General features: G+C 41.3%; 2 protein-coding genes across 8 annotated transcripts in view; one reads left to right on the top strand and one right to left on the bottom strand.

Moving 5' to 3' along the window:
- Positions 1–4,407: 4,407 nt before the first annotated feature.
- Positions 4,408–95,275, bottom strand: wnk1b (WNK lysine deficient protein kinase 1b). Its single transcript, XM_071503045.1, has 39 exons — positions 94,602–95,275; positions 93,263–93,373; positions 89,910–91,629; positions 55,988–56,160; positions 50,485–50,705; positions 49,315–49,472; positions 44,497–44,585; positions 43,535–43,674; positions 43,220–43,299; positions 42,717–43,001; positions 42,336–42,405; positions 41,054–41,247; positions 35,354–36,796; positions 32,557–32,649; positions 31,601–31,675; positions 28,614–28,871; positions 27,127–27,197; positions 26,818–26,971; positions 26,359–26,475; positions 25,907–26,017; positions 25,747–25,798; positions 25,477–25,617; positions 23,382–24,333; positions 22,851–23,179; positions 22,709–22,770; positions 22,308–22,364; positions 20,812–20,895; positions 20,651–20,687; positions 20,472–20,536; positions 20,093–20,377; positions 19,578–19,849; positions 19,268–19,343; positions 19,040–19,169; positions 17,910–18,107; positions 17,312–17,404; positions 13,606–13,647; positions 11,702–11,874; positions 10,697–10,753; positions 4,408–10,569 (listed from the first exon to the last, which is right to left on the bottom strand). Exons 3-39 carry the CDS (start codon positions 90,858–90,860, stop codon positions 10,138–10,140), a joined length of 8,220 nt encoding a protein of 2,739 aa, XP_071359146.1. The 5' UTR covers positions 90,861–91,629; positions 93,263–93,373; positions 94,602–95,275; the 3' UTR covers positions 4,408–10,137.
- A 12,320-nt stretch (positions 95,276–107,595) lies between these two features.
- Positions 107,596–122,809, top strand: part of LOC139635473 (ninjurin-2-like) — a 33,814-nt gene continuing 18,600 nt past the window's right edge. Inside the window, exon 1 of one of the 7 annotated variants that reach the window (XM_071502842.1) lies at positions 107,596–108,781. In XM_071502842.1, the coding sequence (XP_071358943.1) occupies positions 108,686–108,781 (96 nt within the window). In that variant the 5' untranslated portion in view covers positions 107,596–108,685. The remainder of the gene's footprint in view (positions 108,782–122,809) is intronic. The other 6 variants (XM_071502841.1, XM_071502847.1, XM_071502846.1 and 3 more) reach the window with 6 other exon arrangements.

Here is a 122,809-nt window from a genome sequence, read left to right as displayed (position 1 = left end):
TCAGGTTCTTGGTCACCTCTGCCACCCCCAGTTGTTTGTACACAATTCTGTCTCAATCCTGGCTCTACAGGCAGTTCCCACCACCTCATGGCTTGGTTTTCACTCAGATTTGAATTGTCAGCTGTGGGACCATATGTCGACAGGTATGTGGCTTTCCAGTGAGCTGAAGATGATCAAGAGAAACGGACAGCACATAAGCTAAACGCCAAGTGTCACAGCAAAGGCTCTGAATTCTTCTGTTAATGCCATCTTTCACTTTTTTCTTTTTAAGGTTGCAACATAACAAAATATGAAAAGATCGATGGGGACTGAATACTTCGTGAATGCACTCTATATCGCAGTTGTATCAGATGAAAATCCTTCTCGTTTTACGACCTCGGAGTCATCAGGAAAAACGGAAACAAACTGACCACATGTCAGCTTGGATGACTATTTCGCATCATCAAAGAAAGTCAAAGCACTGCTCTGCTTTTCTTTAACTGCTCCTGAGCAAAGTCAGTACAAACCTGCATGTACCCAGATCATAATAAGCGACCAAATGAGTAAGAAGGAAGAAACAAGAGGTAAAACAAGAAGGAAGAGACAGACTCTTCATTCCACACACTAAGGACATGTTTGCAAGGACAAAAAATGCATGGGTGACCACTGTTTAGTAAACACACACAAACACATACATACACACACACACACACAAACACACAACCCTTCATTAGGCCCTGATGGAAACTCTCAGTCAGCTAAAAAGGTTATGTAAGAGATATTTATCTGTGTTTATAAATATTAGAAAAAATCAGTGGGTGTTCCGCCAAAGCAGCAACAACCAGCTTAGACATATGACACTAATGTAGTGAGTCTTACCATGTCACGATAAGAACTATAACTTTGCGTCGAGCTATTTGTGTTTAGCTGACGATGGAGTTTATTCTGGAGTTACACTCACAAAATCAAAGTTGTCACATGCTGATGTAAAGACTACATCTCCCGTAAACACTATCTTCAGTTTGTTATCCCATGTGTTTGCCTTATTATTGTTTTCCTGTGGACGACGCCATATAATCCACAGTTTCCTTGACTTGCTCAGTCATCAGATATAGCGAGACGGTCTGACTTGTACGCTGTGGTGTAGCTGATTTCTTGTCTGTGGTTTACCTGTGGTTCAGATAGATCATTCTATAAGGAAATGTTGGTAATGTTTTTGGTACAGACGTTCACATTTCTCTCAGGACGATATGCATCAACTCTGATGATCCCAACATTTTTCAAAAAGAGCTAATTTTTTTTTTTTTTTTTTTTGACTAATGACCACATACCTGCACAATCATTTCCCATAAGCCTCAGCTGTACTACTCCTAATTAGCAAACGTTACTATGCTAACACTAAGCTGAGACGGTGAACATGGCACACATTAAATCATGTTAAGAGCAGCATGTTAGCATTGTCACTGTGAGCACTGTTAGCATTTAACTCCAGGCCTTGCAGTGCGGCCTCACAGATCTGCTCGCATGTCGTCAGAAAAACCTTCCCCTAATCCTTCATTGCTCGTACATGCCTGTCATGTCAGTGTGATTATTGTTATTAAAATATTTGTTCATGCAGTAGACTGCTGACCTGGCTGCAGGACTTCCAGATCTGATAGTATCACAGTGCTGTGGCAGCTATCTGGTGGATAGCTGATGATTACATGCAGTTTCGGTTCATGTCATCCATGAACCACACGTCTCTGCAGTGTGGAGTTAAGCAGAGGCTACCAGTCTTCTCAGAAGTGCTTGAAGTAGGGTATTTATGATAATTATAAAAGTGCTCCAAATGGAATATGACAAATATTTACAGATGTTAAAATACTACAACACAGCAAATGAGCTCAGATATAAAAAGATGGATATGAGATAAAGCATCAGACTCACACTTTCTGACTGTCAAGATAAGAAACGAAGCATGAGAAGTTTTGATGGGTTTATACTGTGGGTTCACACAGTAAAATGACTCCACAGCTTATTCATGTGATATTTACATAAACTGACGCACAGAGCTGGCTGTTCTCTGCAGTGTGTGCATTTGTACCTTCTCCCACACACATGACATCTGCGGACCCCACCCCCCCACCCCACCACTTCTCAATCTCTTTCTCTTTTGCCTTGCCATCATTTATCTCTGCTCTCTTGCTTTCTCTCTCACTGTCCTTTCATTTCCTCCCGCCGTCAAAAAACAAAACAAAACAAGTCACTTTGATGAAAGTCTACTGATTGGTCACGACAACAGGCTGAATAGACAAGTACTGTACACACACACACACACACACACACACACACGCACGCACGCACGCACGCACGCACGCACGCACACACACACACACACACACACACACACACACACACACACACACACACACACACACACTCACACACATCTATTTAGGTTAACAACACAGGCTGATTTTCTAGTTTCATTTATGTCCTGTTCATTCACTTTTCCTCTAACTTTATCCTATGTTTTTTTCTTTAAATACTAAATTTGCTCAATTACTTTCTTTATTCGAACATTCATGTAGTTCACTTATTCGTGGGACTTTGTAGTTGTAGAGAGATCACTTCCTGTATTTATGTGTAATTATGTTGTGCGACTGGATTGTTTACATATACTTAGTGTGTGTGTGTGTGTGTGTCTCAGAGTATTTATCGGCTCAAGTGCTCTGTTTAACAGTAGATATGGTTTCTGCCTCTACTACATAATAAAGATCATGGATGATTACCTGGTCTTCAGTGCTCCATTAGGTGCTCAGTGATGGCTTGAACTGACTGCCACTTAATCATTCACCCGTGTTGCTGGTGTAACCACAGTCACCGTTGCCCTCGGGCCACACGGTGAAGGGTAAATCCCAAATATCACAAGCCACTCAGCCAAACAGGATCCCAAGTGTCTGTAGTTTCCTGCCATATAGAGACACAAAAAGGAATTTCCACGCATGAGTAAGAGGCCATCACACCATTACTTGGCTGCAGTCACAGTCAAAAAGTACCAGCATGTGGTGGGTGATCGCCATCACTTCTCTCGGTCTGCGTCTGCCTCCTGTAAAAGTTGACACACAGTGAAAAAAAATATAAGCAATATAAATTGCGTTATCCTTCACAGACACAAAAGCCATTCGTTTGACTTTTACGTGACCTTAAAGAAGACAAATATGTGTGGGAGACTTGTGTTTAAGGGGCAATGTAACACCTCGCTCATGGTGTTGGCAGCTTGTGTGAGTGCGAAGTTGTGGGTCTGGCTTCGTCTTATGATTGTCACATTACTCTCTGTGGAATCCAAAACAAGAGAGCAGCTTTTATAATCATCGCTTTAAACACTGTGGTTATGGTGTGAAAGATATTAACGGAAGTGTGTTATGACCTCAAGCTACAAGAAGAACCTCTACATGCAGATCTTGTCTTGAGTTCACCTGTAAACCCTGCACTTGACTGTGGCTCACATTGGGCTGAAAAATCAAGCCTTTCACTGTAAAAAATGACAGCTATAGGATTTCCCTCTCTGTTAGCCAGGCTCATTAAGCTTTTTACAGGTCATATATGTGCAAAATATCTATTACTTTTTTTAATTTACCTTAACATAAGTGTGAAGGAAAAGTCTAATTCCTTGGTACTAAAAAAAAAACTTTGAAGCATTGACATAACTGGAGACAGTTTTTAAAATTGCATTAAGCTTTTTTAAATGGCATTTTTTTACAGTGAGGTATCCGTATCATAGCAGGAAAAGAGCATGATGGAAATTTATTGTTATAATCTACCGGTAAGTCTCTTTTTCCTTCCTCCCTTCCTTCCTCAGGCCTCTCTCTCTGAAGGCTGACCATGTTATTCTCATTGTATCCATAGTGACAGATAATAAACCCAGGATTCACACCTCACAACAAGCTGTTTCCTGATTGGCCTTGAAGCTGGGAAGCTGTTTGGAAGGAGACCAGTATATACACTACATCCTGCAAGTTACACAGTCAATAAAGATGGGTGCTGCAGCCAAGTGGAGAGGACAAGTACTGCAATGACAGAGAAGCCAAACTGCGTTAATCCAGTTTAAAGATGATAAAAAGAAATTCAGTTAGAAGTTAGAAGAGCATGTTTTTTTTTTAATCCAAAGCACACAATAAAGGCAATAAGAAGATTCACTGCTTTTTACTTGATGAGTCTGACACAGTTGAGGGGTTACATGCAAGGTTCTCTTAGCTTCTGTTGTGGACCATGGTACTGTGTACCTGTCTGTCTGTCTGTCCTTTATTGAAGTTGTTCTGGCACTTCCCTGTGACCCATAGGCCTGTTAAAAACACTGCTCTTCATCTTAAAATCTAAAAAGCAGAGAGACAACATTTCTTCTAATCCACACTGGATTAACACTTCATTAAAGTCCAGTCACTCTCATTCATTTAAACAACTTTTATTTATTAAGTTTTTACAAATAAAGTAACAAATTTCATTGTATTGGAGCGCAAAGCGCAAAGTTTTTTTTAATATGAAGCTTGAACACTCTATACTTAGTGCAAAACATACCATTAAAGGCTGCCGATGACTCCCTACATGTATTTTTTTGTTTTTCTTTCTTTCATTCAACCATGTGTTTTTTTTTTAAATTTAACCACTTTTGTACAATGTCAAATACGATACAGAAAAATGAAACCACTGAATTAAGTCAGGTGCTGCTAGAGACATTAAAACTGCAGATAAAATGAGTGAGAAATAAAAAATAAAACGTGAGAACAGAAACATAATCAACATAATCAATCAATGTTGAAAAAAATGTTTTCAGTAACAGTCAGAGAAACTCGACATCATTCCACAGGAGAAAGCTACAAGAAACAGCGAGGAGATGCACTAAATGAATCTGTGTGTGTGTGTGTGTATGTTGATCTGTTGGTGCATGAAAAGGCATATTTTTGTCTTTTTTACATGAGGGCACTTCTACAGTAAAAAGCATAAAGGGTAAGCGAGTCCTGAACAGGCGAAAACTGTAAAACACCAACAGAAACTAAGTCTGATCCTAATGCGAGTGAATTAAAACAACTATTGCTACACTGTAAGTGTGTCACCAGAAAAGGAATCCTATTCTCCCATTTGAACTTCAGGAAACTTCACAATAAGAGCACCCGTGTAGGAGAACTCCCAAACCTTTCACAGTAAGAGCCCTCCACTACAACTCCAAAAAATTAGAAAAAAAAAGAAAAGAAAAAAGAACTTGTGCACCCACTGAACTCTAGAAGCTTTAAAAAATGAGAGTCCTCCAAACTTAACTGTAACCTCAGAGCTTGACAGCACACTGTAACTTTAATCAATATTGCATTGGAGCCATTGCACAGAATGCATTCCTTTCATAGTAATTATGTAGAAGACACACAGCAAAATATTATCACACTTCTACTCAGGAAATCATTTGAGGCTCGAGCAGTTGCAAAGTGAAAATCCAGGATGTTAACTCAACCAAAACAGCTCCAGTGAGTAACAGTAGGTAATTACACTCAATTTTTTTATTTATTTATTTAATTTTATTCTTCACCTCTGATGGTTCCACTCCAATGACGGCAAGTCAAATGGCACTGAGTTGGCAGCATCATTAAAGATTTGACAGAATGCTCATAACCAGAACTAAAGCAAAGTGGCTCAATGATTATTCACAGCTTCAACCAAACTTGCCTAGTAGTAAAAATGTTGCATTATTATTCATGAGAAATGGAAAATATCACTAAAACCAGGCAAAAGCAACATTGTTTTTTTGTACAAACTTTACAAAGTAATCTTTTTGTAATATTTTTATGTGAATCCAGACCACCCACACCCAGCAAAACACAAAAAACAGATGCTAGGTTTTTAAGTGAATGTCAAAGTTTGTACCAGATATGTTTCATTTGCAGTGACAAATGAAAAGAGAAAACAGGACTGGGTGTCAAAGGCCTTGAATCTAAAACCTCCATAACTCAACTATCATCATCACTTCTATCATTTCAACCACCATCCTCACCAGTACAATCATCATCACCACCACCACTGTTACCACCACCACCACCACCACTTGTTCGTACTTAGATTTTTGGCTCCTTTTAACCCCCAATGGTGCAGCTTCAAAGACATACAGTGTGAGCAGGAGTGGATGAGACAATATTCATATCTTTTGCAGACAAGTTTTTTTTCCCCAATAGAAGCAATTCTCAGATGAGGAGGCATAGTGCTTCTGGCCTCATAAATGCTTTTTGATCATAACTGTAATAGATATAGCATGACAATGTCTGTTACATTAAACTCTTGACACCTAAAGGCCCTGGAAACTTATTTTTACCAGTCAGCTTCTTACTACAGCTGATGGGTTCCTACAAGAAAACACTAAGTTTGAACAGTTTTAATTATTTCACGAGACATTTCTCTATCTAATTTTTTTGTTACTTTTCTCACTGTTGTGAAGTGGGCAGGGTTTGGTTAGAAAAAGATGATGTCACAAACCACACCCACACAGCCCTGATGAAGCAGATTTGGCAGGTTACTATGTTAAACTATGTAAAGTTTGAGTGCATTGTTTCTCTATGGAAACGGTCTGCAATCACCATTCATTAAAAATAATAAAATGGTGCACAAGAGCAGACATCAGGCACTCACATTATTTTACAAGCCAAATGGACTTTTATAACATAATAGAACTGCTGTTCCAATTACAGTCACTTCAAATGACAGCAGAGTAAAACATCAGTGCCTCTGTCACATTTTTGGCCAGCTACTGTGGTCTCCAGAGCTGAAAAGGTTTGACACAGTAAGCTGAAATGAGTATTTTAACCGTGGTCCTTTGATTACATCTCACTTCGCATAGACGTAAAAGAAAAAAAAGAATATGTTTTGGTATAAAATCTGAATGACAGTAGAGATATGTCAAGATTAAAATGAAAGTAACTTTAGGTCACTGTATCAATGCATCCTCTCCTGACTGTATGCTGCACCTGGGCAAGTGCCTCTAAAGTACAGAGTGGTCCAAGCTTCAAATACAATCTTCAACAACTCCCTCCATAAAACTTAACCCCCCCCCCAACCCTCTCTCATATCTACATTTAAAACCCTGAAAGAAATGGCACTAATAAAGTATCACCTTCTCTCCATCTTTCATCCTGTTGGTGGTGTAACCGGGCCTTACACACAGTCAGGCCTCACGCGTAGGTAAAGCACAGCAATGGGCCTCACTTCAAAAGAAACAACACTGATGTCGAATGGTGGCCTGTTCCAGTCTCCAGTGGTCAGCCTCACTGGTCTACATGGCAGTGGAGAAAGGGTCAATTCATCTTTCTACCAATTCAAAGTCTTAAGCTTTTCCATGGTTACATTTTCTTACCCAAAGTTTTGCATTTTGAGCTTAATTAACCACAAAACCAGCCACGGCAAACACAGCTAACAGCAGCAGCCATTTTTACTGCAGCCCTGCTCCACTAACCAGGTCCAGCCACCACTGACTTCAAAGCGACACCTCAGAGCTCTCCACACATGCTGTGCTTACTTTAACCCAAGTCCTTGACCCCAGACAATGAAGCAACAGGGAGGATGCAAGGCACTAGTAAGTACCTCCAATATTCACTGGAGGTCCTGGGGGAGGGAGAGGGAGGGGTCGGGAGAAGCATAAGAGCGAAAATAAAAGACAGACTTTTTTTTTTTTTCAAGTACATTAAAATGGACACCATTGGTTTATACATTCACATTCATCTAACAAAACCAGGGGAGAAAGGGAGGAGGAGGGCTATTTAAAGTGTCTGATATATAAGTACTGTATTAAGAAAAAAATAGCTAGCATTACTTTATTATCTAAATATCAACTATCCTGCCGGTTTTTCTTTATAACTGGGCTTGGAGGTCAGTTTCAACTTTCAATTCAATCAGTTATAAAGACGAACTGAAACTGCAGTTGATTAGTTGTTGATAAGGCATTTGTTTTGGAGTATGTCCTCAGTAACTGGATGTAAGGACGTTTATTGAAAAGAGGGGTTTTCAATTTTCACATTTTGATGAGAATCCATTTGCAGAAAGCAGTGAATTGAAAGTGAAAGGACCCCAAACCGTTCTCCGTATGCTCGTTTTTTTTTCTTTTATTATTTGCGACATTTCACCCTAAAACTAATGTCGTCCGACAACATTTGCTAATAATAAACAACAATAATCACAGTGTTTCCACATCGAGCACCGATGTGTGTGTATAACAGGTCCATCTACAGAACACATTTTTGTTTCTGTTTCTTTTTAAATAGAATAATAATCATTAACAACAATAATGATGATAATAATGTACATTGCAATCATTCCAACCCAAATGTTGAAACCAGCTTAATGATGACACTAAGAACTGAGACATTACTCTATGAGTTTACGTCCATTAAACAGCTGCTACGCCTCCAACAATGTGTGTGTGGGTGTGTGTATTTACATGAGTCCGTGCATGACTGTGTGAGTATCTTTATGAATGTCTCATGCACTGTGTGTGTGTGAGTGTGTGTATGAATGTTTGTCAGATCGCTAGCTGGGGGCGGAGAGCAAACCAAGCCCAATGAAACAGAAAACAAAACAACAAAATGGAATCATCATAGCTGACTTTCTAAAAAAAAAAAAAAAAAGCAAAAAACAAACAGAAACTGTACAGGGACTCTGATATTATTCTGTTAACAAGGCCACTTTTTCACGCTGAGTTCTCTCATGTTTTGGGCTTTTTTTTCCTCCTCTAAAAGGTTTCTGCTGTTATTGCTTCAAATGGCAACAGGGAGGCGGAGAGAAGGATGGAGGAAGAGGTGGAGTCATGATGGTGAGGAGGCGTTTGGCGTGCAGAAGGAGCTGCTGAGTCCATTCAGCGCTGTGTCAACACACGTTGCTAAAGAAAGCAGTGGAACAGGAAACAGAGGTGTTATGTCCTACAAACACTCTCTCACTGCTCTCCACCTTCACCTGCTTCCTTCCCTCCATCTCTCTCTCTCTGCTTCAATGGTTTGTCAGAACTGGGGAGGAACAAGACACAGAAAGTGACGGAGGAGCAGCCATCACGACTTTTCTCAAGCTGACGAGTCACAGCTCCACTGAGTGCTGAGCTACACCTTCTCTCCGTGTGCATTATTTTGATTTGTTCTTGTTATATTTTGTGCTTTTAATGGTTACAAAAAAAAACTTCTGAATACTGAAGAAAAACCACTTCCTAAGATAATAACCGCAGACACAGTTCTAAACATCTCTTTTTTTCTGCTCTCACTTGACATCGAAGTTTTTATCTGTGGACATTTACATCCTCCCTTGTAATAGTTGCGTTTAGGGATGAAAACTTCTGTCAAAAACACTGCCACTGTTTGATTTCAGGGTGATATAACCTCTCGTGCACCATGATGTTGACAACACTAAGCAAGACACCTGTAATGTGATGGCCAGCCATGCCCACCCCTCCTCCCCCATGTCCACCAGTGTCCTTATTACATTTACAGGAAAAACTGCATTGTTGCATGTATGTCTTCTCTGAGAGACTGGATACACACAATGCGCAGAGGCAAGAACCGGGTCTTCCCACATGAATATGGAGCAATAAGAAGTTATTAAGAGATATTGTGTGGACAGAGGGGCTAAAGATGGATATCTGGCCACCACATTCCTCCCCGAACTTGTTCACTCAATTTAGAGCATGATATGGAGCAAGTGTGTGACCAAGCTGTAAGAACCCATACACAATACTGCACACACAAACACATTAACACCTGTCCCAGACCCTGTCAGAACCTCTTTGGACTTTTAACATTGCACTCATCAGTCTTTCTTTTATCCTTGAGCATTTAGCTGGCTGTCATAAGCCCACAGTCAAATACAGCAGACAGGAAGATTGTGTAGCTGCATTTGTGTCTGTGACAGCTTCTCGCACACTTGGATGGAAGCAGAGGCAAGTGGAGATAGCCAGATCGCACTGATAATTTCTCTTTCCTGATTTCTTCCTTCTTCTGCTTTTCCTTTTCTCTCGTCTCCTTTTGGACAGGTCAGCTTCTGACATTTTAACTCCATGTTCCTCCAGTTCTTGTGCCCTCTCCACCTGATCCAGCCCAAAACACTCTGCTCTACACCACTTCAGTCCAGTCGGGCCGTAATTCAAACCAGCCCTCACCCCCAGTCCTACGTGGTCCGCAGATTAGGCCCTCCTGGGTTGCTGACTGACTTCTGCAGAGTGTTGGTCAGATGGAAAGCCTGGAGCGGCCCCTGTCCGGGAATCTGGCCCTGTGGGGTGGAATATGGGCCCAGGGGCTGGGAGGTGCTGACCAGCAGAGGCCCAGGCTGTGCTGGAGCCTGGTGTGGGGCTGACAAACCATGAGCCGGACCAGACCACTGTGCACTGTAGGCGGCGGTGGGGGTGTAATGGATGAACTGGGGAGGCTGGGGTTGGGGTGGAGTGGAGGAGGCAGGGGGGTGGCACAAGGAGCCCTTGCGGACGGCCAGAGAGGTAGCAGTGGTGGGGTTTGTGGGGAGATGAGCAGAGCCTCCAATGCTGCTGGGACACAGCTGGCTGGGAGCCGAGTACTTCCTGCCCAGACTGGCTGACTGGATGACCTGAGGGAGGGGGATAGATACTTTACATTATTACATTACATTATTACGTTTATTTTAAGACTGCAAGCAACTTGTGTGTGTGTGTATATGTGTGTGTGTGTGTGTGTGTGTGTGTGTTTAGACTAACCTCATAGCTGTGTCCCTGTGCTGGGGCTTGCTGCAGCTGTTTGGCACTCCTCTTACCCTGAAAAAGTTCACTTGTTGTTAATGCTAGATTTAATTTACTCACCTGTATAAAAAGTTATCAAACACAACAATACATCACATTAAACACCTGTTTGTTGTTTGAAATGTTATTAAAGACTAAAGCTCTGGCTTTGGAACAGACACTTCACATTTCTTAGAATGAGTCTGGAACAACACACCTAATGCTTGTTTTTCACAAAATGTAGCTCACAGTTTAGCTGTAGCTCCATTAGAACTCCATTAGAAGAACTTAAATTATTGATTGATTCAATTACTGAATGATTTCTCAACTAATCCATTAATTATTTGGCCTATAAAGAGTCAGCAAATAGTAAAATAAGTATTATCAGTCCCAACATCTTGAGGTGATGTCTTCAAATGTCTTGTTTTATCTACTCAACAGCCCCTTTAGATATTCAGTTCATTATCATAGAAGACTAAAAAAACACACACAAAATAAATTGCAATTAAGAAGTATCCCTGAACCGAACTAGTGATTTTTTTTGGGGCCATTTTTGCTTAAAAAATTGCTTAGACAAATTATTAAGATTGTTGCTGTTTACCTGATTAATAAACTAATTGTTTCAGCTGATCAAAAACCTCAGCTGCAGTCAACTACTGCTGCATCAGCTGGTTCTGGTTCAATATAAATAAGAGTCTGGAGTTACTGGCGATGTTAACACTCATAAAGTGCCAAATGGATACAGGACGTTGTAGATGTTTTGAAAACATTCCTTCAGCCAAGTGCCAGTATGGTTTGGCTGAGGCGTGTTTACTCTACTAACCACTTTGGCTTTTAACAAACTACCATTTAGAGTTTAGTTTCTCTGTTTAGTTTTCTCTCTTCTTGTCCGTAAACTAATTACAGGAGCTGAGTCACTGTGGAAGGAACAGTGTCTGTATCAAAACAGCTCCTGCTAGCATGAATCATAAAAAGGCAGTAAACCTGTGAGAGGTTCATGGCGTCTCTGGCCCAGTTGTCCACCAGTTTATGGAGGTCGTCTGTGAAGGTTCCTTTCCTCTGGTGGGGGGCTGACATGTTTGGAGCCAGACACTGAGAACCCCCCTGGCTCTGACCCAAACCACCTGAACCGCTCACTGCATTGGTGCTATTAGTCCCTGTGAGGAGAAACAGAGACAGGACAGGGGAGGAGAAGAACAAATAATGTGAGATATTATTCAACAATCGGATGAAACTGATGTAATCTGAATGAATGCGAATGTATGTCCTGGCTTGACCATGAGAGGGGTTGTTATATAGTGACAGAGGCTGGTCAGAGATTTAGGGCAGCTCAGCATGTCGATATGGTCCTAGAATTATGTTCTCTATTTTAATGATGGAGATAATGATGAAAAACAGGAACAAGAGACAAACCGATACAAGAGCAACATTTTAATGCAGAACATGGCCACTTTTGCCAACAATAATGACAAACGCTGAACATATTTCAGTATATATACGGTATCAGATTAGTGATACACTGGGCAATCTGTAAAGCTGACATGCTCAGCCATTCTCCTCCAAAATGCTCCTACACAACAGAAGCCCACTAAGTGTTGCTGCTGATCAGAGTTGCCCTGTGTACCACTGATCTCAGTGCTTTTATTTTTTTTTTTACCAGTAGATGGCACTCTGCTCTTTACGAATCCTCAAACTCATCATGGCAAATTCATTGCAGAAAAAAAAAGAACACACTGCAAACTGGCCAGGGTGCCTGCATCTGTACAGCTTCTGTTAAAGACTAAATAGTTGTTATACGACACTGATACCATCATCACACTGTAATTCAGAGGCTGTACTTCTTCATGTTAGTATCTCTCTACCAAGCCAAGAGGAAACTAAATCACTATGCACTGACACTGTAGAATACCTCGGCTCTCTGCTGTCAGACACTGCACACTCTCTTCTGGTTCACATTTTGTCACAAAACCTCAGAATTAAAGGTTTCACTTCAATCAAACCAAATCTGCACCCCAAATACTGCAGATAAGCCTGTGATGATGTGCATGTACATCTTTCACATTGTTTCATCATTAAGGCCAGTGAAAGAGGATTTAGTGATTAACAAGAACTGCTATATCTTTCTTTTACTATGAGGAATATTGTAATATAATTACTACCTGTTTTCTTACTTCATTACCACCCCTTTACTGCACACTATTTCAAATCCAGACCATAATTACAAGGAGCTGATACATTTCCTTTGCAGACAAATGGAACCCACTGACATGCTAACAAAATGAGCTTGGCTGTGAAATATTTATATGATCTTCTCCTATGAGACATATCATGAAAAAAGACAGAATATGCAGGAATTATCCAGGAGAAAACTAATCATACAGTTGGTCGGACAGAAACTGTCATGTCATGCTAAATAAAATGGAGGAAAATAAGAATGAGGAGACGCTGAGTCATGACTGACTGCAGCAGCATGGAATTCTGGGCAACGTAGTCCAGACCACAAGCCATGACAGGGGAGGAGAGGAGAGGAAAGGGGACGGGGCAGAGTGGCTGAACAGCTGTTCAGGTGAGTTAATGTGTGTTTGAACATGTGTGTAGGAGCTTGCATGTGCATGCACTGTCAGTTTGAATCTGTGATGGCCGGTCAGTTCAGTCATTTCAAAGCTCAGACTGAGCTGATTTCACAAAGACCTTGAAATGAAAAATATATTGTTCCTATTATTCACGCTCACTGAAATAACTGAACTGATCTGATCTCAAATCTGGCAGAAGGTCAGAGTTTGAATCTAGAGGGCATCAGAGGGCAGGAGGAAGCATGGGAGAGCAAGTGCAAGGATGGAGGACTGGGATGGATGGAGGGAGGAAAGACCAAAAAGAGAGATAGTTACTACAGAGCTGGTTGCAGGGGCAGACTTTTTTCACCATCTTCCCTGCGAGGCCGGAAGACAACAATCGGAGGATTGGGAGAGAGTCAGAGTTAAACCCCACCCACAACACCCGACAACCAAACACAATGCATCGGAGTATGATCACTTGAATGTTAAGTAGTCAATGAACAACACTTTGGGGTTGAGTTGCCCAAGAACATCTTAACACAGATCAGAATCTGTCACACAGTGCAAAGTGACCCTCGGAACCAGAGAAAACAGGAGATGAGAGGCTGTATCTGCAATTTTTTAAAAGTGTATATGTGATATCCAGACTTATATTCAAGTGTCATGATGTGTCACATGTGAGATCCGTATGCTTCACTGTGAGAAAGGTTGACTGCAGATGTGAGGTCATGGGGCTGCTATATTTATACACATGAATAACTGGGTAAAGATGCTCCCTTTGACAAGGCCACGATATGTGGGAAGTCTTCTGAGGAAGTGCAGACACCAACCTTATGCATACTTGCTTGACAGTTACTGCAGCAGCAACAAATGACAGGTAATCCTAGAATATAAATACTTTATAATAAAATACGTCACATCCATACTTGTTTGGATATGCTTAACGGTAAGCTAAACTGAGCTTTGCTGTCATGTCAACAATGACGTTAAACCACCAACTGTTGTACACTGCCTCAGAGTCTTTGACCGTGTAGCGTGGCTTTAAGATGCTTTTGGGTAACCAACACCTGATGATTCTGAGTCCTCTCTACAGCTCACAGGGCCGTACCAGAACTGGGTCTAACCTAGGATTCGTATATACAGAGTGGTGACAAATTAAAGGACAAACCTGAATAAATGAGTGGAGAAATACAACAAATGCAGATACTTGCAGATGCACTGCATGGTACAATTACCTAGTTAACATTCAATGATACTCAATGGCAGGTATAAAAACAATGAGCAGGCCCAGCTGATTCTGATTTAATATCAAGTGATGAGTGATGAGTAATTTTGAAAGAGGGTTCATTGTTGGGACATAAGTGGCTGGAGCTTTGGTCATAAAGGCTGCTCAGTTGGTTAGTGTAGACCTATGGAAAACACATCAGTCAATAGGGTCGACACTGTGGCCGACAGCGCACATTTGATGACTGTACATCTTGTGCATTAGTGTGATATGTAAGGAAAACAGAGGAGCAAGTCTTCCTCAGGTGACTGAGTATGTCAGAGCAGGATGTGATCGGAGTGTGTCTGCAAGAACAGACTGGGAGAGGAATATTATAGTAGGGTTGCAGAGCATTAACTCCTCATTAGGCAAATGCACATTTGAGAGTTCCGTGGTGCAAAAATCTGAGGTACTGGTCAACACAGATGTGCAAAAAAGGTATAGGGTCAGATGAGTCATCTTCACCATATTCTTAACAAGTGGGCGAGTGCATGTGGTGTACAGTAAGAGACCAGCACAGGCCTGAATGTTGACCCCTGCAGTGAGGGAACCCGGTGGCTCTGTTATGCTGTGGGGGGCATTTTGCTGACACGGTTTGGGTCCACTTGTCCCCTTAGAGGGAGGGGTCATTGCAAATCAATACAAAGTTGTTCTGAGCGATCAGCTTTGTTCTGTGATTTCTATCCTGATGGGAGTGGTCTCTTCCAGGATAACAATGCCCCCATCATCAAGGCATGAGGGGTCACTGGACATTATAAATATGAATAATAAGTATGAAAATTATGTGAATCATTTGCTGTGGCCTTCATAGTTATCAGATCTCAGCCCCGCTGAACAATTAGGGGAGATTATGGACTGATGTGTTAGATAGTGCTCTTCACCACCATCACCTAAACACCAAATGAGGAAGATTGATGTTCATGCCTCGGTAGAGTTTAGAGACTTAGAGAATCAATGCCAAGGAGCACTGAAGCTGTTCTGGCAGCATGTGGTTACACAACACCTTACTAAGATACCTCATGTTGGTTTTTCCTTTAATTTGTCATCTGTCTGTATATTAAAGTGGTGTTATTCCAGACCTCTGAATCACTGCCAACATGACTGATTTGTTCAGTGATTTAAACAGAATGAAGTAAAACTAAAATTATATTTTAGTGGGATTATCACACTAATATCAAAGAACACTAACAAAGACTTCATGCCAATTTGATGTACTTTTCTTCCTAAACTAAATATTAACAAACAAAAGCAAGTTACAACCACTTAGACCCAGGTCTGTCTCTCTCCCCTCCTGGCTGTGCAGTGACAGAGGGACAGGTGAGGGAAAGAGGGGGGTGAGGATAAGAAGTGAGGTAGGGAAGGAAAGAAAGAAGGGAGAGAAAGGGATTGAGCTGCAGAGGGTTCAGAAGCATCCATAAACATCCCATCGTCAAGCACAAAACATTTCACCAACACTACATATTATGATTATAATATGGTTTAAGAAACACAATTTCTTAATTATGAATAAACAATAAATAAATAAAGCAAAGTATCTGAACAGAACTGTGTTTAATTAATAAATAACCTTTAATCAAAAATAAAAACTGTATGACAGAATCTCAAGTCATCAGGTCTAAACTTGTCTTTCCTTGTTAGTCTACTTGTTTTAACAAAGGTTAAAAGGTTAGAGATGGATTCAGTCAGGATTTAAAATTCAGACACACAAACAAAACTTTATCATCTGTCTCTGTCTTATGAGGCCTAGAGATGAAATGGACCAGAGGTAGTAAAGCTAGTAAAGCTGCTGGCTACTCACAGTGCAAGTTATCATGCACTCTTCATCTGTTAACATGTTGCCATGGAGCATTAGCTGAAGGACTTAAATGTAACTGTACAGCACAATGAAATGATGACTTAACTATGTTTATGTTAGTTGCATTGCACTGATGAAATTAAAGTTGCAATCCTTAAGGTTTTCATGAAATCAAACTCCATTTTTGGTTGGTTTTGGTTATTTGTGTGTTTTTTTTTTTTTTAATGTCACTTTGTGCATTTTATTGTCAGCAGATCAGTTTTAAATATTGCAGAGAGTAATGGAACAACACCTCCAACTCCACCGTGCTGCTGTTGTTATATGCATGAAATCAGATGGCGCGATGGAAAAAGACTTTTACTGACTGATTACTGACTGGCTTCTTTATTAAAACAGAGGCAGTCGGTTCAGCTGCACTGTAAACAGATACACCAGCTGCTCTTCTGTTGTATTTATGACAAAGCGGCTGCTCAATGATTGTTTTGAGTAGCATTAAACTGCACTCGCTGTTACCACCAGTACCCATGCCTTTTCACCAAACCAACCAGGACTGAAAGAAAGAAAGAAAGAGCGGAAGAAGTTCTTATCTTTAATTTTTCAATTATCTTCTGCATCTAAAACTGTTTCCAACATACACAGGATGTCTGTAAGGTAGTAAAGCCACTGGTTTTACTTTAAAGGCCCTGAATTAAGATAGAAATTTCAACTGCTGCAGTGAGGAAGCTCTCAGGTGTGACAGTGCGTTAAAGTAGGAGCATGTACTAATTCCTGAAAGCTGACTTTTTTGGATTCATCAGATTTCTGCAGGACACTGGTGATATCAGAAGCAGAGGTCCTTCCTCCGTCAAAGAAGAAAACCCACAGGAAGACAGGATGACTGTGACTTGACGGATATACGAGTAAAAAGAAAAAAAAATGGAACTAAAGTAAGTAAGGATGACGGATAAAAGAGAAGAGCAAAGAAATAAAGCGTTACACACAAAGAGCCAAGCAGGGCGTACTCAGAAAGCGCGTCCTCCTGCCGCCAGGCTTGAAGGCCAAACGCTCCGAACCCCAGCTGAACTTTACACAGCCTGAAGAGAGGGAGGAGGGAAGGGAAAGGAAGGAGAGAAGACATAAGGAGACAGGAAAGGAGAATGCAGAGGAGGGAAGGAAGGTGCAAAGAGAGGTGAAGAAGAGATGATGAGAGAAAATGAGAAGAAAGGAGAGCAACAGAGAGACAGAGGAAAGAGAAAAACAGGGAAACGATGGAAAAATAGACAGAAAAGAGAAAGACAGAGAAGGAATAGATGAGAGGGAAGGAAAGAGATACAAGTGAAGGATACACAGAAAGATTTTAACAGTCAGTTAGCCGTCACACTGCTTTACACAGAGGCAGAGAGAGAAATAGACCAAGAACGGTAGAAAAAGATGTGAGGAGTGTTCTGTTGTGAGGGAGTGAGGACAAACCAACTGCATGCATTCATCTTTGTCTGCATACAACGAGTACAATGAGCTGTGTGAATTCAACAGTATTTCTTGTGTTGTGGGGATGTGATGAGGCCTGATACAGCCTGGAATTCCCAGCAGCATGCCTACCTGGGGTGGGAGCACACAGGCTGGGGACAGAGAGCGCCGCCTCGCTGGTGTAGGCCGAACACAGGTTGTCGCTGGAGGGAGAGGGTTTGAGGGGCTGGAGCAGAGTGCTGCTGCCTGAGTCGGTTAAACCTCCTGGGGCTAGCAGAGCCAGCTGGCCGGGGTACATGGTCGGGACGCTCTGGGCGGATAAAGTGCTGCCTGGAGATAGCACAAGGCATAGGCAGGAGAGGACAGGGCAGGAATGACACACCACAGAGAACAGACACATACATACACACACACACACACACACACACACACACACACACACACACACACACACACACTCACAGACACACACACACACACACACACACACACACACACACAAAGAGACCGATAAGACACCCGTTACCCCAGACATTTACACAGACACCCCAACACACACAACCACACACAGAGAAAAACAGACAGGGAAAGCAGTCAGAAATTTTGAAGCTCCGAGCCTGCTCCAGCGTACACCCACATGCACATGTAACCAAGCAGGTAAACACACACACATGCACAAAGATGCATAAACACAGAGACGGTGTAATGTTAGCGTAAATGTTTGTGACCATCTTGGCTGTAGTGGACTTTGGGCTCGAGATTAAGGTGAATATTTTGTCTGGTGAGTTACTGTTCAGAGAGATGAAGGGTTAAAAGGTCAGTTCAACCAAATTACAAAAAATACATATCATCTCACCTTAGTCTAGTGGTATCGAGCCATGCTGATGTTTCTGGTTCAGTTTGTTCAAGTTTTCATTTGTGTTGCTCACAAAATTTCAAAAACTACATTTGCAGGTTTCTGGTCATAAACCAATGTACTGGACAAACTGAACCTTTGCCCTGATGGTGATGATGGTGCTTTCTAAACCAAAGTTGTTGAGACATTTCACTGAAAACCCCAAATATCAAAAAGATTAGGGGCCTTCAAAGTCAGTGGGATTCATTGTCTTGGAGAAATGAATGTCTGTACCAAATTCCATGGAACAAAAGTATGTGCATGGCCTGATACCACTATAAAGTGAGTAAGTAAATATGAGTTTTATCAATTCATTGGAATTTGGGCAAACTGAGCCTTTAATATAAATGTTTAAGCATGAGCCTACCTGGCTGTAATGGACTCTTGCTGCCGTGTGTGGAGCTAGTTCTGGACGATTTGGAGGACTTGCTTTTGGTAGGTCGTCTCCTCCTGCCAGTCAAAGCTATAACTGGAGGGAGCACTGCAGCCGGAGGAACCTAGGCCAAGACCAAAAGAAGAATGGCCGCTTGTTAGAAACTGTATGTGATGGTGTTAACAGTGTTATCAGTGCACTGATGTAACCAAGGTGAGTTACCTTTCCCAGCCTGGTAAAGAGACTGTCTATTTCCTCCTTTTGACGGGAGTGGAGGGCCTGAATTTCACGCATGTGCCTGGTGGTAGAAAGGTAGAAAGATGGAATAATTAATATTCAGAATAAAATGTTGGGAGGCAAAACATAAAGAAATAAAGAGGACAAAGGAGGAGGGCCTTGTTTTCTAAGAAGACCTAGTTAACCTCATTCTTGAGGGTGAAGAAAGAGGAAAAGCATAGCCTATTGTTTTTAGGGAAAGGTGGAGAGGAAGGTGTCTTCTCTCTCAATTTTTAAGAAAGAGGGGATAATTTACTTTTCTCTGAGGCGGTTGACTTCACGTTTGAAGTCTTCATCCTCAAATTCGGAGTCGTTGTCACTGCTGATGTAGGAGTTATTGAAGGAGTTGTTGTTTAGACTCGGCAGGGAGGCTTTATGAGTGGAGTCTGGAGTCAAAATCTGCCCAGGATCGCTAGGTCCGTTAGCAGCCTGGGCGGCGGGTGGAGGGGTTTGTCTGGACTCGAGGCTCTGCTCCTGGGCACGACTGACTGAGAATCTACCAACACGGGCCTCAGGGTTGGTGGTGACCTGAAATGTAGGGCAGTCGACAGTAGAATTGTACAAGAACTTTTCAACGTGGAGTAGAATTTCCGCACTTTGACAGGTCATTGCAAATTTACAGATAAAGACAAGTTTAAAACAAGTTGTAAAATAATGTCAATTTTGAAAATGTCCTGCAAATGAACTTGTTTATTTATGTCTTAACCCAAAACACAGCAGAAACAAAGGCTGTTTTATTATTTGAGCTGCACTTGCACAGGCAGGAAATACCTGGAAGCGTCCGATGGTGGTGGTGGGCTTAGGAGAGGGGCAGGGGGAGGTGAGGGGGGAGGGATGGTGGGATCCTCCCAGAGTCCTTTTGGGGGGCCCATCCACAAGGTCTCCTCCTTGTCCTCCTCCCCCTCTAAGAGGAGTGGAGGAGTCCTTGTGTAGTGTGTTCTCTGGGCTGGAGAGACTGGAGGACGAGGAGGAAGATGATGAAGATGAGGAGGTGGTGGAGGAAGATTCAGTGCAGGCCGGGTGTTGGACTTGAGGCTCTTCAGCAGCCAACGAGACCTACGCAGAAGAGGAAGCAACAGAGACTTTTGTAGGCTTAATGTACAGTTATTACCTGGAGGTATTCATGTGTGGGTTGTAACGTGACTCTTACCTGAAATCTTCCAAGTTTGATTCCACCTGCAGAAGGAGGAGCAGGAGCAGACACACTTTCATCATCTAGAGATAAGGGGAATGAAAGACAAATGTTACAATTATAAAACACACACAGATACAGAGACAGACACACAAATGACTAGATTCATTAAATTAATTTTACTGTGGTATACATACTTGGTTGTCCCACTGCAGGTATGCCACCGTGAGAGGCCTGGGGTTGGTTGAAAATGGTTTATTATTGAGGAGTGTGATTGAGTCAGTGTATATACAACAGTACAATATCAGTATGAACTACCAGAAATAACATGTTAATGTGTGTGTGTGTGTGTGTTTACCTGTGTGTGTGTGCTGACAGGTACAGTCTCTGGACTCAGTGCCCTCCTCAGCTGTGCATCCAGGTCCTCTAGAGGCTGCTGGGACTGAAGAAAGACAGGGACACTTTTAGATACACACACAAAAATAAGAAAACACACACACAGGGTCAGGCACTGTGGTTTGTTAGTAACATAAGCACAGATCAGCCAAAAGGACATGTGGGGCTACTACAGCTGCAGATATGATTTTATCATGCTGTCATTCTATAGATTTGTGCTGTTGTTATTTAAAAACTCACAAAATTAGTCAAGTGATTCTTCTTTGTTTTACACACATGGAGAGCTTGGTCTTATATCACATACCAGTGGAACACAAATAGTTGCTTTGAACATCAGATTCATTATTTTATGGGTGATTCTGGATACATTGCCATATTATAATGTATATTAACACTGGATAATGTCTGTACAATGCAGTGATAAGAAATTCAACCATGTTGCAGAGCACTGATGGCTACACAAAGCTCAGCACTGTTACACTTCAATCAACCATGAATAAACAGGAAAACACATATTATTTCACCATTTCTGGTCCAACTATTACAAGATATACATTTCTGACATCATCAAAACTGGACAAAAGCACACAAATAAGGATTTTATTGAGCCTGAAATTTTGACTTTTCGTTGTGCTCCTCACTGCTCTCATGTGTGTACTTTTCTAAAAGCTGCAACTCTCCAAAGGTTACTGAATCAGAGTTCTCTCCTGTGCCGACACACAAACACAGGTGATGCAGAGGGCACATGAGGTCTTTTATTCACTTGGGCATTTTAACTGCAATTAAAAAATAAATCATTAAAATCCAATCTCTTGTGAGCTTCGACTTCAGAGGGATTATCTTAATCAAAGAGGACAAGTCTCTGCCCTGAGAGTTACATAAGAGACGAGACATGAATATCAGCAACTTGGCAGGTCTGATTTTTCATAAAGGGGCTACAGGTCACGTCTCTCTGTTCAGTGTGCTGTTCTAGTTAAATGGAAAGTCTATTTTTGGACAATGGCATTCACAGCCACAACAACAGCAGTCTGGAAATTATAGTCGGTCTACTCTCCCTCTGCCCTGAAGTTCCTGGTCTTCAGTCTCTCTCTCTCTCTCTCTCCCTCTCTCTCTCCCTGATTCTCTGTCTATATCATAATCTCTCTCTTTTACTCATTTTTGTTAATGTCCTACTGTCTTTCAGACTTATTTTTGACTAAGTTTTAACTTGTAGTCACTTGATATATTCATTTTATGTTACAATTACATTTTCTTTGTCTTTTTCAAGGTCTGTTGTTTGAGTTATTAGTAAAGCAGAATTTAAATAAGCAGAAGCATCATTTCTAAACCCATACCCATATTAAGTCCAACACAGGCACAACAAAGAATTGAGACAATTACAAATACATACAGCTTAGTATGAATACAGTATTACATTGTCATGGAGACGGTACTCTTAAAAATGAGCAAAAAAAACACCTGTATTAGACAAGGTCCAGGGAAGGATGGCAGGAGTTCTGAAGGAGGAGAACTGGCCTAATCCCAGAGAAGGAGAGGTGATGAAAAGACAGAGTGGGAGAAATGACAGAGAAAAAGATTTGTAGAGGAGGTTATAAGAATAGTGTTCATTGCAGAGGATGTTAAAAGAAATTTCCATGCCAGATGAGTTGTAAGGAAAGTGAATAGAAACATTGGAACACCTATAATTCCTAAACATCAAACTATTTTAACCTTTAAAAGTGTAGTAGTGTAAATTAGCTTAGCAGTTTCACCTAAAAACATGCACATGCTGTCTGATCACATAATTTAATAAATATTAATGTTTTAACTACAGCCAAAACAAAGTAATATTTCTATGCAATGTAAAACTGTTCACTCACTGGTACCCTGGATAAGGGGGTTTTAGATGGAGTGGTCTGGCCAAAGGAAGAGGCAGGGATGACTGTGGAAATTGAAATCTTAAAGTTAGAAAGCAGCATTAAAAAAACACAGAGAAACAAATCAACATATTCTTTTACCTACCAGTTTGTGCAGGGGTGGAAATAGGTGTCCCGGGGCCCTGGATCGGAACAGGTGACCCCAGTGACCCCAGCGCTAGGCTGGAGGGGGGCTGAGGAGGGTTGGCTGGCAGGCTGGAGCCAGGTGTGGTAACAGATGTGGTGGTGGTAGAGCTGGGCCCCATTGGTGATGAGGTACCTGCCACAGAGGCTCCAGAGGCAGGGTCAGCAGCTAAGATGTCTCCCTGGGTGGAGGGCACACCTCCACCGAGGTCCATGAAGAGAGACCGTAACTTCTTCTCCAGAGCTTGGATATCATCCGGTTTGCCCTGGGACTCAGCGTACGCCTCACACCTGAAAAAGATATTAATAATGTATTGAAACCTTTGTTTGATAAATGACTAACTTGTTTTCGAATCTTGAGTGGACCAAAAATCCATACCAGCTTTTGGTACTTGACACTTTGATACATTTCATTCAGTATGAGAAAAGTAGTAAGGTAGTCCTAATAAATAAAGCAAAGAGACTAAATAAATAGATATTGACCACCTCTTACCTTGGATCACATTCCCCACAGTGTGTGTGTGTCTGCCCAGGCAGGGCTGCTGTCTGCGGCTGGGAGTGGACCAAGGTTGGTTGGACTGAAGGAACATTTGTGGTCACTGGCTGGAGCCCCGCAGAAGAGGAGGAGGTGGGGGGAGGGGGAGTGGGGTGGGAGGCGGCAGAGGGAGCAAGCTGGGGCCCTGGGATGGCAGTAGTGGGGATGACAGAGGAGGAGAGGGAAGGAGTGGAGGAGGAGGGGGGAGAGGCTGACGGATGATTGGAGGAGACTTCACTGGCTGTAAGAGTGGAGGAGGGAGGGGTGGATACAAGGGGAACGGTCTGGGCAGGAGGTGGGGAGGTAAGCATTGTTGGGGGGATGCTGGAAATGCTTGTGGATGGTAAAGTGGAAGGTACTGAAGTAGCAATGACAGTAGAAACTGTTTGGGACTGAGGCAGAGCGAAAGCCTGGGGCTGAATTTGTGCTTGTCCCTGGACCTGCACCTGCACCTGTCCCTGAACTTGGGACACAACCTGCATTCCTGGCTGTGAAAGCACCTGCGACTGAAGGATGGACTGACTCGCCACAGTAGGAGGAGGAGAGGAGGAACAAGGAGGACTGAGACAAACAGCGCCCACAGAGGAGGGGGTGGAGGATGAGGAAGGGGGAGGAAGAGAGGCATCCAAGACCTGCTCCTGTGCCTTGGCTAGATTAGAAGGGACAACCCCAGCAGTAGCATCAGCAGGAGGAAAGATAGTGCTAGCCTGTGAAGGGACGGGGGCAGCTGCAGGCTGTAGAGGAGGATGGGTGGAGTGGATGGATGCTGGGGCAGTGCTGGGTCCTGTATCATACTGATTCTGGTTCTGTCTGAGCTCAGAGAAGGCTTGCTGTAAGCTGATTGCTCCTGCAGACTGGGACAACACCAAACCTTGGCCTGGAGTCTGAGCTGGAGCTGAGGCTGGAGGAACTGGAAGAAGAGAGAAACACAATTTGAAGCCACAAAGCCCATCGTCTCCACTGTCGGTCAGTTAGTTAGTCTTTCGGTGACATCATGTAATTCACAGCACAGCTCCACTCAGCTTTCATCTGTTTAGAGGTTTAAACAGCCCCTATTGAAAACACCTGTGTGGGTGTGTACAGCTTATAAATATATAGTTCTTGAATAAATGTAGTGGTGTAAAAATACAATATTCCCCCCCTAGAATGTTGTTAAATCAAAAATATAAAGTAGCATAACAGGAAAATAAATCAAATAAAGGAAAATAAGCTAAATATTACTGAAGTACTACACTTCAGTAAATGTACTTTGTTACTGACCACCACTGCAAAGCACCAAGAAGGTGATTGCGAAGACATGCCTGTTTTTTGTACAAGCAAATGAAATGTCACCATCTCATGACAGAGACAATTAGAGGGACGTACATACATAATTAAATAACTTTCATTTATTAAGGAATGTGTAGGTATTAATGTGTGTCACATTTCAGTATGTATTGAGATCAGAGTGTGGATAGGCAAATGCAGTTAACCACTTATGGTTAACTGCATTCAGTCCAGTAATCCTGATTGGATTTGTCCCAGTTGTCGTCCCTCTGCCTTGCAAAGGTATGTGAATCCAGTATCAAAACATACCTTATTTCTCCTCTGTATTTATCAGAACATTAGGAACTAAAATTAAATCAATGATTTATTAGTTCTTTTCCACATTTTGTTAGCCATAACATTACTGCGTTATACAAAAGGCATTTTTTAAATGTATTTTGATCGATTGATGTTTAAATTCCACCATATCTGATAGAATATTAGATACAGTTATTTATATTCCAGAAGATCCTACGGTATCAAATTAAATAAATGCCAGTGTGTTATTGCATTTGGACAGAACATTTGGGCAATTTCCTCTAAAAGCATAACAGTTTAATTTAATCTGTGTGTGTGTGTGTGTGTGTGTGTGTGTGTGTGTGTGTGTGTGTGTGTGTGTGTGTGTGTGTGTGTGTGTGTGTGTGTGTGTGTGGTCCAATCATTGCGTAGTGCAATGATTGGACGGGCTGTAAACAAACCCCGACAAAAAAAAAAAAAAAAAAAATACAAGCACACACAAAATCCTCACCTGTTTTAACAGGAAGTGACGGGGCAGGAGAAGGAGAGGTGGGAAACATTGGCTCCTTCAGCCTGGCTTCAGGTACGGGGCTGACGATGAACCTCCGACCTGCCGAATGGACCACTTGCGCTGTTGCACTGGGAGGGATGTCTGGTAAGAAAGGAACAGTGATAAACAGCATTATTTGTTAATCTCCATAAGAATAACAACACTATTCTCTACTGTAGTTCATCTGCAGAAAGTATAAGGCATTATGATTATCATAACTGTTCTTTTTACCTGGCATGGGGACGGATATAGCAGGAATCTGCTGCTCCATGTCACCTGTCACCTGCAGATCAATAAGACAACATGCTGTAAAATCTAATCAAATCAACTTTACATCAGCAACTTTCAACCCCAAATAAATAAATAAAGAAAGACTAAGTGTTGTTTTTACCTGGCTGTTTGTGTCTCTTTCCAGACCCTTCTCATCAGCATTTTCTATCACCTCCCTGACCTGCTCAATGAACGACTCCCTCTCACTCTCCAGGATAAACTCACTCTGGACCTGGACACACGGTGAAAAAGTCAGATTTAGACATTTGTGTATAATATGTGACAGAAACAAAGCAACAGCCTGGTTTATGCCTCCTATGGCAGTGTGTATTCCACACTGGTGTAATATTGCCTCACAAGTAAGCTCTCACTAAATGAAAGCACAAGGACAAGAGCAAAGCGATTATGTGTACTTCAGTGGTTTCGGATGACAAAGGATAGACAGCACGTGCACCATTATGTGAAACATATTCCAGCCTGATACAGAGCTGTTAACTCATCATTATGATGGGAGAGAGAGTAAATTAATCAAACGGGTGGTGGAGAAAACAAAACAAGAGACAGCGTGTGCACCATGATCTGAGCGATCTCCTCAGGGTTGTCGCCATCCAGGTCAAACCTGAAGGTTACCATCTTCCTGTTGTGGGTCTCCAGCTGACACTCTGCTACCCTGTCCCCTCGGTTGGAGATCTGCACGCGCACACACACACACACACACACACACACACACACACACACACACACACACACACACACACACACACACACACACACACAGAGACAGAGACAGAGACAGAGAGACAGAGAGACAGAGAGACAGAGAGAGAGAGAGAGAGAGAGAGAGAGAGAGAGAGAGACACAATTATAAAGAAGGAGGCAGGAAATAAGCAGTGTCTCAATTAGATGTTTTTCATTACTTTTACTGCAGCTCATAACACTATAACAAGCAATAAATCCCATCAGTGGGTACAGTACTGAAGAGGATTTATTGTTTAATTATGACATTATAGGATTTATGCGATGTGCTCTTACATTGAGAACATTGAGTTTCGCCTTCGAGATCTTCTCATGGCGAGATCGACTTCGTACAGAGCGTCTCTGATGGCGCTTGGTGGAGCGCCCTTCATGACGACCTCCCCCTCCCCCCTCGTTACCGTCACTCAGACCTGAAGTCTCAGAGTGGCCACTGAGTTACGAAGGAGAGATGGAAACCAAATTTAATGAGAGAAAAAAAGAAATAAACAATCAGTAATTGTGTGTGTGTGTGTGTGTGTGTGTGTGTGTGTGTGTGTGTGTGTGTGTGTGTGTGTGTGTGTGTGTGTGTGTGCATGCATTGATTACCTCTCTATAGATGAGAGAACTTGAGGTGGCTGTAGCTGGGACTGGGAGAGCTCTGACGACTGAGAGGCAGACTGAAACACACACAGGCACATGAAAATGCACATACAAACTCACCCAGTATAATCACAAAACAACACAACCACCAACACCAGGGAAATTTTGAGGAAAGGAAATACAGCAGGAAAGCATGAAATACAAACAAAGTGTGACAAAATTAAGAGAGAACCCTAAGAAGACTGCAAGCAATGCATTCATGATTTTAGTGTAAGGAGAATTAAATATACAGAATAGACTAATCACATAAAAACTGGGTCGCACAACAACTAAAACTAGAGCATGGAGCAAAAGAAGCAAAACAAGAACTGCCACAAAACTGTCTTGTATTCATTAGATGCATACAGTATCTCCAGTGACACATGCAACCTGGTCTCATTGTTAAGGTCTATAAATGATGACTGAAAAATAATAAAACGAGTGGTCTGAATGAGGAGTTCATCTAAGGCCAACTCTTGCACTTGGACCAGAGTGTAATCTGCAAACAGTGACAGACTGATTCTATTAAACACTAGTTACTTGTGGACCAATCAAAGCTGTTTTTCCAGTTGTCCCAGATGTTTTTCACTGGCTCAGTGACATTGCATAAACAACCCAGGAAACTTTTCCAGCAATCATTACTTAATTGTGGATTTTTTTTTTTCTGAGAAATAAATCAATGGTGCCTCTCAAACTAAGCCACACACACTGTTGAGAACGAAACAACAAACTGGTTGTTTTGAGTAAATGCACAGAAAACCACCAATGAATCATAGATCTCATAAAATTAGACAAAATTGTTTGCCATGCGTGCATCATTAATTATTACTAAAATCTATGTACATGACATCAGCATAGATAACACTGCTTTGACAAAAAATGGACAAAGGGTGCTGCAAAATATTTTACTTTCTATTTCCAAACTTCAGTTTCACTGCATAAAACAATGGGGCAAAATTTCAAACATAAAAATGGAAAAAAGAGGCAATAACTATCAAAACAACCCTTTTAAAACCCTGTTGAATATGCAGTTACACTGGTGGCATGACAGCTCACAGCTGCTGTCTTTCCAGATGTACAGCAGTGGGAAGAAGTGACTGTCAGAGCAAGTGATGGAAATATTTATTTATTCCTACTCCCAGTAGAACCATAATAGGCATATACCTTTCATTCACAACAAGGTCATGTAATTTGAAGCAGCCTAAAAAACATCTTCTAACAGCTGTAGTCCTGATATTTGCATGACAGGTTGCTTACATAGGTTTTGAGCATTAAACAGTGGGCACGTAGTGAAACTCAGTCTACTGTACTCATATCTTTGTGAGATATCCATATAGTACCGTGGTTTAAGAACCAGTGACAGCACCCTGCAGCTTTTTAACTTCGACACATGTGAGCACATTGAACAGGGACATGACATCCACTTGGTAGCTCTGACCGTCCGTAACCAGTACCTGGGGAGGGGCTTCCATGGGAGTATCAGGTGGGGCGGTGACTACACTGATGATTGGCACCACGGTGGCCAATGGCTGAGGCACAGGTGTGGGCACGGGAAGAGGAGGGGAAACAATAGTAGGCACCATCCCAACAGGGAGTGGTAGAGGAGATGGTGGGGAAGCCAAGACCGGTGTCGGCATGGTAATAGGAAGGGATGGCGACGGAGGAGGGTGCGTCACCAAGGAAACGGTAGAGGTAGAAGAAGTTACACTGGGCTGAGAAGAGGAAGGAGGGCCAGAAAGAGGAAAAGAAGGAGGCAGAAAGGATAAATGAAGGGTGGAGGAGAAAGCAGATGAGGCTAGAGGACGGGTAACAAGTGAGAAAAGGAAAGGAGCAACGTCACAGTAAAGATGACGAGATACCCCCATCAGGTGATCAGCTGCACACTGAAATAATGACAGAAAGCTACAGCCAATCACCTCGGTAACGGTACAGTGAGCTGAGGGTGGTCTTAAGTTTCTATTGTTTCATCTAAAATACAATAAAGGCTTCACATCAAAAGATGAATGTGCCTTGGAAAAGAGCAGATAACAGATGTGTCAGCTTGTGAGTCTTCATTTATCTCCATGATAAATCATGTTAAAACAGACTGCAGAGGAAAGAGCCACCAGTAGTTCACAGACCCATTACTGACATTTGACTCTGAGACCCTCGACAAGCTGTTTTCCGAGTAAGACAACTGGAACAACGATCAAGTCTATTAATAACAACATCTCAAGCGCTTCAATCAAACAACAAACTCAGTGACATGACAATCGTGTGAAACACACACCAGTCTGAGAACATGCAACCACAAAAAAAACTTCTACAGACAGTGTACAGCACAGTTTCAAATGTGGTGCAAAACCAAGCAAATTCTTTGTGCAATGCAGATGGGCAATACTCATATGTGTTGGCTAGAGACCATTCTTCCCACTGAGACTTTACAACATGATGTAAAGAGGAGTGCTGAGGTTAGTCTTTTAGCTCACCTGCTTTACCTCTGGAAAATATCCATATGTACTGTCTACGCAAAGTGTTGTTACAAAAACTGATACTAAGAGAATAGTAACTACATTATATATATATAAAAGGTAAAAACCAAAAATCTCCAAATATGTTGGAATTTGCTGCATTTTAAACAAAACTTAGTATGCTATAGTCACTTTAGTAGCATACACACAATCTTTACTGTCCATTAATGGACAACAATGCAAAGATAAATACTGCATTTCAAGTGCAAAACTAAAAAGCCTAAACATCTAAACATCTACCATTGAGAACCATGAGATTCTGCTACTCCATACAAAGTACTGACTTAAAATACACTGTTATAACCCCTCTTATCATTACATGTCTCCAATTGAAGACTGAAATATGTATTTTTTCATTTTAAGTATGTGCTCCATGACATTTCCATGTTCTCTTTATAAATCCTCAGGTAGCAACAATCTTAAAGACACTACTATACTGTTTATTTCTTCAGTACAACACCATACAGGATATTAGACTGGAACACTGATATATATACACATCTCAAGATTCTTCTTTTCCCACTGTTTCCCATATTAAGCTTTTACTATCTATCAGTTCTGATCCTGGAAATATTACCTATCTTCATTCCTATAAAATTTGCATCCATGCTTTCAATTAGTCAGTTAATATAAACATTTGGGTTGAACATAGGAAAACTACTAACAGGCATCAACACGAGGTCACAAAAACAAGAGGGATTAATCTGTCTATCAATACTGTGTTCAACTTCAAACACATTCCCCAAGCTAATTACTGTGACACACAATTACTTACTAAGATGCACACATACAAACAGACATGTATACATAAGGATTGACACACAGGCACCTACAGTATATCAACATACACTGTGATACATCATGGTACCTGAACCAGAGCTAGATGAGCAGCTTGGTACAGAAAATAAAGGTGTTCTATACTGGGAGACGGACTGAGGTCACACAACTAAATACACACATACACATACACCCAAACCATTAACACATGATCCATCACACAAACACACACACATGCATACAGGCACACAAGTAGGCATGTATAAACACACATTAAAACAAACCCGGTGATAGACAGGCAGCATGCCAATGAGTGAGCCAGAGAATGGAAAGAAAAATAGAAGAAACAAACTGAGTCCATGAAGAAGTTTAAAGTGAGAGAAGAACCAATTCAGGATGCACAAAACATGCAATAATTAGACGTAGACCAAGAACGACAACAACATGATCTTTATTTGTGTACATGGCAACATGACTAACCTACTGGCTGAAGGTCAAATAAAAAGGTGTTTGACTGATGTGCTGGATGTGTTGATCAGTTGTGAGCCTTTTCTAGTATTGCCGTCCATGTCCACATTTAATCTGTTTATATATGTGTATTTATGGCTGTGTACATGTCACTGATAGTCAGGAATGTTTGTCAGTGTTTTTTTTTCAGCCATCTGATTTACTGTAGGTGCTTCAAAAGATCCATCTGCTAAAAAGTTGAAGGTCAGTGTGTAAATTTAGCGGTATATTTTAAAATTTTATGTAGAGAGCTTTGTTACGTTTCCACTGAATGAGGAGCTCATTAACTGTCTGTGTATGTGTATGTACACGTCCACATTTGTCTCTGTGGCCTCCATGTTTCCACATATGAATATATCTACTGTAAAATATATGGGAAAACAACACTAGCAGAGTGATGTTTGGAACTTGCATAAACTATGAGGTGTGTTCACAAAAACTGTAATGAGTCACATCATGTTAGAGATGTGCATAATTACTGTAAACATGTATAGGTAGGGATGTGTGTCATTGAAAATTAATGTGGACGTAAATGGTGAGATGGTGAATTCAGTCCAACACCTGTGTTCTAGGGATTACTGGAGCATTAAGAATGTGTTCATTAAGTATTGTGCTCTGATATATTGAAAATAAAAGTATTGTTGTACCTGTGCAGCAGCCTGTGGCAGAGTTGTGTGCGTGGGGCTCTGAACTGATGCACTACTCTGACCGGATGAAACAACCTGCAGAGAAACACAAACACACACACACAGAAAGAGTGTAAATACAAACATTACATTCACATTAACATCCTTTTTTGGTTTGATACTTTTTTTTAACCGGTGCAGTTCCCAGTCATGTCCTGCTTATAATAAACTGGATAAACTGAAATTCCAGTTATAAGAAGCCAAAATGATATGGAAAATGTCAGCTGGGGAATATCAATTCCATTTTATTACATTCAGTTATATTTTATTTCCTTTATTGTTCATTTCCTGATTATTTGTTGACCAACATGACAATCAGCAGAAAGTTCCTGAATGAGATATTTATGTTATGATATCACTCACACAAAATTAGCAAAAAATCTTTTGTAAAATGTATAAAAGTGTATGAAGGTTTGGAATGCAACTCTTATGTAAACATGGTGAACATTATCGTGTAGGACTGGCCGTTTTGGTTGTTCAAAAAAAAGAAAAATTACTAAATTCCATCTCATGCTGACGAGAAACATTTGATCTCCAATTAACATCCAATTTCATGCTCAATCAAATCAGTTTAGGACTGCAATTAGTTCATAGCAGTGGTATGTGCTGGGGGCAAAAAAGTTCTTAAAAAGACTGTTGTATCACTGCAGGCACAGAGCCAGCTCTGTGGTTACCTTGGAGCAAAGGCAACAACTTCAAAGAGAAAGACGACACAGGAGTCATTACTGTATAAGCACAAAAATAGGACGGGTCTATTTTTGTAGTTTATCTTTATGAGGTTTAGACATCAAGGCATCATGAATGTGTGAAAACTGATAATGTAAGAAGAAAAGGGAAGAAGAGTGAAAAAATGTCTGGATGTATAAAACGTGACTTGAATTTACTGGATTCTTCTGTTGTTTTTCTGGTGGTCTTACTTGTTGGGAGGTCCCAGGGGGAGCAGGCTGGGAGGTGGAAGGACCCAGGAGGGGTCCTGCTGTGGGCTGGGGAGTGGGAGTCTGAATCTGCTGCTTAGAAACAGATTAAGACAAAGAAAGACAGAAAGGTGGACAGAGAGGAGGAGATGTTGTACGATGTGAAACGATGGGGGATGAAGGTGAGAAATCAAGAAGGATTGGGAACAAGGAGAAAGAAAAAAGAAACAGTCACAACATGTTTGTAGCTTCTGGATCAGAAACTGTGCATGAGTGCAAACACAAGGTACTTCTGCAGTTTCTCTAGTGATCAGTTTTTAGTCTAGATTTTCATCTTGTGTATGCACACATGCAGACAGACACAACACCTATGTATCCATCTGGCGACAGATATATGCACACCAACATCTACTGTATGTATATGCACATACACACAGCTTAGTAGTGTAGCATGAACAACAGTACGGGCACTGCGTTGGGGTTAGGCAGGGTGTAAGTACAGGGGTTTTTTTCACATGCAGGTCAGACCCTAAGTGATTGGCAGTAATAATAAGTGGCTGTTACACAATCATTGAAGCACAGAGTAGCAGCTGGACACCAAACATTAAACTTGAAATACTGAACTTAAAGATGAAGATTGAAGATTACAAACCTCTTATTGCCATTTTCTCAAGAAAACCTAACAAACGCATTTTCGAAGACCCAGATACAAAACTAATTGGTACTTGAGTCCTGATCGAATGTATATTTTTAATTGCAGATGGATGGGGCTTGTCAGATTGCCTGATAACATCACTCAAGTTTAGAGGATCCTCAAATCACTCTATGACCTGTCCTAAAACACCCTGAAATTTATTTTCACAAGAGTCCTTAACCAGGTTCTGACTGGTTTAAAATGTCATACAAATTAAGAAGAAATATTAAAATATAATATTGTGTGGGTTTCCTTTCTATTTCCAGATTTTTAAAATCTTTTGTGTGTGATTTTTGATCCTGGTACAAACGTTGAGCTGTACAGGGCTGCACTTCCCCTTCCTGAATTCTCTGAATGGTCTATGACACTGACTGCATCATACAGGCAGATACGAGCAATCTATTGTTGACTGAACCCTTAGAAGGTTGTATACAACTATATACTTGTCATGAAGCTTGCCCTCACAAAGTGTGGTGGGAGCTTACAGTTAAGTATAGTTGCATCAGACACTCTACTACCTACCTTTTTGTAACATCACAGGCAGTCACATAATCTTCACAGCACAGAAATCAAATAAATCAAATGTATAGAAAGATCGAGAACTTAGGATAAATGACATGAAACAAAAGACAGAAAACAAAGATTGAAGAAATGAAAAGAAAGTGGTTCAAAGTAAACAACGTACAGTATAGACAGTATAGATGACACTGATGATATCAGCATTCTAAGGGTTTAATGAATTTCAACTGCAACCTTTGAACCCTGTGTGGGAAGTTGAATTCCAGTCTGAACAGGAAATGGCAACATAATATAGTAAAATAAAGAACTGACTTGAAGCCAAGATCAGCAATTACAACACAACACAACAGAAAGAATCTAAAATACAAAAATGAAATGTCTCTCTGTGTGGTTACATTGCCAGGTTTGTCTAAGCCCCCTGAGTTTTGTTGTATGTTTCTGTGTGTTTGACCATACAAATCAACAAAGTCCCAAAACCTTTTTATATTTCAATAATTTTCTTGAACTCATTATAGATTCACAACTAACAATACTATTCAATGTAAAAAATATATAGCTATAGTTTTTACATATACAATGTTTGTCAAGTGGTAGTTAAGCTGATCTTTGGATCAAATGGACTTTGGATTTGTACGAGCAAAAATTCAAGTATACCATACATACAGTATACCTGCACAAACACACATTTCTCATATACATTCATATATGAACATACACACAAAATTTTACTTACTGATATTGACAAATAAATCAAATACACAACATAAAGACAGAAAATGGGGGCTTAGACTGTTTGCTTATAAAGCTTGTACACCGGAGAGTGTCTCATAGACTGCTTTCTGAATGTTGCTCTTTAAGTTAATTATTACTTGACTGACCATAATGATTTTATGTTGGACTTCAAATCAAATCTTTCTGGTCTTGGTCTTTCCCAGATGTGCTCTGGGTTGTGCTGGTACTTCCTTAGTGGAATAGTGCTGACAAAAGCCATGCTGCTGACAAACATGTTTCCACAAATTCTTCTTCTATAAGCAAACACTGACAAGGAACGAGTGATGTGAGATTATGAAGGCAGACCATGAGACTCTCTCTGTGGCGTCAATGAGACTGGATGGGGGTTAAAATCACAACCAAAGACTATCGGCTGGGGCTCCTGGGTGGGTAGTGTATAAAAACAACAGGGATTGGTGTAACTGCCTCTGGGTCAAATTACTATTAGAAATTAACTCAGCTTCTTTTGAATGGTTCAATTCACTTGATGGCTTATTCTATTTTTTTTCTATTCTAAAGTTTGATGTTTTAAAATTGCAGACTGGTAAATGAACTTAATGGCACAAGATGGTGAAAAAATGAATGCATTGACTGTCTTCATAATGTCTATGGCTGATTATAAAATTCTCAATCTATGAAACGGTGAAGATTTGCATTCAAAGTAGAAAGAAAAAGCATAGAATACCCTAATATAGCAATCACTACATATCACTCAATTGACAGCTGATTGCAGACATTTGCTACAAACGTAATGTAATTTAAAATAGTAATTGACCCAGGGGTCAAGGGGTGTTTTTTAAGGTCTAAACTTAGTACCAGAGTGGGGTTAGCGGCCTGCATGGCCAGCAGTGACTCATGGTATGTCATGTCAGGTTGGGCTGGTATCACCCCTCCATGCCGGGCCCAGGCGCTCTGGATCAGAGACTCCAGATGATTTGATGATGCTCCTCCAAGTGGGAGCTCAGATGATGGGGTGGGAGGGAGAAAGCTCTGCATGGAGGGTGGATGTCCCTGGGGATCTATGGGATGCAGTCCCCCTGATGAATCGTAGAGCGTGCTGGAGGATGACTGAGGGATGGACTGAGCGGCTGTGGAGTCAAATGGGGGGAGGAGAGGTGGGGGAGGGGGTGACTGGAACTCTCCTGCGTCAGAGGAGGCCAAAGAGTCACTAGAAGGTTCTGGGCTTCTGTCCTTTGTGGTTACACCTGTGTGGTGAAGAAGAAGGCTTCCTGGAGGTAAGGGGAGCTCAGGGCTGACATAAGAGTACAGCTCCTCTGTCACTGGCTGGAGACGGCTGTAGGTGCCTGAACCACCTGATCCAGTTCCAGTGTTGTCCTCCAGAGGGAGGTCCATGGAGCTTCTTCGGGCCCGGTAAAGTCTGGATGCCAGGAGGCTTGGGTCTCCAGCAGCAGCAGCAGCAGCGGCAGCTGCAGCTAAATGGAACTCAAAAACACTTCCAGTAGATGGTGGGCCATCAGCCATTACTGGAGGTGCAGAAATAGGGAAAGCAGATGGGGAGGCATGCTGTGGTGGAGGATAGCAACCTTCAGATGATGAAGAGGAAACAGAGCCACCAGTGGACGCACTCATGGGAGGTAAAGGTGGAGGGATTGGACTATGTGCACTCATTCTTTGCATGATGTGAGGGTGTAGAAACCCTGGTTGAGGTGGAGGACCAGGATCAAAACCCAAACTAGCAGCAGCAGCTGCTGCTTGCCTCTGCTGATGGAAACTCAGGTGACTAAGCTGGTGTGCAGTCAGTGGGTATCCTCCATAGGCCATTGCTTCATAATGGTCCAGTAAGGCAGCTTGATTTAGACTTAATCTTCGCACTGCTTCCTCATGCTCCGCTCTCATGTCTTTATAGCCGTACAAACTCGGGTCAGATTGTCCTGGGAGGTGCAGTGGCTCCCCAACACCAAGTCTTTGAGCAGCTGCTGCAAAACCAGGATTTATCATAAACAGAGAGGGGGTCTCGACACCCTCCATCCCAGAAAAGGGGTGCAGGCTGCTCCCATAGCGAGTGTAGGCAGGCTGGAAGTGTCGAGTGTGTGCCTCAAGAATGGACGTGCTCTTGCGTCGCTGTGTGTTGTAGGCCTTTGGAGGCCCAGTGGGTGGAGGCGAGAAGGAGATGGGGCGCTCAGGGATGGAGGGGAAGAAAATAGTAGGGGGGTCAGGAAGAGTTGGGAGGGGAATGCTCCCTCCTGCTCCTCCTCCTGCGCTTGTTCCTCCACTGTAGGGGTGCGGCATTGAATGCTGCTGCGACAATGAGATATAATGGATTTAAGAATGAAACTCAGAATGAGAGAGAACCACAGCAAAGGCCCACATGAAATGGAGAAAATAGTCAAACAGTCAAAAAGCATATTCCCAAAACAATACCAAGAGAAAAAATGACATATATTCTCTCTCCAGACTAGAAACAAAATTATGAGGTTAACACAAGACAGAATATACCTAAAAACTGTAGAGACGTAATGAAATGAAGCAACTTGGTAATGCGAAGATACAAAGCTGGTTACGACAGGCTGACAGCACAAAGACATGCAGACAACACAGAGACAAGACAGAAAGAGAGACACAGACACTGATAGCTCACAGGTAGATAGAAGGTGGAGAATTAAAATCGAAGACAGCAAAGGCCAAATGCTGACTCTAAGATCAACAATATCCTGATGCATCTGCACAAGAAAAGTGTCTTTTATTTCAGCTCGTCCCTGCAAAGTGCTGACCCCGCTACTTCAAACCATGACATAAAGAACTTGAAAAACAGGAAAATTGATCAAAATATACATGAATAATTCAAGGCATGGGCCTACATCACTTTGAACTAGTATACAGACAAACTGCTTCTGTTTTGCTTTTAAGACAAAATCTAAATGAGGGATTCAAATCAAAAAATAAACTGCTATAAGTAATTGTGTATAATACTTTTTACAAATGTCCGTGTCCGCAATCTAATTGGTCGATTTAAAGCTGTGATCTGATTGGTCGATTCAAAGAAGAGTTCTGATTGGTCGATTTAAAGCTGCGTTCTGATTGGTCGATTAAAAGAAGCGTTCTGATTGGTCGCTTATATTAAGCGATCTGATTGGTCGATTTAAAGAAGAATTCTGATTGGTCGATTTAAAGCTGCGTTCTAATTGGTCGATTTAAAGCTGCGTTCTGATTGGTCGATTTAAAGCTGCGATCTGATTGGTCGATTTAAAGAAGCGTTCTGATTGGTCGATTTAAAGATGCGATCTGATTGGTTGCTTATTAGAAGCGATCTGATTGGTCGAGTTAAAGCTGCAATCTGATTGGTCGATTTAAAGCTGCAATCTGATTGGTCGCTTATAAGAAGCGATCTGATTGGTCGATTTAAAGAAGCAATCTGATTGGTCCTCGTTCTGATTGGTTGCTTATAAAAGACAGAAACTGAAAAAATGAGATGCAAGAGAGAAGGCCCAGGCAACTTCTTGCTCAGAAAGAAAAAATGTACGCCACTAAACCTGGCACAATTCTGTTGCAACGTTTAAGCCATTTCACTCATTCTTAATAGTTTCTTTACATTTTGAATGAAACAACTTTAATTTCATTTTAAAAAATATTTTTTAATAGTTTTTGGCTGTTAGATGAGCAGCTCCTGAGGGTAGATGCACATGATATTTGGCATTTGTATCTTAGAGTGAAGTTAAGGGTCAAATAAGTTATTTAATACAAACACAAGGTGGTCTATTAGAGGGAGAGAGAGAGAGAGAGAGAGAGAGAGAGAGAGAGAGAGAGAGAGAGAGAGAGAGAGAGAGAGAAAGAGAGGATAAGATGGATAAATGGATGGGAAGAATGACAGACTCACAGCAGTGTCTGAAAGATTGAGGTCATTTAATCTACTTACTCACACAGGTGCCACTTAAAATGCCTTAAATTTAAAATATAGTTAACTTGACTGACTTAATATTGTACAAGCTATTGTAGAGTACTGTTTCAGCCCACATAGTTTAAATCTCATTGCTACATAATTAGCTCTCATTAGAAGACTTCATTAATATGAGAACTATGAAGATTACAGATACCGTATACATACTGTATCATTACTAAGTAAAGGGGCCTAGGAAGGCTACAGTGGTACTAGTTCAATTTCTTTTTCTACTGCACATCTTAATTTGCTCTTTTAATTAACTCACAAATAAATTAAATTTTCTGATTCTGTGTGGTTGTGCCATCCAGCAGTTAGAAAACATTATTGGCACTAGAACAGTACATTTAATTTGTCAGGGGTTTTCATTTACAGCGACAATGGGCACTTGCATAATAAATACAAAAAAAGTTTTTTAGCAGTATTTTTATCAGTAATTTCAGACACCAGTGTGGCCCATACCCTTCATCTTTCTCTCTCTCCCTTCCTCTCTGGTTCTCACCACTACTGTGGCCCCTGGTGACTAAGCTTGTGAACCTACAGGGGTGGAGAACAGGGCAGGCAGGCTTGCCCTCCGCTGCCTGGCCTTGGGCAGAGAGGAGGCAGAGTGAAGGGGTAGGACTGTCTCCAGGGCCTTGGAGAGTCGCCCAGCGAATGTATCCCTCACAGCAGCGAGAGGCGTGCAGGGGGAGTTGGTGATGTAGGAGGGCAAGGAGGAAAGATCTGGAGGAGGGGTGGAGGGCTGCTTTGGAGGAACTGCCAGGGGCGGAGGAGCATGGGAAAAGGAGTAGGAGGAGGGGGGTACGCAAACGGACATGCTACGACTTCGACGACAGCGCGATGCGGGCTGTAGGCCAGGGAGGAAGGATGGAAAAGGGTGGGACCGACATGAAAAACAAACACAAAGAAATTAAAATACAAAAAGTTATATAAACTTAAAAAACAACAGTAACAGGGCAAACATATGAAAATTCAGAGATTAAGTAAAAAGAAAAAAAACAAACAAACAAAAAAAAACACCTATATGACTGAAAAAAGTTACCAAACAAATAGTTATAGTCTTACTTCAATTTTGTGTAAAAAATAAATAAATACTTGACATATTTCCATAATTATAAAAGTAATAAATTAACAAGCAAGATAACAGCTAATGAATTATTAAAAGATTTAGAGAGAAAATGATTCTGTTAGGGAAGATCATTGCACCAGTGACTTTGTATGAGGAAGTTTCAGTTGTGCAGTGGAGCAAAAGCTTTAAATGTTCTGTATCATATTGTTAAAATGTATAACAACACAAAACACAATAACACAAAGACTCATAAAATGCAGTAAAGACAAATGAAAGACAGACGGAAACACAACACTGACAAAAAAACTAGAGAAAAGTATTTAAAATCAACATCATTTAAAACCAAATAAAAAATAAATAACCACAACATTGCATAAGGAAGGATGATTATCCAAAATATCCATTAAGTGGTCATCTAATACAACAAACCAAGTCAGTATAAGAGAGTCCCCTGGCTGCAAAGAAATTATCTTTGATGAGGAAATAAGTCTATTAAGAAATTTTAAGTAACTTCAAAGACAGATCTAAAAAAGACCTAAAAACATAATTGAGTTATTCAAACAGCCAACAAATAGAACAATCATCCAGTTCAACAATAAATCAGTCAGTGTGGGTGCTGGTTATCTGGAACAACACTTGTAGCCAAAAGGTCACCAGATGGAAAAATCTTGTGTGGAAAATTAAATGAGAAATACTCTCCTCTCCATTAGCAACTACTTATAAGGTGCCTTTGATCAAGGACCTTTGACTCAGGGCTGCTAAAAGGTAAGCAACAAAGGATTATGGTTAAAACAGAAAGTAAGAAAAACCATGGGCCATAAGGATTGGGAGTGTGGGTTGATGTGTATCCAGGCAAATACACCCAAATACCAATGTGTAAAACAAGTTTAAAAATATGAAAACAATGAAAAACACAACATAACAACAAAAAGAATAGTAATTGAATAAAACTCAGATGCAACAACCAGGTGTACAGATGAGGGATCATAAACAAAAATGGATTTTCACAAACAATAAAAGGAGGTTTGAGGGAAGGTGAAATGGCAGGTGTGAGGGACAGAGATAAATGACATCTGGAGACTAAAGTCAGTGTGAATGACAGACTCCTATGATGAAACACAACAGAAATAGAATGGCTGGCATAGTTTAAATAAGTCATGGACTGACTACATCAGTTAAATTTGAATAAATATCAGGCCGTGTTATAGCTGGTTGTCTAAATGGCTAAAATATTGGCAGAAAAACATATTGTGTTGTATTTGCCAAATCTGCACAATACTGCAGGTAACATGCCTCACTGGGCGAGAACATCATGAAATACCCTCTGGTCAAAGGTTATCATCTACTAATAAAAAGCAATCAGTGGCATGCTCTCATGTATTGTGTTCGACACACAACTCATTCCAACTCACTCCCACTCCAAAACGCTCACTTCAAACTGATGAGTCATTTTCGGCACATCTGTGAGCACGGCACCACGCATCCATGTGTGCAAAGTGCAAATGAAACCTACACATGCATAATGCCAAATCTGGATGAAATCACCACTCACCATTGGCTGTGGCGGCTGGGCGTAGCCTGGGTGTTGCTGTGTGGCAGCAGAGGGGGTAGAGGGATAAGGGGTCTGAGGCTGGGAGGGGGGCTGGGTGGAAGGGGGGCAGCTGTAGGACATGGTCAGCTGACCGAGGTGAGGGGAATCTGAAGAGAAAACCGAGGAACCCTGGCCGCTGTCCATGCCTCCTTCAGCTGAGAGAGAAAAATGTGTAGAGATATCAGGAGGGTAACCTTTTCTCCAGTCCCTCATCACACTAATACATCTCCACAGTGTAATGAATTCATCCTCAACTAACGACCTAAACACACATTCATAATCAGATGCATGCACCAATTTGTCACGTTTGTACAGGTGGATGGAGAGAAACAATGTTGTGACTATTATGTCTCATAGTTATCCTAAAGCTGGGGTGTGCAGTAATTTTATTAGGCGTCAATGGGAAAAGATTCCATAATGGCCTTCCAGCATATTGTAATTCAAGTGGTCTGACAGCTAACTGGATGTTTGCACCTCCTCTTCACTCTGTTTTCAGACTTTAGAAAATCTAGCCCATGATGGGAGACTCTGGCCAATCACAGAGAGAGAGAGCATTTCTATTGGCTCTTCTACAAATGCAGATGCCTGTGCACGTCCCCTCAGATGAATATGTGTCAATACTGGTAAAGTGTTTCAGGGAGGGAGAGGAATTGTTGTACTCCTCCTGGACAGGTAACAGGCTGCCAACCTCATCCTGCTGTAATATCAAATGTGATGCAGCTGTTGGTTGTGTGAGCAGATTTACAATGAAAACACAGGATGAGTGGTCATGATGAGTGTTGCTCATAGTTCAGCCTTCTGCTAACCGTAGGAAAAGGCATGTGCATGTATGAAGCGCATGCATATGCCTGTGAGGGGAGAGCTGCAGGGCGGCAGTTTTTTGTTTATTTACTGTTCTAGATTTCTGCCTATCCCAGCTTCAAATCGTACATTACAGATGCTTAATACATCGATAACAAAACCACTTGAAACACATTTTCTTAATTACTGTTTATATTAATCTAACATTAGCATATCAGGTAAATAAAACCGTATTAAAATAAGCACAAAAATTATTTTTATAAATGAGGTGTTATGTGTTAAGAAGATCTGTCAGGTCAAGAGTAGGTCAAAGACTTGATCTGCACAGGCCCATGTGATAAAGGCAGGCAGAAATATAAAAATGTAACTAGAAACTGTGCAGGATATGATGATGCAGGGGTCTACTGTATCTACTATAACTGCTATCTGCAGTATGACTTACATGTGTGTGAGATGCCGGTCTGCTGATAGTGAAGCTGCTGTTGCTCCACTTCAGTCTCTTCTGCCTCTGCCTGTAGACAAACACAGGCTAAGGTTAAACTAAAGGTAGCAAAGCAGAGAAGGTCCACATTGAAATACAGAACATCATGATTGGAATAAGGTCCATGTGGACCCTGTGGTTGTCAGGGGAAATGACACTACACACTAATCATCTTTGTATGTAGAGGGCCAAATCATTTGTAATTCCCAAGTACTTGTTTTCTTATTTAAACCTTAAAAAATTCATCCTTAATAACTCCTGATCAGTCCAGTTCCAACATCCAATCAGTCTCACAAAGGTGAAATATATGTACACACTGACTTCCTGACAAATTCTACAAACCTGTGTATGTGAAGTTTTGAGTGTTTCTTGTTGCTGTTGATGCTGCTGATGCTGTAGTTGTTGCTGTTGTTGTTGTTGCTGTTGATGCTGTTGTTGCTGTTGTTGTTGTTGCTGTTGTTGTTGTTGTTGCTGTTGCAGCTGTTTCTCTGCCTCCAGTTTTCTCTTCTCCTGTTCCTCTCGTACCAGCTGCCTCTGTTCTCTCTTCCTTCGGATCAGAGACACGCGGTCTTTGATAGCCTTGGCCATGGTCTTATGGTCACCCTCAGCAACATAGCCAGACTCAACCTGAGGGGTTCGGTGACATCAGACAAACAGTCTTACTAACAAACAGGCAACATTTCTTAACTCCATCTATCATTGTCTTGTCCCCTGTCTTTCTATCTCTGCTTACCATATAGTTATTTCTGTCCAATATCCTTCCATTCAGTCTATTCTTTTTTATTAAATCACCATGCAAACCACCATCCATCCCTCCAATACATCCTCTCCTCCTTTTCTCATACCATTTCCTGGGCCACATCTTCGGGGACGTCCTTGTTCAGGTCAAAAGAGAACTCGATGGCTTCGTTGTCTTTGTATTTGCCTAAACACAAACGTTATAATGTTATTAAGCAGAGTAAGTGCTTGATTTTTCAACAGCTAAAAAAGCTGCTAGACATTAGTATTTGACAAATTAAGACAAATACAATAATAAATATGTTTAGTGGGTATTTTACAATGGCACGGACTGTGACCAAGACTTTAGGAATGACATTACATATTCATATTTTCATAGATAAAATACTTAAATCAGATGATAAAATAAAATAATTCTTTGCCTTTGAGTTTCTTGACGTCTTCTATCCTGAGCCAAAGTTTGATGGCGATCATTTCCCCATCATCCTCTTCTGCCAGTTCAACCCTGACCCCTGTTTCCTCCTGGAAGAACGCATGGTTCAACAGGATCTTTATAGCGTACCTAGAGGAACAAGGGAGAAGAAGACAAGATTTAGAACAGAGAATAAATGTGGGAAAGAGACATGGATGGAGACAGAAAGATGAAAAGACTGCAAATGCCCTGTGAGCTGAGGTCGAACTAACAGGAGAGACATGGTGTTTCATTAATCTGCTGGGAATCACAACATGTTGACAACATTTAGTCCAAAGACAGCCTTCCAACATATATTTCACATTGTTTCATCTAGTTTGTGGGCTCGGACCTCCTGATGGCTCTTGTAGAAAAAAACATCATTAATCCTAAAAATGACCATCAGTGATCCTGGATGACAGGCAATGAATCAGATGACTGTTCTTTACCAAAAGACTGGGGTAACTGTATTTGCACAATAAGGAAAAGAAAAAGAAAAAGTGAGTGCAAGTGAGGGAGAAGTTTTAGCTTTGCTCAAGTTTCTAGAGAGGCAGACGAGAGGCTGTGGTGGATATTTTGGCAGAGCCACAGCATGAGGAGAAAGAACAGAGCACTTTTTATTCCTGACCAAGAAGCTGCGAGTTAGAACAGGATTTGAGAAAAGAGGATTTTACTGCTCCATCTCTCTAGTGTGCAATAAAATTCAGTCACAAAACTCATTTGAATTGTAGCATCAAACATTACTGGAAGTCGTGATGATAACATGATGCAAGTCATTTTATTAACATTACACACTGAAGGCACATGTTCTCTGTACAAATCCAAAAACATGGTGAAAGACTAGAGGACCTCCAAAAATACTAAAACAAAAGACATTGTGATAGATCAACAGGTCCAGATTTGGCATTGACAGTTTGTGTTTGTGTGACTCACCTCTCATCCTTGTTTGTTCTGATGCAACCCTCTATAATTTCCTTCACCTCAGGAATGGCTACCTTGTCAAAACTGCCTGGCTTCACTCCCTGCAAAAATCACACACACAGGAAGAAGAGCAGTGAAGGCAGGGAAGCTTCTGGAGAAAGACAAGAAAAACAAGGAGACAAACATAAGTGAAGATAAACTTGCTGCAGTTTGGAAAGAACTAAAACACAGACGTGCTCATTGTCACTCGTGCACAGGAGAGATTGAACCTAGGCTGCCATCTTTGGACACAAACACAAACATACTGCACACACAAGTGCTGTCCATTCAGTCTCTGAACCCGGAAGGTTATTTAGATCCAGAAAACACATTTATGTTTGCCCTCTGTTTTTGTTTTTGTTTTCTTGTATGTCATGAACGATGAAATAACTCTTCAAGATAGAAATAGGAATAGTTTAACGAGTTAAACAAAAGATGGATTCCTAATTCTTATCATATCCTGCAAGAATTTCTGTTGCCAATAAAATTAAACTGTACTAAGTCACTGAAATACGCATTGTAATTTGATTCATATGAATGAGTTCAGTGTAGTCCAGGGTAAATTCCCACATAAACCCACATCACCTCTTGGGAATAAATAATGTATCACAACCTTTCAGAGCCAATGAAGAATACTAGAATACTAAGAAAAGGTACTTCCGAGGCCTTCCTGCACAAAAAGGTGCAACTGAATTTTTTTAAAAAAAGGAAAAAGTTAAAAGACAAAATATATAACAACCTGTTGGTATGATGCAGCACAGTGCAATGCAGGTTTTCAGTTCTAACTCATACTACGAGAAATTACTTTCAAGTGCCAAAAAGTATATGATTCTTGTCAAGGCACACCAAATTTTGGGTTCACCATTTAGAAGCCTAGAACAGAAGTTCAGCTGCACAGCTCACAGGAAGGCATCTCAATGACCAGCACATTTGTTCAAACACTGTTAATGAAGGAACAAAATAGAGACTGAAACAAAGAGAAAAGAGGACGGAGCTGAACATTAATCCTGAATAAAAAAAAGAGGGGGCAAGAGACAATAAAATACAGCAGAAAATACAACCCTCACTTCATCTGTCATACATCACATGGACATATAACATGTCAGCAAACTTTATTGTCAATCATTTCATCAATTGAATGATTTTGATTGTTTCGTGTGAAGTCTGCAAGCTGATAGAGCCCTCCTGAAATGCAGGTGAAATAATCAAGAAGACATTTAACACAGATGACAACTTTTTATAATTTTATAATTATTTATTTTATAGATATAAATGCACAAACTAACTCAGAAAGATGAATGAATATCGAAAGCAATGCAAAACAGGAGAGAACAGAGAAACCCAAAGTAAAGAACAGAAAACAGTAACTGTAAATAAATTACTTATTGGCTGGGTCACTATAAAATATTACAACAGCTAAATGACAGTTTGAAGGATAGATGGAGGATCAAATAAAGGTTAAGTAACTTACTTAAGAGGTACTTACCGAGGAGAGTTGTTGACTGGCAGATGTCTTTGAAAAAAGTTTTTAGTCTACACTGACTGGTTGCCAGACAGATGGACTGGCTGTTTATCTCAACCTGTTTGTGCCAGAAAATGACCACCTCCCTCTGCTCTTTCCTGAACTGTCGTCCCTTCCTCCTTTACTTTCTTGGCCTGTTTCTCTCCTGCAACCCCCCCAGTTCTCCCTTACATAACAACCCCCCATCTCTCTCTCTGTCTCTCTCTCTCCCTCACATAGACACACACACACACACACAAACACACACAGAGTTATTGAGATTCCAGTACCAAACAAAGTTAGGACTGATGGAGGAAGTAATGGTATTAAATCTGACAGAAGAAGGGAGGATGAAGGAGAGAGACACAGAGAGAGAGAGGGAGAGAGGGAGAGAGAGAGAGACGAAAGAGAGAGAAGCTAGATTTTAGTTAAACAAGGCTGACTGGAGGTAAGGAATGTTCCCGAAGGAAAGGGGCCATGAAGCACGTCAACAACATTATATATCAAGGTATAAGAAGATGAGCCGTAAAGAATATCCCCACAATCCTGGCTCTCTCAGCCTCTCAGTCATACAGAATAATATGAAGGACCTCAAATCCTGGGTGAATTATACACAAAAATCAAATGGAGTCTTTTAATAATGAAATATTTATGTAACAATCTATATTATATGTGCATTTAAAATGTTTATTGAGGTGTATTTTCACTTTGTTGCACATGCTAGCCCAGTTTCCAAACTGTTTAGCTTGTGACCCATTAAAATTACAAATTAATTAAAAATTGCCCAATAATTGACATGAAGAAAAAAGATTATGAGAATTATAAAATTATAACTCTGGGTAGCATAAATTATTTCTTCCAATTGGCTATCCTGTTCATCTCACAGTGTCTCAGTAAGTTTATCCTGTGACCCGTTAAGGAGACCTGACCAGCAGTCAACTGACAGAACAAGCAGCCAATTCAGATTCAGCTGGTCACAATGCGAGAGCTTGAAAAACTTCCTAAAATAACTTAAAGTGAACAGCAGATCCTGTCAGCTGAGAAGACTGAAAGGTGCCAAGTTACCCGGTCACTCTATAATAACTGCTCAATAACTCATCTATAATAAACTGGTGCTGACACATCAGGGGTTAAGTGAGGAGAGAGAGAGAGTGAGCAACGGAGGGTGGAAAGCTGGAAGCATGGATTAGGCAGCAAAATTAATGGAAGCAGGTGACTGGGGCATCCTGGGGTTGTCACAAGTTTTGTGTGTGTGTGTGTGTGTTGTCTGTGACAATAACAAATACAGACAGCTTAAGCTGTCCGTTTGACTGAATGAATACAACGATCTGAGCAAAAATGCTCTGTTGCTTCTAGTCGATGAGATTACTGCTGTTAGGTTATCACTCAAACACATTACACACAAACAGAGCTGTGAACCCAGAGGCTGAGGTCACTCAGATAATCAAATATGGTTTGATTAAATTGGGAAAGAAATTTCAGTTTTGCGTGAGTGAGAGGAGGGAATATGGAGGGAAAGGGGGAGGATCGCAGAGGTCCTGACAGACACTTGGATTTAAATATACTATCTGAATTTATTCTACCCATAAAGCTTTGCAATATGAATGAGGGATTCTGGCAGACAGTTTGGATGGACACTGAAAGCATCTGATCAGTTCCATTACTGAATACTAAAACTGAATATACATTAAAACACATGGAAGTAACCAGAAAAATGTAAATAATGTAAGAACAAAAGCTGCAAATGTAACATTTATCAGGGCTAATCACCGGTGCAATTTTAGCCCTTTTCTGATTATCATTATTTAAAATATTGCCAGTGAAGTAGAGGTGATGGCTTATTTGGAGCACAGTTTTCATTCCTGGTGTACAAATTAAAAGGAAAAATTCAACTGCTGCCAGCGTGTGTCTAAAGTTACCATTAAATTTGAATGTTAACACTTCTCCTGAGGTAACAGCAGCACTTAGCTGGAGCGAATGTTGCACTCATCTATAAGCTATAAATAGCACTGCATTTGTGCAGCCAAATATTTAGGATTCTGGTGTTAATCCTTCCTCTGTTTGAAGTGAATGTTTTTGCAAAAATTGCATTTAATGGAGTAAGTAAAGTAAAATGTGCCCACATGTTTCATGAGCATCCTTTTGCTTTTGCACCGTTTCAGCAACATAAAAATGATTTGGTGTTTCCAATAAAGCTTACTGAGTTGAAATAAGAGAGGCGATAGAGAGGGACGCAGAGAGAGAGAAATGAGAAACAACAGAAGGTTAGACAGAGAAAAGAGAGATTTCTAGTAAATTCCAATGGTCCATTAACCATCACTGTTGGCCTCCACAGAGCTGAACTCAGTCCCCTGAGGAAAAGAAGGAGACAGCTTGTATCTGCCTGGGTGTGTGTGTGTGTGTTGGGTGATGACCTCAGCAGCACTTAATTTTAAAAAAAGCCCATGGTTGCATCTGTTGTCCTCTCTGTCTGTGTTTTTGTCTTGTTTTTTTTTTTACTCTGTGTTTCCAGCCAACTGTCATCAAAATTTCAGCACAGTCTGGAAATGTTACAGAAACTAAAGGGGAATTAGGAGCATATCAGTCAGATGGGTTGACGCAAGAAGCTTTTTGTCTGTCAATAAGAGATCCACCAGAGAAATAGAGACTTTCTCTGATATAGTTTTTGACTGGATGTGGTGGCGAGGCCTTCTGCAAACTTTCAGTACATTGAAAAAAAAATGTATTTCACTTTTTGCTTTCGTGCAAGGATTTTTGCAGAAAACGTTTATGTGATTCATGTTACCCTGTATTTATTTTCAATTCTCTCTTAGCGAGAACAACACCTTTGGAGTTCAGTGTCTTGCTCAAAGCCAAAACAGCAGTATCTGATGAGGGATAGTTTTGGCCTTACATGGCAGGGTTTGCTCAGTACTGCTCTCTAGTGGTGGAGAAAAAAATGTAGTTCAAGATGCATTTCTTCTAGCGCTTGTTTTTTTGCATTTTGCTAAAGAGAGGTGGGGAGGGCTGGGGAACAAGAGAGAGGCTAATCAGTGCAAAAACACTGTCATATGACTGAATCTCCTGCAGCTCATGCCAAACTTATTAATATACACAGTAAACAAGTATGGGAGGGAGTGGCAGAGCGAGCCGGGCGGAGGAGGATGTAGATTAGAGACAAAAAAGACAAACAAGGCTTTTAGATACACCACATGAATGTCACAACTTGGTGTCTCTATAGTATCAGCATTCACAGCTGAGGCACTCGGTTAAGACCTTTTCACTTTTTCTGCCGGGTGACGCAGACTTACACTAGTAACCCGCCTGTAGATCTGGGCAGCATTCTGACATTCAGAGTAGGGATACTCTGAGGTAGCCATCTCCAGCATGCACATCCCGAAGGCGTAGACATCTACAGATTCATCATATTTCTCTTCATACATCTCTGGAGCCATAAACTCTGGGGTACCTGTTGAAAAGGAGAGAACAAGAAAAACCGTGATATTTTGTATTCTACAGAAAATTTAGGTCACTCAGTCACCATACTGCACCTTTAAGGTCCTGTAAATGGAATTTTTTTATATCAGTTCTGGGAAACACATAGTATAGATCATCGTTGCTACAGAGACGAGGGTCAAATTGGCTGATTTAGTATTTCCAGATGTGGGAATGTCTCTACAACTTGCAGTAACATAGACAGAAAATAATCCCGAATATGTCACCAATAAAAACAAATATTTTCATGCTGTTAGATTCTGATGGATCAATTACATCTATTTTTATGTAGTCAAGTCATCTGACACGATACATACTTCTGACTTTCACACGATGAGATTTAAGTAAAAAAGCTGGAATTGGACAATTGCAAACCCACTATGGGCACCAGATCGTAGTCTCGTGATGTTTGTTGAGTGTAGATGTCGTCTTCATACTTGAGGTTTACCTAATTACAACCAAGCAGCCGTGAGATTTACTCAGCATATCATTCTTGCCCCAAGTGCATGAGAGTACGTGCATTCATGTACTGTGTGTGTGTAGAGAAAGTGTGAATACCAGAATACCTGTGGTCAACTGGACTACTGAGAGGCAGCCAAGTTATTACATGGAGCAGAACAGACACTCTGTATTTCACTTGTGTATAATATGCAGGGTGTGTGTGTGTGTGTGTATGTGTATGCAGACATCCTTAGTAGCAGACTGACTGGTGTGTGTTTCAAATAAAGCAGTTTGCTTTAACAACTACACATTTTAGAAGCAGTAAAGTTAATCTACAGCAGGCGTGTGGAGTGTGTCTGTGTTCATGTTTTTGCTTATACAAGACTGTGTGTGTGGCCATGTGCATGTAAAATTGTTATTGGTAGGGCTAAGCTCACATCAATGACACCAGTTATTTCACTTTCTTCACCTTCACAAACATAAACACACACAACTTCACAGCTAGTAAGTGTGCATGCAAGAGATAAGCACATGCATCTTCTTACCTATGACACTCTTGGCAAAGGAGGCCCTCTTTAATGTGGCTAACCCCAGGTCCCCAATCTTCACTGAGCCTGTGGGCCCCGTGATAAAGATGTTGTCGCATTTCAGGTCTCTGTGAATGATGGGTGGAGCTCGGGTGTGCAGGAAGTGAAGGCCTTTGAGGATCTGTCTGCACCACGAACGTAGAACCTTGATTTTCATCACCTTGAAACGCTTCAGGTAGCTACAAGACAAAGCCATCACACACAGGAGAGCATGTCACTCAACAAAGGGAGATCAGGTGTACAAAAACTTAGAGAGAGCGGCAGCTTCAACCCTGTATCAGCCCATCGACAACTATGTGTTCTGCTCAAGTGGCCTTTGTCCTGACATAATAACAGCCAACATGTTTCTTCTTTGAAAGACAAGCACACCAGCTGAAGACATAAGAAACAATTCATTGAACAACTAACACACAATACAAAGCTGTCCTGTTTTGTTTGTCACATTAAATGTTATAAACAGTTTAGCGTCATTAAATTGAGTTTGGGCTTTACTCAGATGACACTTTGAACCATTATTCTACAGTAACATTATTGCAGGACACTGAAAAGCAACCAGGGTGGAAATTAATTACACTTAAGTAAGGCATGCAGAGGCAGACGATAGTCAGATAAGATATTGACGTGGCGGAAACATGGATAATGCTTCAATTGAAGATTAAAGCTTATACAACCAAAGTGGATTACTGTAAAACAATTCCAGCTTAAATAGATAAATCATGAATTCTCACACAGACATGAATGTGCACAAAAATACACACAAAAAGAGACATTGTGTGGTAAACAGGACTTTTAGATGCATTTCATCACCTGATAACACCAAGAATGACACAGACTTTATACATTCATACATTCTATTTCTGCAGGCATTGAACTATTTTAACCCTGATTAATTCTCTAGTCTAGAGAGTTAGTATAGTTAGTTAGATTAGTTGTCTGTTGCTTTTACACAATTAGTCCTCTCCACAGTTATGTGGGTGAAGAAACCATCTCAGCATACACTGGGTTTAAAGCAGTAAAACACCCTCTGACAGTTCACCAGGCATTGACAAAGCTAACACAGACCTCCACCTGTTGGAGGTCTACAGTCCACCTGGTTTGTTATGTGGGAGGGTAATGGAAGAAACAACACAGCTGGGTATTTTCTCTGCTCAGCTCTTCAGTGAAATTCAAGTAGAGTGCAACACAGACACAGATGTGATAAGCAGGGTGAGCTCCTCAGCATCTTTTTGATTTGCTTAACTCTGCAGGTATGTGTAAGTTACACTGCATCAAAGTGGGCAGAGCAATTTGATTTGAGCTAAATTTTGTTACTCAGTAAAGCACTTTTGTTCCTGGAGCTCAAAATAATCTTGTCCTTGTTCTACTTACTGCATTTATTTCCTCACCAAGCTTTAAACTTAGCTTAAACTGAATCTGCCCATGGTCCTGGTGAATAACTGGTAGCTGAGTGACCCTGAAAAGACTGTTGTTGTCTTCACTGGTGACACCCTGTCGGTTGTCCTGCTCCAAGTCCAGAAAGCTGACCCGGCGCAGAGCAGCATCAGTGAGTCTGGCGGCTCCACAGATCCTGAGTGTCAACAGATGCTCTAATACCGCAGCAACTGCAAATCTGTCTTCGCTGATGAGGAGCAGATCGGACAAGTCTGGACTCAGCATCACAGACCAATCTGCTCTGACCTAACCGCTGATTGTTGGGTTGAGCCCCAGTGACACTACAAGATACAGCTGTGACCCTGTGTCTCTACCAGAGTAGACTATGTTCATTTAATCAAGTGCTGTACCGAACCATCATTCTAAGGTACTTAAACTTGTTTCAATATAACGCTACTTTACATTTCTACTGTAAATTCTGTAGTTATCGCTACAATACATTTATTAACAGCTCTAATTAAAGGTTATTTTGCAGACAACCTTTTTTCACTCATGTCATATGATGCTTCCACCACATCAGTAGTCCAATGCCCACAGAAAGCTCTGAGAGGTGAGCTCTCATTGAATGCTGCAGCAGCCTCTGATACAGAGGAAACTAAATCCAAGTCAGGCCATCAGGCAGTATCTCTGCTGACTGGTGGAGTATAAATCAACAATGTGAAGTGTGTCCTCTGTCCTCTGCACTGGGATGAACGAGCTATATCAGGATTATCAGTCATGCTTCATGGTTCACACCGGGTACAGTTATACAGTGATATAGCTACAGCTGTCACCATATATCTGTTTAATGCAGCAGTGCCCAGTAATGTTAATACTATCAGAGAAAATAGAAATGGGTTCTCCCTTTGTTTAGTTCCAAAACAGGAAAAGATGATGAACTGGAAGAAAACTGACGCTCAGCAATTAAATATTGATAACAATACAATTTAGTAACAAAGTTAATTTTGTTAATTCCTCTGTTAAACACTGAAGAGTCTCCTCTGACTTTAAATGATGATTTGTTTGTCTCCTATATAGGCCACGATTTCTCTCTGTCTTTATAAGGTTATACAGAGGAATTTATTAGAGCAAAATATCTGGGTGGATTCACATATTTTCACAAAGAGTTTGCCTTCAGGGCATGGAGCAGACAAAAAATAATCTTTTGGGGACTTTTTAAGAGAACATACCACCAAATCCACATCTGCAAAACTTGAGTGTTTACACTAAAACCTTTCACAGTCTATCCCTCTTCCTCACACCCAGCCCCATTCCATCACACTCCATTTCTCGCTTTTATTTCTTCATCTCACATATCCCTCAAGAAACAGAACCCTCCTCTTCCTCCGTCTGTACCTTCCTCCCCTTTACACACACGTACTCCTCTACCTCGCCTGTCTCCTCTGCGTTCTTTCTCTCCCTCTCTGAAGTCAGACCAGTGCTGACAGATAAGTTAAACCCTGTGGCATGTGATGTTGGAGTGACACTGCACAAAGCATCTCCCCTACACACAATCACTCAACCGTGCTCTCTTTTCAGCGCACACACCTACATACATAGATATGGACTTCAGCTTTGAGAATATATATGTATATGTATGTATGTGAACAGTACATACACACATGAACAGATAAGCATTCATACACATAGAATACATTTACACAGACACACAAATGCCACAGTAGCAGTACACACACACTTTCTGCCTCTTTCTGTTTCTCACACACACAACCACACACCCAAGGACACACACAGATAAGGGGTCTCTAATACTCTGAACCCACGCAGGCCAGTATTTCCATCCTCGCCATCTCCCTCCTTCCCTATCAGTCCTCCCTCTCGTCATCTCTCATACTTTTTCCACCACTTCAGTGTACAAGGGTCCCTCTCCTTTCTGAGTCTTCATATGGCTGACGGCCAAATTGCTCTGCAGCCTCGAATCTGTTCATATATGTACATGCATGCACTAAACAAACTTATAAACATACATGTTGGTGAGGTGAAAGAGTTAACTTGGTCATTTGCTTTGTTGATTAACAGAAAGTACATCATTCAAGTGATTCTTAGAAAGAAAAAATGTCAAAAGTGAATATTTGCTGGTTTTTCTTAGTCTTAGTGATTGTAAACTGAATATTTTTGGGTTATAGGCTGCTGGTTGGACAAAACAGCACTTTAAAAGACATCATCTTGGGCTCCGGGAATGTTACAGGTATTTTTGGTCATTTTCTCACATTTTCTAAAGAATTTAATGGATTTATAGAGAAAATTCTGCCTTTGAGCTACTGTACAATACACTGATTTCATTCATTTTGGGAAATGTATCATCAAACTAATATTTTAGTATTGCTGTCTTGACTTTCCATTAGCTTTTGGATTATGGTAACTTTTTCTGCTTATTTTCATCCGAGTATTCACTTGTTAAAGGAAATATCTAAAACATTTTATCCAAAATTTTTTTTACTGCAGGTGGTGGAGAATGCAGTAGGGTGCTGGAAAAGGTTTGTCAACCTCACTTCATTTTACTTGCTGGATAGATGCTGGTTTGAGAGCGTCTGCACAGCCCCTGCACTTGTTAACAAATTCATGAAGCTGTTCCACTCTTCCACTGGAGGGAGCTACTGTCCTTGGTAGGACTGTGCTGCTGGATTAATTCTCTCTCTCTGTGGTCACAGGTAGTTCATTAGTTTGTCAGTCACTCTGCCTGGCTGGATATCTATTCATCTGTTTTGCTATTTGTGCATCCACCTGCCTCTTTAGCTGACTGTCTGCTGATCTGTTTGGTTTTGAGTCTGCCTCTTTCTGCCGCTCTGATTAAAACTAACTGTATGCAACGATGAGTCCGGTCATCTATCTGTCTGCCCCCCCTCCCCACACGCCTCATTTGATTTCTCCCTCTGTCAGTCTCTCTGTCAGGAATGAGAGGAATCTGCAGCAGAAGCAGCAGCTGGCAGGTGGGCCAATGTCCCACGATGCACTGCGTGGGGCACGCGGTGTGCCACTCGCCCCACATTTAAGCTTTTATTGTTTCAGGAGCTCAACAATCGCTTTCGCATTCACGGTCGCACATCTATTCTATACAGCAGAGAGACTGGCATGCAGTCATGGCATGGACAATGACAGCGACAGACACAGATCAATTCTCCACAGTGAATTCACGGGAGGGGGGCAAAGTGAGGAGAGAGACTGACAGACGCCCCTGTTATTGACATGCAAACCAGAGATGTACAGTTTGTAACAGAGGAGTCTAGCCATGACTCCTGAGCTTTACCAACTTATTCTGTGTATTTGAGGCTGAGATCGACTGAATATGCTTTAAACACCAGAACTGGGGGGTGAACTGATATAATTTCACTCTTTAAAGTTATGTAGACAGACACTCATCACATGAATGCTGTGCAAAACACACATAGACACATACTGTAATGAGTCAAGAGAGACTAGATGACCCACTAACAGCTGCACTTGGCACAGACATCATGCCGGGATGTGAGGTGCTCACGTCACTGCTTTGAAAGACCATTTGAAGAGTTGAAAACAGAGGGAAAAGTGCACATTGGTTTGACAGAGAAGAGAGTGCAGGTATATATGTGTGTGTGAGTGGGTGTCATTTAAAAAAAAAATCTGGAGGTGAGTCATCATCTGTAATGACAGTCCTCTTCAAAAGCAAAGCGGGAAAGAGGTGATGTGTGATTGACTCTGTGTGAGTGCGTGTGTGTGTGTGTGTTTGTGTGTGTGTTGTGCAAAAACACCAACAACACTGCAAATGTGGTCAGAAAATCTTTTTGTTTTCCATGCCAATAACTTAAGCTTGCACAGCTCTTTTTTCTTGAATCAACTGAAAGCATCTTTTATTAGCCAGACTCTATTATTGTGCTAATTTTGTAAATAGTTAGCAGGATCTTTTGTTTGCTGTGACACCTTCCAGTCCCACCCTGTATAGCTTTCTGTTTATCAGATCTGTGTGCCTGAATTATGTGGAGTAGCTGATGTAATAGTGGTAGAAGCTTTTCCGAACATTTGAGAAAAGTCATTTTATCTCTCATGTACTCACGTTTTAAGAGTGCCAGATGTCATGAGCTCAGTGACCAGAACAATACATTTCTTTCCTTTGCATGGCCCCTCCCACGAGTCATAGAAGCGGACAATGTTAGGATGCTGGAGACCCTTCAACATCCCAGCCTCTTCTTTGAAGCGCTGTCGCTCAGACTTGGACAGCTTACGATCCTACAACACAGGACAGACGAAGACAATAAGTCATACAGCCACAACACTGAGGAAACATTGCTCATCTGAAAACCAGAGGGGAGAAGTATTTACCCAAACAAAACAAGTCGTTTTAACAGTACAACATGATTATAGTGAGTGTGATTACAATCAAATCAAGCAGGAAGAGGTTTCAAGGGGTGGAGAGGAAAGCTAATTATGAGAAGAGAAAATCAACGTTATACAGAGGGAGAGAGGAGGAGAGGAGAAATAATAAATGGCAACAAACATGAGCCAGACTATGGTTTGACAAGAGGATTCAAAACATCTTTCACTGATGCAGCATCTAAACAAGCTATTAAAACACAAATTCAGGTGAAATGTGAAACCAGGTACCAGGTATCAGAAAACGGTGCCAGCTCTAGAGAAGGATTTGGATGAGGATGAAACAGTAGACCATCCTTTCATCTTAACTCAAAGCAGCCACAAACATCCATTACTGTGAGTCTCAGGCTGTATTTTCATCTGTCCTCTTCATCTGCACAGTACCTGCCTTATTTCTGCAATTGGTGACAAACTTTTATAAGAGGGATTCATAAATAAATTGATTCGAATTCACACATGAGGCAAAATTAGGTTAACTACGAGATGAATAAAACTTAATCTAATGATTATTTTCTTGATTAATAATTGGGACTATAAAAAACAATTATAGTCTATCAGAGAAATCTAAGTACAACAGAAAGAATTCACATTATCAGACTTGGTGCTCCTTTTCTGATAGAATTAATTGACTATTCAGCTCTAATTAAGTGTCTATTAGGGAATGAGATTTCAGACATAGCTTTGATGCCACCAGCTGCTTCCTCTCACTTGCCGGTGAAAATCTTAACCAGGATTGATAAACTGCTATCGACTCCATATAAGCAAGTACATGATCCCTCACCAGCCTCCCACCAATATTCACTGGAACGCACATCAAAGCCTGAGAGACTGGCTCCATCTTCTTGTGTCCATATATTTGTTGCTTTAAATTTCGCACCAAACTTTAACTGAGTCTTTATTAGTGGTGGTCGTGGGCACCCAGTGGGAGCTCGACCAAAACAAGCTTAGAAAAGAAAGTTACTGTCGACATTCTTCCATCCTGTGCAAGAATAGCTTCTTAGAAAAGTCCAGCACATCCACACACACACACACATACAGTTTAATGGGCATTCCAGCTCTACCACTGATACGTCAATAAACACAGATGCAAAGGGCAGTGTGGGCAGGCTGGATCTTGTAAAGAAGTGTTGGAGTGTGCATGTGTGTGCACTCATACATTAACACGCTGTCAGGCATTCATTTGTGTCTAGCCTGTGTTGTGTATTCGTTTACACATCTAAATAATTCATTATTATTTTGTTGTAGGTTTTACTTTTTTGCTTTTATTTAAATAATTACCTCTGTTGAAATTTAAAGGAATATATTCTATGGTAATTTATGTGAATTTGTTCCAGGCGAGAGTGTGTGTATGCTCTTATTTGCTTTTGTCTGAGTGTGTTTGCACACTAGTTTCTTCATCAGCTGTGTGTCTAACAGTAGCTGACACATCCAGCACATCAGTGGCCCAAAAATAAATAAAACCAGAGCTGCCAGACGACGATAAAATAAGATGACGAAATCTCAATGCTTGGAGGATTTAAGTCCAAATATGGTTGCAGCTTCCTCTGTGGTTGTAATTAATAACACCAAATAGAAAGTCTTTACAGCTAACCTGCAGTTACAAGTAGGCTGCACCAGACATTAAAAAAACCCCATCAGATTAATACAAATATGAAGGAGATGTTCCAATTAACCTGGAACAAACAGAAATTTGTGCTTTGAGATGAAATCATGACACACATCCAGAACGTTTCATAATGTCTATGACCCTTTTAGAGGATGAAATTACAGGCAACTGAACAGACGGCCTGGTCGGCAGACAGACAGAGACAGAGCAGCAGCACAGACACAAAGGTTGGGCGTGTTTAAGTATAGATGACAACATAACTGAAACACAGAGTGAGACCAGAGCACAAAGAAATTTAGGTTGCATTTAAAGAAGCAACAGTATTTTTAAGGTGATGCAAGAGCAGATGTTGGGAGGTTAGACACCTACTCCAGCAACATTAGCAGGATTATTGCCATGGCAACCAGTTCTAAAAAGAGGTCCAATGAGGAGCACTTCGACTCCAATCCAACAGTTTAATTCAATAAATAAACAGTATTCTGACATATTTCAGGTATACAGATAAAATGTTGTGAACCGCTGCTTTTTTATAGCATTGTATTGTTTCATCTGAGTATTTCATTTGAATAAGAATTAAACTAAAACAAATGCATCCAGTGCATTAGTGCAAAGCAGCTGAGACAAAGAAAATGCTCACAATCAGTCATTCAAGTGGTTTAAAGCTACCCTCCCTGATTTTGTAAAAGAGCCAAAACATCCCAAAACACATTCACTGGACCAACAAGCAACAACTCAGCACTGAAGATTCTGCCTGGTCACAGTGATGTTAAGAAGCTGCAAGAAAACCTTGTGAGCTGCGTCAGAGATTAGGACAATCTCTGAGGTGATGATCTCATATTGTCATATTGTATAACCTGGGGCCTCATCTATATCATATGACACAGAGAGAGAGAGAGAGAGAGAGAGAGAGAGAGAGAGAGAGAGAGAGAGAGAGAGAGAGAGAGAGAGAGAGAGAGAGAGAGAGAGAGAGAGAGAGAGAGAGAGAGAGAGACTCTGAAAGCTTCTATGTGTTTTTGAGTGCATTAATGTGTGTAAAATCTGTGCAAGTGTGTGTGTGTGTGTGTGTGTGTGTGTGTGTGTGTGTGTGTGTGTGTGTGTGTGTGTGTGTGCGCGCCCATGACAGCTTATCCCTTTATCCTACAGCAACCCTTTCACTGATGATGGCCCATTAGCAACTGACACACAGAAACATCCACATGTGCTTACTAACCCTTCTTCCTATTCTCCCTCACTGTCCTTCTTTTGCCTGTTACGATCACGTGACCCTGTGGTCACATGACAATAGCCTTAGGTCACCTGACTAACTGGAAGCCAACATTCCATTTCCCAGCAGCACTTAGAAAAGACCCTGACCACCCATATCACTGTTAGACACCTCCCTCAGGACACTAGAAGATTACTTCTCCCCTCTGTCTTGCTCTCTTACTGAGTGTGTTTGTGTATGTGTGTGTGTGTCCACAGACGTGAGCAGACAGCAAGTCTAGGGGGGGCTTCCTAATCCATTATTAATGTTTCCTTCTTCATTCTTGTGTATAAATGAGTACACATGTCTCACACAGACAGTATATGCTTTATCAGTTACCGTAAATGCAGATCTGGAGGAAGCTATATAAAAACAAAACTGTTGTGAGCATGTGGATAGTTAAGGGATTAATTTGATCTAAGTCTTCTTGTTGAGAGTGGTTGTTTTCTTTCTCTCTTTATCCCTTCTTTTCTGCTCTGAACTTCAAAACATCATGAGACTTGAATTTGTTAGACTCAGAAATACCCTCTCTCTCTCCATCCAAGCCCCCACCCCCACCCCCCCCCTCTCTCTCTCTCTCTCTCTCACATACACACAGCTCACAGGAACACACACCTAAGAGAGATGAGTCTATTCACTCAAATCTGCAGCTCCTTATCTGACACTCACACACACTTCTTTTCGACATAAGGACTTCTCACTCTCTAAGCCCCGCATTGCTTACTTTCTATCTTCCTTTCACCTATCTGAGGACTTGAAAGCAGCCACCTATATATCCCTGTGTAAGTGACAGTCAGTTCTAAGTCTGTCTGCCCTATTTCCGCACATCCTCACACCCACATACAGTACAACCAGGCAGCCAGACAGGCGGGCAGAAACAGAGCTGGCAGTGTTAAAGCATTATGCAGCTTCCTGCAGAGAGGCTGAAAGCTGAAACCCTCTGATCAGCTCATCTAGTCTGGACATCCCACTGCGCTTTAACACTCTGTGATCATCTGCTCTGGTCTGCTGCACCCCGGCGAGCGAGCAGAACTCACAGCACCAGATGGATGGAGGTCGCAGCAGAAGACAACACCACGAGTGCCAGGAAATTCAGAGAGTATACGCACTGACACGGTCGAGAGTTTCTGGGTACCAAACTCACAGGATGTTGTCCAAAGTGCCTAATCTCTCCTGGGGACAGTGGAAGTCTAAATATAGGATAAATAATTGCATATGATCCGTTTCTCATGAGTTAATTTGTTTAGAGAAGAGACAAAAAAGTCCACGATGGAAGGAAGGGAAAGAAACTGTTCTGTCTGACTCAGTAATTGGTAAATTCACAATATCATCACAAAATTTACCAAGTTAGCAGCCAGGAAGTTTTAGATTAGAGTGAGTCCTATTATCTGGGAGTGGTGGAGTTAACGATCCTCCCAGACAAGTGTTTATTACAGCTGACTACCAAGAACTGAGATCTGGGTATTTCCCTGGAACACTCACCAAAATCTGTTCCTGTTTCTCAGGAAAAACACCTGCAGAATCCCAAGTCAGATCATATCTATGACGGCTACAGAGACGCCTTCTCTGCTTCTCTGTGGCTGTCATAGATTCGGTCTGACCTCACTACAGTAATATAAGTAGATCAACATTTCATCTGCAGCAGTTTCCCCCAATGACTTTTCATGCTACAAGGGCAAAATATTTTTTTTAGATTGAATGAAGAAAATTAAAAGTGATCAAACACAACCATGCACACACAGTTCAAAGAGGGACTTCATCAGATATACAGACCTCCACTCCAAGTCAGAAGAGTGGAGCGGATTGCCGAGCAGCAATTACCAGATGAAGCATTGAGTACAGAAAATCAAGGATCAAATTATTCTGGTGTGTTTTCTACAAAGATAATGGTCTATTCAGAAAAAATGTAATTTTCTCAAAAAATATTACCACATAAGCTAACAACAACATAAAATTAAAGACACATAATTGTGCACAGCGATGTTATACAGCTGATTACGATTTACTTCACTGACACCATTCACCCAGTAAGGCACGCTGTGCAACATGCACCCATATGACCACAATGAAAACCAAATAAAAGAAACTGAATGCAGACCATCGTTAAAGTAGCAAAGTAAGCTTTGGGTCGAAGATACTGATCAAAATCATTTTCTTAGAGCCTGTTTATGAAAATCTTGTATTGCTGAAAGCATTTAGAGATGATTTAGTTTAAAACCACATGGTGAAAACACAGAGACTCTGCCAAGGTCTGCAGCTGCACCTTAAAATAAATGTTGTACATGAAGAATACAATTAGGAGTAGGAGAGGCAGAGTAGTAGTAAGACTAGCTGCAGAAGATTTGAGAACTACTGCGCTGCAGAAAAGTGCAGTTTTATTCCCTAAAACCAATCATGACCTAGTAGTTTTGCTTTCAAATAATTATTCCAACATACAGCAGAACAGCTGGCAGCGTTCTCTTTGCCATAATCACGTAACCCTTTCTGGGAGCCGAAATGAACTATAAACTTTTCATCCCAGTTTCTTCAGAACGTGTTGTTGAACCAATTTGATTTTCTCTGATCAAATCCTGACCCACATTCCCAAGAATGCTGATTTGTAACTGGAGAGAAAAATCACGACCTGCAAATCTTTATTACATTAAGCCTCACGGTTCAGTCAGTGAGCTGATTTGCTTCTATATACAGTAAAGACCTACAGTGGTGTTGGATAGGGGCTCATGGTGGGGTGGTGTGTGTGTATTTGTGTACGCCAGTGCATGAAAAAAAAAAAAAAAAGTCCTGGTGTGCTCCATTAGTATGTAGCCAAAGTGTCTCTCAGACCCCCCACACTCTGGCAACGCTCTCCCGCAAAGAACCACAAACCCCCTTACAGCGCGCACACACAAACCTCATAAACATGTACACAAAAAGACACACATATGTATGTCTTTCACTTGCACACACAAACCAAAACCCCTTCAAGACCTTTACCACAGCTTGTTATGGTTAGCCAGCATATGAGAGTGAGAGAGAGAGAGACAGAGAGCGAGCGAGCATCTGTTATGAATAAGGATGATTGAAAGGTGGATGAATAAGTTCCAGTAAAAGTCAGAATGGGAGAGAGAGCGATGGAGACTGATCTCATAATTTCAACAGAAAAAACCGAGCTTAGAGTCCACTCGTTCATGTGTTTGCTTTTTCTTTTCGTCCTCTCCTTCTTGTTTCCCTTTCCGACTGCCTCACTCGCTCTTTGTTTCTCCATCACCACCCACTCTCCCCCCTTCTCTCCTCCTTTTTAGGTGGTTTTTGGTTTCCCATCAGTCACCACTCTACATATTGCAGTAACCAGGGCCATGTGTGTGCACATGTGTGTGAGCTGTAGTTTGACCTAGTTGTGGCTGAAAATCAGTCGTTTTTGTAGCAAATGTGGTGAGATACAAACACTACGGTTTTTCTTCTTTGTTCTTTGGGAATATGGTGATTGGTGATGTGTTACTTGTATGATTTAATGTGTTCTGGTTTAGTTTTGTGTGAACAGAGAAAGCAACTGCGTGCTCCACACCAAGTATGATCAGGTGTCAATCTTCTATAGGAGGGATGTGCTAATTTTTCTTTTTTTTTTCTTTGTGTGATTTTGAGCAGACAAACTACAAACAAACCCATTCATCAGGATGGGTTCAATAACAAGCCTTATGTGTGTGTGTGTGTGCACATGCTGTGAACTCTTGTGTTAACAATAGGTGCCATCTCTGCCTGCCACTCAGTGTGCACCCTATTGTCTCATCTCTCAGTGCTTGGCTGTGCACGCACACACACACACACACACACACACACACACACACACACACACACACACACACACACACACACACACACACACACACACACACACACACACACACACACACCCTCCCTGGTGACCACCAACAGATGCACCATGTGCCAGTGCAGTCATCACCCTCTGCTCTGCTGGTCACGCCCCTCCTCCTCTCGCTGCTCCTCCTCTCGCTGCTCCTCTCTCCTCTTCCTTTTCCCTTTTTCTGCTTCACTCCTCTCCTATTGTTTCCTACCCTTAACTCCTCTCCTCTTTTCCGTTCATGGGATTACCCCACCATACAAGCAGGATGCAATTTTTTTTTTAAATAGCCTCCCTCCCACATCACACCCCATGGTTCAGCCACTTGATCCAGTCATCTTGATCCAAGAGTAATGAGAGGAAATCTGAGGATAATGAGTGGAACTTCTGGTGTAAAGTTGTTTCCCTCTAAAGTGATAATCCTTAACAGAACAGCATACCATGCACAAAGAATCACATCATACCTGAAATAATCCCAAATTTGGAGCTGATAAGCAAAATAAGGTGACATGCCAGACTTTCCAAAGACAGCTGCAGGAAAAAAAGATCAACTATAACATTTATAATCACCTTAAAAGCACCAAGCTGCTAGGATTCAGTGCGAATCTACGAACCTCTGACCTTTAAGATACAGATAATTTTATCTCATTCTCAAGATAATAATCTCATACCAATCTAATACCCAAATCCTGAATCAGCTGAGCAAATCTGTGCCAATGTCCATGGCTTTAATAAAGCTCTATTCATTCATCGATTGTGGTTTTGATTGAGTTGATTAGCAACAAACAATGGCCTCCTTTGTCTTCCATACAAGAAACAAAGATCCAATTAAGTCACGTGAATAAAACAGGAATCCAACGTTTCACAGTTTTGCATTAGAAGGCTTTTTATTACTTGCGTCAGCTTCATTATGACATTAGTATAACAGGAAGATTATCAGGGGTAATCTTAAACAGAAGGTTTGGAGGAGTCCAAAATCAAAGTTCAGGGGATTCATTGTAATGAAATGAGAGATTTAAATGTGGGAATAAGTCATAAACAGTGATAATGTGTTTATGTAAAACAGAAAGAGACACATGTCTCATCCCTTTAAATTAGCTAGAAAAAATATGAAGTCCATTTTCTTAAAAACTGATTCTAAACAAACAACGTGCCTGTTAAAGTTGTGTTAAAGTTAAGTGGCATGTTGTAAAACTGCTTCGCGTGTTTTGTTTGATTGATTTGGCAGTACAATGCCCTTTGAACTATCACAAAGATTAATTTGAAACATGAGCCATTCAGACATAATGACTGTCATATATCAGTAGACCTGTCTGCCTTGAAGGGACCAAAAGCTCTTTGAACTTGTGACTTTTTTTTTTTTTTTTTTCTTCCAGAGGAGGCCACACCATGCTGCTGCAGCATGTATGTCATGTGTTTGAGTCAAGTGTGTATAAAGCAGTTGTGCGTCTGTGTGCAAGAGTGCATGTGATTTGCAGACTTTAAGTGTATGCATGTTTTTCCTGTGAGTGCATGTGAGTATATTTGCATGCAAAAGGTTGCAGCCTTAATATAGTGAACGTCCACCTGCCTCTCTGTTAACACATCATAAACAAACAGATCCTGGAGATACTGACATGTTGACTGGCGTGATCCATTCCCATGTGCTGCTCAGGCATTTCAATCTTTTTCACTACATCCAAATGAGTAACATGTCTAATGACAAGAAAAAAAAACTCTACGGAGCATGTCTGCACAGACCGAAGCAAAAAGAAACATCCCATATGCTGCCGGAGAATCCTGGATGAAATCCCTTCTAAAGCCTACTAAAATACTAACAGATACTACTGGCAGGGGTTCATTACCAAGAAACACTATGCGTGTTGCCATGTGGTGTGTGTTTCTGTGTGCTTATGTGCAAGTCTCCCTGGATTCCACGGGGTGTAAATGACATCTTATAGCGAGGTCCTGACACTGTTACAGTAACTGATGATCTAACAGAGGGTTAGGGCCAACGCTAGAGAGAGGATCAGGGCTGTCCCAGATAAAACGATTACATAATCTGTGAGGACTATCCCTTTACACTCCATTACATGTAGGCCTCCACTATTAACGCCCAAGATGAACTTTAGCACTTCTCAGGTTTCACTTTAAAGAGCATCAGCAGCCACAAGCATCCAATCACAACGCAGCAACTTTGTGTGTCTGATATAATGCTGCAAACAGCATGGATGCTGTATTGAAGCAATCAGCTAGAAGTTACACTAAGCGTGGGGAAAAGAAGCTTTTTTAAGTAATGTATTTATCACTTCAGAAGTCACACTTCTACATACTAATTTTGTAAAATTTTGATTTTTATTGATGACCATGGAGACTAGAGAGGTCCCCAGTCAGAATCAAAGGGATATTGTAATTACACTTTGTCTCCTAAACACTTTCTTTTTGTTACTTTTATTTAACCTGTAACACACTCCATCGTTTTGGAGATTTTTAGCTCACAGACAGAGGAGAGGATAAGTAAGCAGCTAAGACTGTGGTTTGAATATTTAAAGCACTAAATGTTTATGCTTTGTCAGCCTAACAACCACTTGAGTGAGAGTAACCAACTGTGTGTTTACATGTACACAGTGTAGCTTTGGCACAAACACATACTGACTCTAAGAATACTACACACTTTGTCAGTGATGCGTGTCAGTGTTGGTGTGCTCGTGCTTGTGCTGTGGTCTCGTCTGTAACTCCTCCACAAGCCCCCAGGATGTCAACAGATTAACAGGAACCATGAGGGGACAAACACACACATAAAGGTATGAAAAAGAATGCACAAACTGCGCAGACCCACGTGCATGTGCACGTAAACACACAAAGACATACCTCCCATCTATACAATACAAAAAGTGTTAGCTAATGTCAAGAGACAAGGAGCGAGACAGAGCGAGAGCTAGAAATGAGTGGAAAAAGAGGTGAAGTGAAAGCAAAGTTGAAAAACAAGTCAAATCATCAAACTTAGAAGTCATCAAGCCTTTTTCCTCCATCTTTCCCCCGTCATATCTCCATGCACCCGTCTGTTTTCCAATCTATGTCTCTGCCCTTTTCCTGCCCCTCGCAGTGGCCTTTATTTCTTCTGCAGCTGGTTAGTGGAGACGAGGGAGAGGAACTGATTTAGCTCTGACAGGGTAACCAGAGAAGTTAAACAGATACAGGCTACCAGCAGAGCTACGCACCGGAGGCCCAAGTAATCTGTGACACACAACTGGACTGCCTCCAGAAATGTCCAGCAGCCAAACAGACGTGTGTGTGTTGATGTGCATGCGTGCCGAGTTTGTGTTTGTGTGTGTTTCTCTGTGGGTCTGTCTGTGGTTTTGTTACATGCAGGTTTTGGGGTTAATTCGTTCCAGATGAGAGCCCATTACTGCCAAAGCGCACACTGTTACAAGACATTAGCCTAGTTTTACTTCTACTTTTGTCTCCATCGCGTTCCCTCAGACACACACATATGATTTAAAGCAGACATGTTAAACTGAGAAATGTTAGACATCATCTCAAACGTTACAAATGGTGGCAACATCTTGGTATACCCCCCCCCCACACACACACACACACACACAGAAGCAAAAAGTGCACAGAGAAATAATGACAAACCAAAGTCACTTTCCTTTTTACTTAACAGGACAAATAAATGTACACATAATTATGTGTATACAGATGCAGACAATGCGCACACACGTGACCGACAAAACTAGGGTCGGAAGCAAGGAGGAGGGGTGAGAGCAAAAGTGAGGACGGAAGTGAGGTAAGATGAAGAGGAAATGGGCATATTTGTCCTCTGAAGTCTTTCCTGTTAGGATGTCACACAATGCAGAAATGTTCCATACACTACCTACTCTTTGTTACCACGAACAGGCAAAGCAATACTCCTTTGAATAATGACATTTCACAGCAAACTAGACAAGATAACAGTTTCCTTGACAGCGGAAGTTCAACTGCGCAAGCTACAGCAGATTCAGATGGAGACAGGGAGGAGGAAAGACAAGGGAGGCAGAAATGGAGGTCGGATTAAATGACACAATGATGCAATAACTGTGAGAACATCACATACACACACGCGCGTGCACGCACACACACACACACACAAACAGTGTATGGTTACTGCAGAGGTGCCTGTGTGTCTCAGTATACCCTCACTCAGAGACAGATGTCAATGTCACAAGGACTGAGTCAGACTAACGCTTACATCGACTAGAAACACACACTGCCTTTGTCGAGGAAAATCACAGCTTCACAAGCACGCTGCACGGACCAGGAGGGATCAGCATTTCCCATTTATAGGCTCTACTTGGGCAGCCCAACCAGGTGGATAAAATCACTCCATTTCAACTTCAACAAATCTCACAGCAGAGCGCCTTATTTCACTCTCTCATTGTTGGCCTCACACCTGTCTGAGTTGCCTGCGATGCAGTAACTGAGTGGGGACTAGAGGCTTCTCTGTGAGCAGCTGCCTAGCATCTACTAATAGCCTTTGAGGCATTTAGGGGTCATCTGTAAATTGTAGCTACAGAAAATAACCTGGGTTATACTCTGAACTGCATGAGTCACTGCAGGCACATTGGTCACACGGCGCGCCACCCACCTCTGCAAGTAAATTCTCAACCTATGGGAAACACTGGAAATGTTGCTGAATTTTATTTATTTTATTTTTTTTTGGGGGGGGGGGGGGGGGGGCTTTTTAATGCATTTATTAGATATGACAGTGAGAGAGTGACAGGAAAGTTGGGGAGAGAGAGAAAGGGCTGTGGTTAGGACTAAGCCTTAATGGTACGCGCTCTACCAGGTGAGCCAACAATGCGCCCCCCTGGACTGAAATCTTATCCTAGATCTTGCAAGGGTGTTGTTTTTTTGAATGAATAAGTAAGTAAGTAAAGGGAGAAAATGGAGTAGTAGGAGGCCAGAAATCTGTAAAGAGACAGGAAATGAGGTTGAAAGTGAGAGATGGGGGGAAATATGTTATGAAAGTATAAATAGGAGGAGACAGGGGGAGGAGGACAGCTGGAAGCAGAGCAGAAGAAGAGATGAGGAGAAGAAGATGAGAGAAACATAGGAGGGCAACAGATGTTAATGGCTGATCAGAGGTAGGAAGAAAGGAACCTGAAACAGAGGGTAATAGAGGACATGATGGAAGATGCGATTTGAGGTGGAGAGGGCTGGAGGTGGGGGGGAGGTGGGAGGGAACAGAGCACAGATAATGAACTGTCAATTGACACAAAAGCAGAATTGTCTAACTTCGTAATGAGTCTCATTCTCAGGAAAGATAAGTGTAATAATGACAACGAGGCCTCACTAATGAGAGTACTACACCAATTCACACACGATGTAACAACCTTTTCCTGAGCAGGCTATTATACCCTGATCACCACAGGCCTAGATTAAAACTTTTAACAAAGACACTTTCATAAAGGAGCGAGTTAAAAAGCTTATTCATAAAGTGACTGCCAAAATCACTCCATTAAAACATAAAAGGCACAAAATTAACTTCTTTTTTTTAAGCTACAAAGGTCTGTCCTTATTATATGACTGCGAGTTTCTTCTACTTTTTAAAGTATATTTAAGGATTAAGTGAAGTTTGTGAATTCACTGAGCTCATCACAAAAGGTGTAATTTCTTCATGTTGCATATTGTTCTGAGACGTACAGCAAGGAGTGGCCATGTAAACACATACATAACATTTCACCTTATGACTACAGGCTTTAAAGTCACCTGAACACAAACTGTCCTAACTGCTTTTTTCAATCGAGTTCACCAGAGTTCAAACCGTGACCAATTTTGGACCCAAAACTTAAGAAACAAGTGCTTTTGTTATTTCACCTGCCTCTGCTTTGGTGTAATGGTTGGCAGACTTTCTTATGAGGAGAGAAGCAAGATAATTACAATAATGTACAGCTCTGTCGCCTCTGAAAGGAAACACTATAATTAATCGCAAAGTACATCTGGCTACAATTAGCTTCACAAAGACCTGTACAATAGCCAAGCACACACACACACACACACACACACACACATCTTTAAGGACCCAAATGCGCACACACATGCAAAAAATCCACACAATGTACAAAATGCACAAAGGCAAAAGTGCGTGCACACGCATGCGTGCACACGCATGCGTGCGCGCGCGCACACACACACACACACACACACACACACACACACACACACACACACACACACAAACTGTAACAAAAAGTTTCATTGTGCCTATACCCTATTTTACACCTGAATGTGGCTCAGTATAAAAGATGTCCAACTTTGGAACAATGACAACAATGAGAAATGATCATGCAGTTTCCAAGCCCAGGTCAACACAATTAGTGTTTAAAATATCCATACAATGAAGTGTGAGATGGGTAAGGGCAAAGAGACACTGAATAAGACACTGATGCTTTTCTTTTCTTTTCTTTTGTCAGATTCCTCAAAGTACAGAAGCAACTGCCTGAAGGTAAATGAGTAGGGCTATGAATGTTGTTGGTTTGAGTTTCTAGTGGATGAGGTCAGTGCATGATGGGCTACTAAATCTCTGCAATGACTGTAGACAGTGACTGTTGAACATACCGACAGGTTCATGTTGTTTGTGTAAAAAAAAAAAAAAAAACTGTTAAGTATTATTTTAAAAAAATCAGAAACAGATCCCAGTAGGACTGCAACTAACAAATATTTCACTATCATTTAACTGATTATTTTCTTGATTAATCAAATAATCATTTGGTCAATAAAATGTCCATCACAATTTCCACACAGTGTGCCAATGAAATGAAATATAATGACAATTAATCAACTATCAAAGTAGTATCAAAATTAATTTTATGTTAATTGATTAATTGTTTTACATCTAGATCCAACATCTGATGCCCCATTGGTGTTTGGAGATGTATGTCTGAGCGTGTGCAAAACATTACAGTGACAGCAAGTGCAAAAGGAGCTGACTGTTTACCCTGTGACAGATCGTCAACACGTGACGTAGGTCAAAATGTTCCAGACGCACACACACATTAACACACACATTAACACACGGATGGCAAAAGAAAAAAAAGAAAAATCTGGAAAATTGGTCCAGCAAGAGAGGGAGGGAGTGAGGGAGGGGGGCACGAACAGAAAAAGAGGGGGTAATGTCAACAGAAATGCCTCAACTAGGCTTTCTGGCTGCGATAAAAAAAAACACACAAAAGCACGTGTACACACACACACACACACGTTACATCAACAGAGGTTTATGAGAGGTCAGAAAAACAGGTTGAAGTCAAAGGGAAGAAGAAAGTAGGTAAGAAAGTTCGAGAGTCAGGCAGAAACAGAGTCAGAGCGAAACATGCAGTGTACAGTAGAAAGACACAGTCACACGAGCTCAGGCAAACACAGTGTGTGTACGCGCGCAGCTAAAGGATGTGCTGCTCCAGCAGGATGTTTGCATTGATGAATACATTTGGTTTTTGAAAGGCAGCTTGACTGTAACTGGCTGCCTGTTCAAACAGCTTCTGTGAGTTCATACACTTGATGTGACAACTGGCAGTGGTTCGGATTCATTCAGGTGCAAAGCCTGAGAGAGAAGAGAGGAGTGTGTGTACTGTGATATGATCCATCAGAACCTCCACTTCAAAAGGCTTCATACACCGGTTTATGCTAAGTGCTGTGCCAACAAATACAACAGCATTTGTGTGTATGAATGTTGTGGTTGGAAGTCCGAGGTAAATCATTAATTTCTCTGATAGAAACCTGAAAAACCCCCTCTCTCTCTCTGTCACTCATGTTTTGAAACGCTTATGAAAATTTGTCTGCTATCAAAGCAGCACTCTTTATCATTAGTGGCGGCTCAAAAATGGGTCTCTCTTCAAAAGGCATAGGGAATTAAACTTTTAACTAGGCCTGTGTTGCTGCCCAATCCTAACCCTAACCCTATTAAAAAATGACTGCCATGGTTCCCCCGCTGAGCAGTGACAGTAAAACCTGACATAGTACAATGTCCTTTCCCTTTCTAGCTACACTGTCCCACAGATAATTAAAAAAAAAACATCAGTCACATGTTGTCATGTGGCAATATTGTGGTTTGTTAGGTGCAAACTAGTGATGTTCCTGATGAACAAATGCTCTGTCAATTCAATGGTAATTTAAATGTATACTAGTCAATTAGTCTTAAAGAAAGAAAACACTCAGAAACTGAGGACAAGTTAATTAGGAATTAAGTGGGATCGGAGCCTCTGCAGGTAAACAATGTCACATTGGTTTGCTGAGTGTGGCTAAAGTTTGCAGTGCTAGCACCAGAGCCTTCTTTCCTTGGAGGTTAATGTCCACATGCCTGTGCTGAATGTGAGATGTCATCTGTCCCACTTTACACCTTGCTAGTTTACAACATCTGGGCATTAGCAAGGGGGAAAGGGTGGCTGCCGTCTGCCAGGGCTGCCGCCCGGCCAGTGGCAGACAGCTGTGTAACATCCAAGATGCAGCAGTTACGTGGTGTGGCACATTACTAAAATATTAATAAATCATTTCACTAACTAGCATTCCTGGTGCTGACTAATGAGGGTAGCAACATTTTATCGAATAAATGACTCATCGAACACATACCTGGTGCAAACTTAATAAAGGAAAATGCAGAGGTGTGACTAATCTCCACAAATCTGTCACAATGTGCCACTCGAATTGCTGCTACTCTGCACTGACATAGTTCAGTGACAGGTGATACTGTGACTCAGTAGAGTAAACTGTCATTATCTAGATTTATATCATTCAACAATGTTGTTATAAAAATACTCTGGAACTAACAACCATAGCTGCCAATAGCTATCATGGTGGTGATGACACTATGACAACAAAGTTTGAGGCTACAGGTAAACGAAACTGGTGAATCATGAATAAAGAAAATAAAGAAGAAGAAGAAGAAGAAGAATCACAGACACAGAGAAAGAACCTCTCAGTACTGCTGGATGCTGGTCATGGTGAAAGCTAACATGGCTAACATGGCTAAACTCAGGAACAGAACTCAAATTTACCGACACTGCACTGAAAACCAAACCATCAGCCTCATCAGTTCATCACAGGGCCAACCAGTGATAATGAGGAGTGATGAGAGATTGGCATGCAAACACACACACGCACCAGAACTGCCTATGAGATTGCAAGCTCACATCCTGTGTAGTCAGCACAGGACATCAGATATGATTCATGTGTTGGTTGAGTTTTTCCTCTTTTTTCTTGCCCTCCTTTTCTTCTTCTCCTTTTTCTTCTTCTTCTATCTGTCTCTGCTAATCTATCATCACTGGTAAGGTCTCCCTCAATGGACCCCTTAAGTGACCCAAAGGCTGACCCTAAATCTGACCTCAGACCCCTCTACTGAATGAGACCCTCAATACGTCTCCTTGTGTGAGTGTGTGTGAGTGTGTGTGCGTGAGTGTGTGTGTGTGTCTGTTTCCGAGCATGTCGGTGTTTGAATGCACTGATGTGGATGGTTGCACGTGTGTTCATCATACTCTCTTTTTGCACACATATTCAACTGCAAACATCAGTATATTTACATTAATATGTGAGACTCTTTGCTGCACACACTCTTTGCCACACACATTTTTACCTAAGCTCCTCTGCTCTCTGTTCAGGCCATTCATACATGAAACATTCAATAACTCTTTGCATAAGAGCCATTGCTTCACACTGATATCCCACACCTCGTTCACATAAGAAAGATGCTTACAGCTCATACTAATGGACCCAACCTTAACTCTAATCTTTCACTTCTGAACAGGTTGTGTGTGCCAAATACCTGTGTGTGTATTCAGTCAGTAAAATAGGAGAAACAAACTTTACTTAGCTGTAACTTACTAGGTTGAAATTCATACATGTATCTTCCCCATGCAACATTTGACCACTAAGCGGTTGCACGAGAGCAGTTGGAGGTTATGTGGGAGTTTAAATAGGAGGCTGCTTGATGAATGGAGGCTGTGATTGTTCATGGCCTCTATTCAGAAGGAACACTCACACACACAGAGTTTACTGGGGTGAGAGTAATTTGAATATGATCCAGATGCCTACATGTGAGAAGAGAAGAGAAGAGAAGAGAAGAGAAGAGAAGAGAAGAGAAGAGAAGAGAAGAGAAGAGAAGAGAAGAGAAGAGAAGGTAAATAAAACGGCAGGATATGAAATATCAGAAATATGAATCATGTGCTGCTGTTGCTGCTGCTAACACCTCCAGCCCACGAGACTGCTATTTATAGCCAGAGAGAGGGAGCAAAAAGATAGCAGTGAGGAAAGCAAGTTCAGAGACAAACAGTATAAGAGAGAGCAGACAGCAGGAGACAGCAAGAGCAGTGAAAGACTGAGGAAAAGAACAAGGGACAAAAAAGGAAAGCAGTGAAGAGAAAAGGAATCAGTTCAAGGGTGAGAGCTGCAGACAGAAAAGATAAACAGAGAAAAGTGTTGGAGAGAGAATGAAGAGATGGACGAATGATTGTGCACCAGACTGAGAAAATACCTGGGTCAAACTGCGGTCGTCTGGAGGATGACTGGAATGATGAACCAGAAATAAAAGACAGAAGAAACATGGAGCAAGCAACAGAAATACAAGAGAAGAGGCTGGGTGCGGAAAACGTTTTTCATCTGTTCCTCAGAACTGTACGTCATTTCCCTGTGATAGGTGCATGTACCTGTCATAGGCTGAGTCAGTGGGAGAAGGTTGTCTGCCAGCAAAGAGCATGAGATGACAAGTCATTTCTGAAATAAATTAGTTTGCATCAAGATTCAACCCGTCTGATTAAATGAAACATGTATGTGATGAAATCGATGCGAGAACAGGCTAAGAGATGGAACCACTGAACTACGCCCCTTTGTTTGAAAGATGAATGAAATGATACACAGTTTGGTCAATAAGTAACAAGAAAATGCAAAGAAATGAAGAAACCCCAAAGAAGGGCTTTAGTTACTTTAGAAAGTGTTGTCATCACATGGTTCATCTCACAGAACTGATAATTGATGAATGAATGATCACTGATAAATATATTTTTATATATATTTTTTTTTTTCAGTTGGTCATTCTCTCTAAAAAAAACAAAATCAATTGAAGGAATAAATAAAACTGTTAATTCAGTGTTTATGTAATAACTTCTCTCTGCTCATATACCCATATCTGAGTCACTCATCAGTTTACGAGAGCCATGAACAAACACAATGCTGTAAGTTATCCACGCATTGGCAACTTGCATTCACAAACACACCCACAAAGATTTTCACACACCTATTTATACCTAAATGATGCATCTGTCCTTTGGAAGTGTCACTAACTTCACAGTTTGCTCCTTCACTGCAAACTGAGCTTAATCTTGCCAAACCCCCTTAACAAAAGCAGGTGTGTATGCCTATGCACATTGTTTACTCTTATTACATAAAAGATGGGATAAAAGAGGAGTGAGCAACTATCGCTCAGTTTGTTCTGTTAGCAAGGCCAAAAGACTTGCTGGCAGGACCTGTTTTGGTTAATGGAAAAAAAAGGTCCTTCAATAACAAAAGATATATTTATGAACAAGTCGGAGGGGTGAAAAGGACAGAAACAGCTTTTAGTTTTTAAAAAGATGCAGCATGATGGAAGCCTTGGAAGAAAGCAAACCTCAGGCCAGAGATGTGTTGGTTCATAAAAATAAATCAGTCACACACATGTTGAGACATGGTGGATGACAACAAAATTTATGGTCACAGTTCGGTTTGGGTGAGGGCCATTCCCACAATCAACTGTTACGTGTTCATTCCCACTTTCCAACCAATACTCACACAAACAAAAACAGACACAATTGGCTATTTCCCAATATTTAAGCAAGCCACACAGATTGAGTTCTCAGTAATCTCTGGTGAAAGAGGGACAAGCCTTGTGGGTGAAGTGTCTGCACCATTGCACACATCAATTTTGACTGATGGGTGCCAGGAAAATGGCATGTACACACAGGACACGGTGCTGAAACCACCAGGCCGGTGATTCAACAGAGCTAGCATCAGAGGTAGTTTCATAGCACTTTCTGGTAGCTTTCCATCCTCCCCTCTCTCTGTCTGCTGCCCCTTTTTCACCCCTTTGCCCTTTTTTACCTCCTTCCTCTCATCCTCCCCCCTGCCAGCTTCAAGCTAGTGAGCTGAAACAGAGCTCATGTTTGGGCTAATTAAGGACATTCCCCACCAATGCAGTCAGAGCAGATTTGCTGTTTCAACAAAAATGAAGCCTTCTAAAGAGTTTAGAGTTAAATCCAACCTAAAATGTGCTGGACGATACTATAAATGCCAGCAGTTCTTAGCCTTTTTGGCTCAAAACCCTACCTAAAACAAAGCCATGCTCTGTTGCAAGCATAATCACATACAATGGCGAAATTAAACGCCAAATGATCTTTTTTATGTTGCCATTCTACATGCACTTTTACTAAATTATTCATTCAAAGATGCTAAGTAGATACAAATACATATTTATAACAAAAATATTAACAAGACAAACAAAACAGCAAATACAAAAAGGACATCAGTTATTTGATCATAATAATTTTGCAACACTCCAGGCTGAGAGTCTATCACATACGCCTAATATTCCAGAGGAGCCTTAACAGCAGATATATTTCATTACACTATCCTGTTATGACCAGTGGTGTTTCTCGAGCATCTTACAGGTGGCTTGGATCAGCCTGTTTGGATGAGCAGTTTCACCTGCTCCAAAGTAATTTTATCATGGCAGAGAGACACAGAAAGGCCGCACTATGTGATAAAAACAAATTTAAAAAGCAACTCTTTATCCAGCAGATAGCAGATCAGTGCTGAATACACATATATATATATATATATATATATACACACACCAGCACATGCTTAGTATCAGTATCATTCACAACCTGAACCAAGGAAGGAGGCCAACCTGAGGAGTCTCTTTACTGTCTGTTAAATTTTAATTCAGCCAATTATGGCTATTTAAATATTGGATAAAGAAAGTAACTGAAGGGTTAAATATGGTCACAGCTCTATGTCAATCAGTCTGTCGAAAGGAGGAAGAGCAGTGTGAAAGTATACTACAGCTTTGTATATATAGGTAGCAGACAGCTGGTGGCTGACCACACACTATCTGAAATATGCCTCTTTACACACAGATATAGCACAGTGCAAAGTGTCGGTGTGCACATGCAGTAACCACAGAGTGCGGATGTGCTGCAGACTGTGGTGTGGTTTGGTGCCACCTGCAACTCAGAATGCATTGCCGCAAAGTTAACGCACCTATACATTCTTTTTTTCTCTTATTTTACACTACGCTGGAGCACGTGACTGCTGTTGTGCCAGCTTCTGTTGCTCTGTCACACTAAGGTAGTTGCCAAAAAGCCTCCTGATACTGAGCTGTCCCCACTTCTGAACAGATGAAAAATCCTCATCTACTTCTGTTACTGATTACTATAGATAATCAATAAGAGATACAGATTTGTGTGCCTAATATTCATAGAATTCAGGATATAAACACCCTAACCTGTTCTTCTGCCGGCAAAGTCACATGGCTATGCACGCATGGCCGCCCACACCTCAAACACACAAACTGTTTAGACACACAGAGGCTCAGTGAGGCATTATCAATATAAAGTACAGAGAATGGCTTATAGAGTAATTCTTGTTTAGTAATTCACATGCCCTGTTTTTATTTTTCATTTCTGGAATAAAACTGGTTTATCACAACGTACAAATTCAACCAAGCAAGACAAAATGTTTCCTCTTTAAGTAGAAACCAAAGTGCAGCACTACCATGGACGGCTGTGTCAGCTGTCCTGTACTCTTCTGCAAAAGCCCCAGGGCCGGGGAGCATCTGGATATTGAATATACAATGGAGCAGACAATGTCTAAAGTACACAGGTTGAATGGGACTTCCATCAGACCACAGGGGATCTACAGTCCATTACCTTCTAAAGCTCCCCATTAACTTGCTGTCTCACTCTCACTCTCTCTGTCTGCGTCACACTCACTCACTCTCCCTCTGTCTGTCTCTGACGTTGTCTGCATCTCTTTTTTTGTCTTCCTCTTTCTGTCTGTCTGCATTTATCTTGGTAAATATCACACTCTCTTTCTGGGTTGTTTTTCATCAGGCCTTTCTTTCATTCTGAATTGTCTGGTGCTCTTTCCTCCCTTGTCTCTGCCTTCACTACTCTCCTGTCCCTCTTGCTTTTGCTCATGACTTATCTCTCTGGCTATTTTATTGTCCCTTTCTTTCTGTACTGTGTTCATTGGGATTTTGCCACCGTTTCTGCCTGACATGCTTTTGCATTTGTCTTTTTGTTACAGTACAGACATTTCTTTGTCTCATTGAAACTTAATTTTAGTTTAGAGTCCAAAGTTCATGAGTTCTCAATTTTAGTTCAGTTTTAGTTCTCAATATTCTAAATACCACAGGCAATTACACTAACTGACACAAAAACAAAAGACACCTTTCACAACCGAAATAGCAGTATGTGTACGTAATAGTGCTTAAATAAACTGATATTGGCTCAGTAATTTTTGATGATCGATGAATCTTTCAAATCATTTATCAAGTAAAAAACAAAACAAAACAAAAAAAAGTTTATTGAAGCTTCTAAAATGTGAGAATTTACTGCTTTTCCTCTTTTTATTATTCAGTATCTTTGGGTTTTGGGTGGTTGGTCGGACAAACAAGCAATTTGAATATGTCATCTTGGTTTATGGGAAATGATGTGATGGACATTTTGCTATTTTTTTTTTTTATCATGTAATCATTTATCATTTAACAGAAAATTTGTATTTCAGTAGTTGCACCTTTGATATACGATGGATCCCACACAAGTATGCCCACATGTTTCAGGCTACCTGCATGACTGTTTGTACTACATCTAACTCCATTAGCTATGATGTGCACACATGCAACCACACATGCACACTCAGCACGAGAAGAAGAACAAGAGATATTTCCAATCAAATATTGATGGAGTTAGAATGGATGGAGGCCCTCTGAAAAGTCCTTGAAAACACACACACACACACACACACACACATACACACACACACACACACACACACACACACACACACACGTCCCTCTCTCATCTTTCTTTCCTGCTCTCTTTCAGTATTTTCTCCATGTTTCTATTTCTTCCACCTGCATTTCTCTTGCCCTCTCAGCGCCTCCCTCTTCTCTGTGTAACTTAACCCGAGTCAACAACAGGGTGACAGAGGTTAGCTGTTTATCACCCATAACACAATGAATAGACAACACAACCCAACCCACACACATCCATGCACACAAAGGAAGGACAACAGTAAACAAACAGACCTGACCTCTCGGTCAACCCTGCTTTGTTATAATTTGTGTGTGCATGTCTGTGTGCGCAGCAGCACACATGTTTGTGCGAGGAGGAAAGACGGGTGGGACACTTCAGTGCTTTTGTGGAAGTTACAGCTTTAATAGCTAAAATGTTAATATTTCGGAAAATATTGCGATCATGACAACTCATTACATCTCAGCTGTGTGATAAAATCTCATTTTGAGTTAAGACAGAAATTTACCTTAAAAGGAAACTTTAACGGGACTGTGTGTGTGCTGAGAGCATCGATTCTAAGATAAGACCATAAGGCAATATTCCCACATCCTGTCTTATCTCATCACAGAAACTTATTTCTCAGATACATGCAACAGTGGAACATAAACCCTGCTATCAGCCAAGTTCGTAACTTAAACCTTATTGGCTTACTGACCATCACGCTGGACACAGACCTCATGACAGAGGAGAATGATTATTACAGTCATATAATACAGGAATGGTATAATACCTTCGCAAGTGATGGGGATTGACAATGGCACGCTAACTACAAGAAACATTTCATATCATAAGTGTTTAAAGTTTTCAGTGGTTTTCACAGCATGCGGAGCATTACATGCAGAAAGTAATACTAAGATATAGTGTTGGCAAACTGTCTGCACTGTCTCGCAGTATCACGGTTTTATTACACATTAAAATGATTTGTGGCAGATGACGGTTGCAAATCATGCAGCTGTTCATCCTCGCACCCGACCACAGCATTAACAGGACAGAGGGGGCTTTCCCATTCAATTCAAACAGCACTGAAGGCTGCATACCATCCATGTGACCTCGCTCTGCGGTGATTACATCATACAGACTGTGGCTTATAAAGGATTGACTCCTAATCTGGTGAGGAGAACTTCCTACCTCGCTGACCACAGAGTGTGTGATTGTGTATGATTTTGTGTGTGTTTATACTGTTTCCCATTGACTCATCATTGTGTCAGACTGACACTCTCTCTCTCCGCACACTACCCATGGAAGGGACCATTAAGATCATCCAGCTTTTTAACAATTAAAACTTGTGGCATTCATGGGATGAGACACATACAGAGGAGACTCAGGTTTACACCTGATAATGTGTATAAATACACTAACAACATAAGCGCCAGGTGTACGTGGAATGAAAATGCATGGAGAGCACATTGAACAAGTATGCTGCCAAGGAAGAACAACTACTACTACTTCCTAAGAAACACTTGGACAGATGTTTAATGGTGGTCTAAGGCCATCAAAATAAATGTAATGAGCTGTTCTTGTGTCATTTTTATCTTATGATAATGTGCTTTAGAAAATAAAATCCTTCACTAGCATAATTTTCAAGCAATATAGCCAAAGACACACTGATTCCAGCTTCTCAAATGTAACAATATGCCAATGACCCCTAAAATATAACATGAGAACCCATGAAGTTTGCTATAACAGTAAACAGGAGAACATTTCTCTAACCCTCACTTCTTAGCTTAAAATCTGTTATTTTTCTTAATTAAGGAAAGTGTAGACAGTCAGAAGTACACACAGACTGACACACATATCCACTTTGACACATGCAGCCACACTCATTCTGCTCTAGTTATGGCTCAGCAGATGACACTCTGCTGCTCTGCTGCTATTTATAGAACAGAAAGAAAAAAAAATGAGAGGGAAAAATCCCATCTCTTCTCTCTCTTTGCTCCCTCTCTCTGTCTCTGTCGCTCTCCTCTCTTTTCCCAGGAGGCTTTAGTTAAGGTCATGGAGGATGAAGAGAGAGAGAGAGAGAGAGAGACGGAACCAGAGAACGAGAGAGGAAGCCAGAGACAGAAAGGGAGAGGAAAAGTGACAGAGAAAGAAAAGAAAAAAAGAGTGTGACAAACACAAAAACACACACATGCATAGCTGCACACAGAGAGTCAAATAAGAATAATTACAATAACTCTATCTGCATCTGTCTAACTTCTCAATTGTCTGTCCTTACTGTTAGCTGCTGCAGTTCACATTACATCTTTAGTTGGTTATAATGACAGATATCAGTGATTTTACTGTAATAATTAAAAATATTCTAGAAACCCGCACAACAACTCACAACATAACAGAAATCCAACTTAGCTTTTTTTTTTTTTTACTAGCAGGTACCTGTAGATAATACTTGCAAGGTAAACCTTATGGGTACCTGTCATACCTCATTTCCTGTCTCCTCTCTACTGTCAACTATCAAAACAAGACAAAAATGCCCAAAATTATATCACTAATACCCACTGGGAAAGTAATATCATCAGATAAATGTCTGAAATGTAAATCCACAGGGAGCAGAGATTCAGGCTCGTAAGACATCCCAACACACACACACAAAGATTAAGCAGTCTCCCCAGCAGAGACTCACTTATTATGGGGAGGGAGGGGCTCACATTATGATGGGCCCCCCACCACAAACTCCACTCTGCTAACAAAATGACATCTTATCATTGGAATGTGGGGAATCTAGGAAACATACAATGAAACCAGGGAGCAGCCTCCTCCCCAAACACACACACACAGAATAAGAGGTGAACACAAAGAGAGAAAACAGGAGCTCACTTGCACGTACACACACACTTTCTATAGACAGACTAGGCAGTGCACGCGCACACACACACACACACACACACACACACACACACACACACACACACACACACACACACAGCAGAATAGTCTGTGCAGAGTCAGTGCACAGACAAAAGCCAGAGCAGACTAAACACACAGAAAAAGAAAAGACACACAAACAGGCACAGACACACAGTGTTGTAGACCAAGCAGCCTAGATGTGCAGACCAGGTCACTTTACGCTGATGCAGACGACAGGCAGTTTAGAGACTCAATCTATTTTAGACTGAGGTCACACTCACACAGTCTTTCCTACAGGAGATGCACTGGTCTATTGAACACACATTCAGGCCTGCTGTCCTCTGTTGCATCAGAGACAGCAGTCAGCAACTCCAGCTTCCCCTTTTAGTTCTTTTAAACAGGAGTCAGTCAAATGAAATATGTTTTATCAAGTATTAATAAAGTAGAAACAATATCTAATTAAATCCTATAATAGAAAGAGCTGTTTACCAAACCCAAGCAGCTTTCGACCAAGGTTCAGCAAGGTTGGGAGGAGGGTCATGAAGCCAATGTGTCATTCCATTCCCATTCACACAGTCACTTTTATTCATACAGCGCAAAATCACAAATTTTCCACAAAGGGCTTTACAATCAATGACACCCTCTATCTTTACACCCGTGGCTCAGATACAGAAAATCCCCCCAGAAAAACTTTTTAACAGGCAAAAAAGGAAACGAAAAAAGAAACGAAAGGGAAGACAACAGAGGAGAGGCCCGTCTTCCAGTAAACGGATAGATGGACATGCAATAAATGTTTAATACTGAAGAGGCAGAAAACATAAAAAAGAGAGAAAATTATGTACTCATGGGGAGCTGAAAGTGAAATGGAGGCAACAGACTGAGTAACACAGTTATAGTGGATTTTTAATATTTCAGTAATATTGACTGATGACAACTTTTCCCAAGATTGACTCATTATTATTGCAACAGCAACAGCCCAAATGTGGGCACTAGTGTGGTGATGCCACTAAATTTATTAAAACCTGCACCACTGTCTTTGCTGATGCATCTAACACAGACTCCACTTGTTCTCTCTACTGTTTCATTCAGTTTATGCATAAAATGTGTAATTTTCCCTTTAATTTTCCCTTATTCCTGTGGTTAAAGACAATGCTCTGTAATTAAAAGGCCAAAGGTTTCATTTAACCAGAGCCAGATCCGCTCTGAACCTGTCTGCGGCAACTGGGTAGACTGGTGCGGTATTATAGATGATAAGCACAGACAATAAAATTCCTACCAATTAAACCAAAGAAAGTAAAGCATCCTTCTCTAATAGTTTCAAGCTAAATACTAACAACATCAGTGGATCATATAGTGTCTAAGGTTTTGTTTGCCGGATCCACTGCATCCGTCTGAGGAATGAGAAGCTGTCCACCTGATCCCAGATTTGTCATTTCAGGCTCAAACAACGTGACCCAATCCCCTGCCTCTGATCTGCAGCTGTCGGCCAATCGTTGCTCTGAATTTCCAGGAAGTGATTATTCTTACAATGTCAGCATTGTTTAGCAGCTTCCTGGCAAAACATATTAAAAATGGGAAAACCATAACCCTCTTTCTCCTAATCAGGTGCAAACTTGCATTTAGTCGGGCTACTGTGAGAGTGTGTGTAGGGTTGAATCTGGGTTTCAGTTAAAATTTCCAAATTACAATAGAAATTCAGGCTTCCTTGAGGAAAAAGCTCGATATAAGCGCTGTGGGTTGACATGCAGGTCCTGCATTTCACATATTTCACACACACCCTATACAATGTTTGTGTGGGTCTGTACCTCTCAGCAGTGTAGTATCTGGCAGATCAGAGACAGCTTGAAACAATCTTCACAGTGGACATTACAGAAAGATCAATGATGGGATGAATAAGTAGGCAGTGGAGGAGGAGGAATCAGACAGAAAGTTACTCCTCCTCTCAACGTGTGAAATTTAAGGAGGGAAGGAGATTGATGTCATGAAGAGAAGGAGGGATTAAGATGGAGAGAGAAACAGATGAGCGAAGGAAAAGGAGAAGAGCAGGGATAGATGAAGGAGATAAAGGGAGGGAGGAGTGAAGCTGATTGGAGAGACCAAAGCTGGAAGAGGAAGAAAAAAGAGAGAGAGCACGAGCTATGTCATCATGTCTCACTGTGCAAGTCATCGAACATCTGCATGATGCATTCACTGTCCCCAACTCACCCCTCAGCAAACACACACACACACACAAGCCCTACATAAACTGTAAGCACACATTGCCTTTCCATGAGTCAACAACACACACATACAGACAACCTGTTTCCAATTAAACCATGCTATAATCAAATAAAGCACACTTACCAACACAAACACACACACATATTCAGTGTAATGTCGCCCCCACCCCCACCTCAACACACACCCTCAGCAGTTTCTAAAGCATCCTTCAGTCTCTCTCTCAGCTCTTTTCATTTCACAGGATGACTTTATTTAGAAGAGGGTGCCAAAAACACTTCAGTATTTTCATCTTTCTCACTTGCAAAACCACACACAAACTCACACGTACACAAACGTACACAAAGTGTTAGCTCAGAATTACACTTGCTACTTAGTTTTTTTTTTTCTAAATAAACACAGAGAGTGGGAGGGAGAGAGGTCAGTAGAGTTTTCACTCTGAGTGCACACACAGTGACAGACACACACACACACACACACACACACACACCTCAAACCTCTCAAGAGAGATTTATGTGTGTGATAAATATGCTGCACTCCCATGGCTGGAAGGTCTAGACTACATGAGTTATTTCTAACTGTGTTTCAGTGACTGTGCACAAACATATGCAATTTTAAAATTGTGAACTAATTCACTACTACTAATTACATTCTTAAAGGCAGGCAGCCTGACCATATTATTCATCATTATAGGAAACTTTGGTGTAAACTCACACACACACACACATTACACGAAAGGAAGTGTGGGGATGGTTTGCATATGAGGAAGTGTCAGCTTCTTTGCTCCCTTCCTTTACTTCCTCACTGACATATGACAGAGAGACAAGAGGAAGACTGAGCAATACAGTGAGCGAATGAGTAATAAAATGAATGAAAAAGAGATTTCCACAGTGCCCTCTTCTCATCCTCTGCCTTCTTCAGGTTATCCTACGTCAGAGCTGAACACACAGCGACCTCAGCCCACGGCAGGATCCTCAAACTCATAAATCCAAGTGGTTGGGCTTTGTGGCCTTTAGGTACCTGAACTACACATCTTGCTGTTTAGTGTTTATGTACAAATGTGTGTTGGAGTGCTGTGTGTGGAAAATGATCAGCTATTCAGGGGTAACTGCACTCTCACTTTTGACAGTAAGTCCTAAAAAAAAAAAAAACTTCATTCCGGCAGTTTACATGGAAGAAAACAAACTTGTTTGGCCATGATGACTGTGAGATTCCTAAGATGAGACACAACATTTGCTCATTTTACAGCTAGTTTTATTAGAGAATAATTGCAGCTTCATGAGTGATGTTGTCATGATGAGTGATGGCACATCCACACATATATACAAGCCATATACCAGCAACTATAGTGTAGCTGGTGGTGATTTTCCAATCCTGACTGTAGCACAGATCCGCTGTGGCTCGATTCAGCTATAAATTCTCCTTTCAGGTGGTTCTTAAATTACTTAGTCCAAAAAACCATCTGCCTGTCTATCACATTAAAAACAGGAAATATCCTGCAAGTTTAAAAAACGTTTCCACTTTAAGGGTTTTATAATTAAACAGCTGAGCTCATCTGCAGCGAGGCTCAGCTAAATGAATAAGTTAACAATCCCCAAAGCTCGCTGCAGTATGCACACCCACATCGCCACTGCATACACACATGAACTCATGTACAGACCAACACTGACATGCACATATAAATTAGCTTAACTGCTATTAAAGAAAAGGAACTGAGTAAATTATTTGTAGCCAGGATTTAAAACATTTACGAGAAAATGTTTAAGCTGCAAACACAGTTTCCATTCCTTTTTTCACTGTGTGTGTGTGTGTGTGTGTGTGTGTGTGTGTGTGTGTGTGCGCTTTAGGGGGTGCTTTAGAGCAACTTCAGTATCAATCAGCAGTGAGAACTAGCCTTTGCTGAAGGCCTGACACAGCTGCAGTTTGCTGTTTTGTCAGGGAAATCTGAACCTCTGGCAGGTCTTACCATTTCACCTCAGCTCTGCTGCTCTGGAGTTATCTGGGGATATTTATCTTTCAGTAAAATACCTTTTCTCTCTTTTATACACTGATATGCACTCATATACATCATTTCCAATTCAAAATATTTACTTGTAATATTTCACCCTTTCCAAAGGCATCATTTGACCTCGTTAACTGGCTTAAATAACACTTCTTAAATGCCTGATAGAAACAATCTTGACAAACATCTCAGTGTCCTCTTTCTTCCTCTTGCTCCTCATATTTTGTGGCTCCAACATGATCTTTTCTGCCTCCCTCTAGTCCTTTCACTAACACGTGGACAGATTTCAGGCCAATACCAGGTTAAAATGGGTCATCACTATCAACAAAGCGCTGCAATGCTAAAATTGGACACTGTGAGCCACATGTATTACGATCATTAGACAGGATTCATTATGTCTATTTTGTGGTGACAAAATGATACTTACCAACATATAATGACAACAAAATTGTAAAATAAAATGTACATATGATTTTATGATGACAAAATTCAACAAATAAAATTAAATGTCCTACATTGGTGCAATACTGTCTGAGCTCAGAGATCAGTTTCTCTCTCACTGCACTGACTGAATAACCGTTATTGAAGGAGGGGCCTTGGAGCCCCAAATACGTGTGCATGTGCATGTATGTGTGTGTCGGGAGGGGGCTAATCCGCCTTGTGTTGCTGTTGAGAGGGAAATTTCAAGGTCTTTGAGTGCCAGTGGAGCTAAGAGCCTAAGGTCACACACACACACACAGACACACCCGGGGTCCCTCCTCTTTTCGTCCTCAGTTTCTCTGTTCCATTCCCTCCTCTCCCACCTCCTCCCCCTTTTCACTTTGTCTTTTCTCTCCCACTTTTCATCCTCCCTCCTCCCCACATTTCCCCATTTCTCTATTCTCTCACTGACCTCCCTCCACATTCACCTCCCTCTTCCTCAAACCCCTGCTCCTGATATTTCTCGATGCCTTCATCGTCCATCTCCTCCTCCCATCTACCAACCACCTGTACACCAAAGATTCCCCAATGCTAAATTTTTCTGGTTTTGCAATTTGTTCCATCTTACCTCTGTTTGGCTCTTTACCTATCTGTTTCTGCCAGAGGAATGAATGAATGCTAGGCAGGCTCCCACTGATCGCCTCTGACACAACAGGCTGAACTCTGACCTTTGACCCTCCATCCTCCATCTCTGCCCCCTAGTAGGGCATCATTTTTCTCCTTTCCCTCCCTTTCTTTTTTTACCTCCTAGTTGATTCCAGCCTCTGACTTTATTTTTAATGGAACTTGTACAATATGCAAATCTGTTGCCACTGACTGGGAGTCATCCTGACTGCGTTCTTTACTGCTGCCCTCAAGTTCTTCTCATTTCAAGCAGAGACCAAACAGTTTTTCTGCAAGCCACAGTGATGATTTTATCTCAGATTTCTTTCACCACTTTCACCAATTCATGAGCCACAAAGACATGGGTTCTCCAAAACTGATGTTTGGTTTCCTGCCATGGAGACAACTAACACTCAGTTTCAAGACAACTGAGGGCTTTCAAACAATTTTAAATAGTTAACAGAAATAATAAACATTATTTTCACCACAGTTCCTCAAGATTAAACTGACCCCAAACCTTTCTCTCTCATTCCAGGAGAAGTGCCTCAGCCTCTTCTTTCCCATCCATCATCTACCATCCAGTCTAACAAGGCACCTTCAGATAAGCTACTGGGTGACCTTCCTCCTCTTTCCTTCCCTCTATCTATTCATCCATCTATTCCTTCACTAAAGCTTAAGTAAACTATCTGCTCTATCTCCTTTCTCCCTCTCCTGCTCTGTTTCCATTCATCTATGGATTCCTCTGGAAACAGAAGTTAACCTGCTTTGGATCAGATGCCAAACAACTTAAAGACACAACCCCCAAATCTATCTCTAACAGACCCTTAGATTTAAACAACCGCAGGTCACTTACAAATGCATATTGTAGTAATTCAAAGGGATGGAAACATACTCACACCACATACACACATATGTACAAATACACATTTGCACATACAGAAAACCGACAAGTTCCAGATGATCCTGACTCCCACAGATCTCCAGTTGCCATGCCCACCCAGTGAGAGAATGTGATTGGTTCTAGTGAGTGTGTCTATGTGCGTGTGTATGTAACTTTACTCCCACCATTCTACCACATGTCAGCAGTTGCTCAGACATCTTTCACTCACACACACAGACACACACACACAGGATTACAGCCAGGCACTATAGAAAAGCACTTGTCTCTGCATGCATATAGCCGAGTCACCACAGGCCTTCAATACCCTTATATAACATGTTTAATAGAAAATTTCACTCCAGTAATCCAGCGTATACCACACTAGTAATAAATGTGCCACTTGTTTACTCTGATTATTTAACCAAGTTACGACTTCATCATTTTTAACACAACATCAAAAATCAATCTGAGGTCTGAATCTGTCCTGACAGGGACCTCCCTGACACAGAACACCGGGGTTCCTCTTTTTGACAAGCAAGAGAGAAAGAAAGAGAGAAAGAAAGAAAGAAAGAAAGAGGCATGTGTGACACAGAGAGAAAACTGGACGGAGGCTGGACGTTTGTTTTCTGATAAACAAACTGCCGTTTCCTAGACGCTGGGCATCAGGGCGAAGCTGATTTTAGCTCCTGGGATTCAGGAGAACTCAAGGAGCATCTTGTGATGGAGATGACAGGAAAACAACCTCACAGTCCCACAGGAAATAATCACTCACTGAGAAATAGAAACATGTGCAGATTTGCAGGGATAACATTTCATTACAGTCTCTTCTTGTTTGACTTTTTTTATGGTTCTAATTAATATAACAATCAGTCATGGAAGAGACTAAACACACAGAAAACTAGCTCAGGTTATCCACGCCTTTCAGTTCATACAGATTACTGATGTATTACAAATTACTCTCAGCATGTGGCTAATAATGTCATCTCATAAATAATGCAGAATATCAAATTAAAAAGTACATTTTTTTAATCTTGTACATTTGTGTCTCTGACTGGTGTTTCATCAGGACATGCAGTTCCACATGAGTCTGTGTCCCTGTTAAAACCTCAGCTCAGTCACTGCCCTGAATGTCATATGACTGTGTGAAACTCCTATTCTACATCTCCGGCATCTCAACACACCACTGTCTGTGCCTACTTGTCAACAAGACAAGCAGCAAAGGCAGTTTCCGTTTTCTTCACTTTGTGTCACCTCTCTCACCACCAACATACACTGAACTCCTCTGCATGTCTCTTGTTCACACTCTATCTCTCTATCTTCCTGACACACACTCACTGCAGAAGTTGCATCAGTGAACCGTAATGTAGCAATATCATCCTGTGGTGAATTGTGTGCCATCCCGTCTCGTGCTTCACCTTTCTGTTAACCCTTATGTATCTATAGACTAAGAAGAAAGCTGACTATGAGCTGCCCAGTGAAAACTCACAGAGAGACTATACTGGAACAGCGAGGAAGTCATCTGTCCTGTTCAAGGGCAACATAACTGGGAGAAGTAGGTGAGAGATGCAACAGTTTGGCTCATTCACTTTCAGTACCCTGAATTTCCCAGACAGTCTGGGGATTTTGATCAGAAAGTCTCTAGTCATAACCTACATTCTTTAACCTTTGTATAATGTTGTCCTAAATAACAAAAATCTTTTAAAATCACTCTACATTATATATAGATCAAGTAGGCAGATTTATGAGTCATCTTAAAATCAAATCCATGCGTTTAAACCTACATTTAGGCCTTCATTGTTTGGCATCCTCTTACTCATTTCGGCAATGTGTGGTAGGTAACCTGATTCACCACGGCATCCGTTCACATACAAATCAACCGTTAACACCACAGGGTCAAAGCAGGGTAACTGAAGGGATGTAGCAATGAAAAAGAAAACCATGATGTGAGAACAGAAAGCTGAGCTACAGAGGCTGGCAGGGGTTAAACCATTCCTCCTAAGTTTGTCAGATTTTTCTGTCAGACTTGAAAAATCAGCAGGATCGAGGAGGTGATTCTGTGTTTCAACATCTTAGGAATACAAACCTGGTCCAAGGAACTGCTATAGCTACAGGTCAATATTATAAAATTTTAATAACTATATATTTTCAAGCACCACACTCTCCTTAGCGATATTTCTCCATGAAGCAATATTTCTATAATGACTGCTCTAGAGACAGAATCCATCATTCATGGGAAAATACAAGTTTGAGGATCTTCGGAAAACAAATACGACAGCTACTGTGATGCCAGTGTAACACAAGACACACAACCTAAGAAAAATTGCTCAATTAAATCCAGAGCAAGTTCTGCACATGAACTACCTCATAACTGCTGGTTTAAATTACACACAAACATCTTGATGATAGACAACGTCTGGTGTTTCCCCATGTGTTGCACTTTGCTGGCTGCTGGTAGGACTATCGCCCTTCTAGACTCGTCATGCTTTATCTCAAATGCAGCAAAAAATAAATCAATCAAAGCAAACACATGCAGCCTTAGCCAGAATGTAATCTGCAACAGTATCTCAATCTAGATCAGATTGTGATCTCATTTCATGAACACTTCTGCAGAAAAGCAGTTGAGTGAGCAGGAAGTTCTCACATAAAAGTCTCAATATCTCAATGTAAAAATAAGATATGCAGAGGAAGAAATAGTAAGAAGACAGGTTAAACTCACTGTCTGGATGAAATTGAAACACCTCAGGGACAATAACAACCACAAAATGACATTTAATTAAAGGCTTAGCCAGATGAACAGGAAGAGACATGGCACAGACACCAAAGAGTCTGGACTTACCTGGAGTTCACACCATGCCACTTCCACAGTAGTCTCTGTGTCCAATCCCTTGTACACAGTCTTAAAGGACCCTCTTCCAATCTCTATGTCAAATTTCAAGAAACGTCCATCAGGTGAAGTCCCAACAGCTTTTGTCTCTACCTCCTCTATATCCTCTTGCACTCGTTTCTCAGCTTCTCTCTGCTCTGCTCGGGCTTTTGCAAGACCCTTCTCCTCCTCTGTCTCCCTCTCTTTCTCCTCAGTCGGAGTACTGACACTATCCACAGGTTCTATCACTTTTCCATCCTTTGCTACCTGTTGTGTGTTCTCGGAGCCTCTGGGACGCAATGTGACATCAGGCTGTTTGTCTACTGTTTTGTCTGTAACATCCAATACTGTCGGGCTGGGCTCTTTTGCTGCTCCATCTGCACTATGTTCAACACTGCTACTGGTGGGAACGGCAACCGTGATACTGCCTACAGCTGAGTCTTCCTCAGCATTTTGAATGTGCCCCTCCGCAACTTCCCCACTGAGCCCAAGACAAGGCTGAAGGGTTGTACTTTGTAAATAGGAACCTCTTGAGGCCTCCCTGTCCTCAGCATCTTGCACCCCAGGTCCAGGTCCAGAGGGCTGCGGAGTGAAAAAGGTGGGAGGCCCTTCACAGTCTGGTGGTGAAGTGAGTATCACCGCTGCTTTGCTGGGCAGGTCCAAAGCTGTGGCGTTGGAGTCACAAATGACACTGCGACGGAAGAAGCGGTGTTCGGCTGTTTTAGAGTCTCTGTCCATGGTGTGGCGCCGACGTTGGACCTCGGGTTGTCCGCCGAGCTTCTCCACCACGTGCGAGTCTGAACTGGCAGAGCCGTTCACATTCTTGTGAGGGGTCTGGGGTGATGGACAGGGGGAGATAGAGGAAGGAGGGGGGGCTGGGGCAATGAATTTCACTGCTTTGCTGCTACTATTGCTTTCAGACATTCCTCCCCGAGGCTCAAACCACAAAAGAGAAATTCTATACGTATAAATAAAGAATAAAGAATTTTATTTAGACCAACCTATGTGTAAACTGATTGTGGGTGCAAATCTTCACTAGCAAGCTCCTTTTTCAAATGAAAAACTCTCTAACCTCTGATCAAACTCCAGGAAAAGCAAAGTGGACGGGTTACAGAAAATAAATCAATCAAATCAACTGACTGCAGCGATCTTTGTTGCGGTTTGTAGTTTTCAGCAAGGATTTATTACCTTTACTTCCTCTTTGCTAAGTAAACTTGTTTCAACAAGACAACCTACAGTTCCTGCAAGCCCCTTCCGTGCAGGGCTCAGGGAAGCCCCAGGAGAGGTGAAGGGGCTTTATCTTAAAGACTGGGGAGGGAAGGGACGAAAGGCAGTCAAAGGAGGGTGAGTGCAAGCACTGCAACGAGGTGACACCTGTCAAATTAACACCCGAATCCATCCTGCTGCCAACATCCAGAGAGCAACCACCACGACATGGAAGAACTGGAGATCTAACAGACCAGTATGGCCTCCCAAAGGCTGATAAGACAAAATATGGTTGGAATCCAATCTGTTACAGCTTGACTTGGAGGTGTGGTGAAGTGTTCGTAAGGACAGCGTCAAGCCTTCTCTGCTCCCTGAAGGCAGGACTCCTTGGAGAGGTTGCTGGCCTGCCTGGCAAGGCCAGACAGAAGACTAGGTAGGCCAAGCCTGGCCTAGCCTGGCCCAGCTTGGTCTGCTTCTGTCCTTGTTGCTGGAAATGAAAAGAGAGGGAAGAGAGCTGAAAGTTGAAACAATATTTTCTTTATATATCTGACCATACATCACAAAATTCAGCATCTGCTTTCAACTGACCCAACCACCTTCAAGGGACACCCAAATGATACTTGGTTCCCTGCCAAAGTGCCTAGTAAAACATCCAGGCTGTCAAATACTGTGACATTTTACCACCATTTGGCCCACAATCAGTGATGTGAGTGACACAAGCAGTGTGGAAATGAGCCCTAGCCAAAGCTGCTTCAAGTTTGGTTATAGTTGACAAATCCATCTGTTTCTCCAACCACTGAGCAAAGTTCTATCCCTCATTTGGATGTTCCTGTCATAAGGAATTTGTATGGTAAAATGGCAAATCTAGGTCACTGAATGACAAAGCTGAGTTTCTCATACCAAAATGTGAATATTCATATTTATTAAAGCTATAATAAGAAATTCATTACTCAAGATTTGACTGTTGGGGGATTCAGCCAGACTTTTGTCCCAAAGGAAAAACTTGTTCACTCTTGATTTGGGATTTATTAGAGAACATTTGACTTGAGTTGAGCCTGGCACGAGCTTGAAACTCCACCTCCAGCTCATTGACAGTAAAGAGATCTGCATCCCACCCCAGCCTTCCCCTCCCAATTGCTCCCGTGTAGTTAATGCAGTGGATGGATGCAGTAGAGTGTGCGCCTAATTGCTCCACAATCCAAATTTAGCCCAAAGTCACCATGGCCTGGCTGACCCTGAGGTTAGGATACTCTGTAGCAATTCAGCAGCTTAACATGAGACAGGAGGGGGGCACTCAGAGTGACAGAGACAGAATCACTGCACAGATCCTGTATGCATATCTAAGGACAGTGTACATGTATATTACATTACATGTTGCGTTACAGAAATCGTATCAACCTATTAGGAGGTAAGAAATGTGCCTACTGAATTTACAATATGCCCTATTTAATATCCTTCAGATAACTTCTGGTGTGTTGTCATATTGGCACTGGTAAAGATGAACAGCAGCTGCTCTGGTGTACAACGTTAGAAATCAATTCATGATTAAAACCCAAAACAAGTTTTCACAAGTCTTATCAACACCGATGCACAAAAAAAACAGTGATTGTCACATTTTTGTTCAGATTTTATGTAGATTTTCTTTCATTACGTCCCCTTATGGGGAGTTCAAACTGCACTAAGCAACTGTGTGCAAAGTAAACTGAAAACTGCACAGACCTCTCTCATATCAATCAACCCGGATGGTGTATGACCACTTCATATCAAAGCATATTCGGTAGAAACTGATTGGGGCTTTTTTTTTTTAAGAAAAACCTGCCCTGTGCAGCTTTATATGTCATTTTATCATGTGTAATGATATTTTACGAATGAGTTTTAAACTGTGTCTGAAATATTCCCTCAGATTATGAAGCCTCAATTTATTTTGCTTGTAACGGCACCTGGCTGCCCTGGAGGTTAAGAGAAGTCATTAATTCAACCAGATGTCTCAACTTCCAGTCCAGGTGTCGACCGTATTAGAAAGGACCTGCAATGATCGATGAGGTAATACATTACACAATACAATGGCACCAACTGAAGAGACTAGACTGATGACTTATGTATGAAACAGCGGTACTCACTGAAGTGCATCACAGGGTGTGTTTCATCCAAGTCACAAAAAATCTCTCTGATCTAAATATTTCATTAGACAGGCGTACACTCTCAGTGCCTGAACTTCTGTGTCTCTGGCACTGAAATGGATAGATACGTCATACTGTTATCAATTAAATGACCCCATAGGGCTATTAAGGTGACATTATTTCAGATTATTGCTGCTGAACAACATCCATCCTTCCGCGGTTGTTATTATGATGTGTATCTTATTTAAGAAATGGACATGAGAAGATGTTTTTACAGTGATTTCCCAACAGCTAGGGGGTGTTGTTAGGTGTAACAGGAGCAGGGGCTTGATGCTTTTACAATCATATACCTTTTACCGATTGAATATAAAGGCGGGCCAGTAATAATAAAATACATAGTAAATTATTTTTTTAAATATTTTTTCATTTCTTAAAATCTATATTAACAGCAGTAATGGTGATTTTAAGGTCAAGTTTACCACATTAATATTTAAACCAACAAATATAGTGGCTGATTTTGGCAAAACAAATACATCATTATCATCACAGGTGTCCCGCAACGGCCAATTAGGAGAGAACGCTTTAATAACCCGACATTAGCACAGCTAGCATGGATTAAATCACTGAAATGCTCAGATATACTGCAACAAAAACATATGCATATTGATTTACAGCATTTGTACAGTGTCAAGTTGTGTAAAATACTCGAAAAGCCAGATTTTTTTTTACTGTTATTCTATGTCCAAATGTAATTGCCACATTTGGATGGTCACACTTGTTTTTCAAAAAGAAGCAGAAGGCTAATATAAAAAAAAAATAAAATAAAAACACAAAGGAATGCTACAGAGAAAAATGTTATTAACATAGAAAAATTGATAAAAAAAAAAAAAGGATTTGTCAGGATTTTATCCATGCAAATAATCAAGTTAATGACATTTGTTAAGTTAAAAAGTGAAGAAAGAGATGTTCGTGTTGTTTAAATGTGCACAGGAGAAGACAGAAGAGAGAAGAGAGTCCTCTGCTTCACTCTTAGTTAGAGGGCTTATAGGGCATCTCCTGACAAAATGTAGCTCTAAGTGAAGGGGAAATAAATATGAATATTAAATGGGCTGCAAGTTAGTAACTGGAAAGGGTGCAAGCCTTCTGCTGAATGTCCTGAACCGGGGAGTTTTGTGGCAAAGCTGAGCAGCAAGGCATGCAGTGAGGGGTTCACTGCAGCCTGTTGAGGAACTCAAGAAAACCAGGCTATGCAGCTAACTTTGCCCACAGGCGAACCCAAGACGCAACCAAGAACCAGTCACGATGTATCAGAATAAACCAGAAAAAAATGCACCATTACCTATTACATCGGTGTGGGCTGTGCTGAGACTGTAGAAATATGAAGATAAAAAAAAAAAACTTGAATAAAAAGCCTTCAACTCCTCTGCAGTGGGGGTCCGCTCCGACAACACAGCACTAATGTCAGTATAGTGCGTCACGTTAAAGCCACAGTTGGTTGCTGGAAAAAATCGGAAAAAGACAGTTTTTTTTTTTTTGTTTTTTTTTTTTTTACAAAAACATAACTTAAGCTACAACCGTATCCTTCTTCACAGGTCCGAGCGGCGATGCTGTGAGCGGAGCACGCAGCGAGCCACGGCAGACAAACAGACACCTCCCACAGGGCAGAGAAGCCAAGTTCGCTCGCTGGTAACGCGGCGGCTCCGGTACTTCTTTCTGTCTGTCTCTGTGTTGTCTGTGCCCGGGTCTGCAACCCACACCACACGGCAACAGCCTCACTCAAAAAAACGCAAGTATCCTCATCCGTATCAACATCCAGTCCGCTCCTGCGACCGCCGTTTCGCGCCCCACGGCCCGTGTGGTGCAGTAAATCCGCTGTGATCCACACTTATTCCCTGTTTTCAAGCCATCAGACAGCGGCTCCGTCTGCTCCGTGCTCTTCTCTAACGATGACTCGACAAGGGCTTTCAGTGAGAAGAGCCGCGTCAAGACATCCACTGTTAACCCGGGGGACACCGGAAGAGAGGCGGCGTTTCAAAGTAAAGCGAAACATAACAACATTTATCAACCATAACCCACACCCACGAGTGCGGTGCACTGTGTGGACCCAAAAGTTAAACCATCCTAACCATCAATCTAATGAGCAATGCTATTGTTGCATATATATGTCATTTCTTAAGGCTGCATGAAAAAAAAAAAATACATCCTGCAGCTCTCACGCTATTTACTTGCACCACACTTCCTATTTGTCCAGTGGTGTTGTTTTGTGAAGGAGTCAGCAGTCCGCATCTGTTTGAGCTGATGGAGATCCAGATGTGGCCCTGCTGCGTCCACTTGTCCAATCGCAGCAGAGGTGTGGGCAGAAGAGGAAACATCTTTTACCTTTTCCCTGGCTTGGTAAAACAGTTATGAGCACCTGTATATTTTTACAAGTAGAGAATAAAGAGTGCTGAGAAAGAAAATGATTTTATTAGGGAGGAAACACATTGTGTTCACTGTATGACTTTTAAAACCAGCAGTTCTTTTAAATATATTGATCTATATTTTTGTTTAACGTATACCAGCCTAACAATATTATCTTTAGCTATATATCGGACTCTTTAATAATAAAACATTTAAAAAAAAACATATTAATTATGTATTCATTTACTGGTAGCCTATTTAATTGTATAAAAATCGTATAGCCTAGTCGTGTCAAATTATAATTTGCTGCACTTTAAAAAAAAATACCACAATGACACTCAATATAACTTGTACGTGCTTCATTTAATTAGCAGTTTGTGTGGCAGCCAAACCGGAGTGAAATTGAGGGCCTGAAAAAAACATTTGCAATATTTTGATTAATAAGAAATCTTATTTTGACAGGTAAAACCGGAAGTTGTTTTGTTTATCCCGCCTGGCTTGACACAAACAGCCAGAGGAAAACTCCAGTGTCCTGACAGAGCTAGTCAACAGCTGCAGCGTGAACCAACACATGGCGTTCATCATGCTTTTATTGTATGTCTCATTCACGGTCAAACTCTCTAATTGATAACTATACGCCCTATGTGTGCATGTGTGTGTATGGACTCTCACCCTCTTTTTAGGTGCGTGTGTGTGTGCGTGCGTCTGTGTGTGTGTGTGTGTGTGTGTGTGTGTGTGTGTGTGTGTGTGTGTGTGTGGCCCTCACCTGCTCACTGACTTACTCTCTTATGTGTTATCATACCTTCTAAAGGAAGTGTCATGCAAGCTTATTTCAGGCTTATTACAATGACTCTATAACAGTGCTAGAGAGTTGTTTACTGACCCAACTTTGAATAAATAAAACTATTTACTTAAGGAACAACTTGTTTGCGTGATAACCACCACCCACCGTTTCACAGCTTCATTTTTTACAAGTTAATTGGTTTTCATTTGGCAAAATGTATGTGGGCCCCAAATGAATTCTAAATATAATGTCGGCACAGAACCCGAGATTTCCTTCTCAAATCGTAGCTTTTAATTACCCTTTTTGCTTAGAATAATGACTAATTTCCCCTGAATTACTGAAAACTTTTACATTAGCAGCCAGTCTCTCACCTTAGCTCATACATAAGCTTTTTTTTTTGTTCCATTTGTTGGACAAAACTTTGTACATTTACTAATTAAGAAATATAATTCACACTTCCTTCTCAAAAAATAACCAGTAAGAAATCACCACAGACCAATGTGCTGTAAATTTTACTGGCTAATGTACACAGCCATTGCCATATCTTATCCAAATATACCTGTTATCTAAGCTTTCAGTGTTAATAGCAGGATAATTTGCTCAGCGTTGCAGCTTCGCAATCAGCAAACACTCCTGGAATTATTTGGTATTTCAAAGAATGTTGCTGTACCTGAGATTCTCTGTTAAGCAGTGGGCGGAGACACAAACTGGGTCATGGACTTGTTGTTTTGGGTCTTCACATGACCACCAGGAGTTTAGTATTGCAGCAGAACATGAATGAGCCTGTGTGTTTCAGCACAGGGCACATCATTCAATTTGGGTCCTGGTCCCTTCTGACCTGAAAAGGAGTTGCGTACGTGTGTGTGTGTGTGTCTGTGTGTGTCTGTGTGTGTGTGTGGTGGGAGATGCTCCTTTGCCTGTGTACACAGTGAAACAATATGTGAGTTGGCCATAACAACATGGCAGCAAGTGAGGCCTGAACTTAACACACAGAGACATCATTGAATGCATAAAATATGCATCCTGTACAACTGCTGAGAGATAGCCCAGCTATTGTATACTTTACCCTCAAAGGCCTGAGAGTCTGCTGCTCTATTTTTATCATCATAGTCTCTATAAATACCATCAATCTATATGCTGACATCCAGTTTATAAGCAATATTTTGTTTCATTTCCTTCCTTTCCATTTACAACCTCTCTTATTCATCTGTAGAGGAAGTATTATGCATTGTTATCCATCTTTTTGAAATCTGGCTTGATTTGGGTTTTACATTTTACATGTCACAAATGTGTTCCTCTACATACAGCACCTGGCTGCACACAAAAATCTATGAGTGGATTTGGTTTACAACTGTTTTCATTGTTCTTTCACTTTTGTAAATGCATATTTGAATACTTGTTATATTTAATACGTTGGATACATAAAGGTCATGAATATGACAGTGTTTATTGGAAGTGGTCGTTTGGACAAAGCAAAATCCTAGAAAGAAACACGTGCATGTGTGTAGCACCTTGGGGTAGGGGCCTTTTCAACTGACAGCAAGCAGCATTCCTTCAGCACACACACACCTCAACACACCTTAGCCTTCTCCTTCAGAAACCTCCCCTGAAAATTACTCTGTCAGATTAAATGAGTTATTTCTAGCCTCGCTCTCTCCCTCTCATTTTTTCTCTCTGTGTTCTGACCTGTACCTGTTTTGACCTGAAATCCGAATGGTGGCCTAGAACAACACATTTCAGCCAGTGAAGTTCCAGGGATACCGGACTGAAAGAGGAACACCCTTGGGCAACTGCTCTCAAAGCAGCTGCGAAGCATGAGGTGTCAGTGAGGTGACAAGTGACCGAAGCTGTGACAAGATTGATAGATCCACGTTTCTCTCAGCTCATGCAGGTGACACCCCGACCTCACGCTATTGTGCAACTAATTTCCCTAAACTCAGGTCAAAGAACAAAAGAGGGGATTTGTTAGTTAGTTAGCCTTTTTTTTTTTAACTTTTATTTCGCTTTCTTCCTGGGAGTTACATCAGAAGACTGATACCACACTCATATCTGTTGACACATGGGAAATAGCTAGCCTGGCTGGCCGGGGGCGGTTGCAAAATCCAATTAGCAGCACATATAAAGCTCACTGATTAACAGCTTATATTTTGTCTGATTGATCTGTGCAAAAGCCAAAATGTATTCAGATCTTGTTGTCTCCGGACAGAGCCAACTGAGCTAGCTGTTTCCTGCTTTTTTCCAGTCTTAATGCTAAGCTCAAATAACTTCCTGCTCGCTGTGGCCTTATATTTAACACACAGTCTTGAGAGCGGCATCAATCTTCTCATCTGACTCTTGACAGTAAAGCAAATTAGCCTATTTTCCAAAATGATGAACTATTCCGTTGTCCTAGTGACTGTCACAGTTTCCTCGATTTCAGTGTGACAGGAGCTTTTCCTGCATATTCCAAACACTGACTTTAGAGAACAGCAACTGTCTTAAAATGACAGATTTCTATTCCTCATGCAAATTTCTGTCATCCTAACAGAGCAGAACACATCAGCGTGAATCACACTTCGCTGGTACAATTGCTTATCTTTGGCTGACTCAGCAATTAGCTCCCGTTGCTGTATACTCTATTTGAGCAATCCTGAAACCGAAGCTTATTCTACGGTTGCAATTTTTGCACATTGTGTAACTTTGGATGTTAATGTAATCTGCCTAAATATCAGTGAGATGTCTTAAAGGCTTTTCATGGTGCCAGAAGCCACAGGACTTCTATCTTCAAGGGGGAAGCAGGATGCGTTGACTGACAACTGGCAGCTGGAATTCATTAGCAGAGAGATCCTGACAACATGAGCTTTCCTTTACTCACTTGGACTCCTTTCAGTAACAAACCAAAAGCGACATTTTAACCTCTTCCTCATTTGTTAATGTCTCTCAGTGCCCTAGTCACCCAGTTTTAGCTCTCTTTCCTTCAAACACAAACACGCTAAACTTCAGTCTTTTTTTTTTTTTCCCTGTCAAGTTTACTTTTCCATAGTTTTCATAAGCTATTGTCCAGTGAGTAGGTGACTGAAGTCATGCCAGCCTTTAGCAGTTATGTTTACAATAAAGACCGCATTATCTGCTCATTCCCACTCAAAAACAGGAAGCAGTCTTACTTTTAAAATATCACCCTTGCGAATTTTTAACATCAGATTGACAGCACTGTTTTCTATGGTGGTAAATTCAACAAATTCATGTTAAATTCAGAAATACTTCTAAAGAAATCTAGTTTGCATGACTGCTTTGGCTATATTGACACAATGACACAGATACTGTAAGTCCTATTGTATCTTCATGCCTCATTGATGAAAGTGAGATTTTTTTGAATTTGGTTTATTTGCATTTAAAGAGGGAGGTTGTTTCTAGTGCTGCAGCGGAGTTTGTATGTCTCTTCTTCTCTTTCTCCTCACTCCTCCTCCGATTTAATGTTAGCAGTGGGTTGCATGTATTATAGTGGATACATGCATTTTTAGGGAATGCACCTACATGTATGGTTCCAGTCCTGTCGCCTACCTGCTCACACACACAAACACACAAACAAGATAGAAACAAGCAAAAGAGGAAGCTTGAGCACGTTGGGTACGACTAAGAATATGCAGAGGGGAAATATGCAAAACAGAAAGGCTGCTGACATAGCAGTGTGTGTGTGTGTATGTGTGTGTGACAGAGAGAGAGAGACCGAGAGAGAGAGAGATAGAGAGAGGTGTAAGTGTATCTGTGCGTGCTGTTCTGCCTCCCATATCAAGCATGCAATCATGCAAACTCTTCTTCTGCACTTCAGCTGTCATCAATCAGTTCTGGATGGCTGAATTTTCATTTCACCCAAAAAAAAAAAGAAAAAAAATCAGGAAAAACAAAATAAACACGTTTACTGATAGCTATGTGTTCTTACAGAGATCGGTGGGTCTATTTTAACCTCACTGATTCCCCATTTCTTCTAAGGTCATGGCTTCATTTCCATTTCTCTGTGTCCCTGTATGTGAAAATCTGTCATTGCTAGTTAAACATGCTATGGTTCCTCGTTTGTCCCTCTATTTTCTGCGTGTGTGTGTGTATATGTGTGTCTATGTGTGTGTCTGAATGCAGGTTAAAGAACTGGCAAACAGTCTCCTCTGTTAAAGGGCAAAGCCTGACCTGAGAATTTGTCCTTCCTAACGAGTTACAACAGGTTGGAAAACTTGTCGAAACTCTATGTAGGTAAATGAGGCTTCTCTCTCTCTCTCTCTCTCTCTCTCTCTCTCTCTCTCTCTCTGTGCGTGTCTTTCTTTTGGCTACTTCTCTCTGGCACTTCTCTCTGTGTGCTGTCCCTTTCCTATGTCTATTTTATCTTTTTCTCTTCATCCATCTTTCCGTCTTTCACTTTAAGCTGACTTAGAGCATTATGAGGCATCATAAGCACATTCAAAGTACACTGTTACAGCAATGAAGATGGGGCTTTTCTCTATGATAAACCAGTATTCTGTGAGACATTTACTGCATTGTGTCAAAGGGAGTGTCTTTAATGATCAGAATGTAAAGAAGTTGTCTACCGCTCATGTGTGGCACATTTAATTTCATGTTCCTCTGTCATGTACAAGTCCTGCACGATACATCCTTCAATTCATTTGTGAGGTGAATTTACTTCTTTGCTGCGCTCGAATTTGGTCTCGTGTTATTCTGCCTATGTTTCACTCACATGTTGAGACACTCACATCAAAGAGCTTTTTAGTCCGACTAAATTCAACAAGTGAGGCAGCTGCTTGAGTGTCCTGATCAAGGGCACTTCAGCAGAGGTACAGAACAGCATAATACACTTAAAAATAAAACACTTTTTTTTTGTAAATCTTCTATCTTCTTCTGCATATTCATCTGCATCTGACAACCTAAAATCAAGTCTAAACTCTCTTGAATTATGTCTGTACTATGTGTCAGAGGATGTGTTTTAAAAGCTCTCATGTTGCAACAGTGAAGGAGCCACTTCCTGTCTTGGTGACGCTGCATGCAACTCTCTCTCAGGTTAGAGAGAGAGAGAGAGAGAGAGAGAGAGAGAGAGAGAGAGAGAGAGAGAGAGAGAGAAAACTCGCATAAACTGACATGAACACAGGTCATGAACCCCATCCACTTGAAAATTAGCCATTTGTCAAACATGCTACATTTACAGTGATATTGATAAATTATTTTGTCAGCATACAGGCATTTTTTCCCCATATTAAAGGATTGATAATCTTAAACCTGGTGCTTCATCTTTAGAAACCTAGGAGGGCAAATCTTTTCATATTTCTTATATCAACAAATGTGCAATGTCCATGTGTAAAAAAAAAAAAAAAAAATCCATTGCCTTACATTCTTTATTGTTTGTCTTGAGCCTGTGAGGGTGCCTTGCTGTCGATGCCCATGAACATTTGAATTGGGCTTTTGCAATGATTTATGGGTAGTGTTGTGCAGGATGAAGACTCACACAAAATATACTGCATATAATATAATAAAAGGCACACAAGGTACAGAATGAGTGCATGCTCTTAAATGCTGTGGCACTGTACAGTAAATTAAATGAAGATCAGCACCGAGTCATCATGCAGTGCATTCTTCTACCAGGTAGTGTCACTAAAGAGTCCAGTGTGTCAGTCTCAGTCAATGTCTAGTTTGACAGATTTCACCTGATCTCTGTGTAAACTTTAACTCTCCACATTCTTCTTTTCTCCCGGTTCCATATGTCTCCCTACAGAGCTGCCAGAAAGTCATTAATCTACTGAGGCCAACCAAGGTTTATCTACACATGTTCTCTCTCCGGTAACTCTCCAAATTGCAGGCAATTAATGTAAATGAGGTCTCTCTCCCTGCTGGGAGAAGAGTAGTTTAAACATGACATGGTGGTTTGGTTGTGAACTGTAAATGTATAAAAAGGGAATGTCTCAGAGGGGAGGAGAGGAGACGAGAGGAGAGGAAATATAGTTGAACATGGAGAGTGATTAAAGAAGATGATAATTACTTGCTCCCATTATAATTCGCTTTGTTTGGCCTTGTTTTTAACTTTAGTATTATTGCTTGCCAGTGAGACAAAAGTACTACTAATAATTCTCAGTTTGTTTTTACATCCTGGATTAGGTTAGGCGTTTTGGGACAGCTGAAATGTTGTGAGGGAAGTTAGAAACATCACAAAACTATTATCAAATCATGTTAAAGCTTCCTCAACTACAAAGTATTTGCAAATACTTTATGACTGAGGGATTTCCGGCAAGACTTCACTGCAATTTCTCGCCAAAGTAACTGCAGGAACCAGGCACTAGTGTGAGCATGTGTTGAAGACCACAGTTTGCACTAATACAAAGCCACATTGTCCAAACCACAATTGTCATAAATACTGAAGTATGGCCTTGAGATGTAGCTAATAGGGTAATAAAATATTGCCAAACTTTTCAGCCTGCTGCTGTTTCTTCAAATTACTGTTCATGCTAAAATGGCAGTTAACAGTTCACTTGAATAAATGTGCAATATCGATACCAATTCTGTATATGCAAGATAAAATGTGCAACACCAAGAGGCTTAACCATACAAGTTGTTACTGCAAAATGACTATACACCATTTTCTCATTATCTGCAGTCCTGTTTTAAAATCTAATTTCCTGTTCCAACAGGGGAAAGTAATATGTTCTTGGGAAGTAATGATTTTAAAGGCACAAGAAAACACCCTAGTGTGTGTGCGTCGCTGTATGTGCGTGGTTGTGCGCTTAATGTTTGGAAAAATACATCTATTTTCATTTGATGCTGAAATTGGTGTAATTTTGAGTACCAAAAAAAGGAATTTTCAATAAATGTACCATCTGATAAAAGAAGCATTTGATTTTCTGGGTGATTGAGTGTCTTTACTGTACATCTGTGTGCATGTGTCATTCATTTTCTGTGCAGTCTCTTGCACTGTCCCTCACACTGGCTGTTTTATCAAAGCCCGCCTGTGGCGACTGAATCACTCAGTTTTCATTTACAGAACCTCCAGAAACATCCAATCTACATAAATTGGAGCAACTACAGGCCTCGTATTATAAAATAGTTTAATGGGCGCAGCAGGGGTCCAGGGCAGACACACACACACACACACACACACACCTTAACAAATATCAAGTGTTGACCCATTTTGCCTCTTCAGTGTGTCCCTTAAAAAGCAGGAGTTTATAGTTTGTACACCAGTGCTCACATATTACATTTAAAGAAATAGTTTGACATTATGAGAAATACACTTATTCACTCATCTGTTTGTTAAATATGAAACCATAGCCAGGAGAGAGTTAGCTTAGCTTAGCATCAGGACTGGAAGCAGGGGAAATAGCTCGCTTGGCTCAGTCAAACGGTGAAAAAAAAACAGATTCTGTCCCAGTCAAGAAATATGTATAACCCCCTGTAAACCCCCTAATTGTTGTATATATTTTTCAGCTCTTGTATGGGTTGAACAAATAGCTTGTCTATTAATGAGCTTTGGTGGTGCTTGTAGGCAGATTTGTTTACCTGGCAAGCTAGCTGTTTCCACAACCAAGCTAATGTGCTGCTTGATATTTAACAGGCAGATACTGTGTTTCCACTGGTTTAGATCATCTCTATAGGTTATTGGGTATTATTGGAAATAGAGGAAGCTGTGTGTGAATGTGCTTCGGGCCTATAAAGACAGTGGGAAAAGCTTAAGTAAAAAATGTTGAACTGCAACACAGACTCTGAGTGAGCAGGCGAAACATGAAAGCACATGTGCACCTGCTCGACTGTCAGCGACACAAACTAGCACTTTGATCTGCTTCTTCGCATTTCTCTATGTGTGTGTGTGTGTGTGTGTGTGTGTGTGTGTGTATGCGGGCGTGATCATGTGGGGGTGACATATCTGTTTGTGTGTGTCCGTGCACATGTGTGTGTGGTTTGGTCTGATACTGTTATCAGCTGCTGTCAGAAGCTCAGATGTGTAACGTTGCTGTGTTAACTTTGAAGTGGGTTACTTTTTGAGTCTGAGAGTGTGTGTGTGTGTGTGTGTGTGTGTGTTTTCATCGCTATGATGAAAATTCTCGGAGCATAAAGGGCCTTTTATTATTGCCAGAATGAGAGACTGGTACTGTCTGGTTAGTGTGTGTTTGTATGTGCATGTGTATATGGCAGACAGAGGTGGACAGTGAGAGGTCAGCACTGCCTGGTACTCAACTGCAGAAGCCCTATCTTTGTGTGTGTGTGTGTGTGCGCGCCTGTGTGTGTGCGCATGTGTGTGAGAGAGAGAGAGAGAGAGAGAGAGAGAGAGAGAGAACAGGAATACAAATCAACAAGACAAAGACTGACAGCGCAACAAAGAGGCAGAATGACAAAGAGGAGTGTACTGTATGTGTTCCAGTCAGTATCATTACACAAACTGTCATGTGTTGCCAAAGCTGATTTTAGGTGCTTTGGAGTACATCCAACACTCAAGCCAATTGAGGCAAGTATAAGGTAAACCACAAAGCTGTCAGAGCAAGTCTCAACTCCAGTTTCAAATCCTTGGGGACAAGTCACTGTCAAGTCAAGTCCTTCAGAGGCAAATGGCACATCATCAGCGCTGGCATTTAGCTGTAATTTACTTTTAATAGTATTTTTTTTGCATAGCTGAAACCAGTTAGGCAGAAAATTTTATATGCACGGCACAGGCCTACCCGAAGGTGTGTTTTTCATGTGCTATTGTTCAAGGATTTCTATTGTTATAGGAGGTCAAAACCTGACACGTGAAAAGTTTTGCCTTCAAGTCTCAGGTCCACACCTCTAGTCTATTGCTTCACATGTCACTTCATGCTGCACTACAACATATTGATAACACCATGTCTGTGTCACTGTGAGCCATGGAGATTTTTAACATGCTGATACTAAAGTGCACACAGAAGCTCATCATTGTGTTTGTAGGAAAAGATGCCAGATGTTTTCAGCTATCAAAAAAAAAAACAAAAAAAACAAGGTAATTGTGTTTTTCCAAAATCACACTGCTTCCCCTAAAAAGGCCTTACGAAGGCAGCTTGTAACCTCACCTCATTAACACCTCGGTACCAGTGTCATGCCTGAAGCTGTTGTGTAAGTAAATGTAAAAGAGCATATAATGATTCAAGCAACACGGTTTTTGAGGAAATGGCCACGCACTTGCACCTGGAAGTATCTACTCATTACATAAACCCCATCATTACACATGTCCCCAGCAGCTCTGGTTAAAATGTGATGTGTGCATCACTTTCACCGTCACAAACACCGTGCACTTTAAAAAAAAAATGGATTTAAATGACTGCAGGCAAATCACAACTGAACTCTATTTGCACGGGGAGCATGTTATTAATAACTTCTATACACAAAGCTTTCCCCATTCAGGAGAGAAGTTACTGTAAACAGAAAGCCTGTGTTGCAAGTTTTGTTAGTGTTTCGCAATACCTCCTCACAACTTTGTTTACAGTCAAGTGAAACTGCTACATCAAGAGCAGAAGCGCAACAAACCTCCTGAGGCTTTACTGACATAGAAAAAAAGCTTATTGGGGATAAAACAGAATTACAGGTATTGGCTTTATATCCACTGTTTTAGCTTCTACATGTACATATACATGTAGAAACATGCACCAAACAGTGAAGAACATCCTTCAGTTCACTCCTATCCTATCCTACTTTATACTGTGTACATGGAGACAAAGCAGAGCAACCTTTCCAAAGCAGGATTACACATTTAGCGGGCTGTGTGCTACACTGTAAAGCTCTGTAAGCCAAGAGAATAAGTTGAGGTGTTCACCCTATTGCTTGAATTATTTCATCTACACAGCAGCTGTTCATTCTGAGAACTGGGAGAATTCAGTGAATAGTGTGACTGTGATCTTCTGCAGACTCCCTGTTTCTAGGAACGAAAGAATGAGGAGGTTTGGCCGAATATAACTGTTGTCTCTAAGTTTGAAGAAGTTTCTAGGAATGATTACAGAAAAAAAACTGTGGGCAAGCCATGTCAATTTTTAACCTCTCATTTTGGGATTAGCTTGGAATCTATTGCTCAAAAAGTCCAACAATCTACACACAAGTTAAATAGTCCATTATGCGCCAGTGAATCATTACTATACAACCCAAAAATCCCTGAAAGATGACACAGGTCTAATTCTGGAAAACCACGAAAACAAAATAACTTCTCGGACAGCTTGAGCCGAGATTAGCAGAGTTCCTGGAAGCTTGTTAAAGCGTAAAAGGGCCAGTGTTTCCAGCTTTCAGGCTCTGAAGAGAGCAAAGATGATGCATGAGACAGAACTGAGAACAGCTTGGACCCTTAACGTGGTCCCGAATGAATCCCACACAACAACTGCATCCATGCAAGTAAGCTGTTTGCAGTTTGTTAAGCATTGAAAATATTGGAAAATGGAAAAACAATCCAATGCACATAATGTAGGATGTTTGTACATTGTGCTTGTGCTCCACTATTTACGAGCACATTAGAGTGGAGAGTGTTAGGACATCAGGGCTGATGGATATTAAGCCATACAATCCTTGTCTCAGGAAATTAATGGCAACGCTCTTCAGTTCTGTCAGCAGTTGATAATTATAGTCCTGGATGCAATATGATTAACAGAGACAGATGTGGGCTGGGGGAGCTATAAAGAAAGGCTGAAATCATAGTTGTAGCCCCCAGAAAACATAACAATATTTAACTGAAAAAGAAAAGTGATACACAAAGTTACCGGTTACATGCTCACCGCATGTGTGTGTGTGTGTGTGTCCACATACATTTAACATAATGAAATTCCTGCAGTTTTTTTTTGAGGATTATGGGCTTGCAGCAGTGTTTAATCACTGTTGACAACAGCCTTTGCCTGCAGGCCCTGCTATGTTTGAGTATTTGAACAAGAGAGAGGGGAAAAGACACACTTTGTTCTTTTATCTGTGTATGTTTGTTGTCCAGTGTTGGTGGGCTGATGTGTGTGCTGCATTAGAAGCTGGCCACTGAGAAAAAACAACAATCCCTGCATAAATTTGGGTCATTTGTGTATTTGTTTGTGGTGAGTTATGTTTGTGTGTCGACTGCAGGCCTTTTTATTGTACTGACAGGTAACCTCTGGGTTTGAGGGGGGGTTTCTGTCTGTCTATTTTCCTTCTTCTCTGTCTGTCCCTCCCCTTTCTGCCTTAAAGTCAACAGCGGCACATTCCTGTGTCACCTCAATTTCAAAAGGCCATTCAACCTTATTATCTAATAAACCCTCATTTTCATTTAAAAACACGCGGCTATCGTGCCCTCTGTTTTTATTTTCTTCAGGCGTCGACACTCACATCAGTCTAAGCCTCTTTTACATTAAAGCAAAACAACTGAAAGAAAAAAAATAACACATTCTTCCTGTTGCAAATAAAAAGTTGAGTTCATAAGCAATAAAACACAGCTCAGCTCATTACACTCTGGGGTTTCCAGAGCTGATCCAGCCTCGCTTGGTCTGGTATGACCAGTAGTTTATGGCGGCTAATGCTAGCTAATGATAACAAAGGGAGAGATTTAGCTTATCTTTAGCTGTATTCATGTACATGACTGAGACGTTAAATGGACTCAATAACTCGTCTCTCTATTTTTACTCACCTCTCCTGAATTTTTTTGGTCAATTTGGTTTATCTGACTGATAATACCAGGCCTCTTTCCCGTGCACACGGTGTCTTTGGGGCCTTGTTACGGAGCCTGGGGGTCCCCCCGTTTAGAGACCTGTAAACTCCCGACAGTGGAGCCTCAGTGCTTTACTGGGAACACGTCTGACCTCAGTTAACTTTACAGAAATACTGCAGAATGTTTTTGTTGAGCAAACAGGCACAAATAGACACAAATGGTTTGCAGCGGTCAGTCATTCAAATGCAGCCATACATAGGGACAAGACTAACACCTGGTTAATATTTGCCTGGTTTCAATATGGTGGTGAATTTGGTAATGTAGCACTTTCACAACTTAGAACTGGAACAGAGGGAGAATAGAGAGAGAGAAAGCGACAGAGAGACAGACTGAAAGAGGGCAAAGTGAGAGAGAGGGAGTGGGGGAGACCAAGATGGGGTGAATAAGCCATTTGTTTGTCCCTCTGCTGTCCTCCCTGGCCTTGCCTGGTGCTCGGTGCCTGGCATCCAGGATAATTTCCTTTCATACCCACCACTGCCATCCGTGCATTAGCATTTTCAGTGCAGTAAGAGCAACACTTGGTGCGTGATTGTGTGTGTGCGCACTTGTGCTTGGTTGCTTTCTCGTTTCGGGCCTCATTATGCAGGGACTGGGGAAGACAGAGCGAGGGGAGCAGGGCCGAGACATCGACCTGACATCGCTGAGATCCACCATGCCAGCCAGCGGCCCTCTGCAGGTTAGTGCATCCAAAAAGACGGAGAAAACTGTGTGAAAAAGAGGGGGAGAGAGGGAGAAAGACAGTCAGGTAAGGCCAGAAATAGGAAGATAGTAACAGAATAAAAAATACAGAAGAGAAGAGAAGTGTGCATAGTAAAGTTAAATCTGTCTTTGTATTCAGCAGTGGCTCTCCCACCTCTCTCTCTTCCTTTCAGTTTCCCCCTCTTTTTTAGTCCCTATTCTCTTCACATTTTCATTTCCCTTTCTCTCGGTCTTGGTTGATCTGTGACTCTGAATCGCTGCTCCTGTCTTAGCTTTGCCACAGAGCTGTGGTATGTCCTGTCTATGTGAGAGCTGAGGATCAGAGGGTTGCTCTGTGGCTCTCTGAGTTAGGCCGAGCGTCTGTACTCTATTCTGAGACCAAGATATTATTGCAACATCCATCAAATATCAATTAGGGCCTGGGTGAAAAGGCTAATAAACTCCTCTAATGTAGCTACAGGTCAACAGAACAAGTACTCTCTAATGCCAAGAAAAGGGGGTCAAGGAAGGGACAGTGACCTAATATATGGCTTTTGAGAAGAAGGTTTTATAAATATAATTTTTTTTCTTTCTTCAGTTATAAGTTGTTTTTTTTAATTTTTAAAGAAATTATTTTTTTGTTGTTGAGTTTTGGTTGACATTTTTCAAAGCAGCATTTGTGTCTTCATTCAAATCATCTTCTGACTCATCATTCACTACAGTTCTGAGTATGCAGCCCCCCCCCCCCCCCCACCCCCCACCCCCAGCACCACTGACCTCTCTCTCTGTCACACACACACACACACACACACACCCTCCCTGGTGTCTGTTGTGATTCATCTTATGTATCAGTGTCAGGGCCAGCAGCGTTCCTGCCCATCAACCAGCAGGGCTATCAGTTACTGGTATATTTAGCTGCACAGTCTCTAGTGAACAAAGTGCTATTACTCAAGATAAGCTGTGTGTGTGTGTGTGTGTGTGAGTCAGTGTGAATGGCTGTGAGACAGTGACAGATGTAGGAGAAAAGGTGCACTCAGTGGGAGTATATATATATATATATATATATATATATATATATATATATATATACGTTAGTATTGCATGCTTAAGGGCCATCACACTACTTTAAAGATGCTTAACTACAATTAAACAAAATGTGAAGAAATAACAGTTTTGACATTATATCAAAGTCTTCTATGTATTGTGCTGCAGTGATACTGAAGTTAGCATGCTAACTAGCCAGCCCCGACCTTTTTCCCATCTTCTAATACCAGTTTGTACCTCAAGAAGCAATAGTGAGTCATGGGCCCAGTCTATCCTCAGTCCATCATGAGAGGAAGTGAGAGGAAGTTGCGCTGCCCAGGGGCCAAGAAGTAATGATCAGCGACAAAGAAGCAAATACTTACATATAGCCCCTTTAAAGTTTTGTGGTGGTGAAAAGCCTAAAAGCCTCATTGCACATTGGTCAGCCACACAAAGACAGTAAATGTGCTTTGGTGTAGCCTCTTTCTAATGAGTGCTACATTGAAATGTAACAAGTTTGGCCAAAATTAGGCACATTTTCAGTCACTGTTTCATCCCACCTGCTCATTAGAGGAAGGTCATCTTTTAGCGCAGTTGTGATTTTGGGATTTTATCCTGTGCTGCTCAGTAAAAATCTTATGTAGGCAGGATGTCAGTTTTAATCTACAGCTATGAATTTATGAAGCAGCAAAAATATGGTTGTTTACCTGCCTGCTGGCCAACTCCAAATTTACCAGTCATGAATGCTGGCTCTGTTCATTTGTTTACCCCCAACCCAACCAACCAAACACACACACACACACACACACACACACACACACACACACACTGTGTCATGTTTCCATGAGTCACAGTATATACAGCGTACAGCTTATCTGTAATAGGGATAATAAGATGTCACAAAAATGAATCGGTAAATCACTCATCGTGTTTGTAATGTACCGTGATTACTGTAACCACATCCAGCTGTTACGGTAGCTGAGGGAGAGACCTGCTGTACATTTTAGCAGCGAGAATTAAAGTGACCACTAGATTGTGAACGACGATAAGGATCACCACAACGGCTGAGGCCCTGCACCCTCCAGCACAGATAAGCTGAGAGCCTATAGCACCATTTGGCCACCGTCAGCCGCAGTAACGATCATATCATGTGTCCCAGAATGTAAATGTTTACATCCACAGATGCCAAGTCCTCGCCACAACTATTCGTTTCGACCCCAGTTGCCTCATCACATGTTGACAGATGTGAGGAGAGAACTGTGTGATCGTTAGAAAAGTGGAAATGAGAGTATGTATGCGCACGTGTGTCTGTTTTGATGTGGCCCAAGCACGTGTTTGAAAAATCGCTCTCTGAGGGCGACACGCATCCAAAATCAATCCCAGCTCTCGCTAGTATATCACCACATTATGCATCTCATATGTCTTTGTCGTGTTGTTTTAACAGCTGCACTTACAATTAAGATGCAACAGGTGTAGTTGTGTATTTTTTGTTGCAGTAAGAGCCAGTGACAAGGAGAAAAGATTCATGGATGTTCTCCTTAAGAATTTCAGCTGCTTAGATGTGGTTTTCCTTCCATTCTGAGCTCTTATTGCACATTAATGACTCCTCATCTACAGCCACTGGTTATTTATATGGCTCATTCATATACTTGTATGGCACTGTTTCCTGTACGTACTGCAGCCAGTGTTTCTTTAGTCTTGATGGCTTCACATGTGATCTCTCCTTGTTATTTCGCGTGTACTTTCTTTATAGCAAAAAAAAAACCAACCATGTTGGTCGACAAAGACCCTTTCACCGCAGGAGCTGTTCTGGAGTTTTCGATTGCGTCACATGACCTTCCTGAGCAGTTGGAGTTGACCCGTTGTCTCGTGGTGAGATGATTTTGTTTACAGTCACAAGTTACAAAAAAAACGCTCAGTCTCATCCTGTCAGCCAAAATTGATGAGAAGTCTTTCATGTGCTCAGGAAAAAAAAAAAAAAAGATTTGAAAATTTGAACATCTGTATTTCTATGAGAACTGGGCAAACTTCATCTGCTGAGGAAGCTCAAGTCATATGATCAAAAGCTTAAGCATGGAGTTGGCCATGTGCTGATAACTGATGTTTCCAAGAGCAACAATGAATCTTAAGCCTCAACCATGCTGGTGTTTTTTTTCCAATGTTCCATGAAGTTTTCACACCTGGAAATCTTGGCAGTTTGTGATAAATGATACTGAGTTGTTGTCGACAACCATATTAAATCCTTGACATATTTCTGCTATTTTCAGTGCACTTTTTGTGCTCAGTGAATCACATGTTTTGTCTAGAAGAGATTTTAGTTATAGAATTAACTTGACCTGAACAGTCTGGACCATGGTCTGAACTTACCCTTTAAGTCCTATTGGGATATGAGCTGGCTTTATATAATCTGTTGTCAGATGAAATCCTTGTATGTCAAACAGTCACAGGACTTTACGTTTTACGTTTGATGCTTTTGAATCTCTGCTTGATTTGGAATGGGTTTCACAGTCTCTGAGTTTGTGACATTTTCTCAACATCCAAACATAATACACTCAACATAGCTTCAAATCAAGTCCAAAGGGTGGCGTGTAATTTGCTGAAATTGGATTTATGAGGTTTTCATGCAGGGTCTGTTTGAAGCTGCTGTGATGAATCTATTTCTATGGTGTGAAGGCCTTACACCTCTAAGTCATTCTCTATGTATAGAGCACAGCAACAGGGCGTGGAGTGCTGACACAGAATTAGTAGGAATCACACAGCCTCTCCAAGCACAGCAGTCATGTTTCAAAGACAGAGAATGACCACATTCGCAGAGGAGAATGGTTGCTAAACTTAGTGGCTGAGCATACTTTACAAAAATGTGTTTATGGATCCACATCTGATGTAAGCGATCACCATTTAACAAGCTTTTCTTGTATTTTTCAGCCTACAGAGGTCAGTGCAGTAGGTGATATTGATGAAGACATTAATCTTTAAATATATCACAAATATATAACTTAATTGAAATTTTTTAAAAAAAATCATAAAAAACCAGTAGGTGATATTCTGTGTTTTTTTGATTTCAACAAATTCCGTAAAAAGACCAAAACTAGCAATGTATCAGTCTTTTAATACCTTCCAACTTTCCCAGGCTGTGCGGGGCACCCTGTCCCGAGCCCAATCATAGAATCATCACTGAAGATGTTCATCTTTAAAACAGATGTTCATCTTTAAAACAGAAAACAGGTGGTTTTTGGCAAATATTACTCAAGTAATAGTAAGAGTAAAGAGTGGGACTAATTTCAGATGCGGATTTGGTATGCTGGTAATTTATGACAGCAGGACAGTTGTGAGAGCATCTCAAAATAAACCACGGTGCCCATGTCCGTGGCTCAGTGGTTAAACATGAAGGTCTGAGTCATAGAAGAATATATAGCAGGCTTTGAATGCACAATCAGCCGCTTTATTTTACTGTTGATTTGTGGCTTTAGAACATGATTAAAAATATGGAATCTCACCTTTATGACCTTTAACAAATGCAGATGATTTGATGCAGCTTTGCTCTCTTTCATGTGAACACTGTTGAAACCTGGCTTGGGTGCTGGAGTGAAAACTGTGAGAATGGGTTTGTTATTGAGTCTCTGAGAGTGATCCTTCACCCAGAACCAACCCTCTCCACACCCACTCTTTATGTTGTGCAGTTGTAAAGTTGTATTTCCATTGACTCCCAGAGGTGCACTGAAACAGAGCACAAAGTGAATTTGGCATTGTGGGCGCATGCTGAGTCAGTGAAAAGATGTAGATGGCTTTGCTTCAATCTGAATCAGAAATATTTCACCTTGCACAAATAAGTAGAGGGAGAGCAGACTATTTTTTCTGTTCTCGGAGGAGCTTAAGCTTGGTTTTATTTTGTTAGTTATTTACAATCTTAGATGACACTAGTCTGACTGACACAATGTTCTGCATAGAAACACAGCATTCAGGTCTTGGTGGCAGGGCGTGAAGCACAAAATCAAAGTTGAAATCACAGCAACCTTACAAGCATGACAATTATATTTCAGAGACATGTGAAGTCGTTTCTTGCATGTGAACAAGCCTGAACTGGCTGTCAAGTGGCTTTGGCAGATGCCAGAAGGGCAGGGCCACTTCAGGGCAAGTCTCGCATGTCGCAGTGGATATACCAACAATAATGAAACTCACACTAACATACTAAAACGTGTTAGCAATAGCAAAAACTACACTCAGGTATAATAAGAGGGGTTGCTCTTCCTATGTTCACCTTAATAGCTTTTCTCTATCCATCTGTTTTAGTGTCTGGTGCTGTATGTCCCTCTACGGCCACCGTCCTTTTCGACTCCTTCCCACTTCTCTCACCTCCGAGAATACACTGTGTGTGTGTGTGTGACCCCTGCCCCTGCACGGCAAATGCCACATTCTGAGTGTGGGTGTGAAGTACGATTCCGGGAACTTTCATCTGAGACCCAACTGAACCTCATCTTTAAATGTCTGTTGTTATGTAATAGGTGTGCATGTGTTTTTGGGCTCTGTGTGTGTGTGTCAATAGTCAGCTTTTATATGTTTAGACAGACTTTAGTGTGATGGAGGATTAGTGTGTGTCAACATCAGAATGCGAATGGAGCAATCAGATGCCAAAGTGCTCACAAAGGATTTGGGGTTCAGTCACCTGGAAGGGCCTTTGCTCAAGGGCATCTCAGTGGTAGGAATGAGGACTGAGGAGAAGGCAAGCGCTACCCTTTCATTTCCCAGATTTGTCCTCCTGGTCCGAGAATCTAACTCTTGACCTTTGAGCTTGCAAGCCAGCTTCTCCATCCTGTAGTGCCAAGTGCAAACGCCACCTGTGTGAGGTCACGACCACAATCGTACAAATAAATATTAAAACACGGATCTGCTTGCTCCGGATCATTTTGTTGTCCATACGTGGAGAATAAAATCATGAAATTTCCTACATGTTGTCTGTTTCAGCCTCTTTTAGCCTCGCAGCTCTTGGCTAACTATGAAAGGTATATCACTGCTACCATCTGGAAGTAGGTGTGGTCGAACGGATAGCTTATTAAAAACGCAACTAATGACACGTTACAATTCCTACAGTTGTGTGATAACAGACGCACAAAGCTATGCCAGTTGCAGCACCTGTATTGTGCAATTGCCCATACTGACGTAACTCTTAGTGTAGCATTGCTGCTACAGTGTGGTTCGGCCATTTTTTGTGACGATCATACAGTGGAAAGCTCTCTTTTACAATTATATTCTGGTTGCAGAAAGACAGTGGTGTAGTGCAGGGTATACACAGGTATACCTACTTGTTTTTCAGTTGCCATTGTGTGTACCCACTTCTAAATCCCCTCTGATGTGTGTTGTTCAGTGTGTACTGGAAACCAAATTTTTCTTTCCTAGCACGGCGAAGGCATGACCCTACTCTGCCTCTGATTGGTTAGTACAAAACATACATAAAGAAAGATCATATTCTCATATTAACGTCTGTCCTGATTTTAAACTGAATACACTTTATACTTTCTTTTTCTTCTTCGTACATTCTTCTTCATCCTCTTCTATTTTTTCTTGATTACTCTATTCCTCTTTCCATTTCTCTCTATTCCCCTTCTTCCTCTGTCCAGGGGGGAGTGTGTGTGTTTTCTTTTCATTTCTGGGGGGAAATGACAGCCGACTCGGTTTGAATGTGAAGCAGCTTTACGGGACCTGGCGCTTTAATTCACTGCCGTGTGCGTGTGTGTGCAGAAACGTGAAAAGATTTTTAGATGGTATGTGTGCAAAAAGAAAAAGCCAAGATGAGTGATACCAGACGAAACTTTAGATCCTACCAGATATAAACAATTAGATTATCGCACACACACTCACACACAGACCAGTCTCTCTGTCTCCTGCTCTGTCTCTTTCACAAACCCACAATTATATTGTCACAGAATGAAACACAGCAGATGTAAAGAACAATTATTCTCATCACAGACACACAAGTCTGCCCCTTTACATCCACTCCAGCAGGATATAAAATCTTTAAAATCTTTACTCCTATGTCTAACTCTAACAACCAGTGAAAAACCCATTCTAGACTCTGCATGATTATATTTCATAAAGGCATTGTTTGCAGTGCCGACTAAGTGATCATCTGTAAAACCTCAAGCTGGTTATTACACATAAAATAAATCACCAGCTGCAGCTTCAGGCCAAGAGTGTTGTGTCACACTTTTGTTCCTCATCCACTTGTTCCAGCCGTATTTGCCAAGAAAGAACAGGAAACCCCCTTTTCTAGTGCTGAGGCTCCCCTGCTGGGACACTATAACTCACAACACTACAACACAACCACATGCACACACACACACACACACACACACACACACACACACACACACACACACACACACACACACACATTCAGATGCACATAAATCACAAATGCACACCAGACTTATAAATCCAAGTTCACTGAATTTGGATCTTTTAAGGCTTTTCACAGTTTCCATGTAGCTCTGTGCACACACCCTCCTCATAAAGAAAGCATGTTGCTGTTTAATTGTTTTCTTAGAATTCATCAGGATTGATTTATTTTCAGAGAACTGTGTGTTGCTTATCAGCCGCACATATAAATCAGCTTCATTTGACTGCAGTGGTTTGAGGTGCTGCACACTTCATTTAAAACTGTAACCCGTAGAAGTGCTGTGTGCTGTGCTTGGACAGTAGCCAAATCCTTGTGGAGACACAGCCACACACATGGGGGCACACGAGTGTGGAAAAGCACACGGACGTAAAAATGGACATGAACGAGCACAAAGTCATAAACGCACACAATGCTTTAGAGGCAGATTGATCCTCTCATCTTTCTCTCGGACGACGCCTGCTCCTCCAAGAGAGGCATCAAGACGTGATAGAAAACACAGAAAGAGACGGGTGGGGGTGGGGGAGGGGGGTAACTTGGCATGTATGGAGGTGTGTATGAGTGTGTGATAGGGAGCGGTGATCTAAATGTAAATACAGACCTCTCTCTATCACTGTTTTCCCTCCCCTCCATCACAAGTGTTAGGTCATCGGATAAGACTAAGCGTGTGTGTTTGGGACAGAACCCAGACCTGGACGTTTCCGGTCAATCTTGTATGTTGGTTTACCAGCGTGTGTATGCATAAACTGTCCAGTTGACATATGTACAGTATATGTTTGTGAATATGTAAATATGTGGCTTGTATGGCTGCCAGCAAAGTGTGTGTGTGGATGTGGGTCATTGTGTGTGTGCCTGCCTGCCTGCTGAGCGTGCAGAGGCGATACAATACAATACAATATTCCCAATGAGGTGATGATGAAGAGTGTGATCGGTTTAATTGGCACGATTCTGGCTTCAGTAATGTGTCAAGGTAAACAACATAAAATAGAACTTTATAGCTGCTCTAATCAATATTAATAAATAGTTAAAGGAGACAACACAACAGACGCTAAATAATCTAAAAGATACAAAACAAATCAATCAGCAAATCAAGACATGTTTTCCAGCCCATATCTTTACTGTGTTGGTCGACTCTCACAGCTCTCATCAACTTCATTCCGAACACACAAAAAAATCTCAAAAACCGCACTGTGCACTACCTGCACAGTACCTATCAGCAGACAGACACAGTTAGCAACTGGCTGATGAAGGTAGTGGAGTATTTTGCAACTAAAGAGCCAGATGTTTCCCTCAGGAATCGGCCGATTGAAAAAAGAGTGAATATTGGAGCTAGATTTATCAAGTGGGTATGAACTTGTTCGCAAATGATGCTGGATGTGTGAACAAGTTTTACACATCTGTTTTTAGCCAAAGCAACTTAAAAGATAGACTTATATGTCAGTAGTTGAAGTGATTGGTTTATTTCGTATTTAATGAAGACATCACAGCGGTTCAAAGATTCAAGGTAGGTTATTCTGTAAGAGGACCAAAAGTGAGGTCAATGTATGGATGAAACATCTTGAGGAATCATCCAGGTAATTAGGTCAAAAAGGCCATTTTTCCTTAAAAAAAAAAAAATCACTAAACATCACAAAGTTATTATTTGTGGTTCTCTGATTGGATGATCTATCCAGCATCTATGTACATATATGGAACTGTTGTGATACTTTTTATGATGCTTGTTCACATACAGTACCTAATGTGTTAAGAATATGAAATAAGCAACAGTTTTCATGGAAGCTTGTTTAGTTTTTGTTTTTATCCAGGTCAGGCCATTAATAAAATCTCTAAATAACATTTTCTAAAATGTACAGGCATATATACAACATTCTTGTGTGTGCCATAAAATGATTTATGTTACATGTATGTTTCAGTTTTACACAAATCTTTGAGTTTAGACGTAATGGTACCATTTCAAGCTTTGTGTACAAGCAGACAATCACTGTGTTTTAGTTACTGCAACAGAATGAAGTGGCTATGTGAGGTCATGTGTGATTTTAAGTGTGTTTCAAGGAAAAAAAAAAAAGTGGGATGCAGGGCTGGAGCGATTGTGGGAAAGAAGGGGTGTGGGAGGTGGGTGAGGCTCTGTCTTACCTCATCCAGTCTCCGTCCCTGATGTCCCCTGGTGCCCGTGGTGCTCATGGGACTATTGTTGGTTTCAACACAATGAGATCACGCCTAACATGAAACAATGGCACTCTGTTATTAATTGTCCTCTGTGTAAAACCATCAAGCCCCCAGGTCTGCAGGGAGTACGCTCTATTTCCATTAGCGCTCAGTTAATGTGAAAATTGCTGCATATTTGCGCCCACACTTTGCAGTTTTTTCTACCGTGACTTGGAAAACTGTTTAATTGTTTTACCACAGTGTCATCCAGCTTTTGTTTTTAAAGGGCGGTGAGACAAGGGAAACTATCAGCTTCTGGTGTGATTGCAAATTGGATTGCATTCAAAACAATGCTGGCTATGAAGCTGCTTGCAACAATGTGTACCACTTTTACAAATATGTAGCCATTTGTCGTGTTTTAAAACTTCCTCTCGTGATCGGAAACGTAAAATGTTTCCCAGCATTTTTCTCACAGGTTACACCATCCTGCTTGCAAACATAAATCATACGTAGGAGTCTCTAAGGACCTAAATAAAAAATAAACCTGCAAAACCTAAATAATAAACCTGCAGCAGTGTGTGTGTGTGTGTGTGTGTGTGTGTGTGTGTGTGCGTGCTTGTTCAGGAATATTCATTTACCCTTTGACCTCTTCAGTGAAAATAAACAGCCATAACTCCTCTTAGACAAATGGTCCTTTACTTATTTTGAGAGCCACACATACACACATACACACACACACACACACACACACATACCATACACCACATACACACCAAAGTGTTGGTGAAGGGGACCAATAATTGACCTGGTGGCACTAAACAAAAGATCAGGGAGCACTTAAATAATAAGTTACCATCTGTTCTTCATAGTGAATGTGCATAAAACAAACACACATCTTACACAGCGTTGGTTTGCAAAGCTTAGCTGCTTCACCTTGCACCTTGGGTGGGCAGTTTTTAAAATTCATCTTCAGTGACCATTAAAGACTTTGACTTGTGGTTTGCAGTGGATTTCAGAGTATAATGTCTGAACTGGATGGACATACTGCTTTATCAACACTGGCATCCTAACAAGAGCAACCTGTAATTTTGGACATACCGTATGTAACCACATCTTTTTTTACTGATGGTTATTGATCTGTTGATGCTCCGGTAGTAAACATATTAATTAAAACTGAGAGGAGGTTGAAGTCAGTTGATTTCCGCTGAGGACATGCCTTTATGTATGGATGTGAGGCAACAAGCAGACGTGGCAGTAAATGTTGAGAGGTTCATCTCAGTGGAAAACTTCAGTCATGATGATTAAACTCTTTCATTTGCGGCACTGATAGTACGTCACAGCTGTTGTGGTTATCTGAAGCAGCTTTGATCAGCGAGGCCTTAGATCCATCCTGATCATTTCCACATTGCAACAGTGATATAAACCCTGTGGTAACCAGGGAGCTAGATTGTGGTTTGTCCTGTTTTCCTCTCTTTCTTTGGGCTTACACGTACAGTTGTACAAAATCTGTAGAGGAAGAGTTTACTCAGACTGGGCTCTGGTATCACCACACCAGCCATACACACTGAGGAATATCATCATGACCTGTATTGCTATACTAAATCAACATCCCTGTCTGTGTGTGTGTGTGTGTGTGTGCGCGTGTACAACTGAACAGCAGGAGCTACTTTATGTTTTACTTTATGTATTATAAGAACTTACTTGCCTGTGCATGTGGCTGAGTGTGTGTGTGTGTGTATGTGTGTGTGTGTGTGTGTGTGTGTGTGTGTGTGTGTGCGTGTGCGTGTGTGTGTGTACATATGTAAATGTTTACTCATGCTCACTACATGTATATGTACATGACATACTGAAAAGGATTGCACAATCCCTTCCTCTCTCTCTCTCTCTCTCTCTCTCTCTCTCGCTCTCTCTCTCACACACACACACACACCACTCCAGTCACGTTCCTATGTTTATCTTTGACTTATCTACCTACATCTTGTCATAAATCACTTGTGTGTGTCAAGCACACTCTGCATGTTGACTTGTTGACTACCACTTGTTGTTTTTTTACAAACACATACACACACACACACACACACACACCTGTTAATTTGTGTTTTATGCTACTGAGATGTACGGAAAACAACAAGATGAAGTACAGGTTCAGGTGTATGTATACGCAGAGAGAAAGAGGCCGTGACCTTGTTGCATGGTTGGTCGTGTCTGACTGGTTGAGCAGGCATCCAGTTGTTGTTGAATGCTGTGTGCAGTGGTTTTGTGTTACATTTATAGAACCTCTGGCCTCAGTAGATTTCCACCTGTCACATCTTGAGTAAATAAAATGTTGGCAGGGATGGAGACGGAACTCACAGCAGAGAAGCTGGGTTGGTTACTTTACATATCTATTTACTAACAAAAACGATACCACATATGTATGCAAATTGGTTAACTGACGGGGTGAAAGGATGAATGGTGAGCCAGGACAGTGGGATAAGAGAGATGGTGAACAGGGTATCAGATTAAGATTAGTTTGAGGTGTGATCTTTGAACCTGAACTGAAGTTATAAAACTTTGTTTCCATACAGTAGCTATTTACCTTGTACATTCACTTGAGAAAAAAAACTCTCTGTTTTTCTGAAAAGATCATTATCTCAGAATTCTAAGATAACAATATGATCTCGTGGACTGATCTCTTTCTGTCTCTTTGCCGGCCCTCTCTGTGTGCCTGTCATTCACAGGGTGTAGGGCATCATGGCACAGCCAGGAGAGGTTCCTTCCCTGTACTCAGCTTTATGTCGCCACAGGTGTCTCTGTCCCAGTCAATCCCGTTCAAAACTCCACATGGTCTGGCGGCAGTGGAAGTGTAGACTGCTCTGTCATCTCCTGGTAATCCTTCGATTGGCGCCATCTAAGCACCCTGCAGCGCTGAATTTCTCTCCTTGTCTGACCAGCGTGTCACCGCGTTGGTCGATGCCCAGGGAGTCCACTCGCGCCTACCTATGCAGTGCGAGCAAGCGCCAGCAACAGGATGCTGACTACAATTCACTTAATGGCTGCTGTCATTAATAACAAGGGTTTTCTGAATGTTAAACGTTATATTTAGAACCTTTAAAGCTTTTTGTTATAGTGCACAGAAATGCCCAAAATTTCTGCAAAAGCCAGTGTTTTAATAATAAATAAAGGATCCCAGAATTCTTCATTAGAATTCATCTGTTAACAGACACAGTTGAAATTTTGCTGCGCTCAGTGTTTTGTTTCTAGGGCAGAGTAATACTTTGCGCTTTTTTTTTTTTTTCTATTCGTGTTTTCAATCTGAGGCAGACTCTGTGCTGTGCTCTGTGTTCCCTCCAGTGTCTCAGTGTCTATATCTGTCTCTTCCTCTTTAAGTGGCTCTCATTTGGGATGCAGTTTCAACACAAAACAGCAGCATTCGTGGAACTCGGGAAGCGGGAATGCCCACATACACACAGAGAACACAGAGGAAGGAAGTGTGTGTTGTGGATGGTGATGAAGGCCGAGCCATAAAAGCCAGGAAGTCGCTGGGAGGAATGTCCTGCAGTGTCACACATGGCCGAGGCCTGAGAGCTTGTACGCCTGAGGGAGGTTTAAACTCCAAACAGCTACGGCTTATCTGGAGAAAGAGAGAATGACACGACAAAGAAAATCCGTGTCACGTGTCCACCTGCTCGCACCACACCTCAGCCTCTAAGACACCAAAACACAGCAACATGTACTGTACAGCCCTACAGTATGCAACATGTACACTCACAACACACACACACACGCACACACACACACACTTCCTGCAGCGGTGTGCCACTCCCACACTCCTCTTGTATTGTTTGTTTTGGATACAGACACTCCAGCATGACTGTACGTTAAGATCATATTGTGGCAAACTGACATTTCAGCTCAGTGAATTATAATTACACCAAACCACAAACGCTGTCAGGGCTGGTTGTGTGTAACCGCAGTGCTCGTGACTCTACTATAAGGCTTTGGTGACTCATATGAGCTATATAACGAGTTTGTTGCTGTTTTTAATGCCTTAATGATTTTTGTTCCCATTCTCACAGTATGGACACGAACACACACACACAGACTGCACAAACGCTTATGCAAACACACGGTGGATTTTGGAGGATTGTTGCTTTCCCTAATAGTTATTCAGTATCTGGAGCTGGATGTGATTGAATGTGTTAACTGTAGGATAAAACAGTGCTTTCCTCTCATGCCACGGCAAGTCACGGGCATTCACATTTCCAGCTGTTGGTGTTTTGAGACAAGTGCCACATGTATTTTTTCAGCTTGAAATGGAAATAGTTGCAAGGAGGGTGGAGACGGAGAATGGTAAGCTAATTATTTACCACAAATTATCTATAAATGACCATTACCTGCTCCAAGGCTGATTCTCCAATCACATCAAAGAAATACAGAACATAAATCAATCTATGAGTACATTTTATGTTTCTTTATATTTCTTAT

This window comes from Trachinotus anak, unplaced genomic scaffold, assembly GCF_046630095.1.
Source record: "Trachinotus anak isolate AG129_WGS33_773 ecotype Australia unplaced genomic scaffold, CSIRO_AGI_Tana_v1 ptg000018l, whole genome shotgun sequence".
NCBI lineage: Eukaryota > Metazoa > Chordata > Actinopteri > Carangiformes > Carangidae > Trachinotus > Trachinotus anak.
This window is presented reverse-complemented; position numbering and strand designations above follow the sequence as displayed.

What these genes read in the sequence shown, in the direction of transcription:
- wnk1b (XM_071503045.1), bottom strand. Translation starts at nt 90,860, where the DNA reads ATGTCTGAAAGCAATAGTAGCAGCAAAGCAGTGAAATTCATTGCCCCA. An exon ending in AGGCCGCTAACCCCACTCTG is followed by an intron (nt 32,650 to 35,353) that starts GTACTAAGTTTA and finishes TCTGTTTCTAAG; the next exon opens with CAGCAGATTCAGACTCCCAC. An exon ending in AGGAGATCGCTCAGATCATG is followed by an intron (nt 26,018 to 26,358) that starts GTGCACACGCTG and finishes CCGTGTGTCCAG; the next exon opens with GTCCAGAGTGAGTTTATCCT.